This window comes from Anomalospiza imberbis, chromosome 14, assembly GCF_031753505.1.
Source record: "Anomalospiza imberbis isolate Cuckoo-Finch-1a 21T00152 chromosome 14, ASM3175350v1, whole genome shotgun sequence".
Lineage (NCBI taxonomy): Eukaryota > Metazoa > Chordata > Aves > Passeriformes > Viduidae > Anomalospiza > Anomalospiza imberbis.
The window spans coordinates 17,903,367-18,024,611 of NC_089694.1; the positions used below are offsets into that span (position 1 = coordinate 17,903,367).

The 121,245-nt window shown below is 45.7% G+C and overlaps 2 protein-coding genes and 1 long non-coding RNA gene across 6 annotated transcripts; 1 reads left to right on the forward strand and 2 right to left on the reverse strand.

Annotated features, from left to right (window-relative positions):
• Positions 1-19,676: 19,676 nt before the first annotated feature.
• On the reverse strand, positions 19,677-25,004 carry SERTM2 (serine rich and transmembrane domain containing 2). The gene is made up of 2 exons (XM_068205207.1): positions 24,906-25,004; positions 19,677-21,867 (listed from the first exon to the last, which is right to left on the reverse strand). The coding sequence occupies exon 2, from the start codon at positions 21,275-21,277 to the stop codon at positions 21,002-21,004; it is 276 nt and encodes a 91-aa protein (XP_068061308.1). The 5' UTR covers positions 21,278-21,867; positions 24,906-25,004; the 3' UTR covers positions 19,677-21,001.
• A 14,390-nt stretch (positions 25,005-39,394) lies between these two features.
• Positions 39,395-121,038, forward strand: DCX (doublecortin). 4 transcript variants are annotated; one of them, XM_068205215.1, is made up of 8 exons: positions 39,395-39,459; positions 50,432-50,628; positions 52,136-52,526; positions 62,512-62,852; positions 105,229-105,331; positions 108,830-108,967; positions 115,797-115,891; positions 118,229-121,038. In XM_068205215.1, the coding sequence occupies exons 3-8, from the start codon at positions 52,163-52,165 to the stop codon at positions 118,283-118,285; spliced, it is 1,098 nt and encodes a 365-aa protein (XP_068061316.1). In that variant the 5' UTR covers positions 39,395-39,459; positions 50,432-50,628; positions 52,136-52,162; the 3' UTR covers positions 118,286-121,038. The 4 variants fall into 4 exon arrangements, with proteins under 4 accessions (XP_068061316.1, XP_068061315.1, XP_068061318.1 ...); XM_068205214.1 differs by lacking the exon at positions 39,395-39,459 and having other exon boundaries at positions 50,405-50,628; XM_068205217.1 differs by lacking the exon at positions 39,395-39,459 and having other exon boundaries at positions 50,406-50,628; positions 108,830-108,952.
• On the reverse strand, positions 75,740-77,473 carry LOC137482268 (uncharacterized). Its single transcript, XR_011003977.1, has 2 exons — positions 77,122-77,473; positions 75,740-77,047 (listed from the first exon to the last, which is right to left on the reverse strand). It is a non-coding gene; the product is annotated as an uncharacterized lncRNA (long non-coding RNA).
• Positions 121,039-121,245: the final 207 nt, after the last annotated feature.

A 121,245-nucleotide genomic window follows, 5' to 3' on the forward strand; every position in this document is an offset into this window, starting at 1 on the left:
ACTTTCAAGGAGGAGAGGTAGAAAGCAAATTTGGAAAGTTTTGGCCTCCACGTGTTATTTCAGCATTGGGGACCCACATAACTCATGGTCTGGGTGTGTTCAGAAGTGCCATTGCCAGAGCAGGGCCACAGCCACCTTCCCTTTACAGGCTGATGCTGGCCCAAGCCTCCCACAGCACTTACTGGGGGAGTAACACTTTAACTTCTACCCCAGAATTATGAATATTAAATGTGTTAACACAGTTATGAATACTAAATTTGTTAAATGTGTTCACTGAAGAGTAAGAATGACCCCTGAACAGTTGCACAAACCAAGCTGGCAGTTTTGTTTCTTAATAGTAAATGTAACACATTGCACAATTTGCTACAAAGGTAAACCAATATTAGACATCTAAATCTATTTATTCCCTGAATTAAATTCAACAGATGAGGTCACAACTGTATACACAGTTGTGTATACAGGGTGCTGGAAGAAGGATGAAGCTGTCTTGAGGAAACCTCTGATTGCCATGTTAATGCCTTGTTCACAGAGCTCATTAGCCCCCTGTTGTTTTCATTTAGCATAATGAGCCACGCTGAAATGTATTTATTTTTTGATTAAAGCAAGTAGTGCTGACAGCAGACACTGAGGGAAAAATGCAGTAGAACAAAACAATATTGTTGTCCTGAATGCACAGGGACATAGGGGCTTTGCCCAGGCTCATCCATCTCCTGCTGTTGTCCCTCAGGAAAAGGAACGTGGGAGCTGAGGGTGGCCACAACACAAGCCAGGTAAAGACCTCACCGACAGGGCAGTAACAGGTCCAGTGGCCATCCAGCAAAGACATGGACACAATGTCAGCCCAGGAAACCCAAGCAGCAGTTCAGGAATAGAATTAGCAGCAAAAACACCCACACGTCACCTCTGTCATCCCAGCATGAGAAGGACATGGTTTGGTAGGTTCAGAGGAGGACCACAAAGAGGCTCAGGGGCTGGAACACCTCTCCTGGGAAGATAGGCTGCGAGAGCTCAGTGTATTCAGCCTGGAGAAGAGAAGGCTCCAGGGAGACCTTAGAATCCCTTCCAGTGCTTAAAGGGGCTCCAAGAGAGAGCTGGACCTTGAACAAGGGCCTGGAGTGACAGGACAAAGGGGAATGGCTTTAAACTGAAAAAGGGCAGATTTAGACTGGATATTGAGAATTAATTCTTCACTGTGAGGGTGGTGAGGCCCTGGCACAGGGTGCCCAGAGAAGCTGTGGCTGCCCCTGGAACCCTGGAAGTGTCCAAGGCCAGGCTGGACAGGGCTTGGAGCAGCCTGGGATAGTGGAAGGTGTCCCTGCCCATGGCAGAGAGTTAAAACTGGACGAACTTTAAGGTCCTTGCAAACCCAGCCCATTCTATGGTTCTGTTTAAACTGCAAGGTTAAATAAAGTCCCTGTCCAAGAGTGTGAGTGGAAGCCCCAGCTGAGACTGGTCATGGCAATTAGGACCTATTACTGCAGTCAGGGCCCTGACAGCTGTTAGACAAGAAGGTAGATTTGGGATGAAAAGGAAAATGATACATTTTTCAAGTGTTGGAGATGAGGTTCAGCACCTGGTAAAGGACAGGATAATTAAATGTTAGAGGTTTTGGTTGGTTTTTTTTCTGTGTGTCACTGAAAGTCAGTGTCCTCTGCAGCTAGCACTTCCAGCTTCATGCTGTATAGGGGCTAGAAGAAAAAATATTCACGTGTAAAATTGCAGGGACTTAAATTTGTATTGGAGGTTTCACAGGAGGATACATTCCACTTGCACATTGAATCAGGCTTGTTAGGGTGATTTTAAATGGAAGAGAAAAAGGAAAACCATCCATTAAGGGACTCAATTTCACATTAATTTGTACCTGCTGTTTTAATTAGAAGTTGTATAGGGCATAAGTAAAATTTTGCCCATGAGTGCTTATGCTGTGGTCTGTGAGAACTACAGATCACTCTCACAATGAGGTACTTGGAGCTGATCCTGTGCAGTTTTAAGGCAGGTAGAGGTCATGTAATCCAGGCTTGGTGCTGTGCCTTGTTTCATTGCTGCCTCTGCCCTGTGTTCCTATAGATAAACCACACAGTGGTCACAGAACTGACCTGGCGGTGATTTGTTTGCGGTTAGATCAGCTCACTGGGCTGCACAAGCAGCACTACCAGCACAAGGGAGGTGGCAGAGCTGTGGTGCATTGGATTTAGTCTGTTTTAAAAGCTGGGGGATTGCACCTCCATTCACCCTTTTGTTGTCATAAGCTGCAATCTTATGTGGCTCAGGCAGCTGAGTGCCTGTAGTTTTTGGGGCAAACCTTGTGTGAACCTAGCCCTGCTTGGGCTGGGCAGTCTCTCTTTGCAGTGCCAGTTGTCTCTGTCCAATCTGTATGTGTGTGATATTATCAGGGACAGCCCAGAAACAGGAGCTCAATCTGACATAATGTGGTCCTGGACCCCAGGGAGCAGCTAGGACAGGGCTGAAATGGAAAATAGTATCTCCTGAGAGCTTGCTCCCATCTGTGCTTTATAGGGCTTAATTTATATTCTGATATTTTCTTCTTGTGACAACAACTGGGCGAGAAAGTGAAGATGTCATGAGTGCAAGCTGGTTTTTGTTGAGAGAAGAATGACGTATCCCTCCCCTCTTCTCCTTAGCTGATATTTGGAGTGTTTCTGGATGCCTCAGTTTTGAGCACTGTCGCTTTGTATTCACTTCAGCTTGCCACAATTTGCCCAGAAACCTCTATAATTATATTATTCAGGGGTAAGAAGGTGAATGAAAATAAACTAGTCAGCTCACATCTTTGTTTCTGAAAACTACATCCTGCCTTCAGTTTGCTCTTAAAGTCTAAAGGCTGACCCACAACTGTGGAGATAAAACTCTGATGACCCTTGAAATGCATGGGCCACAGTGTATCAAATAATGAATCATTAAAAAATATACACCAATAGGAAGGCAGGAAACCTGTATGAGTCTACAAACTTTGATTTTCTCTGGAGGAAAAAAAAGACAATGACTGGCTAGTTATTGACTTTCCTTTCCCTTGTATTTTGTACACAGATTGATTCTCCATATGGCTTGTGATATAATGCTGCAGTGGATGACATGAAGCACAGGAGAGCAATTAGACTTCTCCACACTAAATTTATGTTATATTTCAGTACTTTCTCTACGTTTATAAATGTGCAAAAAGAGTAAAGGTAGTCTTATTGCTCTTTCCAATTTGCTTTATATAAATCTGAACTGAAAAAATACTTTATTCCTTTTCCTCTCATTGAGGTGTAGTGCTGTACCTTTGAGGGTTGGTATTTTTGTTACTGTAGGGAGCTTTGAAAATCAGATGGAGGATCTTTTGGGGAATAACTCCTTCATATTACTGTGATTCAGAGATGCTTGGCCTGGGAAAATAACAGAGTAGCACTTGTCAGGCAAATGTCCATTTGAAATATTTCATCACATTTCTACATCCTTTGAATTGTGTCTTTGTGGGCATGTTATTTAACAGCTGGATTGACACAAAGGCTCAGGCTGACTGGAGACAGGGAGATGTTGGATCACCTCCTCTTGGGGCTGACTGGCAGAAGACAGACACCAGACAGACACACAGACACTGGCAGAAGCACATGGAGGAACTCTTCTGACTAAATATCTAATGTGTGGAGAGGAAGAAGAGGCTGTGGCTTAGCCGGAATGAATGTCCACCTTCCACCAACTCTCATGGATTTTTCTGAATTTTGCCACATTTTGTGGTGTACCTTGAAGCTCCTGGTTCTGGAATTTTGGAATCACAGTTTTTAAGGGCTTGTGTTTCTGAAGAAGAGACAGAAAACCACTCAGTTAAGGCCCTGAAGACAATGTTTGTTAGCGATCTATAACTATGTATCTGTTTGTTACTGCTGTTCTGCTTCATATTTAAACAATGTAATGATTCACGAAAACCTGAGCTTCAGGAAGCCGAGAAAGTAAAGTGCTGCTGGCCTTTGCTCTCCCGTGAAGCAGGAGGGCATCTCTACGCTGGGACACAGCACATGCTGAGTTTCAATCCTTGTTACAGGGACTGTGGCTCGGCTCATTTGTACCAGCCCTGGAGCTGGATCCTTACTGATGCTCAAGGCCTCTGCTAGTTTTCTGTCATAAATGAAATGCTCACCTTAAAGAACCAAATGGCCTTCATATCAAATAAATAAAATTTCTCAAAGCTGGCAATTTTCAGTAGTGTTTGGGTTATTGGGAGATTAAAGAAAATAATTTGAAGAGCGGTGGCAAACCAGGCCAGTATGCAGAGGCAGGAGGGAGTCTGAGGTCTGTTGCAAGGAGCACTCAGTGTTGTGATGTCTCCTGGCAACTGGTCCCCTCAGCTCCCCTGGGATCCTGCTCCTTGCTGTCTGTGGAAGACACTCACCACCATTCCTGCCTGCTGGCCACCAGCACACACCTCCACAGCAGCCCACTGCGTGAACACCCTGCCGCTTCATATTCCTGCATAATCCCTCTGACAACCAAATCTATTAAAAATTCATTTTCATCCAGGCAAATCAGACTCCCTGAAATCAATTGAGCTTTGTTCTCTGAGGGCAGCTTGTGCTGGTGCAAATATAATCAAATCCTGAGGTGCCTTGCATGCATTTTTACAAGCACTGAGATGGAATTCATGTTTCAATTATTCTTTTTGATGTGCATTTTTAAAGGAAATTAGAATAATATGCCCAAGTAAACCAACAGTTTTAGATCTTTAGGAAGAAACTCCAAGTGATCCTAATTCCTTTTCCCAGACAGTCCCAATTATGCAAGTACATACAAATATCTCTGTTTGCTATGCAGCATAAAAATAGGTAAGGAGGAGGTGAACCCAGGGTGAACTCAGACTAAATTTCACTTCTGTCCATTTGCCTGCTGTTCTCCAGAAGCTGGCTCGAGACAGCAGCAATTTATGTAGACAGTTTGAATTGTTCTCCAGAAGTATCCAGGGACTCCTAAGTCAGTCCACCGATGAAGTAAATGGATTTTGGAAATATGTAGATTTGCTGAAAATGCCCTACAATTAATGAAAAGCTGCTCTAATTCTGCCAGAAAAGCAAAGGGCTGTTGGGCAGACGTGAGCAGTGGTGTTTACACCAGGAGAGGGCTGCCTGCCTTCACTGCAGTGAGGGCACCCAGCCTGCAGGCTCCATTTTGCTCCATCTTTCCTGCACTGCATTAGCATCTTCCCATTTGCAAAGCTTGTTTTTAATTGCCCAGCTGCCTCTCAGAACCAAAGAGAAACAGTGGAAGCATTTGAGGTTCACTTCCCAGCCGACCAACAGCCACAGCCAACACAGATCCGCTCAAGGTCTGAAAATCCAGTGATGTTTCATGGACTGAAGCTACCTGTTTGCAGCCCGTCCTGTTCAGAGGATCTGTGCCCTCTGCATCAGATGTTGTTTTGCAACAGCAGTAGGGGTGCTAAAAGCAGTGACAGCCATGATCCATTTCTCTCTGCTGTTTGTTTGTGCTAACAAGATGATAGCTTATTATTTACAAGCAGTCTAGTTTCCATTAGACATTAGGGATCACAGCAGCCACAAGATACTCAGCAAAACCACTGAGCTCAATTTGGAGATTCTTTAACAGCTCTGGGCCACCAGGTTTTCTGTGTGCCTGATATACAGCATACACTGAGAAGAATCAATACCAGAAACATCTTTGCATGCATTTCCTGTTTATGGCCTTCTTTTTATCACCAGAAATGCTAGAAATGTTTTATGCAGAGGCAAACCAGGAGGTTAATGGTATGCAGAGAATTTCACAAAGATGGAAAATTATGGCTTTTATTTTTTAATGTTCTAAGGATATATGCAGAGAGACATGTAAGAGAGATCTAAAGTCATATTTACACCTGGAAAACTGTTTTGAGTGTGTGTGCATGTGTACTTTACAAATAAATCCTATTATTTAGGTATCAACATATACTGGTGAATCTTCTTTCAGGATTTCTTGTGTCATAATTCCAGGATAACATTAAGCTGTTTAAAATAAATAATCATTCTACAACTCGCTGGGAAATACTGGACCAGATTCATCCCAGGTATGACTGAACTGGCTTAGATCTAAATCAGAGCTCGGTGTTACATTTGGGAGAGCCATTATTACTGCATGCACTAATGTCAAAACAAGAATATTTTTCATCTTGCCTCTAGTGAAAGCTTCTGAACTCAAATTAGTCCTGTTTGCTTCACCCTTTCGCACACTTATGCATGGCCTGTACTTCCATACACAGTAATCCTCCTTTTCCTTTTCCTTTTCCTTTTCCTTTTCCTTTTCCTTTTCCTTTTCCTTTTCCTTTTCCTTTTCCTTTTCCTTTTCCTTTTCCTTTTCCTTTTCCTTTTCCTTTTCCTTTTCCTTTTCCTTTTCCTTTTCCTTTTTCCTGCTGAAACCAAGAGCTGTTCAGCTGCTGAATGTTTGTGTTCATTAAACGGGGCTTTGTGTACCAAGGTTTCCTGTGCCATCTTAAAATGGTGAATCATGGTTAAATCTCTCCAAAAGAAGGGCCTTGGGTTTGTTTTTTTGATTTGTAAGTGTATCACAGATTGGGCTGAGGGTAGACTGAAGCCCTAAATCTGTTGAAAAGTGGGGTGAAGCATGGCAGATGTACAGACAGGTCAGCTTCATGTGCCTGGCTTGGAAGGTGGAACAATTAAAGCTGAAACATTCTTCACCCTTCGCAGCACGGTCCACGTTTCATCCTCTTGGTAATGGCTCTGAGGTTTCAGTGTGGGTATGGGCAGCTGGCCATCAGAAATTGGACTGAGGACCCTTCAGGCTGCTGGGCCACCGTTGTGTAGAACAGCATCAGGTTGCTGTCAGACAATGCTGAACTTGACCCAATGCCTTTGCCATGAAGCAAATGATGTTCCTTTTCTGTCCCTTATCAAGGGGATAGAATTGTGTGGCAGCACCTGCACTTACATGTTGACACTTGTGGCATAAGTAGTACAATAAATTAATTTTTCCAAAGGTAATGAGCTTGATATTAAAGAAATTATTCATGCCTAAGATCAAAAGGAAGTGTCTTCTGAAGGAGTGTCCCATGTCCCTCCAGGGCCTTAGATTTCTGTCATCATAGGCAAAATCATTCCCTTTGGTTTCTCTGAACCTGGAATTTTATTTTTTATTTTGTGAGGCAGTGACTTGGTGAGGATTCAGGTAAAATCTTCATTGATTCTGAGATTGGTATTACACAAGGTACTGCTGGGATACAGTGGTCCCTTACTGTTTTCTGTTTATGAACAACCTACCCCAAGGTGCTAATTAGCTGGAGGAGTTGCATGTACACAGAGCGTGGTTTGTTCCTCTGTAAAAATACATTTGGCTTGTGACTTGGCTTAATTGTGAACATCCTGTGTTTTCTGAAATCAGCAAGGTAATAGCAAGAATTTGTGAGACTGGTATTTTTCACCTACAACCAATTTACAAATATTTGGTTAATTCTTAATAACAACTATCCTCAATAAGGGTTTGTTAGATGCAAGAAACACATTTAAATATTTTTGTTTATCTTCCACAAAATCTGGCCACATCTTGTTTGCACTCAATGAGATCTATTCTTGGGGGTTGGTACCTTAGTTCTCTGGTTGTCATCAGCTATTTTCTTGTCCCAGGTGCTGTGCAGGCTGGAAGAAATTCTTCTGTGTGCCTTACTTTGACAAACAAGTATAATTTGTGCCATGCCAGGTGTTTGTGCTTTGACTTCAAGGGTGCCTCAACAAACACGAGGCAAAGCATGGCTGGTTGTAATCTGTGGCTTCTGAGATTAGGTACTGCAGATGCCTTAAACTGATCTTAAGTTTTATTTTGCTCAGAGGAAGAAGGTTCACATCAGACTCAGATGAAAGTCTTGAAGATATTTGTGGGTTCTAGATAATAATGATATATCAGTTTTAAATTGAACTCTGTGCTTCAGAAGTGGCTGCAAGAGGAGGAACCAGCATGATCTCCATGGGTTTATGTAACAAAAATGAACACCAATTACAGTGCATTTTTTCCACTGGGACTTAGCCCATCATTTTGTCTAATTATGGTATGAATCCCACAATGGAGAAACTCTTCTTCTGTAAAGAACTAATTCCCCCTAGAAATGCTAAAAATCTTAAAGAACTCCAATTATAATGAATTTTGCAATAGACAAAGAGAGGCTGTGCCAGCCACAGGAAAAAAAAAAGAAACAAACAAAGCCCCCCCAAAAAAACCCCAAAAACAACAACAACAATAAAAACAAACAAACAAAAAACAAACAAACAAAAAAAACAAAAAAAAAAAAAAACCAAAACAAAACAAAACAGAAAAACATGAAGGACTAGCCTGGAGACAAAGAACGTGTAATGGTTTGTATAAATTTCTCTCATACTTTATCTAGGCTTGTACTAAATAAAATGACTGATCTATGAAATGCTACTGTCAAGTGATTGCTGATGGATTTATTGACCTACAATCAAGGAGTATTGCTGGATTAGAGAAATTTGGGAAGAAAATGGCTGAAAACATGTTCTACACCAGTAAGAAATTCTGAGACCACGAGACAAGTGGTTCTGTCACCAGGCATGTTACATCCCAGAATGGTTTGCCTGTGGTCAAGAAGGGAAAAACTCTGATTTCCTCACTCGCACCCCTATTCTTCAGCCCAAGTTCCAGCATTGATTTGATTGGATTTCTGCAGAGAGAAGAGCTGCAAGGCTTCTTTGGCACAACGGAGGATGAAAATGACAAGGATTAGGCTGTGGTCACTCGGGGATGAAACTCCACATACACATATTTTATTTTGCCTGATGTTGTCTTATGAGTTTAAAACCAGCAATATTAAATAAAGAGGCAATGTTTAATATTGAAATTGCCTTCCCCAGCTGTCTGGTGAAATTGAATCCAAACTCTTATTTTCCTTCAGTAGAATGCAATATATGTTCATACTTCATAACACTGACTCACTTACAAGAAAGAATAAACAGCCTTCCCCAGAGCAAGACTGCATTTATTTACAGACTGCTCTGCTAAAAAAAACCTCAACCAAATAATGATTACTGCTGAGAGATGATACCTTGGGAAGTGAAAACCTGGTACAGCTGGATCTAATCATGTGAGGGAGTGACAACAGCTCTCACGGCTTCCTGGCTGTAGGGATGTTTGTCATGTTTGTCTTTCCTTCAAGGAAACTATTGAGAGAATTTATACACCCAGAAAGACAAAACTTTGCAACTCTCAGATCTTCCTGCTTCAATAACACTGAACTCAAACCATGTAGGAGCAGTCCAGGGAGAACTGGTTGTTTTCTCCTTGTTTTACCTTTAAATTACATTCAGAGATTTTATCTAGATAATTCCTTGCTCTCAGTTTCCTGTGTTCTGTGAGTGGTTGTCACGGTGATGTGCCAAGGTAAAGGGAAGGAGCAGCCCATGGAATGTGCACAGGGGCAAACTGGGCACAGCCAAGCAGCATTTCCTGAACCTGACCTCAGTGGAAGGGGCTGCTCGTCCAAAAAGATTTTCAAAGCAGGGCACAGCAAGAAAAAGCAGACTCATGGTCTGTCTGCATTCCCAAGTCCTAGGCTGGCACTCCAGCTTGGACTCCTGCATTTGGTTTGGCTGTTTCTGGTTTCTCAGCATCTGCTGCCTGCTGAGAGGGAGGTCACATTGCTCTAAAGTGAGAAATGACTGGTCTTTTTGTCTGATGTACCCTAGCATGTATTTTTACGTTCTATGAACATCGCTGGCACTCTGCTGCGATTCATGCCTGTGATTTACTGTGTGGCTGTTGTGTCTGGATTCAGCAGGATCATGAGTAAAACAGTAGGAGAAAGCTACAGTCACACATCCATCCACAACAGACCTTCCTTGGCCTTGCACATCTTATATGGATTAATATTCTCTGTGTCATGGGTGCTTGTGTGCCTGCATAAACTGGACACTCTGACCTAAAGTTTTCATGGTATCTTGCTCTGTCCCCTGCTCTTGAAGTGTGAATAATTCTTGTGTTCTCAAGTTTCCTCAGGAGGATTAAAAAAAAAAAAAAGAGGCAACACTGCTGAACTAATCAGTATTCATAAGATGGAAAGGCTTATCTGAGCTTTTAAGTGGCAGAAGTGACACCAAATGCAAAGGTGTTGTCTACAAGCTTTGTGTCTGAACTGTGACTTGCTCATGGATATGGAAAGCAGCTTTCTAGAGAAAGGCCTTCAAGACATCCTACTGCCTGCCTCAAAGTGTGATAAACTATTCCTAATCTCGTTGTAATTGCTGTTGTCCAGCATGGACCTTGAAGGCACTGAATTTCCACAAAAGCAGTTTCCTTTTGGGGACACTGTAAGAATTTGAAGCCAGCAAAATTCATTGAAAAAGTTGAAATAGAACAAATTCTCACCTAGGCTAAGTATACACTCACTCTGTCAGCATTTATTTTCCAAATTACTTTGCAGCAAATTATTATTCATCTGAGCAGTGTGAGTGGAGGGAAGCAGGTCAGCAGAACAATGATGTATCTATAGTAAATTGATGGATAGTTACCAGCAAAAGTCAAACAAAGGAAAAGCAGCCTCAGCACTCTGATCCCAGGGGTTTCTTTCTTCCTGAGAAGCTTGCAGAAGTGCATGTGGAGAATACTGCTGTGCTGTATTATCTGTTACCCATCCCTTCAGTGTTGGTCATGCTCTGAAACAATAAACAGCTTGGGAATTCAGCCCAGCATTAGCCCAAACCAGGTGCATTCAGGGTGCTTCCCGCTTTCCTCTGTTTTGTTGGACACAAACAAGAAGAAGAAGTCACATTTCTTCCCCTCTAGGTGCCAACACGAAGTGCAAACTGGTCTGGTGTTCCCATCCTGACAGAGTCAGTGCTGAAAGGGCTGTTGGGAGCTTTCCCAGGGTGTGAAAGCATGAAAAATTTGTGAACAACAGCAAACCCACGTCATTTTAATTCTGCAGTGACAAGCTGTAAGATTTGCCACTGAGTCCACTGCAGCAACCTCACCCCAGGCCAGATTTGAGCTTCCTGGGGTATTATGTGCTGGTCCTGCCACACAAACTTGGGCAGGACTTTGTCACCTAAAGATTATGGAGTAACATGACAAAAAGTGCTGCGTGTTAACTGCTGTGAGCATCAATTAGTTTGAATTAGGAGGGCTAAGGCATAAGGAGTACACTGGAAACACCCACTTGTCAGCTGTGGGCCAAAGACAGAATTCTGGTATGGGAAGAAGAATGGGGAGCTGGAGGATGCCAAAGCCTGTGGTACACTCAAATCCAGCTCATGCTCTGTGTTTTCCTGTAGAGTTTTGAGTTTCCCAGTGGAGCACTTGCTTGCCCACACAGTTCAAAGGGTAGCCCAGGGCCAGTTTGCTTCCAAATCTCCCCTGCATTGCCAGGAAGAGCTTCTCTGCCTGTTTTTTGCTCACACATGTGGGGCACACAGAAATATCCCAGACAGGTCCTACTTGATGTGCTTTGGGTCTCTTTTCTTTTGGGGTTTTGTTTGGGTTTGTTTTTTGGTTGTTTTTTTTTTTTTTTTTTTTTTTTTTTTTTTTTTTTTGTTGGTTTTCTTGGGTTTTTGTGTGTGTGTGTGTGTGGTTTGGTTTGGTTTGGTTTTTTTGGGGGGTTTTGTTTGGTTTTTTTTTTAATAAAACTACATAAGTAAGCTTCATCCAGTAGCTAAGTGTTTGAAGACTTGAAGAGGAACTGGCTTCAGGACAATAGCTCAGCTTAAATAAGATAAATTTCTTGCTTGCAGAGAAAAACAGGTTTCAAGCATCAAAGAATGTTGCTGAGCTCTCATTTGGTTTTCAGGTGCCTTTTGTTGTCTCAAAATTGATTTTTATTAGATGGTACTGTGGGAGTAGGACTATGGCCATGCAGAGAGAATTAATGCAGAGAGAGTCAGCTTAGCAAGTCTGTGGCTATTAGCTTGATCAAATTATACTTTGAAAATGGGTTAATAAATCTAGAGAAGAAGGGAGGGAGGAGAAGGTATTTTGAATTATTCATCGCTTGTTTGACAAGTTTACATAGCCACGAAAGGCAGGTGGGAGTATAGGGAGTGGGTTATTTATTAATTACATATGAATTGCACAGACCTTTCCCTCTTGCAGCCAGATCTGCTTTCACAACTTAGCTTTGACTACAGCTGGGCAAATTCTTTTTGCCTTCAGCTGAAGAAATTCTAAGTACCTTTGAAAAATCCATTCCATCAAAATTCAAATCTAATTTATTTTTTCACTCTTAAAATCAGTCATCTTAGATGATACTTCACCTATTCTTGATAATGAAAGGACTGAGGAGGAAATGTTCATATATTACATTCTGGAGAGCAAGTGTACAAGAAACCAAATTATCATTGTGGGTTTTTTAGGCTTTATTTTGATATCTGTGCCCCCAGAATGAGCACCAGGAATTGAAGACTGCTCTTACCCTTGCTGGAACTTCACAACCTTCTGGAAAAGCCTGAGGAAGGTGAAGATCTGAGAGGGCTTTATGGGGTAAGGTTTTTGGCAGATGGAATGCATAACATGCAGTTCCTTTTTGTGAACAAATGTGAAATCTGTGTCAGGAACCATAACTGAAATGTCTTCCCCAATCCACAGGTATTTATCTTTTTTCCTTAACATTCTGTGTAGACTTTTTTTGAGCCCATTGCAAAGCTCGAGCAGACTTCACCATCTCCAGCTTTATTTTTCTACCAAAATGTCAACATTTGAGTCTACAGCTCATGTACCAACAAAATACAGTTTGGGATTTCCCCTTTCCAGATATATCTGCATCTGAATTTTTAGTCATGAATGTCATTGCCCATTTTTTGCAGGGCATGTGAATAGACTGTGAACAAACTTTCTTTCCATACCAGAATTAAGCTGAAGCATAGCCACAACACAAAGATGCATCTTTGAAAAAAAGCACAGCCATTCCACGGTTTCACCTCACTTGCTGCCTAACCTGTGGCAAAGCAGGTGACTTGTGGCATTAGCACAGGGGAGTTGTCTGCATGTCTCCTGCTCTCCAGCCTGCCCTAAAGCTGGAGCTGTCTGTCTGCACTTCCCTCCTGAGCAGCTGCCTCATCAGTGACTGCAGGGTAAGGGTATGTAAGGATATATCAATTCCTAGTGAGGATAGGTCATACATCTAAGTTTCCATTAATGCTGTCAGTTAAATGGATGGGTGACTTCACATAATTTTTGGGTTTTTAACATTTTTTTTATTTCTTTTTCAAGTAAAATCCAAAAAGGTCCTTTGGGAAGGATCAAGGATCAGGGTTGATGCTCTGCTGAGTTATGTTGTTTGCAAAATCAAGGGTTTTTTCTGCAGCTCTGAGAGGATATGAAAATATTTATGTTTATTCTGACATGGAGATATTCTGCATATCCATGCTTTCTCCTTGATACTTAAGGGTCTGTTAATACAGAAAATTCATGCTTGTGGATGGAAACCACGTGGGTGAGATTACCCAAGGATTAATCCTATATGGTTTGGGGAGTCACACCGTACTCCTGACAACTCCCAGATGAAGAACCCTGGGAGATTTGGGAGCACTGGTGGTTTTTTGGTGAGGGGAGGCTCGCTCTGGCCTCACAGCCCCACCCAGCAGGGGCGGTGATGCTTGGGTGTGTTTTCTGCTCCTTCAGAACAACAGGTGGCTGTCTTCCCCCGCAGGCAGGGCATGGAGGAGGTGAGGAATTTACTCAATACTCAATTTATTTCCAGTGTCTGATGGGAGTAAGGGTGGGGGCAAACTGTGCTGGTTCAAGTAATACTCACACAGACTGGTAGAGGGTTTTCTTGCCCAGACACTCCCTGTGGCCAGCAGTTGGTTTGGAATAGTGGCACCACCGGAGCCTTTTTGTGAGCTGGTCCTTCAGACCCACAGATGGGAATGTACAGAACAGTCAGTGACTCATCATTGGTAGAACTGCGCCTCTTTATTTTTGAAAAAAAAAACATTTTCTATTGCACGCGGACAAGTGGGAAGGGAACAGCCTGCAGGAGGGGAAGGGGATGGCTGTGAGACCTGCAGTGCTCTAAGATGCAGCAAAACTGTGCAAAAGTCAAATAACCACTTCTTAAAGCCAAAGAATGCCAAACTCCACTAGAGGCCACTCACCAAACACAGGCCAACACATCCCAACAGTCTCCTTTCCCAGAGACATCCCTCAGGTCTGGGACACTGCAAATGATAATGAGAAGAGGGGAAAGGCATTCTTCTATTTCTCAGTGGGAAAGGTTTTTAAATATACTGGCATTTTACAGACAAATGAGGCACCCTGAGTGCCACTGTAGATGTGTCAAGTGGGACAGAGACTTTATGTGAAATCAAGCCTTGGAAAGGAAAAGTTGTCATTTTCCTGTGAGAAGACAGGGCAGCCTTCCATAAGAGTACTCTATAAAAATACCCAGTCTGCCCAAAGATACCATCTGATATGTAAAGAGATTACCCATTTATTTAAAGGATAGTTAGTGAATAAGTTTTAAAGTGTTGTGAGGCTCTTGTGAATTAACATTCCTTAGTGTGATGGAAAGAAGCTCACAGAATCACAGAATCACAGAATAATGAGGTTGGAAGAGACCTCTAAGATCATCAAGTCCAACCTGTGCCCTAACACCTCAACTCGACTATAGCACCAAGTGCCATGTCCAGTCTTCTGTTAAACACATCCAGAGATGGTGATTCCACCACCTCCCTGGGAAGACAATTCTAGTACTTTATTATTCTTTTGGGGAATTTTTTTTCTTAATATCCAACCTGTGCCTTCCCTGACGTAGCTTGAGACTGTGTCCTCTTGTTCTGTCAGTGCTGCCCGGTGGAAGAGACCAATCCCACCTGTCTACAGCCTCCCTTCAGGGAGAGCAATGAGGTCACCTCTGAGCCTCCTTTTCTCCAGGCTGAGCACCCCCAGCTCCCTCAGTGTTCCTCACAGGGTTTGTGTTCCCAGCCCCTCTCCAGCCTCGTTGCCCCCTCTGGATGCCCTCGAGCATCTCAACGTCCTTCCCAAACTGAGGGGCCAGGGCTGGACACAGCACTCGAGGTGTGGCCTCAGCAGTGCTGAGTACAGGGGCAGAATGACCTCCCTGCTCCTGCTGGCCACACCATTCCTAATGCAGGCCAGGATGCCATTGGCCTTTTTGGCCACCAAGGCACACTGCTGGCTCATGTTCAGCCGGCTGTCGACCAGCACCCCCAGGTCCCTTTCCGCCTGAACACTGTCCAGCCACTATCCCCAGCTTGTAACGTTGTAGGGGATTTTTGTGGCCAAAATGTAGAACTCGGCACTTAGATGTCGGAACCCAGAATGTCCCTTGGACACTCTCGGATGTTCCGGGCCCAGGTCAGAAGCATTTGAGACCCTGGAATGCAGCCACAGACCCCTGTGACTTTGAACCTGATCCATGGAACAATTTACCAACCTTGCAGGAAGAACAAGAAATCACAAAAGTTTAGATATTATAGTAGAAGTAGTCACAAGGTGAAAGGAAGAGTTGTTGAGTGCTGTACAGGGGGGTTTTAGGCCTTGTACAGAGGGGCCTGAGTTTTGTACATGGGGGTCAGAAGTTCTAAGATGGAAGGACTTGGGTGTGCCCTGTCCTCTTTCCTTCTCCTTCCTAACCTCCATGTTCTTGGTGATGTTGGCACTCACAGATCGGTTTAGAGTAGAAAGTCACTGTTCAATATAGGTGATGGGCATTGGGGGGAAATTGTAAACATCTAATACATAATGTATGATATAAAAGAGGGCACCAGCCCCCTGGGCGGTGGAGTGTGCCCTTGCCTGACTGCTGAACGGACTGCAGCAGCTCAGGGAGAAAATCTTTTAGATAACAAACAATAAACTACCTTGAGACCAGACGACTGAAGACTACTGAGTCTTTCTTTGGAGGCACGGGTTGGAGGAGAGACTTTTCCACCTTCCTGGGCTCACCCCAACCGGGCGTGATTTCCAGCACTTACACTTATTAAACTTCATGCTGTTGGACCCTGCCCATCCACCCAACCGATCTAAGTCTCTCCGCAGAGCCCTCCTTCCTTCCAATAGATCAACAAAAGCTCCCAGCTTAGTGTCGTCTGCAAATTTATTAATGAAGGACTCAATCCCCTCATCCATGTGGTCAATAAAAATATTGAACAGAGCTGGCCCAGCACAGAGCCCTGAGGGACAGCACTGGTGACTGTCCCCAGCTGGATGCAGCACCGCTCACCACCACTCTCTGGGCCGGCCATCCAGCCAGTTCTGAACCCAGCACAGAGTGCTCCTGTCCCAGCCGTGGGCTGCAGCTTTTCCAGGAGTGTGCTGTGGGAGACAGTGCCAAAGGCCTTGCTGGAGTCCAAATAGACAACATCCACAGCCTGTCCTGCATCCACCAGGAGGGTCACCTGCTCATAGAAGGAGACCAGGTTGGTCAGACACGACCTAGCCCTCCTAAACCCCTGCTGGCTGGGTCTGACACCCTGGCCATCCTGGAAGTGCTGTGTGATGACACTCAGTGTGAACTGTTCCATGACCTTACCGGGTACTGAGGTCAGGCTGACTGGCCTGGAATTACCAGGATCCTCCTTCCCACCTTTTTTATAAACAGGTGTCACATTGGGCAGTTTCCAATCATCTGGAACCTCACCAGTGAGCCAGGACTGCTGGTAAATGATGGAGAGCGGCTTGGCAAGCTCATCTGCCAGCTCCCTCATCACCCTGGGGTGGATCCCACCTGGTCCCATTGATTTATAAATGTCCAAGTGTCCCAGCAGTTCTCTGACTGCCTCTTCTTGGATAACAAGAGGACCATTCTGCTCCCTGGCACCACCTACCAACCCCTGAGGACAGTTGTCTTGAGGACAAGCTGTCTTACCACTAAAGACTGAGGCAAAGAAGGCATTAAGGATTTCTGCCTTTTCCTCATCTTTAGTTACTAGGTTGCCTGCCTCATCCAATAAGGAACAGAGGTCGGTTATACCCTTCCTTTTATCATTAATATATTTGTAAAAACATTTTTTATTATTTCCAGCAGAAGTTGACAAGTTAAGTTCAAACTAAGCTTTGGCCTCCCTATATTTTTTTCCAAAACTTCCCTAATATAAAGAGCCTCCCCTCTACCCCTTCTCCCTTTTCTGTCTCTTCTGAAGAGCTTGTAGCCATCTAGTGCAGTGCTCCACCTATGTGAGTCATCCCACCACACTTCTGTGATGGCGACTACATCATAGTTCTGCTGTTGTACCAAGGCCTCCAGCTCTTCTTGTTTGTTACCCATGCTGTGTGCATTGGTGTACATGCACCTCAGCTGGGCTGCTGATTTCACCCCTAGCTCAGGCTTACCATCCTTGGGCCTGCTTCCAGACAGCCCAGATGCATCCCCTTCCCCCTTCAGACCTAGTTTAAAGCCCGCTCAACAAGGTCTGCCAGTTCATGAGCTAAAACAGAGAGATGTATCCCATCTGATTCCAGCAGAGCAGGTGCTGTAAAGGTTGCCCCATGATCAAAGAATCCGAAATTTTGCCGATAACACCAACCCTTGAGCCACTTGTTACCGATGTGAGTTCTATTTTCTTTCATTGTTTTTTTCTGCCACCAAGGGACTGAGCAGAACACTACCTGTGCCCCTGTCCTATCGACCACTAGACACAGTGCCCTGAACTCCCTTTTAATTGCCCTGACACTCCTCTTTTCAATCTCATCACTGCCAGCCTGGGGTATCAGCAGTGGGTAATAATCAGAGGACTGAATCAGCCCAGGCAGTGTGTCAGTGATATTTCATACCCGGGCCCCAGGGAGGCAGCAGACTTCCCTGTGGGATGGGTCTGGTCGACATACAGGGCCCTCCGTCCCCCTCAGAAGGGAATCACCCACTACGATTACCCTTCTTTTCTTCTTGGTGTTAGAGGTGGTAATCCATTTTTTAGACGAGTCATAATTGGGAGGCTCACTGGGCAGATCATTTTCTTCTAAATCATCTGGCTGTCTCTCCAGATCCAGGGCCTCATACCTATTCTGAAGTGGCCAAACCCTAACCCTAACCGAAACCCTCACTATCCCTGATACTCCTTAATCTTTCAACTTCCTCCCTAAGCTCGGCCACCAGCGAAAGGAGGTCGTTCACTTGTTCACACCATAGGCAGGCCTTCTGCACAACACCCCCTGAAACCACGGATAAGCTCATACACTCCAGGCAGGAATGGGTCTGTACAGACCCGTCCTTTTTGCAGGGCTCCACTTGGTCACATACACTTGTACCAACCACAGATTTCGACTGGGTTAAAACCATTGCTAGGAGAAAGCCTAAAATCAAGCAACCAATAAAAACACCTCACCTAAGTAGCACGAATCTGCAACCTTGCCTGCTTGCCCTGCCTGCGTGAGCTGCTGCGCGAACTGCTGTGACCCTGTTTGCCCGCTCCTGGTCGCCGCGCTCCAGTCGCCGCGCTCCCCAGAGGCCTCTTATAATGAGTCACTCTGAACGAAGGAAGCTGCCCTCCCCTCGTGCTCCTGAATGGCTCACAATGCTCAGTCAACAAAAGCTCAGTCCTGACCTGTACCTCAGGGTCCATTTTGGCTGAGATCAGAGCACTCAGAATTTGATACTGGCATTTTCCATCAGTACGTCTGACATTTTATGTCAATAAAAGCTGAGTCTGTCCTGCAGACTCTTGGATACAAGACTTTTCTGCAGATCCTTGTGCTGGGAAGCTGATATGGTTTAGTTGCTGATTTAGTAAGTTAGAACAGGTCTAGGTAAGTGGTGGCTCTTGAATGGAGAAGTTTTCTAGGGTAAGTCAGATGTTGAGCCTGGGCGAGGCTGCCTCATGATGGCTTAATGAATGACACATAACAAACCAATTTGAGCAGCATAGATTTTTGTTAATTTTAAATGTCATTGACTAACTCAGTAGCCATCTGTCTTAGTTGGATTAATATCCTGATCATCACACAAAATTTTGGCTTTTGTGCAGTACTGAGAGTCGAGGAGCCAATTTTCAGACGCGGTGTGAAACCACCATCCTGCCTGGTGTTGTCCCCATAGAGGATAACCTGCATCCTGCCATTTTTCCAGGGAAACACAGCCAAGCATGGCATGGAGAGACACTGCTGAAAGTGAATTTTTTGCAGTATTCCCTCACACAGTCACTGTTCTGGATCACTGTCCCAAGCCAGTGGGACAGGGGCTTGGAGCAACCTGGGATAGTGGAAGGTGTCCCTGCCCATGGCAGGGGGTGGAACAAGGTGATCTTTAAGGTCCTTTCTAACCCAAACCATTCTGGGATTCTGTGATTCACAGGGGTTAATGAAGTAAAAAGGAATTATTCAAGGAATCCTTCAAAAGGAATTATAAGGAAGCAATGTTTAAAAGGTCTTGTACTCAATACATCAGGGAGAAGTAGCGCTAGTCCTGCCCACGGACCCAGTGTATCCAGTGGGGATGTTACTGGTCATTCTGCTTCCCCCCTGCCAACCATCTGTAAAAGCCCAGACAGTCCCAGTCCAAACAGTTCACCCAAAGGTAAGCAAAAAACCTGCTGTACACAGAGCATTTGATGAAAAATTTTGTGCTACTATCACAGGTCCATGTGACAGTGTCTTCTCTAATTTTGCACTGTGTTTGGGTGAGGACTTTACACTTTCCAAGCCCTTGGAGAGAGGAGAATTGGCAAATAAGAGTGTATGTACATGTGGAAAACATCCAGGGCATTTTATTGCTGAACTAGAGTTAGACTGTAATAAAGTGGATAAGCTGTGTAAAATACCTGCCCTTTAGAGATGTGGCTGAAACAATTCACTGAAGGTTTTCCTGTGAGAGGCAGTGGCTCTCCCAGGAGTGCTTTGCCATATTTGGTTCCATCTTTTCCATCCACAGAAGCAAAGGCTACCTCTGTACGTCACTCATAGGACTGGGTCAAATTGTTGTTCCATAAATTCAAATAAACATTTCTTTCCCCCATGAGATTCCATCAGGATATTTGAATCCAATCGTATCTTTCAGTGCTCAGTGAGTTTATTTTCCATCTGCATGTTCCCTATTATTCTGTGTCCAAAGCTGTTCCCACCATTCCTTATTGCAGTGCCAGGCCTGGGCATTTCCTCAGCTTTCTTTGGAGGAAAACAAATGAAAAAACTTTGGAAGAACTCATCTGTCTTTTGAGGAAGAAAACCCAATATGGATATGAGAGAACATGTTATTATGAACTTGAGTCTGTTAGGAGAGCAATGTCAATTGGGCTCCCAAAACTTTCACTGCATTTTAATTACTGAGTGATACTGGGGAGCCTAAAAGCATGGGAGCATAAAATGTTTGTATTCAGCTCAGTTAATAGAAAGGAGGACAAAGGAAGAGGTAGAGTGTCTTGTAAGTTTTTTAATCTCATTTCCTGCTGCTGCTGCTTCTTTTTATTTTAAACCTTGCTTAAATTTTGGCTTTATTCTCTTTCCTCTTTAAAGTTCTGTCTCTTTTTGATATCTCGTGTGCAACTATTCACTAAATGGGTTCTAATGTCAGAAAGACGTAGTTCCAGCAGGTGATGAAACATTTCTATATTTGTGAAACTCCATTGTTTAATTGCCATTCAAGTGAAAGAGAACAATTTAATGCTTTCCTTCTTGAATGGGAGAAATGCCTGAGAATTTTCAAGCCGCCAACAATTTCTGCGTGTGTCCTGGGGGCTCTTCCCACTTACACCACTTAAACTTTGTTGATTCAGAGAGAGAGGTCAGCAAACATAGGCTCCAGGACACATTCTGCCATGTTTCTCTGGGTTTTTGGCTGTCATTAATGTGGCTTTTCCCATTTTCTGCAAGGTTTTTAGAGGGGTATGAGCCTTCCCTGAGAGCAGCAGGTTTCTGTGATGTCGATTTTACGGAGGCTGCTGGACACATGCTGCCCGTGGTGCCAGCAGCCAGCGACACTCTCCAGATGCTGCTGAGGCTTCTGCAAGAAGTCGTGGGGCTCAACAGGCAGCCAGAGCTTCTTTCCACCACCTTTGCTGAACAAAACACCTTTCCCAAGCACGGAGCCCTCTTTGCTGTGGGCTCCCTAAGTGGTGGGGATCCTGCTGTGCATTTCCACATCTGTGAACTGCTGCACGTTCTCAGTGCTCTCTGGGGAGGTGATGGGGGACACAACGTGCTTCAGGCGCAGGAGCATGGAGAACAGCAGGATCAGCAGGAGAGCCAGGAGGGTTAGGAACAACCCCACGTACACATAGAGGCCGGAATATTTGTCTGCTGTCGTGTCTACTTCAGTAGCCAGAGTTGGAAGGTGGACACGGCCAGTCAGGTTTCCGCGGAACTTGAAATAAATCTCAGTCATTGCTCTCTGTCAGCTTTGGTCCATTTTCCGTGTTTACCTTCAGATCTCCTGTCTCCCCTCACCAGACTCACAAAGGAGGTCAGGAGAGGGAACTCAGCACAGGTGGCATGATGGCTTCTGCAAGAGATGCTCCATTCTCTTGGTGTCAAGGCTGCTGCTCACACAGTTGGGCAAACTGCCAGGGACAGGCATTCACAGACCATTTTACACGTTGCTGTCATAATGACAACGAGCATCACACTTGTGCTTTACACTTCCTTCTGGCTTTTATTTCATCCTAAAAATACTTTGGGCCTCCTTTTGGTAGGTCACCTCCTTTGGATGGTGAAAAGCTTTGGTCCTTCTCTGAAGCGGAGCCGTGCAGGTTTGCACAGCTTTGGTCTTTGCAAGTGTTGTTTTTCCAGACAGACTGAGCAATCAGCTTTCTGCCAGCTTCTCTCTCCCACAGCAGGTGGTTTATCCTTGGGTGAGCTGGGGAAGGTTGTTTTCTGCTTTGCCAAACGTCTGGGGGATCTCTTGTCTCCTAATTCAGGGTTTAAGGAGTATGGAGTTCTGAGTTTCTCATTTGGAATGGTCAAAAAGTCAGCTTTCTAAAGGGAAAAAAGTGTGAGAGAGAGAAATGACACCAGGTACCAAAATAGCCTAGCCTGCATGTGGTATCTTTAGAGCAGATAGATAAGAAAACCCCAGTCATGCTCCTGTGAGACACTTTGAGATGAGGAGAAGCACTGAGTATTTAACTTTAGAAAAACACTGTGCAAATCTAATTGTTGATGTCCTCTCTGGTAACACATTACTTGAGGGTACAAGAAGACTCCACAAGCTGTGGAATCAGATGTCAGCGAGGAAGGGGAGATATGAATCCAATCATTGTTTTTCACCATGTGTCTCATTTATTGTGTATCAGCACCCTCTTTTTCTGAGGCTGGATGCACCTGACAGCTGTCCAGAGCCCTACCTGTCCCCCTGGAGCAACTCTGCTGCAGGATGTGACACTTCCCTCACCTCCTGGCAACAGAACTTACTAGAAATGGGGGGAATCTTAACATTTTTGCAGTTTCAGTTCTTCCAGCTGGAAACAGAAATGAAAATTCTGAAATTTGACTGTAAATGGTACATTCAAAAGCATAATGTTCTGCTCTGCTAAGACCAGAGCTTTGGTTTTAGCTGAAACAAAAATGAAAGCACCAAACAAACTGATTCAATAATTTATAATGTCCACTGCCTATAAACCTACACAAGATGTAAATAGAGTAATATTAATATAGTAATATACTATGTTAATATATATGATAATATATATATATGGTAATATATGATAATCAGAATAAATGAAACATTAGGTCAATATGATAAAAGCTCTGACATGTGACAGTTCACCTAAATGACATATTGCTGCAAAACATTTTGACTTTCAAGGGACTCAGACTTTCACTACAAGCAAGAAGGACATGCTTTGGCTCATGTGATGAGGAACCATCTGATTTGCTGAGTTTTTGGAGAAGGAGCATGGGGGCTTGGATACACTTGGCATTCCAGCTCCTTCTTCAGTACCAAAGCATTTGAGATAACAGCTATCCAGTTTAGGGAACACTGGACCAGATCCTGCTCAGTAATAAACTGGCCCAAATTGCTGATGGAAAAAATGACCTGGGGATTTGACTTCTGCAGTCGCTGTGTGGGCAGTGGACTCTGAGCTGTGCTGTGTGGGGGAGGCTGTGGGCAAGCTCAGTGTTTTACCAGGGGCTGACCCAACCCCTCTGGAGCCATTTACTCTGGCAGAGGGTTTGGTGCTGATGCAGAGGTATGGGCAGGGCAGCCAGGCTCTTTTCCTCTCAATTACAGGGCAATAACTGTGATTTTCACACTTGGAATCTATAAATGGAAATTCTTCCCCTGTGAAGAATATTCTCATGTTACACAGCAGGTGGGAAATAGAGGGTGTGAAGGTAATTGTATTAAATTCTGTTCTTACAATATGATTTCTCTGCTGATAATGAAGTGCAACCAGTCTGGAATCTGACACTTGTGTGAGTTAAAGTACAGAGCAATGTCTTTGCCATCCCATCTGCTCTGTTACTGAGAGAAAAAGCCAGAGCTGGTTTCTCTCCTTAACGAGCAGAGAGCCTAATGGCTTTATATCCTTCATAAAATTAGACTGCAGAATGCTAAGGACATTAGTCTGAAGTTCAATAATTAACTACAAACCAAGATGCTGAATTAGTAAAGCTCAGCTGGGTATTTATTAATAAAAGGAGCAGATTAATAGTAAGAAGTATTGGCAATGGGGAGCTGGCACTGTTTGGGGTTTTTTTAGGCTCAACTATAGATTTGTCAGGAGCAATCAACTATTCAGACTATTGAAAGCTGCAACATTAACTGCATCTTCTCCAGAAATGAGCCAGAAATAATTCAATAGCTCCAGGCAACCCCAAAGATTTTTTGCTTTTCAGTCTACCAATTATCCCATTGAGCACATCCCTTTGGATACCAGTAGATTTAGATTTTGTACACTTCCCTTTAAGGAAGAGAAGCTGAATGACTGTAGAGACCAACATGATGTGAAAATAAGTGATAGGCAATAATTCTGTGTGTAGAACAGGTCAAACTATAACCGGCTACCATGAGGAGCCCTCAAGTTCACGGACACAGGAGCATTCCCTGTGATCTCAGTTGCCAAGATTTAGTCATTCTCTGGCTGAACAATGCTCCAATTCTGAGTGATCGCTGGTGCTCAGTGGGCGCAGACTGATTCCAAGCAGACGCTGGGGTTTTTTTATCAGTTTGTGGCTTTTTTTAATCAGGGATTAAAAAAACCCCAAACCCAAACCCAACACATTTCATTTAATAAAAATCTGCAATGAAAATAGAAGCCTTCATATACAACAGGAGAAGGGTTTTCCCAGAGTGTGTCGCTGAGCCACGAAATTCATCAGCCAAAACTTCATGGGCACTGACATTAGCAGCCTCCCACTGCAGCCATCAGGGTGTGGGGAGCTCCAGGTCTGGGGAGTGTTTATGAAGCCTGCATTGCTCTACTCTGCACATTTGGAGGTCACAGGGGAGCAGAAAGAAAGATTTTCCCCAGACAGTGCACACAGGCAGCACAGATTGATCCTGCAGCTGCAGTAAATATTTTTGTCTTGCCCACCTGCTTGCTTCTACTCCCATGTTCAGTGTGAGCACCACTTGCCAGCACAGCATCTCTGAAAGTGCAGGCAACTTTCCTGAGTTCCCCTTGGCTTCTGCTCCCACTCTGGCTCTCACAAAGTGGGACAAAACAGAACAATTACTTGTGCAGCTTCTTCAAGTGCACCCAACTGGCTGGCAAGTACGGGATGGTTTGGGTTTGAACACACGGCACCAGGTGTGTTCTGTCCAGGTCACCTTTACAGAAAAATGTCAGCACTGAAGAAATGCAAAGAAAACATCAAAACTATCAATTTCTTCCATGGCTTGCATTTTCTCGCTCAGATCCAGGGAGGGTCTGAGGGGGAGAAGAGAGGCATGGGGGTGATTGCGTCTCCTCTTGTAGTGGCAGAGGAGCTATTTTGTTCTCATGCTGAACACGTGTGAGAGTGCTGGCCGTGGTGGTGCACAGGGAGACAAGAGAAGAAAGCAGAGTTACCTTTCAGAGCAGGCAGCAGTGTTGGGATGAGGCACCAGAGTCCCTGCTTGAGACCACGAGCTTGCTGGTGATGTCCCTGGGAACATCTCCTCCCAGGATCTGTGCAGAAAGGATCTGCTGTGCTATCGCTGGAGTCCGGACAGCGTCCTTCCAGCCAAGCGCACTTTTCCTCCTCTGCTGCTGTCTCCGTGGCAGGCAGGGATGGCTCTTCCTCCCGACCCTGGGATGCCACCAGAGCAGCGTGGCTCTGCGGATGGAGGCACCGCTGGCTCCCTGCGGGCGGCAGGGGAAGGGGCGAGGAGCGGCTCTGGGGGATGGAGGCAGGCAGACCCCTCCCTCCCTCCTTCCCTCCCTCCTTCCCTCCCTCGGCAGCGCCGGCAGGGGATGAGCCGAGCTCCGGCTCCGAGCGAAGGGAGGGACGCTCTGAGCTCAGCTCACTGCAAAGTTTGTGCGAGGCTCGGCTTAACTCTTTCTTGCTTGCAAGGATGCGCTGCCTGCTGGTTGAGGAGCGAGACATCACCCTGGAGGGCAGCTTAGCAGTTCCTCTCATTTCATTTTGTGGGGGCTGCAAGGGTTTTGTTTTTTTTTTTGGTTTTTTTTTTTTTTTGTGTTTTTTGTTTGTTTTGTTTTTGTTTTGTGCCTCCTGGTGAGGGCTCTTAGCTGGGATCCTGTCCGGAGCACGGACACGTGTCACCTTCCAGCCCTCAGGACAGTCCCCAAGCATTGCTCATTTGGTGCATTTTTGTCCCTGTGCCCGCTGGTTGGTGGTTTGGGAAGGGCTGTGTTGAGTTTACATGTCCTGCCTCCCCTGAGTAGTTTGAAACTGCAAGAATAAGCACATCCCCAACTCGGCAGTGTTGTGGGAAAAAATTATTTTCGCCAATTTACGAATGTGTGAAGCACAAATTTACAGACAAGATGCCACAGAAATGAGGCAGAAGGAGCCAGGCCTGGGTGAGAACCCAAAGCACAGGGATCCCTCTGATTGCCACACCTCTTGACCTGCATTTCTTCACCCTCCCAGGCTGACGGAGTGGGGATGTTTTGTGACAGATGTCAGTTTGGGACGCATTGCAGCTGTCCCCAAGGTGTCAGCAGCAGAGGAGGTGAGCAGCACACCAGGTGCAGTTTGCAGCTCTGAGCACTGAGCTTGGGCAGCTGTGTGCAGCTGTATTTAGTGTGCCTGTGTCCCTGTGCCCCAGCAAGGGCTGGAGGCACCTTCATGGGGTGAACCTCGCCCACAGCCCCACTCTGACCTCTGGCCTTGTGGAAGTTCCCAGATTGTCATTCACGGCCTGTGTTTGGGGCACTGGAAACAAGCTTCCCCTCTGAAAAGTAGGTCCCGCACAGGGGTTTGGTAATTTGGTTAATTCTCTCTCTCTGCAGCTTTCTGTGTGATGAAATAGAGACATTTAATCTCCAAACTGTCTCCTAGAATAGCTTTCCCTCTCTGGTTCCCCATGGCCACAGCCTGAGCAGAGGGGCCAAAGGGTAATGAAAGCCAGGGCTGCACAGCTCTTTCATCCTCCTGGGATGCATTATAAATCCATCTCTCTAAATGCTCCTCAGTCTCTGGAGCTCACAAGCACAGTGTATTATTACAATGCAGCACTCTTTAGATAAATAAAGCATAGTCCCTTAAAAGAAACCCCAATTCCTCCATGCTTCTGTACAGGGATGAACTCTGTAAACTAAGACATAAAAGGCAGCTCTGACTGCTGATTTTAGTTAGTTCGTTTTTTGTAGTGGGGTTTTTTTTGGTTTTTTTTGTTTGTTTTGTTTTGTTTTGTTTTGTTTTTGTTTTTTGCAATATCAAGTGCTGTCCCCAGTATTGCAGTCTATGCCACCATTCCCTGCTAGGCACACTGGAATGAAAGTACAGTGATAAAGCAGAAGGAAGACTGTGTATTTTTCCCCTGGAATTGCTACAATTGCTGCTTTACCAACAAACCACCTGGCAGCACCTCCAAACCCTTGGTACACGTCCTTGTATTTAAGAAGAAACAAGTGAGAACTCTGTTTAAGCAGGAATTATGTTGCTGGTTGAATTTATGAGACCCAGAAGAGACAGATATGTTGAAACCTTGCATCCTTGCTTGCTATATAATGCTAATGAGCAGTGCTGAAATGAAAGGCTCTCTCCCTGTCCATGCCATCCAGCTTCTCTGCTCAGCTTTTTTCCCCCTTTGTTGATTTTGCAGTAAATTATCTCTCCCTTTTGTAGGACCAAGCTGCTGCTTGCTGGGTGGGTGCACTTGGATTTCTTGTTTGCTTTGTAGCAGGGTATAATAATGACAGATGAATTTTAAATACTGCCACCATTTATACCAGCTGAGGCCGATGAATACTTGACTGAATGATTGCTGAATTCCCAAACTGTTGAGAACTATGTACATTTTTGGGACAATCAGTGGCAAATTTGTGTTACATAAAATAAAGGTGTACAAATTCCCTTGGAGATGTGACCCCAGTGAATGTATATTTTTAAAAAGCCTTTGGGAATTTGGGGGCAAAAACCCAGGGAGCTTGTTGGACTCTTTCTTTTGCATTATTTGGCCTGTGTCTCAAGCTTTTAATCAACTCATTTTACACATCTTTCTCATAATGATCCCCACCAGTCTTAGAGTGAAATTTGGATTTAAGAAGCAAACAAGATCTCTGCATGCTTGTTAGTGAGTATAATCTGTGTGTTCCTATAGGGATTCTTGTGTTACCCTAACTCATGAATCCTCTGAACATAGTAAATGCATAATTTGGGTCTTGAAAATTTCCTTGCAGTGCAGCTGCAGTGAATGGAGAGATGCTGAAGCAAGGGGTAGCTGTTTGTCTTGGCAGACTGGGATCTGTTGTAAACATGTTTTTGTTCTAATATGTTTTGATCTGTACCACAAACAGGCTTGTAGAACACGTAAAAAGACATGTTTTGGTAGACTTTGAGTCAGGGGTCTCTAATGTATGGAATTTAAAATGTGATAAATATTCAGGTTCCTGTGAAATGGGTCCAGCTGCCACCAGCTTTGAGGGAGAAACCCCACAGTGCAAGGGGTGGCAACCTTGAAAGCAAAGACAGTTGCCTCAGGCTTGTTCCTTGCTTAGGCCCCAACCAAATGCACTGACTTCTTTCTGTCTCATTTCTTTTTCATGAAAAAGGAAAAAATTATTGGTCCTTCCCTCACAAAGTACTACGCAAATGCAGTGGTCATGTGTCCCCTGCTCCAGCAGCACCCGGTGCCTTTCCCTCTGTGCATTCCCACACAATCTCCTTTTCTCCAGCACGTCGAGTCTGAAAATGCTCATGAGTTTGGACTGAAAGAGTTTTGTTTCTTTGAAAGGCTCTGGGGCTGTTTTGACAATTTGGCTTTGTTTGGAACTTCATCATGGCAATGCTTCAGTTTATTTATAGAAACTTGGTCTCCCACAGATGACTGAAGAAATTCAGTGTTGTCTGATGTTGCTGCTAATTTTTAGGAACATTTCTAATTTGATTTACAGTTGTCAGTGAAGGGCTACATTGTTCTGCACAGAATTCTGTCTGGAGCAGCCCTGAGCTTCATTTTTGTGAGTGAGCTTGTGGGGAAGGCATTGCATGTCCCCAAAATGGCATTAGCACCACCTGCAGAAGGGACTGGCAGTGCTCGAGATAAGCCAGGAGGGCCAGTAGGGCCAGCTGGCAGTGAACAGGGTCCTGTGAACCACCTTTGAAGCAGGGGGTATTTGGAAAGCAAGATTCCACCAGGATCCAAACCACAAGTTCATGTCAGCCACCCTCCATCAAGATCCCACATGAATCACGTGGGCCTTGGCAAAAATTTATTGAAAAATAAACAGACCTTGTGTTCTCCAGCCCATAGTCTGGAATATTATTATTTCTCCTGAAGTAGGATACTTGCAGCAGTGCCTATTTTTAAGGGAGTTCAGCACAAATTCTAGACCCAGGAGCTTCATGCAGGTCTGGAGAAACTTTGAGATGTGCTGATCCTTTGGTTTTGTCTGGCCAGTTGCTAAGATACAACCTGAGAGACAGCAGTGAGCCACTGTGCTTCAGTCACTGAGAATGGGCTCTCGTTTCTCACCCTCCCAGCCCAGCTTGTCCCAGAGCTCACCAGGGCTGCACAGCAAACACAACACCTGGGCCTGGCTGTAGCCACAGGAGAGCCTCCAGGAGATGAGATCATGTCCCTGCATGATGGACAAATCACCCACGAGGACAATGCAGCGTTTGTTGAGTCGCTCATGAAACTTTCTCCTTCCCATCTGCATGGCAGGGCTGGTGCCCCAGGGGACACTTGGCATAGGCTTCAGCATCAAACCAACACCCGAGGTGTGTAAGTGTGTGAAATCTGCAGGTTTTGTGCTATCTGCTTTCCTCTGGGCATTCTGGATGGAGCCTGGAAATGTGTTTTGTATTCCCGGCTCAGTTCCCCCCTGCCAGCTCCATGCTCTGCCTGAGGACAGCGTTTCCCTTGGTGTCAGCCCCTGGTCACTCTTGAGGCACTGGACACCTTGTCACCACAGAGTTCCTCCCAGCCCACCCAGAGCTGTGTGCTGAGAGCCCTTGGACTCCTGTGGGCTTCTCCCTGATTTCTGCCTGCAGGAACAGCTTGTTGGGTTAATGCTTAGGTAGGATTCCCTGAAAGGTGCTTTTCACAGCACAGGCGATGTTGGGAAGGTCTCAGATAAGGTCACACATGTTAAAACAAAGGCACCCCCTGAGCTTGCCAGGCAGCACTTGGGACCACAATGTTGATCAGTAATTCCTGAGCAGTGCCATGCCTAAGCTGGAGCTCCCTGTTGAGCAGGATGGCATTTTGGTCTGAGCCCAGTGCTCATAGACTCAGGTATTGACCAACTCACTTCTGCCAAGGGACCCACGAGGCAAATCTTTAATATGAACACATGATTCCTGGATTGTGACCAAATCCTCCCAGCCAGGCCATGAAGCTGAGTGCAGGGTGGGAAGAGCATGGGGAATGTGAGCTGCAAAACAGTTAAACCCTTCTCTGAAGCCTCTGATGCCACATTATTTGCATGATTCACAGTTAACAGATGGGCTTCTGCCTATACTGAGGGGGGACCAGTTCTTCAATTACCATCATTAAATAATAATCATGACCGTTTATACTGAAAGGAAAACAATTTTGTGATGACCCCATTACACCAATTTTTGTTTCCTTGGTTTGTTTGTTTTAATTCCAGTCTCAGGGAAGAAAATCTTTTTTCTCAGTCCTCATTTACAGAATATGCAGCTGAGAGATCTCTGCCCACCCACACACTTTAACATTTCAGATATCAGCATTTCCATGCAGGACTGGATGAACTCTTTCTAAACCTGTCTGGAGGAAACGTGGTTGAAATCTTCACAGCAGAAGAGTGAAAAACAGTGATAGATGCAAACACTGCCATCTCTGCTCTGCCACCCATTTCCACTGCATTTTTGAGGAAATCCTCTGGATGCATCTGTTCTGTACAGGAGAGCACAGCACAGGAATCCTGAGCTGCTGCCAGTTGTACTGAAAGTGTTATCATAGTCTAAGCTTAAAAAAATAATATTACAAGTGATATAAAAGCCATTCAGGTGTTTCTCTTTAATCCCTTCTCAACAGCAGGGATCCCTCTCTTGCCATGGCTCCCTAAGCACGGCGCTGGCTTCCACCCCAACACATTCGTACCTCAGTACCTGCCATTTACTCACACAGAGCCCATGTGCTGCCTTGTGCAATGTTATTCCACTTTATTCTGCTGCACTGAGGCAATGAACAGAGAGTTAAGTCACATAAACCAATCCTGAAATCCTTTCTCATTCACGGGGAGCCCAGTTGTGTCGGAGTTGAGATAATCACAATACAAAGCATCACTCCGTTTTAAGAAGGTTTCAAAACCTGCTTTATTGTAGCATGCATGTTTTTTATACATTCTTACAAAACTCATCAGTTTACATATTGGTTAGAAGAGACAAACAAAGTGCTTATTTGGAATAGGCAGTTGCAGGTTGCTCTTATTTATCCTTCTTTCTTGGTTTCTATGTCAATGACCTTGGTAGAAAATTCTTTCAGGGGTAAACATGGATCCTCTTATCAAACTACTCTCTGGCTCACAGAAGTTGCTGTAAAACCTCTTCCACACAGTTGGTGCTTGGGGAGTGCTGAAGAGCAGAGCAGGCAGGATGAAGACATGAATAACAACTGCACAGTTCCCATTTTGTTTCACATGGGGCATCTTTATACAACAACTTTTAACTTGTGCTGTTTTCATGTGAGAGTGGAGACAGGATGTCAGCCCAGACAGCCCCTCAGTCTGAGCTGTGGCAGCAATTCCTATACATTTCTACTAAATATAAATGGGGGGATGTTTCCTTTTAATGCCTTTGTTTGTCTAATAGCAGTCACAAGTTCCCTCTTCCCCAGTCTCTAGGTCAGTAGCAGAACAATCTCACTGGCCAGTTCCACTTAATTATTGTTCGTTTTTGGTGAAGAAAAGAATAAACATCCCTGTGTGATTCTGCTTAACTGATGTGCCTGGTTATTAATAGCCAGTTTTGGTCCCCCTTCTAGCCTATGTGCCACAAAATACATTTCCCTTCTGTCTCCAGCATCAAGCTGTCTGGGAAGAAACTGTTCTGTGAAAACACTGGACAAAAAGCTTATTGAACAACCCTTCCTTTTGAACAGAAGACTGATCTCTCTTTTTATTTTTAGCCTATTAACAACAAATATTGCTTTATTGCCTCACTTTTCACAGATGAAGACATGTATTCAATTTGGACAAAGATCTCTACCCAGAAAGATTCACCACATGGTTCTGCACAGCCACTTGGTCCTTTTACTCTGCCTTGCTCTACACAACCTCAGTGAGTTCTCACTGGAAGCAAGGTTTTATCCATGCTCCAGATTGACTTTGCAGCAAGTCCCAGCTTCTAAAACCCCAGAAAACTTCTAAACTTCTAAAACTTCTCCAGTGCCTGGGCATCAGCTCCAAACTCTGACCATTCTGCTGCATGGATGTTGTGCTGGAATCAGGTGATGCTCTGTGGAGGAGAGAGGGGCTTTTGTCCTCCCTGCTGGGCAGCAGTGGCCAGCTGAGATGTCCCTGGCTGCAGGGAGGACACTGGACAGAGACAGGGTGTGGATGCCAGGCTGCTGCTGGAGATGGGCTTTTGTCCCTCTGGTATTTGAACAGCAGCTCCATGTGCCCAGGCTAAGGGACATTTCAACATCCCAGGTCAGCTCTCCACACGTGACTCCCCCTGGAACTGTGAAGGCATTCAACCCGTCTCTGGCAATGGCTTTGGGGAATGTGAGGTTTGTGTCAGCGTCTATTCAGTGCTAGTGCTGTTCTCTGTAAAGCTTTCAAATACTCTTTTCCACTTCTGGAAGGGAGAGGAGCTTTCTGTCTTACCCACTGATGCCAGCAAAATCCCTGTTCCCATGCCCAAGGATTTTAGTCCTGTGCTACAGGGAGGACAAGGCACATTATCTGCTTTTGCATACAATTTATTATCAACATTTCTTCCTGCTTCAGCTCTGCTTCTGATGACAGGCTCAAAGAACAAAGAAAAAGAGTAGCAAGTGCAGGAATAATGTGCTGAACTGCTGGTGTCTTTCTTAAGCTGCTCCAGGAGCATGTAGAACCTGTGTGTGATGTTCTGGGGCTCTCAGCAGAGGCCAGTCCTGCAAAGATTATCCTGGGAATAAATATATGCATTAAAATTGGGATCAGAATGTAGGAGAAGAGACCTCATAGGGCCACTGCTTCAGAATGAGGAAATCTCCACAGCCATGAGCTTGGAGTAGACTCAGGACCATCGGCTATGAGATTTCTGTAGAAATTTCCATGTGTGGACCCCACCAGACTGCAGGAGTGCCCTGCCTGGTTTAATGCAAACAGTAGAATTAATCATACAGATAACTGTGAGAGTGCAGCTTAAATTCCGCTGGGGATCAGTAAAGTCCTGTCACTTTAGAACACCCTGTAGTGTAATCAACTCTGCTGATTTAAATATAAGTCCTCTGAAGGGAATTTAAATCTCTGAATCTTACTGAACCAGCTGATGTCCTTTCAAGAAGAAGGAAGATTTGTATCACTAGTTTTTTTACCCATAAAATGCCTCTTGCCCTTTCACATTTTGAGACATTTCATTTTCAGTGCCTATAATTCCACAAGGTACCTTCATGTTGTGTAAAATGCACAGACACTTTGCAGTGCATGACCTGTGGTATAGAAGCTGCCTTCTGCCATCAAATATTTCCTGTAGGCAGGAAAATACTTTTTAAAAGAAAGTAAGACAATCAGGAATTCTTTCCTGCTCTTTGTCCCAGGAAAGCACAATATCAGACCTGATGGTAAGACAAGGTCCACAAAAGAATAAGTATTTTCAAAGGAATCCAAGACAAGGTCCACAAAAGAATAACTCTTTTCAAAGGAATCCTGTGTTAATAGAACCTGGCACATCAGTCTCTGCATTCACCCGTTCCTGTGTGAGGAAATCATGACTGTCACTTTCAGAGACACGTCCTGTTCTCTCTGGTGGTGGGAGATTGAGGTCTTGCTCAGATCTGCTGACATGTGAGGATTCTCTTTGTTGCCCTGCTTGTGGCTGTCACTGCACATCAGGTTCATTACCAGCTGAGGTAAGATTTGTTTTATGAGCCTGACAAGAAATGTTGAAATGTCTGAGGTGCTTGGGACAATTCATCTGAGAAAGAGGGGGGATTCCATGCACAGGGAAAATGCTTGTCTGCTGGAAAGAGCTACAGCTGAAGGGAGAGCAGATGTACAGAAGAATTCCATCACAAATGAATGCACCATGTCACCTTCCCTTAATAACCTTGGCCTGGCATAGCCAGGTGAGGGATGCAGCTGCCAAGGTGACATTTCCCTCAGGAAATGCTCTGTCCCTCATCTGGTTCCCCCCTCCCTTCACTTGCAAAATCTTTGATAATTAAATCACTGTGAAGGCAAATGATCTGTTGGTATAATTCCTTTGATAATTCAGCCTAAGCCCCACATTTCTCTTTGCACAAACGAAATTAGCTCTGCTCACAAAAGATCTGCTCCTGAGCTACCTGCTCACTCACACAATCCCTTTCCTAATTAGATGGCTGATACCAGCAAAGGGATGGCTTTCTTCCCAGCACAGGGAAAACAAAAAGGTGCTTTTCACTGGAGAGGTCCTGGAGACCCTGATGTAAAAGAGAGGGAGAGATTAATTTTTGATTTCTTATTCTTTTTCTCCCATCACTCAGCTATGCTTCCTTTTCTTTAGTGTGTGTTTCTAAGAACTGAATGAAGCTTTTATAAATCCCTATTTGGAGAAGAAGAGCAGCATCCAGGTTTGGCCTGGAGAGCACAGCTTTTCCCCTGGTAGCTGGAAGAGCTGCTCTGGAAGAGCCAGCAGACACTTTTTTCCCATTGCATCCCAGTCCAACTTCTCCAGAGGAATGCAGCACCTGCAGGGAGGCTTCCACTTGAAACAAACCCCATGGACATGCTTTCTGCTGTTGCTGTCCATGGATGGGCATCAGAAATCCATCAGAAATCAGAGGGGTGTAATGGTCCTTGGTTATACACCCTTCCCCCAGGGCAGGTGGTATCAAACTGCATTCTCCAACCACGAATCCCCAGACCTCTCTGGGACTGCAGAGATAAAAGCAATCCTCTCTAATTAATATGTTTGATAAGTAATGGGCAACCAGTTAAAACCCAGGAGATGCAAGTCATGGCAGAAGTGGCTGAGGATGGCAGTGAGGGGGTGGGGAGAACAGGAGCCAAGTAGGGAATGGGCTGGGATAGGAACTGCTTGTAGCTCACAGTGCAGGTTCATGGGGTCTCCAGAAGAAAGGGGCAACTGAAAATCAACACCCCAAAAGCTGTAGCTGACATAAAAGGGTCCTGCTGCAGCATCAGCACTGCCAGAACCCTACAGCATGGGCAACCAGCACCCACCTGCGGCTGACAAACAGCCCAAGGACGAGCTGTTGTCCCAGCCTCACCGCTCAGATTTTACAGCAGCTTCAGAAGCAGCTGTCATGCTTTGTCCCTGACCAACAAAACCAGATGAACCCTGATCTGATCCAGCTTCTAGTTTGTGGCTGGCTAAATCAGTGTTAGCTGCTGGCCTCCTGATCATCTGGTGATACATTTCCCCCTAGAATCAGCCCAAACGAGCACATTTTAATTTGGGAGGAAAGGCAAATCTCTTTGTTGGGTTTAACCTAAAACTCCAGCTTGCCCATCATTTACAAGGAAGGTTTTGTTGTCCCGTGCTTCCAGAGCAAGGGCCCCCAGCTCAGCAGCACAGCACTGCTGCATCAGCTCTCTCTGCAGGCATGACCCTCACGTGTGGCTTCAACACTGGAACAATTTTCTTTAGGGAGCCTGAGGGAATCAGGAAGGAGAAATGGGGGGAGCATCCAATACAAGCCTTGAATTCTGAAGAGGAGAGTTATAAAAACAGGAGTTCATACTACAGAGAGTACCACAGGCTGACTGATAGCCTCACACCAAATAGAAGGCAAACCCAGCTTTCCTGGCTTCTCTGTTCAGATTTTGCCTGTAACCCATTGAAACACAAAGGGCTTAGACTTTAGGAGCCCATAATGACTGAAGAGAGGAATAAACACATTGTACAGCAGGGTACTACAAAGATTACATACTTTTGAAGTGTTACAATTTCTCTACCACACCCTACCAGTATCAGCAAACACTAGGAAAAGAACAGGGAAATCATCCCTTTGATTTAAAGTACTCTGAATGGCCAGATCTGGCCTTTGTTTAAGAATAATTGAAGTTGGAAAAGACTTTCACATTCATCAAGTCCAACCTTAACTGAATACCACCATAGTACTGGATTTTTAACCTGAAAAGGAAAAAAAGTGCTTTGGACTGTGCAAAAGACCTGGTTTCACTTGAGTGCTTTTTGTGCTGTAGTATCAGAATAAGGCAAGGGAAATCTTTGTGATGACTTGTGCCAAAGATGCCAGGCAGTTCTGTAGAACTCCCTGAGCAAGTGAGGCAATCTTTGTTGTTGCAAGCATGGCAGAGAACAGTGTGTTGTGATGTCCCTGCTGTCATTTTGGTGTTCACGTCTGCTATTTTCACTGCTGAGGGATTTCCTGACTCAGTGCAGTGAGGTTAAGAACTTCCCTGAATTACTGCTTCTCTTATTTTTTCTCCCCCAACGTTGCTCTCAGGTTAACTCTCCTTTCCCTGTCTTCATGTGAGCAAACAGACTGGAAATATTTCCTACAGCTTCCAACTGTGCTGGAAGTTGGAAGTTGTGCTTGCTCTTAGTGAAACATCAATTCCAGGCTCTTTAAGAGCAGCTCTCCCTCAGTTTGCTCCTTCCCTTGCTCTCCCTTCTCTCCGGGCTGTGCAGGTGCTCCCTGCTAGAAGTCACCCTGCTGCGAGCCTCGCGGGCACCCGAGCGATGCTGGCACGGGGCCACCTCACACTCCAGATGGCTGCCACTTGCTGCTTCTGCCAGGGGCTCAGGCGACCAGCTCGTTATTCCAGACACAAATCCAACGCTCCTCACGTCAGGGAACGGTTACAGGAGGAGGTGCTGCCTGCTTCCCTCCTGAAGGACGTGTTCACCGCTACGAAGACATCTTTGTTTAGCGTCATCTGAATCTGCTCCAGGGCTTCCTGGCTGAGGCATGGAGCAGGCTGCTGCTAACAAAGGTGTAGTAGCACCTCTCCTTCTTGCAGCTGCTGTTCTGGTGATGACTGTCACTTTGGGGCTGGTTATTCTTGGTTTTATCCACCCCATGGTTTGTGGTTTTTTTCCAGCTGGTGTGGCGAACATAAAGGAACCAAAAGCTCTTTTGCCAGCTGGTGTGATGCGACCTCTCCCAGCTTCTGAGCAGCTTGCTGGTGCTTTTTTGGAATGGGACTGCTCCACTCACATTGTGTTCTTTGTTTCGGTGCTCTAGAAATGTGGATTTAGGGCTTTAGGTCTTGTATGTTGTGATTTTGCCTATGGATCCCACTGTACCCTCTGGAGACCTCACAGCACCAGAGATTCTGCAGCAGGGCAGCCAAACCAATGTGTAGAGAACGCGGGTCTCCAGGACGGTTTGGATGGATGAGAGATCTCTGAAGTCAGGTCTTGGAAGATGTGGTTTATTAAAAGGGGTGAAGGGCCCTGCTTGGAGTTGCCAGGCACAACTCGTGGCAGGCCCAGGGAGAGAGGGAGAGGGAGAGAGAGGGAGCGAGGGTTCCAGGTGAGGGTCCCAGGGGAAGGTCCAAGAGGGAGTCTGGTCCCTCGGGCACACCTTATCAGGGGGCTTCAAGGTGGGCTGGAGCAGGACTTGGGCCAATGGGGTCACAGATACCTGATACTTCAGGGGAGGGTCACAGGTGTGGGATGAACCAGACATTGGGGGTGAGACAGAGCATTCCATTTGACCCTTGGACCTATCTGCAGGTAAAGGGCATTGTTTAATCAGAAGGGGGATTGCTTTCAACCTGGCTATACTATTGTTTACTAGTTATTCAGTAGTCAAGGTTTGTTATTTCAAATCTAGTTCTCATCTTCATGTCTGTATTTTCCAAATCTTTTGCCAGGAAATCATATTTATAAGGTTTTCCTATTTCATCTTCCCCAACACCAATGAATATTTTTCTCCTGCTCTGGCAAAAGCCAGTATGGGCTGGTCACAGCAAAAAAAGTTATCTTGGAATATAGATACACAGTCTGTGTCCCTGGGATGGGATGGGATGGGCTGTGTGTGGCACACAGTCTGTGTCCCTGGGACGGGATGGGATGGGATGGGATGGGATGGGATGGGATGGGATGGGATGGGATGGGATGGGATGGGCTGTGTGTGGCACACAGTCTGTGTCCCTGGGACGGGATGGGATGGGCTGTGTGTGGCACACAGTCTGTGTCCCTGGGATGGGATGGGATGGGATGGGCTGTGTGTGGCACACAGTCTGTGTCCCTGGGATGGGATGGGCTGTGTGTGGCACACAGTCTGTGTCCCTGGGATGGGCTGGGCTGTGTGTGGCACACAGTCTGTGTCCCTGGGATGGGATGGGCTGGGCTGTGTGTGGCACACAGTCTGTGTCCCTGGGATGGGATGGGCTGTGTGTGGCACACAGTCTGTGTCCCTGGGATGGGGCTGTGGCCCAGCCTCATCCCCAGTGGGCACAGCTGTGAGAAGCAGGTGAGCAGCACTGGCAGCAATGAGCCATGGAGTGCCCAGGGGCACTGACCAACCACCAAAGGGAACAGAGGGCACACAGTGCCAAGCATGAACACGAGGGTATAAAAGGCTGGGCTGAAGAACAGGAAGGGTGGATGCTTGCAGCCTTCTGTGGTTAGGGGTTGCTCTGTGACTGTGGCTCTCTTGACTGTGATATATGCTGCAGCACTGGAACCAGTTCTTATTGATGGGAAAGTAAATGGAGGCATGTGGAAAGGTCAGTGCATGGGCATGTGTGTGCAGAGAGTCTAGAAAATGGTGCCACTTTCTGGGGTGCCCACATCCAGCTGGACTGTGGCTAAACTGGAGAGAGGCGTTCAGGTGGGGAGTAGCCAAGTTGAAAGTGTGATGAGTGATTTCTTCATATTAGCAAGTATAATTTGGGTTCGAGCTCTCCATTCCTTTGGGGCAAAGGGATGCATGAAGATGTTTGGGAAATGCAAGACAGAGAACAATTATTATGCAAAGGAGGGGCTCAGAGAGCCCCCGAAGGACCATAAGATAAAGCTGAGCTCTACCTCCTCTGTAACTTCAAGTTAGTTTTGAGAAGCCAGAATTAGGAAAAGCCCAAGAGATTGTGTGTGCTCGTCCTGGGACTTTTCCAGCTTCTGTCACTGTGGCAGAAACACAGAAATGCCACCTACCACATCCCACAGCTGTGAGCTGTGCCCACCCTGTCACAGCTATGCTCCAACACCCCCTGACCCAACACGACCCCTGCTCTACAACAAATCCAATGTGTGCAGTGACACAGCTGCCATCCACAGCCTTCTAAATCCTGCAGTGGATTAGAAATGTATTTATAGGAGCTGAGATGAATATTAATAAGTAGTTCCTCCCTGAAATCTAAATGTCTCCTAAAATCACCAGCTTTTCAGCCAACATAAATTAGCATAAAACTACTGCTAATCTCTGTCCTGGGTGAGGGGTTGGAAAGCAGCCCTGCAGCACAGCAACTCAGAGTCTAATTAAAAGCACCAGCTCAATCAGTAGTTCAGTGGATGGGACCTCCTGTCTATTAATTATCTGGATGTTGCTGTAATGTCATCCCCTACCAGACAGATCACTCATATCCCCTTTAATGACTCCAAGTGGTCACTACAAGTCCTTCTAGATGTGTTTGCCACAGCAGTTCCTTTGCCCTGTGGAGGGACAGTCAATAGTTTGTCTCTTCTCAAGAAAACTCACATTGGTGAAGATATGCCTGGGTTTGGGGTTTGTTCAAGTGCTGGGAAACCTGAGCAGTCTTCCCCATTTCATATGTAAATTCTCCACTTTGTAGATGTAGAAGCACATATTTAAGAACAGTCTGGACTCTAATCTGAGCAGATCTCTCTCATGTAGACACAGTCACCAGAAAGGCACCTTGAGGTGGGCTCTTTCCCAGCACAGAGCTGAGCCATTGACAGAAACATGAGGGAAAATCATGTGGGCTGTGGCTTGCCTGAATTCCTGCTCTAGTTTCAGTTCTTGGGGTCCTGCTGTGTCCCTGGGCACCCTGTGGCTGTGAGCGAGAATTGCTCCTTCAAAACAGGCAGCACAGCAAGTCTGCAGGGAACATCAGACCTGCTCCCTGACAGCCTCTGAAAGTCCAGGAGGACTCAGCTTAAAGCACTACTGAAAATGTTTCTGCATCTAAACCCTAATCAGAAATTGCTGGAGGAAGAGGGACATATGAACAGTAATTCACTGCATAAAGTAGGAGCTTGTGAGAACCCAGGGCATCCCTCTGGCTGCCCTGGCTGTCTCCAGACCCTGGCAGGGGGCTCAGAGACCTTGGCACAAAGTCAAAAACACCTGTGGCTTTGATTCTAGCCCATGGAAAAAAAACTGCCAACTTTGTGTGAGGAATTACAAGCCACAAGGGTTTGAGTGGTGTGGTAGTTGAGTTAACACAGGGTGAAAAAGTGGAATTTTAGGGTTTTAAAAGAAGGGGTTCAAGGGGACAAGACAGAGAGATCTGAGCATGTCCTGGCCTTCTTCTCCTTCTTCTTGCCCTCCATGTCTTGCTGTGATGGTGACACTTTTCTGTTGTTTAAGTTAGAGACACACTGTCCAACATAGATTATAGATATTGGCACAATATTGTAAACATGGCACACGTAGTTTTTAGTGGGGAGTCTGCCACAGACTGGCCTGCTGGACAGACCACAGCTCCTTGAGAAAGCATGTTATGGATAAGAGAAAATAAACAACCTTGAGAAGCCGACCCTACGCATTCCGACTCCTTCTTTGGCTGTGCGGGCTGGGAAGCAAGGACTTTTGCATTCTCAGGGTCACCTCGATCACCAGACCCCCAGGAGGAGCTCTTCTGGAGCTGGCTGAAATGAATTCCTGGGCATGGGGATGTGAGAAGATGGGCTGAGTGCAGATGGATTTATGCTGCCTGAAATGCCAGCGTGTGAGTTCAACGCTGTGCTTTGGACAGCCCTGCTCAAAGGAAACCACCTGCATCCAGCCTGCAGGGGTGGGAGTGGAGAGGGGCACTGACACTGCTCAATCACAGTGATCAGTGAGCACATGGCAGTGGGGTGAACTTCCATGTGCTAGCACTGAGAGGTCAGCAAGAATTCCATGGGATGAGTTGAAGGCTATTGAAATGGGTAAGAATTCCATGGAACAAGTTAAATACCCATTGTTGAGATGGGTGTTTTGGGGAATACTATGAAGGTGTCTCTACTGCAGAGTGCTTGGCTGGAGTCTAAAACAGCCAGGTGTTCTCTTCAGCCTCTGAGCTCCTTCGGAGGTTTGGCTTGAGTGGCACAGTGTGGAGTCTTTGCTTCTCTTTTTGCCAAGGTCGGGATTAAATTGTGAGATGCCATTTCTTGTTGGGACTCAGATGTTTATTAGTTCTTATCCATGTCACAGTCTCACCAACCCTGAGTTCTACAGCACTTACTCTAATAAACTGAAAATGGAACCCTGTCTCCCTCTCTACAAGGCCTTTTAAGGATAAACTGTCCAATTAAGAAGTGACACCTGAATTAGTTTTACTTTTAACCCAATAACCAACCACCTGTGCCCGCAGTGCAGACTTTTTTATCCAATTACACAAAACCACCCAAACCCACAGAGGAGGTGAAGAAGGATCAGCCTCTGCCCAAAAAACATCCAGCTTAGCTTTATATATATTACTATAGTCTAAAATCTTAAACTCTACGTTTTCCACCATGTGATATGACACACTTCTACTCAAACTCCACCCCCACAATCCCAGTTTTGTCATTCCATTTTGGAAGCCTTCTCCACGGCCTCAGGTCAAATGCAGTGTTCTCCTGGGGGTCAGTGCCTGCCAGCACAGAAAGTCTGAAATTCTCAGCAGCCAGGGTTCCAGCAGCACAGAACTTGCCTCCCTGCGGCAGGGAGGGCAGCCGCTGCCCGTGGCTGTGGCAGCTGCTGGCACCGCAAACCCTTCTTGGATTGCCATCTGCTGGCACCGCATTTAACTGCTGCCGGCCGGGGCCGCAGAGGGGACACCCACAAAACGGGACAAAAGCTAAAGTGTCCTGTAACTCCTTTTCTTCAAGTGTCTTCGCTTGGTCTGACCCCGAAAGGAGCATTAGAGGTGTTTCAATGCAATATTGACTAAGCTAAAACTCCGTCTATGGAGGTTTTTCCCCCAGAAATAGCTCAAATTATAAACTGGTATAGCCTAAGGAAGGGCTCTTCTGCTTCTGATCCTGTCAGGCAGTCCAGGCCACAGTAACCATTCAAAATGATTTGAGAGAAGCTGTACAGGGGGAGAAAGATGTGATGAAAGGCTCGTGGGCAGAGATATGGCCAGGGAGATCACTCAGCAATTACTGTCACGGGCAAAGCAGATTCGTCTTGGGGAAATTAATTATTACAAATCAAATCAGAGCAAGGCAGCGAGAAATAAAAGCAAATAAAGAAACACCTTCCCCCTACCCCTCCCTTCCTCCTGGGGCCAGCCTCTCTCCTCCTCTCACATACTCTCACTCCTCTCTGGCGTTGTGCAGCTTTCGGGTTTTTCTCACGTTTTTAAAGGCATTATCCCGGGGCCGCTGTGCCGGCACTGCTGGTGTCGGTGTCGCCTGTCACCCCCGTGTCCTTGCTCTCGTGTGCAGGGGCCCGGCCGCGCTGTGGTGAGCAGCAGCGACGCCAGCCCGAGCTGCTGTGCCCTGTCCCGCTGCTCGGTGTCGCCGCAGGGTGGCACCGCTGTCACCTCGCTCGGGACGTGCCGCCGCTGGGGACCGAGCCCGGCGCGCACGCTGCTCCGAGGGCGCAGGGCTGTGGCAAGCACATCTCTCTCTCTCTCAGGATTTTTATAAAGGTGCACAGAGAGAAGTGAAAGAGAAAACCATTTCTATCTCTGCTCCCTGATTTTCTCTTGTGGAACGTGTTTGGAGAGTTGTTTACCTGGGGTGATCGCTTGGTTGGATCACGGTGGATTGTTTGGGCCTGATGGCAGATCAGATCCACCTGTGCCTGGGCTCTGGAGAGCAGGGTCACGGATTGTTAGTAGTTAGATATGATACTTAGAGAAAGTAGCATGTAGTTTTTAGTATCCTCTTTTATATAGTATATTAATGTGTTACAGCATAATTATAATAAAGAAATCATTCAGCCTTCTGAAATAAGACAGCATCATTCTTCCCGTTGGGTTTACCGACATCTGCAACACAGGGCAGGCCCTTTCGGGCACGGAACTCACAAGAATTGGTGCCTCACAAATATCTCCTGTCCTTTCTCCCGTGCTCACAGGGACACAGCGGGCACTAATGTCACTCTGTCTGTGAGTGGGATGAGTTAAAGGCTCGTTGAAATGAGTTTTTTGGGGAGTACCACAAAGGGGTCTCTGCTGCAGAGTGGTTGGTCAGAGGCTCTAACACCCAGGTGTTCTCTTTAGCTGGGGTGTGTGATGTAATTAGGGTAATTATAATTACCATATATCATTATTTTATTAATAATTATAAAAATAAAATGATTAAAATGATTAGCACTGCAGGGAGCACAGCCAGACCTCCCTGCAGGTCCTCTCTCCATGAAAGAGTCAAGGAAGGAGGCCTGGAATGGATGTCCTGTCCCACAGTGAAGTGAGGGAAAAGTGCCATAAGGAAGAAAATGAAAGCATCTCTGCTGGAGATGGCTGGGCCTAGAAGTGAGACAAGCCCTGCCTTTCACAGCTCTCTGCCAGGTTATGGGCACAGCCTGAGCCCACAGACTGGAGATTTGGGCTGGTCAGCACAGCTGAGGTGCAGGGTGAGCACAGTGGAACCAGTCATGGCCACGGCCAGGGCCGTTCATGCTGGGTGGGCCTGCAGCTGAGCCGGGTTTGGGCTAGCTGGGCAGAGTGCTCCCTGTGCTTGCAGGGCTCAGAAACCTAAGGATCAAATGGAAAATATTTGTTGGGTTGCCTAGAGAGTGGAAGTCACCTGATCCAACAGGCAGTTTGGGTTTCTAATTGGAAACAGAATAAAACTTCGGCTCAGAGCAGCAGAGCACTTCGTGGATACAAAGAACAAAACAACAGCCTGTCAGAGTTTGTGGCTCACCCTGTTTCTGCAGTGGGGCTGCAGTCAGCTGAGCTGCCTTCCTCTGGAAATCAGAGCAAAGCAGGAGCTGGGCAAAAGCAGTGGCTGTAGCAATTATATAATAACACACCATTATCCCGTGGCACCAAGGTGGGATGGGCACATTCTGCTGGGATTTAATGTACACACAGCACTGGGAACTGAGGTCTGCTGCTCAGGAGAGCCCTTGCCTTTGCAGTTTGGCTGCTCTAATGAAAGAGATGACTGTGGTTACAGCCCACAGGGCCTGGGTAAAGTCAGGCTGCTGCTGATACAATTTTCTTGCAGCTAGACAGGACTGAAACTCATCTTTATCTTTTTTTTTTCACTACCACAGCATTTCATCAGTTGATTTTCTGGCTTGAGCCACTTGCCCCATGCATCCCATGTAGAGACAGTGCTCAAACTCACACTGAGTGAATTTACACACTGCACAGTCAGTGGTTCTAGAGCTTGTTTCCTTGGAGTTTGGGGCCACAGGAAACAGCCATATTTCCTTGTGATTCCTTGCAAGCAGCTGCCCTTTGGCTCCAGCTCTGTGGTGGCTGATAACTCTCAGAATGGATTTTAACTGGAAACCTGCTTTTTTCTGGTTTTTTTTGGTTTTTTTTTTTTTTTTTTTTTTGGTTTTTTTTTTTTGGGGGGGGTGCTTGAGCAGCTGCTATCCTTGCTCAATGTGAACGTTTACATAGTTGATGTTGGGTAACCTTAGGAGAGCTCATGGAATCAGAAATGTGTTTGACAGCACCTTCAGACAAGAGCAGGAGTTTCTTCTTGACCTGGCTCTTCATCCAAACTTTGGGATACCTATCCTGATGTTCTGATATGGTTCTCATTCCCCTGTTCAGTTATTCTGTGGTTCACAAAGTTTTCCAGGTTGGGAATTTCATCAAGTAAGCTGTGAGTAGTGTGTGCCCCTCTGGGAGGGTTTCCTAATGAACAGAACCTGCTTAACCTGAAGAAAAAATAGCATCAGAACCATCTCTGTGGAGTTTCTGGTGTTGGCTTCTTGTCCAGTAGCTCCTACAATCATCTCCTACTCCCCTGCAATGTTAAAAAGGATTTTTCCAGCAAGTTGCAGATGTTCACAAGGTAAAAGGGTACTACTTCTTTTCCTAAAAAGGTGAGTGCCAAAGTCATTGTCTCCCTGCTGGATGATGCTTCTCTCCAGCGATCTGACCAGGGACATTAATGATGCTCAGTGCTTATCTCTTGAGGGTCTCACTGTAGACAGAAAGAACTTCTGCCTGAAGCCATCTCTCACCTCTCAGCACAGCTCTGGTGTGTGTAGAGGGAGCAGGGGAAGAGCTGCAGAAGTTCAGCTCGGAGTTTCAGTACTTGAAATAAAGCTTTTCAGAAGGCAGAGTGTCCCACAACCTTTCCATACCGTAACCTTTGCTTTAAAGATTAAAAACACACAGGCATCCACCTATGCAGGCTTTCAGGAGGTGTTTTAGAAATCCCTGGGTGCCTCAGTAGCTGTTTGGCTCAGGGCTTTGCATGTCAGGATGTGTTTGGAACCTGCTTCCTTCCTGTGCTCAGGGGTGCCTTGTAAACAACAGGGTATTGCTGGCTGCTGTGTGCCAGACCCAGGAGGAGGAGGAAATCAGATTCGGTTCAGTTTGAGGCAGAGTTTGCAGTGCTGGCTCTCCTTGCTGGGGAAAGGGGGCTGAAGATGCTGACCTTGTACTTGCAGTGTTTAATTGTTCCTCCACCCTGTCAGACTGAGATTCAGTGTCTCTCTGGAGTGAGGGACCGCAGCTCTGCAGACAAGAGACCCCAGATCACTGATGTTTAAACAATGGCCTTTCAGTGTGCTCCTCATTTGCATGACACTTCGGGCAGATAAGCTTTTCTTTTGATGTAGCTAAATGAGTTTTCTCATTGCGGTACAGATGCAAAGCACCGATTATCAATAGTTTATTGTAGGTACATGATATGTGTGCCTGAGGAACAATAGCAAAATAGCTGGGGAGTATTTGCTGCCGTGAAAAAAAATCACCATTCATTAGTGCTGTATATATTTTTAGGATAAAACAGATTGGAACCATCTTCTGAAAAGAGTAAAACAGGCACAAAAGCTTTCTTTACCTGCTCTCCTACCTCTTCATTCCTACTCTACTACCCTACTCCTAGGACACTAATACAGCTGATCCTGCAGCCCCTGTTGGGCTTGGTCTGGGATGACATTTACCGAGTGCACTGAGTGGAAGTCTCATGGAAAACAACTTCTGAAATGGTCTGTTGTTGGGATTTCTATGCTTTTAAGATGAGCTGTTCAGGTATCGTTTGCAAATGCTTCCCCAGTGTCACCTGACTTCACTGTCACTGCCTTCAGAGTGATCTGTGTTTGAAAGGAAACATCTTACACTTCCAACTTGAATGTGGCATGATCCCCCGTGATGGCTTTGATGGGATTTTCCTTTCTATCATTTAGAATTCCATCAGGAAAGTCCTTCAAGCCAGTGCTACACTCAGCAGGCATTTTGAGAGAGGCCTGGCAATCAGGTGTTCAGTTACAATTACTGTATAAAATGAAATTGTCAAGAAGTTATTAAATTCTTGGTCACAAGTCTCCCAACTACTATGATGCAGCCCATGGACAAGCTTGGAAAAAGGAGAATTTGGATGTTTTGCTGTTCCACTTGTCATGACCTTGGCTGGGGCTCACAGACCATGTATCATCCATAATTTGGTCAGCAGTAATGTACTGACAAGCTCGGAGGGGTTCTGCACATCCCCCGGGTACAGGCAGTGCACGAGGCAGGCATAGACATGGATTTCTGCAAGATTTGCACTTTGATTTTAAGGCAAAACGCTGCCACTGAGCTGCCACCAGAATCTGGCTCGGGGAACTCGCTGGCTCTGGCAGAGTTCACCCAAAATACACAGGGGGTGTGCTGGGGTGGGGTGCTTCACTTCCTGCTGTCAGGGAATTTCTTTTCAGCTGGGAAAGATTTATTAATTGTGGTGGTTTGTTGTAGAAGGGAGGGGATTGAGCCAGAAGAGATCTAGTGCTGAAGGTATTTTTCTTTTGGATGACTGTTGTGGGGTTTAATGCTTTGTTGTATCTGGATGTGTTTGGAATATCTTGAGTTTGTTGAGCTGCACAGTTTCCAGATACTCAGCACAGAAAATTGCCTTTTCCCTTTCAGCCTGCTTCCTGATGGTCCCTAAGAGGATGCCAAGGCCCCTAGCTCCCAGATTTCAGAAATACCCGAGGCTGAAGTCACCTGCTGAGACTGAGGGCATCTGCCACGGGTGTGGGGCTGCCATGCCCTGACTCAGCACAGCCTGTGGGGTGTGGAGGAGTGGCAGGTCCCACCCAGGGGACACTGCTGCTGTGGGCACTCCTGAGCAGTCCCACACCGAGGTGGCCTCGGAGCCCAGGTGCTTCTTCCACCCTCTCCTCCTTCCTGCCACTAAAAACTTTGTCCCTGCTCCTCCCTGGGGGCTCCAGTGGTTGAAGGGTTCAGTCCTTCAACCTCAAGATCCGAGCAGCCCCTGCAGATGTTTCCAAGGCTTGCAGAGGGGGAGCTGCTCTGGAGGTGACCCTCCACCCTTCTCTCCCCAGTGGCTGCGCTGACTTTGGCTCTCCAGCTTTGGTATTTAAAAGACTTTCAGATGTGTGTGGTCCCTATAAAAATAAATCTCCAAAGGAAACAAATGTTATGTGGTGCAAGTCTGCCAAGTCCCCATTGCTTATTAGCTCGTAGTATTCTGTAGGAGGAACTTAACTCTATAGCCTGATATAACTCTTTGGTGAACTCTCAGCTCTTTTGAAGATTCAGATTTAAAGGATGTTGTTCTGTAGGGTCGAGACTGAGCCATTGACTTGATGGGATTTCAGCTGTGAGTGCCTTGACACACTTGTCAGACCCCTGAAATAACAACTTGTCGTTTCAGAGAGTTTTGGTGTTTAAGTTACATCAAGCAGAGCTTTGACAGCAGTGATCAGGGATGACAATTTCCAAATTGTCCAGAACCACAGAGGTTAAAGTAAGAAATGTAACTAAACACGTGCTTCTAAATAGACTGACTTGGAGCTGTGGATCCAAGACTTCCTTCTAGCCCAGTGATCCCTTGATTTTTCTGTGATTCTGGGGTACAGCCAGACCTTGGCTGCTTGTCACCCTTTTATCCTCTTCAGACAATGTGCTGTGCTATCAGAGGCAATTTTTATAGAAGTCAGGAAGTTGCATAGCAAAACAACAGGGCATTGACATAGAGTATTTGAGACTGCAGCTCCTAGTGATGCTAGGAACTGGATTTTCTAGGTGTATGTGAAGAAGTTAGCACACAGCATTCACACAACCCCTGTCACCTGCAGTCTGTGCCTTTCCAAAGTGTCACAGTTGCTCAGCAATGTCAACAAACATGTATTTGTATGGATTTAGTTACACAGGCAAAAGTCTAAATATTACCTTCCTGAAGGAAAGATGATTCACCTGATTTAAAGTAGATAATTTAATCTGAAGAGCTAAATTTATCTTTCCTTTGCAGCTAGATGAAATTATTGATGGGAAGTGGAATTTTCTTTCCAATTCTCAGTCTCTCACACTGCTTAAAATTGTTTAGAATATGATGTCTCAGAGGGTGAGTCTCTTCTGATGTAAATGTTTTGACTGGCATTAACTCCTTAAGGCCAGGGAAGAAGCTCTGAAGAAGAAATGAAGTCAGGAGCAGGCCCTTGCTTTCTGCGAGGAACTGCTGCTTATTTCTGTGCTGATGTCTGTGGTCTGAGGTGATTCTGTTCTCACTTGGAGAGAAGCAAATATGGTGTGATTTCACTGAGGACATGTGAAATCAGTCTGGCTCCAGGGCTCTTCACCTCTGATGGTTCTCTGGCTTGTGAGATCCTTCTGATCTTGTGGCAGGATTAAAGGAGGACACACTGGAGGTGTTTTGGGCACTGTTTAGGAGGAATTCGAGGTGTTACCCAAGATGAACATTACTATGATTTGCTGTAGAAAACTTATCCTTCAGCCAGGGACAAATTCCAGTTGTCTTGTTGGAGTAATTCTGTTAAAGTGCTTTGCAAAGGAAGTGCCTGTGCTTCAAAAAGCTTCTGCCCCTGTCCTGAGCAGACGTGTCCGTGCAGACACGCTCCTCTCACAGCGGCTGTGGGCTGGGATGCAGAAAGAAGAGCTGTTAATGATGCTTGACACCCTTTGCTGGCCTCAGAACTTCCCATACAAGTCAAATTCGGGAGATTGACACATTGTGGTACAATTCCACCTGGGTCTACATCATCCTGCCTGGTTACTTTGGTGTAGTACCTGGATCCTGAGTCATCATCCCAAAAATCTTCCTCTTCTCTGTCAAAGCTGTTGTGCCACTGAAGGCTGAATGAAGACTCTCCTTTTCTCTATTCTTGCTGCTGCTGTACTTGGCACATGCTGAATGATTTATATTTTTGGCAAATTTTTAAAGCACGGGCAGATTTATATTTACAGAAGTGTGTGTTAAAGGAAAGAATTGTTAATTCTGGACAGATTAAGCTCCTGGTGATGAACAGCCAGGAATTATCTAATTAAGAAAATAGGACCAAATGGGAAGGACAAGGTTTGAAGTCCCACATAACGCCTTGCAATGGCATCCAGACACCCACTGAAATATACCCTGGAGAGGACAGACCCTGTTCTTCTTCTCCAGGGCCAATTCCTGAGGGAGGAGAGCAGCTCTGTCTCCTCTGCAGTGATCTGACCACGCACACAAGGGAGCAGCCAAAAGCTCCAGCAGAGGATGCGTGGGAGCCTTTGAATAAAAGACTGGTTTCAGGGAATAAGAAACTTTTTACAAATGTCATGTGTGAAAGTTGCTGGCAAACAGAGACGAACTCTCAGTGGGTTTGTGTCAGTGTTGCCTGGACTATCATGCACAGGGCAGACAAAGCTGGAATAATGCTAACTCCTTCTGTGTAAATGTGATACTGCTGTGATGTGCCAAAATGACAACATCTGATGTTTTCACTCGAAACAGATGCAGTGTTGTTAGGAAAGATTTCCTTCTACAGATGGGAAAAGTCTCCCATTTCCAAATCCCATTCTTTTCTAATGTAAAGATGAGGCCAACACCAGTGGGGTTAGGAGCAGGGTTAGTGGTGCTGCAGCATAGGAATCTCCACCCAGAAAGCAGGTGAAAGATTTTGCTGTCAAAGTGAAAGAGCTCAGTACAATTTTTTAACAGCTGGCTCCTCCTGTAATGGAATCAGAAAATAAACTTCTCTTACTTGTGGGATATGAGCCACGCTGGATCTGCTGGGTTTAGCTTGTGCTGGATGACTCCATCCTGAAGCCCCTGGGGATTTGAATGAACTGGGATTCAGCGCTCTGGCTTTGGCTTGTGTCCAATGTTAACAGAGAAAAAGTATTCAGGGGCACCTCATGCAGAACCACCAAGTGAATTCTCCTTTTCTGCTTGCCAGTGTAAACCGTGTAAAACCAGCACAGGAGCAGGACTGTGCCCAGTTCCACTGGTCAGAGATTTTCTCAGTTGCTTTCCTAACGCACAGGAGTCTTGTGCCAGCTCTGTGACACACTGTGGGATTGTGACTGTGACCCCCCTGTACTGCTAATCCTGTAGGATTGGGGCAATTATCCTGTGTTTTTTTCCTAATTTTATATTTTTCATTTAGGCCAGATGATTTCTTGGTACAACTGGATTCAAGGGGAAATTTGCATCCTTCCAAACGCCACCCCCAAACTTGCCCCTCTAACCTTTTGTTTCCTTTTTTGTTGACCTATCCAGAGCTGGAATCAGCACCCCGTTTTCCCCTCCAACTCAGCCTGTGACCAGACAGCTGATGGTGAGAGTGAAAATCACTGAGGCAAAGTTACCGTGAAGGGATGGAACAAGGCACTAGGACCTAGGAGGCGTCTCATCCACCCTGGCAGGAATTTCTTGCTTGGAGCTCAGACAACAAAGGCAGAGTGAGCCTGGTTTTCTTTCTCTGAGCATCTCCACCCTGCACGCTGAAAACCGGTGAGTAGAGCTTTCCTTAGTGACTTGCATGCAGAAAAGTAACAGGAGGAATCTTTTCTTGGTGCCTTACAGCATCTGCAGTTCATTTTAAAATCAAAACCCCTGCATCGTCTGATTCATTCCCGAAGTTGCTTGGATGTTTCATTGTTCAGTGCATGACACCAGACTGAATCTACCCCAGCTGGCATCGTGGGGGGAACGTTCCCAACTTGGGGTTTCTGTGTGGAATGCCTGCATTGTCATCTGCCTCACTGCAGCCTGGGGACAATGATTTTTTCTTGCATGGGTCACGCTGACATTGTAAAATACAGGGAAGGAGCTTCATTCTGGCGAGTGTAAAGGGCGGGGATGAGATAGCAACAGCTTTTCCTGGATTTATACCTGGCTGCCAAGTGCTGTAAATCCCCTTTCAGCCCTGTGTTAACACGAGAACCACATACATGAGGTGCATGTGCCTGGTGGAGCCGGGGGAGTGGAAGGGTCTCTATTGCAGGGTTGGGGGGTTCCTTCTCCTTTTGTGTTGGGGTTTGGTGCAGGAGAAAGGTTGTTCTCGAGCATAAACTAGAGACAGTGCAAAATTCCTGCTCGCTGGGTGTCAGCTCCAGCCTCGGCTTTTCTGTGCTGGAAGCCCCCGTGCTCAGAACAATGAAAGGTGAGGAGCAGGGGCGGCGTGTCCCTGGGGCACGGACACTTCCAGCTATTAAATCACTTAGGGCTGGAAGCGGGGGGTGGAAATAGCCCCTTTATTTTCTCCTCCTCATTAAACGGGAGCAAAAATGCAATTCAGAGGAGGCTCGGGCTGAAAAGAGCTTACCGAAGCTGCGTTTCAATGACAGATTTTTCTTTGCAGTCATTTCTTCTTAGAGATGTAGGCTGGTCCTGGGAATTGATTGATGGGCTAGGAGGGGGCTGCGGATAGGGGGAAGGGTGGGCTGGATCTCATTGCTAACCCTTATTGAACAGGCTGTCACAAAGAAACTGCTTATTCCCCTGTGACCATTCTTTCATAAATGCCAGTTTATTCTAATGTTAAACATTCAGATGCTCTGGGTCCTTCCGTGATTCGACAGATTGAAGGGCTGACTTACTGGGATCTCCTTGTTTTCTGTTGCCAAAGGAAACCTCACAGGGCTCAGAGGTTTCATTCATTGCCAACTGGTGTTTGGATGAGGGTTTTTTTGGGGCTGAGTTGTGATTGCCATGTATCCCTTTGGCCCCAAGTCCCAATTTGCTGCACTTTGAAAACTCCCAGGTGCAGGAGCAGGCAGCTCTCTAGAAACGTGTTCCCTGCCCCCAGTAGTTGGATCCCTTTCAAAATGCGAGGACCCCTCCTACTCTCAGTCCCCAGAATCGATACAAATCTGGGTCAGGGGAGGGGGCGCTTCCCAAATGCATCTGTCCTGCTCCAGACACAGCCTTAGTGTCGTTTTGCTCTCCGGATTGTGGCTCTGCCGAGCTCTAACCCGTCCCTTTGCCCTCCTTCTCTCCCCATCTCCTTCCTGCCCAGCTTCAGATCTTTAGGGTTCACCAAACTATGGAACTTGATTTTGGACACTTTGACGAAAGAGACAAGGCGTCCAGAAACATGCGAGGCACACGGATGAACGGCTTGCCCAGCCCCACTCACAGTGCTCACTGTAGCTTCTACAGAACCCGGACCTTACAGGCGCTGAGTAACGAGAAGAAAGCCAAGAAGGTGCGTTTCTATCGCAACGGGGACCGCTACTTCAAGGGGATTGTATACGCCGTGTCCTCCGACCGCTTCCGAAGTTTTGATGCCCTCCTGGCGGACCTGACCCGGTCCCTGTCCGACAACATTAACCTGCCTCAGGGAGTGCGCTACATTTACACCATCGATGGCTCGCGGAAGATCGGCAGCATGGACGAGCTGGAGGAAGGTAACGAGCATCGCCCGTGGTGCAGTGAGGAGGCGGGGTGGGGAGGGGGCTGCACCACTCGGGGCTGCCCGCAAGGTCACGTTTCCCCGGCTCTGGGGGATGCTGAGCCCCGCTGAGCGCTGCCGGGCGGGTGGCGGTGCGGCTGCCGCCCCCGCCGCGTCCCCAGCGCGGTGCAGATGTGCGGCCGGAGGGGTGTGTCCGGCTCCTGGCCGTGTCCGTGTGTGCGGCTCCTGGCCCTGTCCGTGTGTCCGGCTCCTGGCCGTGTCCGTGTGTCCGGCTCCTGGCCGTGTCCGTGTGTCCGGCTCCTGGCCGTGTCCCTGTGTCCAGCTCCTGGCTATGTCCCTGTGTCCGGCTCCTGGCCGTGTCCCTGTGTCCGGCTCCTGGCCGTGTCCGTGTGTCCAGCTCCTGGCCGTGTCCCTGTGTCCAGCTCCTGGCTATGTCCCTGTGTCCGGCTCCTGGCCGTGTCCGTGTGTACGGCTCCTGGCCGTGTCCGTGTGTCCAGCTCCTGGCCGTGTACCTGTGTCCGGCTCCTGGCTATGTCCCTGTGTACGGCTCCTGGCCGTGTCCCTGTGTCCAGCTCCTGGCCGTGTCCCCGTGTCCAGCTCTTGGCCGTGTCCGTGTGTCCGGCTCCTGGCCGTGTCCCTGTGTCCGGCTCCTGGCTATATCCCTGTGTCCGGCTCCTGGCCGTGTCCGTGTGTGCGGCTCCTGGCTATATCCCTGTGTCCAGCTCTTGGCTATATCCCTGTTTCCAGCTCTTGGCTATATCCCTGTGTCCAGCTCTTGGCTATATCCCAGTTTCCAGCTCTTGGCTATGTCCCTGTGTCCGGCTCCTGGCCGTGTCCGTGTGTCCGGCTCCTGGCCGTGTCCGTGTGTGCGGCTCCTGGCTATATCCCTGTGTCCAGCTCTTGGCTATGTCCCTGTTTCCAGCTCTTGGCTATGTCCCTGTGTCCGGCTCCTGGCCGTGTCCGTGTGTCCGGCTCCTGGCCGTGTCCGTGTGTCCGGCTCGCGGCCGTGCCCGTGCCTCGGGGGCTGCCTCGGGGTGTCCCCAGGGCTGTCCGGGCTGGGCTGAGCCCGGCTCGGTTTCCCAGTGGGGATGAATGGAAAGGGAAGAGGGGTTGAGGCACTCGTGTAGCGAGTGTGGGATGGAGGTGGGACGGGTTCGTGCGCTCTGTGTATGAATTTTGGGGTATGGTGCGCACGATGTGTGTGCAGAGGGGTGTGGTCAGGGCCGGGCGGGCACCTGGGCGTGTGGAGAAGGGTGTTGGGGTGCGCTGGGTGCTGGGGGGCTCTCTGTTTGGGGAGCGTGTGCAGGGATGTTCACACAGCCTGATTAGAGAGGGGATTTCATGAGCAAGGCTTGTGACTAGAGAAGGGCGCTTTGGACAGGTTGCGCTTGGTGAAATTTGGGGTTTATGCGTGCGACTGTGTGGAGGATGGCGTGGGGAGGGTTAATTACAGGGAGCTGGGGGGTTTCTTTGCGCTGGGGTTTGTGCTCAGGAGGCGTGGAGGCGTGCTGGGCTGTCTGTGAGGGGTCTGGGGGGTCTCGCAGAGCGATGTGCCGAGAGGGCACGGGGAGCTGATGCGCTGCGCACGAAGGCGGTTCGTGCAGCGCCTCGGGGGCTTTGGGCAGCGGTCGCTGCGGTGGCTCTGGGGCAGTGCGGGGGCACCCCCGGCCTGGGGCTGGGGCTGCTCGGGGCAGGGCCGAGCGTGTCCCCGTGTCCCGAGGGGGTGTGGCTGTGCCCGCTGCTCTGTGTCACTGCGGGGTGAGGGATGAGCCAAAAATCAATGCTGCTCGGAAGGGGTGCCCTGGGGGGAGGTTTGCTCCCGTGGAGCTCAGCTGCCAGCCGTGCCCGAGCCTGGGGCGCTCCCCCTGCTTGCTGCCTTTGCCGGCAGTGTCAGCACAGCCCCTGGGCCGGGACTGCTGGGATGGCCAGTCCTGCCTCCTTGCCCGAGGCAGGACCGCGGGCCAGCTGGGCTGGCAGCAGAGCCAGAGTGGGGTGGAGAGAGGGCACCCAGAGCCACGCTGCTTTTCTCTTCCCCGAGCAATTCATTCTTTGTTCGGACCTGGACTGTCCTGTTGCAGGAGGGGAGGTGCTTTTCCCTTTTCCTTGGTGTTTTTCTCCCAGCAGACGTCCTGGCCAGTTTGGGAACTACCAAAAATCCACGAGGCTTTTGCCTTTCGTGAAAGACAATGGGTGTGAGTACGTGAGGCATGAACTGCAGGGGCAGCCTCGGCTGCGAGTCATTGTGTGACCTTGACTAAAGCAGCTCTCCCTAGAATTCCTTCTCTGTCAGGCAGGATACTCATCTCCTCAAAATACTTTGAGGGGACAAGGACGTGGAATAAATCTTGGTTTCCATAGAGGAGTTTTCCTGGGAAGAAATTGCTGCCTTTCAGAGCTGTGATGCTTCCTGGTGGAGTTATTCTCAGCCCAATTACAGCTGTCGAATGGAGGTGTGGCCTCCCTTAATTTTAGAGATTCTGCCATGTTTCATTCTGGTCTCTTAATATGGCCACAGCCTTTCTCTAATGGCAGCTCTCAGTCCTGCTTGTCCTAGGTTTTAAGCAAATCTTCAGAAAGAACTCCAGGAGAAAATGCAGTCCTTTACTCTCTTTTTACACTCTTCCTCCTGTTATACTCTTCCTGTTTTTTGTCAGTGAAGTTAAGAAAGCTTTAGTTGTTACACCTGCTTTAAATGGGTTTTGCTGCAGGTAAGGAGGTTCCTAGTTCATGAAAATATATTTTGCTGGTTGAGGTACAGACAGGAGATGCTGGCATTTGGGTTCTGGCTTTGTTCTGACAAAATGGCATCTGAAAACACCTCCAAAGAAGAGGCACTAAACCAGAATGGGATTGTCTGTGTGGCTGTGTCCTCAGCAGAGCATCATCTAGGAAAATAACACCTGAGTAGAGTGGAGACAAAGGAATCCATTTTTTGACCATGCCAGAGTAGGTCTGCATGCTGCTATTGATCCCGTATTTCTAGGGGTGACCTATGCTTCTGTTGCAGAAAAGCAATTTACAACACCGTGGTTATAACCAGCCCTTGTGGTGAACTCTGCCCTCAGCTTGAGTGTTTGCATAGCTGTGTGCAAGGTACCTGCATGAAACCCAGAATTTGGGAGTAATTCTGCTGTGACACACAGGAACAGTGCACACACAACCAGGGCATGTCTCTTAAAAATTTGCTTTCTGTTTGGAGACTGAGGGTAACCAAACCAGTGCTTGTTGCTATAATGGAGCTAATTTATCATTGTAATTTCCAATAAGCAAGTAGAATCTAGGAAAAGTCATCAAAGAGGCTCATCTCAGTGGTTAGATGGCAAAAACTTGTGAATTACTGACAATATTTCACATGTTCTAAGTGTTTGATTACTTCTGACTGAAAAATGTACTTACATAGTGTAGCCTGAGTGGAGTTCTGGAGGGCAGAGAATGATATTGCAAAGCAGCAATATCCTACAGACAGACATTTCAGGTGAACACAAACCACGTTGTGCTGCTAATTAACTGGTGCTTGGAATCACCCTTTTGTTCTCCAGACCCAGAGTTCTTCCTGGCACTCAAGGTTACTCCCATAATGAGAACAAGTGAAGTTTTTCATACTCTTTTTTTTCACATTCCTTCCATCTGTTGGGCTGAGGCTCTTGGTCCTTTCCTGCACTGCACCCTAACATCTCACATTTTGGAAGCCCTCAGAGCTCTGTCACACAGGTGCCTTTTGCTGCCAGCTGAGTTCTCCCTCACTGGTCACAGGTTGCTTTTTCCATTCTTTTCCAGGGAGCTGTCTCCTTCTCTCAAAATCCACCCATCTGAACATTTTTTTCTTCCCCTTTTCAGTCCTAGCAGCCATCTTCCATCACTGTAGTAATTGTCTCAATTCTGACTTCCTATTTCCAGCATTCAGCTTTAATATAAATAATATTAATAATATAATAATAATAAGCTTTAATATAAATAAATAATACACCTGCTGATGTTGCTTAGGACTGCATTCCTCCTTAATCTCTGTGCTGGTTAAATGCAGGGCAGCATCCTGCTCCAGCTCATCCTTCCACTTGTGTTCCACTGCCTTGGCTGGGTCAGGAGTGGATGTTGGCCCAAGGTGCTGCTATTCATCGTGGCAGATGAATATTTTGGAAAAGAACACCAGGTGGGCTTTATTCCCCTTCATATAGAATTGGTTCCCGTGACCAGGGCTTTGGGAAGTTGATTTATGTAGCTGCATTTACTGGTGAGTCACTTGTAACTGATAATTCTGTGCCTTGTGCTGTGATAAAACTTGCATATGAAAGATGCTAAAATAATCATGTGCCATCCTTTCCATCCTTTCTCATGATGATGGTAGAGCATTTCATCCAAGTTTCAGCTCAAATTTAATTCTGGACATGTGGTTTGGTCCTTGGTTAATTTTGAGCCTCTTCTCGTAGACTTGATGTGATGAGAAGTTGTCCTACCTCAGCTCTGATTATTTTTTGTCCTCGAATGGAGGACTGGGTGGAGGTGGAAGCTGATGTTGTGCATTGACTTCAGCAGCAAAGATGGCTTAAGAAATGCTATTCTTGGCCACTTGTTCCAGTCCCCACTGTCCCATAAATGAGTTCTTTGTGGGACAAAAGGGTTTTTTTAATCCCTCTCCATAATTTTGCTGCTTTCCCATATTCAGCTTCTTGACATAATGAAATGGAGAGTGAAGCACAACCTGGGAGTGAAGGCAAGGCACCTCCAAAGGTGGATTTTATGTCCTGTCCTGGGCTGCTTGTTTGAAATTTGCCCTTGTTTCAAATCAAACTCTAGAAAAAGCTGAGTAGGATCTGTTTTGCTCGGTGTGGTTTCATTGCATTCATTGCAAATATTCTTGGGCTGTGTGAGATATTCCACAAAGTGATTCCAAGCTTTTTGTATCCTGTCATGTCCTTGGGAATATTTTCCAAAATCTTGTCCAGGCATATTTAAAGTAATCATGGGAGGGGCTCCACCCTGGAACTGTGCAGTCTGGTGTGTGCTGGGACTGAGGGGTTCACAGGAAACATCCTGGAATCTCCACCCAATGTGTGTGTTCCAGTTTGCCTGGAAAAGTGAAGTTCCTGTAGTTTCATACTGAAACCTTGGTAACCTGTGGAATTGTTTTCTGTGGGTGTCTGTTGGCCTGATAGCTCAGCTAATTACATCCTACATAACAAAATTTGTCCATGGGGCTCTGTTTTATTTGCTTGCTCATCCTGGCTGTCACGCTAGGACTGGTGTGGTCCCAAAATTCTTTATGGGCATCATGTGGTTGAAAGTGATTTCTAATCAGGCATTTCTTCCACTTCGTCAGCGGAACAAGAGGTGCTTCTGTTCATGGAGGGGCAAGGGAAGGGAGCTCTTCCAGGGTTCCTTTTGCCATGCTGGAGTAGGTCTTTTTAACTCATGAAGCAGCAGCAAGTTCAAGCATTTGAATCTCAAGGCCTCTTCCGAAACCATATGGAATGAACTCTGCAAGGTGTTAAGTCCACTTAATTCCTGCTGCTGCCCTGGTAAATTCCATGAAACACAAAAGCTGGGCACAGTAGCTCATTCTCAACTTTGCAACTGCAGAGCTAACAGCCAAAATAATTGACTGCTGCCCACAGAGACTGTTCCTGGAATAACTGTTAACACTTAGACTTTCAAAATGGCCTCAATCCAGCTTTCCTGATTTTTCTGAAAAGACTTCTGCCCACAGTTCATTGTCCTTGGAAAGTTGCTGGTGCATGCTGAAGAAGGATAACTTTTCCTGAAAGCACAGCCTGTAATTTTTGGTATTGTCACAGGGAGCTGCTGTAAGAGGGTTGGAGGATTAGCACTCATCTGGAGCTTAGGGTTTTTCTAAGGAACCTTCTCCAAGGCAAACCTTATCTTTGCTGAGATCATCCCTTCTTTAGGAGCTGCATAATCTCCTTGTGCTTCCATCAAATCGGCAGCACTGGGATGTGTCATGCACTTGAAGCTGGGGTAATTCTGTGCGATACAAGCCTGGCTCCAAATGGCAAATACGATGGTCATGCCAGCAGGTCTGAGGTCTGCAGTCAGCCCAGCCATTGCTGAGGGCAGGCAGGAGCAGTGAGGAAATGCCTTGGCTGGTTTGGTGGCACGATAGGAATTGTGACACGTCTGGAGCAGCCTGGCCTGGTGACAATGCTCACCCCCCTGTGGGCTATGGCTCTGCCGTGTAAAAAAGGGCATCGTGCTCTGAGCTGGCCCTGCACTAAACCAACAGTGTCCTTGGCACCACAGGGGTTTTGTCAGGATGATGCTCCCCAGCCCCAGTGCAGGAGTGTGTCTCTTTGGGGCTCCCTTTCTGGGGTTTGTTTGGAATTAATGGCGTGGCTGTCCATTGTACCCTCTCATGGCTTGCAGTGGGATTTCTGCACGTGTGCTCAGCTGCTTTCTGGATTGAGATATGTGCTCCTGGAAATATTTGTGCACAGATTTTTGTGCTTAGGGCTGGGGAGCAATGTTCTTCTTGGAGTTGTTTCTTTTGCTCGTGACAAGATCTCACATCCTCTTCCCATTCCTTCTGTTGTGCTGAGCACATCTTCTGCTGTCACGCTGTGTCTGTCAGTCATATTTCTGTGGCTGGCACAGTTGTACACCTTGACTTCTCATTATAGGCTTAGCACAGACAGATGTGGCACAGAAACCCACAGAGAATCCACTCCTCCTTCCATGGTAGCTCTATTCCCCCTAAGATTTCTCTTCTTTATCATCTCCTGGCCACTTTGTGCAGTTAAAAGCTGCAAAGTTCACAGTTCTTCAGCCCATGCTTGCTCAATCCTCCTACCACCATGGTAAGGTTTGGGTAAAACTCCGCTGTGGGAAGTGAAATACACTGTGGAAAGTATGTTCCTGGCTGGCAAATGCATGTATGCCTCACTGAGGCACTTGAACGATGATCTTGCTGCTATTTGAGGGTCATAAACTGAGTTAAGGAAGACATTAGTTGAAGTGGTTTTTAAATGAAGTTAAAGCTTCAGGTCACATCCTTAGGTCAGGAAGGAAGGAAAGAAAAGCTCCTCTTCCCTGGAGCTGTGCTGCTGTGACTGCAGAAATGATGCTGAGAAGAGCTGCTGCTCTGAGCTGCAGTTCTGGAGTGTCTCTCCAAGGAGATTTCTCTCCAGTTTCAGAATCGAGTACAGTACGGATTTTATTTGCTGGGGTTTGGGTTAAATGAAACAAAGGGAGAAAGGGCAGATTCCATTTTCCACTTGTGAGTGTGAGCACAGCTTGAGAGGATCTGCCTAAGATCACATCTGTGGAACAAACTCTACAAGGGTTCTGCCTTTATGCCACTGTTGCCTTTGGTGTACAGTGGTGTAAATGCACAAGCAGCTGTGGTGTGCAGTGAGGAGCTCAAAAGGACTCAGCTGGAGCTAAGAGTAATGGTACTGTACCAGACAGATCAGGAATCTCTTCAGTTTACTTTAAAATATGCAACTTGTTAATAGAAAATATGCTCCAGCACCTCAGGTGTCTACAGAACACAGTGCAAATGTGTACTTTCTTTCACTGTGAAAATAATACACATGAAGGTAAATGCAGATGCAAGCCAAGCCTTGCTACACTTCAGTGGCTGATAGTTTATTTCTGTTTTTCAGGTGGGGAAGCAGAGGTGGATGTGAGGTCAGGAGCTGGCACAGGGAAGCTGGGGTGACAGCAGCATTCAAATCACTTATTCTTAGTGCTGCATTTAAACAGAGAAATCCCTTTTCTCAGAGGATAATGCACAGTTCTGCTGAGCACACTTAGCAGGGCTCTGCTGCCCAGGGATTATGGGCTTGGGAGGGCTCAGGTTCTTTTCATGGTTAATTCCTGGGAGCATTCCAGACTCCTTGCTGCCCTTCTCTCAGTCGTGAAACTGGAGAGAAGCCTGGGCCTGCTCTGCACCAGGTGTTACTTGGCTGAAGCAGATGAATAAACCACAACTTATCACTTATTAATCAGCAAGATTTGAAGTATTCAAAGCTTCTGCAAAACTATATTCCCAGAGGGAATTTGGTATAATGTGTGGTACTCTAGGGGATATATTTGAGTTTCTATTGAGTCAGATTCACAAAATGTTGGGGATTAAGGAGCTCCAGATATGGGCAGGCCTGCATGCTTGGTTTATTGAGGGGTGTTGCTGTCAGCAAAAAGAGATTTTTACTGTTTGTTCAGGCCAACACAACCTGCTGGTGGGATTATTGTTAGTTTGGGATACACCAGTTGTCAAAATGCCCAACAGAGTGTTCATCACAAGCCTCTCTTCTTTCTTCTATATTTGTATTTCATCTTTAGAAGGGGAAGCAGAATATCTGCTTCCTGTTGATCAAGGATTTTGGTCATTTTTATACAACTGATGGAGAAGAGCTGCAGTTGGTGATGCAAACACCACAAGTGGGCATCATGGTGGCAAACTGGGTACAAAGGTGGGGTTAAAATAAGTGAGAATCCTGCATCTTTTCTATGGCTGCTTGTGACATCACACCCTGGACAGAAATACACAGAGTGCTGTTATAAGCTTGTTAAAATCTGTTCATTGTGTGTCTGTTGTGGTCTCACCATGGGTTCTGGTGCCTCCATCAGAAGTGCAGTTTAGTCAGCAGAAGGAGTTTCAGTATGAACTTTGTCCCGGGCACGTTACGTGCCTGGGCCATGTGAAAATCAGCGGGATGTTTGGAAATCCGTATTTTGCCAACTGGATGTCAAATCCTGTCCTAGAGATCCCTGGATGGGAAGCCAGACTTGGCTGGGGGATAAGCTTTTCAAAGATGTCTGAGCCTTGGAGTTTGCAGTCAGGGACAGACAAGGAAATGCAGCCAATCTGTTTTTTTTTAAAGAAGGGGTTTCTTTTTTTAAAAAAAATGTCTTTCAAAATAGTTAAATCTGTATTTTGCTTTCAAAACGTATCGTAGTACATGAAGAACTTAATTCTGTAAGATCAGACAAAGATAACACCAGAAGAGACTCTAAAATCCTACAGGTCATGCCTTCAGTTCCTATTAAAATTTTATCTAATGGCGAGACGAAAGCTTCTTCCTCCAGCAGTGAGTGACTTTTTTTCAGTGCAGCCTGAGTCATTTCAGACCAGACAGCTACATTCCCTTAGGGATGTACTGGTTTACAGTCTCATTCTAGTAATAACTCTCCCAGCATCCATCAGATTTGCAGGCCCAAAAGAAGCTCCTACAAATCCTTTAAGGTGTTTTTAAAACCTTGGATAGATAGGATCCTGTAAATTACAGACAAAGCCTGAAACTAATTTTGGGTGGGATAGGGAAGGGCTTTTTGGGAATTACTAAAAAGATGCTGTAACTCTTCTCTGCCATTTCTAAATTTGGATTTAATGTATTTTTGGTTGGTATCAGCCATGTAAATCAAGGAGTGGTATTTGGTGCAGTGTTTAATCTCAGCTGCCACTAGGTCTGTTCCCTAATAAACCACTGATGCTCCAACAGTGCATATTTGTTATGCCTGCTAGATTTATCAAGGCTACTTTTAGTGGAGACTGTTCAGGACAAGATTTTGATTATTTTTCAGGCCTGGTGCAGAAGGCACTTTGTGGATGAATGTTGATGTGCTCTTGGCAGGGAATGACACACTGAAGTAGTACCTAGGTCTGTAAACATAAAGGGAAAACTGGCAAATTTATAAAATAATCAGGGTGGTCAAATGAATTTGGTGTTCTGAAGCTCTTGGAAAGCTTAGCTGCATCTTCAAGTACCTAAATACCTTTATAACTCAACCTCTCTCAACCCCTGGTTCACGTGATTGTAGGTGTTTGCTGATGGCTGACTCGCTTACTTTGTGGAAATACCAGCAATTTTAAAATAACCATAAATATAGCATTAAAACAAGGCAGAATGTTTTAAGAACAAGCTGTCGTGGGAGTGCTAATGGAAACAATTATCAATGGTTTGCATGATTCGTGGGGGAAGAGCACAGAGCTGGTGCTTACTCCAGAATCTCGTTTCTTCCTCCAGGGGAGAGTTATGTCTGCTCATCCGACAACTTCTTCAAGAAGGTGGAATACACCAAGAACGTCAACCCCAACTGGTCTGTCAACGTGAAGACCTCTGCCAACCAGAAAGCACCTCAGTCCCTGGCCAGCAGCAACAGTGCCCAGGCCAAGGAGAACAAGGATTTTGTGCGCCCCAAGCTGGTGACCATCATCCGCAGCGGGGTCAAGCCCCGCAAGGCCGTGCGCGTGCTCCTCAACAAGAAGACTGCCCACTCCTTTGAGCAGGTCCTCACTGACATCACTGAAGCCATCAAACTGGAGACAGGGGTGGTCAAAAAGCTGTACACCTTGGATGGGAAGCAGGTAGGAGGTTTTACAGATGTTATGTCTTTTTCTTCCTCTCGTCGTGCGGCTTTGCTGACTCAGAGCAATTCTTGAAGCCTAAAATTAAGCTGAGATGATTGCTGCCATCTGTTCCCTTAGAAGTATGGCTTCTCATGCCAGTGGTTAGGTTACTAAATTTTCCCTGATATTAATACCAAGTGAAGAATGTAGCCGTGGGTCTGGGTGGAACAGATGCTCGCCCTGCACGCTGGCGTGCGGTGCGTGTCTTCTGGGCCAGCTAAAGAAATAACAGGGGGACTGGGGCTCATGGCCACCAGCTGATCTGGCTCTGGACTCACTGGAAGAACTCTCCAGGTTTGGCTCCGCTCAGTGAAAACGTGTTGCTTCACTTTCCTTGCCCTCTGGTGAAGGCTTGCTAAGATAAAGTGATTGATCCAGGCAGCTCTTCTGTCCAGCTCCAGAGTGAGCAGGGAAAGTGTGGAACTGTGGAGCATTTCCTTGACTAAACGCACAAGGAGGTAATGTGCAGAAAGAGTCAGAAATATTTAGCAGGTCATCAAAATGTGCTTCATGTCTACATGTTGCTGGAACTGAAGGAAACATCTGTCTCTTGTTAGCAGCTACACAGCAACGAGCCATTTCATATTGCTGTATCTATGAAAAGCCTTAAAGGAATGTGGGGGATCATTTTTAGAGCTGGGAAGAGCTAGATTCTTCAAGGGCAATTCTGAGCCTGATTTAATGTTTTTGTTAATTGTAATTGAGGAATGATCTTATTTTTGTCACTACTTTTCCTGCTCCAGATTCTGGAGTCAGGCAGCACACCTCTTTGTGTGGGTTTGGACGCTGGCTATTCTAGGGATTGATGGTTTTGCATTAAATTAACTCTGTCCTGTCTCTGGAGAAAATTATTCAAGGACTGGCTCTGTCCAAGGAAATGCAGATTTTACAAATAAAAATGTTCATCCCAAATACAGGTTCCTACAATGTCCTGCTCAATCCAGGAATGTAGTGTAGTGCCTGGGAGCTGAGAGCAGCATGTCACTCTGACCTGATAGTCTGGTGTCCCTGCTCATGGCAGGGGGCTGGAACTAAGTGATCTTTAAGGTCCCTTCCAACCCAAGCTATGCTGTGATTCTTGCTTTGTCCCATCCTGTGTCCTGCACATTAGTTACTGTCTGGTTCCAGCTTCAGATGCACAAAAAATCCCATCTGTCTGCCAAAGGTTTCCTTTCCACCTGTCTCAACACAGCACTTTTCCTTCCTCAGATGCACAGTTTGAACATGAGAGGGTGGCTGTCCATAGACACAGTAACCTGCTGGAAATGAGCAGTGATACCAGCAGAGATGCACTGGAAACCTTGGGAGAGACCAGGGAAAGAGGAAGGAGAATCTCAAATGACCTGTGCTCCCTGAGGTGATCACACCTGGGCATGGGACCGTGCCCTTTGGTCACAGCAGCTTTGCAGAGGGTTCCATAGTTGGATCTGGCCTGAGAGCAGCTCCCTGCTCATGCTGACACTGTGTCAGTCCTGCTGTTCTCCCAGCTGGGAAGGAGGATCTTAATCTGAACCTGTGAGTGGCCTCAGTTCTTTGAGAGCTGCTGGCAGTTTGGGGGTGAGATGTTTCTTTGGATGGTGCAGAAGTAGGGATGCTCTGTGAGCTTCCATCAGACTGCTCTCTTCTCCACCTTTTTAGCTGTTTACAGGAGCAAGTGGTGATTCCCTTCCACCTCTGGTTGGAGAGCAAGACGGGATCAGCCCTGATACAACATTTAACTTATTTCTCCGGCTTTATAATTCACCATTTTATGAAATGAGACATTTGATTGCATGTTGGAGATGCCACTGGGAGTTTCCGTGTGTGCAAATGTACACCCAGTAACTGTGTGCAGTTATCGCAAACAGCGAGACTGTGATTTGGCAATAATGGGATACTTGATGGGATGTTTGATATTTGTTTGCAGCACCAATTGCTGTTGAAGCTTCCTGAGGAGCAAGCCTGGTTCACCAAGACTTTGTTTTTAGTGGAAGGTTTCCTTCAATGCTTGTTCTTTTATATGGATGTGTGTTCTTAGTGTGGAAGTCAGAGCTAGAAGCTTATGCTGGCTCTTAGGGTTTCCATGACATACTGCTCCATAAAATCTGACCTCCTGACATGACATTAGGGGGTTTTGCATGTCTGATGCTGACATTAGAAAGAGATTACTGCATGCGTGATTCTGACAAACAGCGCTTTATTTTCAGGAGGAAATATTCATGCAGAAATGCAAGCTGCTCAAGGCTGAAATACTGACAAGAATCCTGACAGTCTGTCTCTTTGAGTGCCATCAGAGGCACGTTGCTCCCTCTGTTGTGAAATGATAAAATTTACAAAAGGAGTGTGTACAAAGGGAAATCATCCTTCCTCAGTCCACGAGCTGGAACTTAATGAGGGGAGATGATTATTTTATTTATAGGCATTTCCATAGTGCTCATCAGTGCAGTAATCAAGATGCTTTAGAAGTACAGACAGTGGTGGCAGTGACAGGGTGGTGTGTGAATAATTACATTTCTGTGCACTGCAGACCTGCTGCAGTTGGAGTGTGAAAGCAGCTAATTGAGAGCTGGTGGGCTGTGTTTGAATAAATGTAGCACTTGAATCAACAGTGGGGTTAGGTTATTTTAATGAAATTGTGTCTTTTTATGTCTTGGGTTGGCTGGAGAAATATGGCCCTTGAAGCTGCTAAATTAGCATCTTGTATTTAAGTAGTTTATTTAACTTGAACATATTTCTAATGTCTGTACTCAAGCTGCTTCCCTCCCTGGAGCAAAGCATTACCTCTTGATGCACATCCCTGAGCTCAAAAGGTTTTACAAATAGTTGACCAAAAATAAGTCGTGACATGGGATCACAACAGAGATTTAACTTTGGAACTTCCATGGCTGTACAGGAAGTGGTATGGGTCAAAGAATTCCATGTATTAAACAGATGCTATAATGGGCCAAATTCAGCACTTGGTTCCGTGACTACAACTGCTGTAGTGTTGAGATGTGCAATACAGACAATTAAAATACACACATTCAGGATTTAATTTGGTCAGGCCTGTGGATCATGCTGGAAAACAGTTATTTTGGTCGATTCTTCCTCCTTTTTTAAACTCTTAGTTCTACCCAATGTCCCAAGTAAGTCTGGATTCCTGGGAGCCCTGGCTGCTTCACAGACCCACGATGACAGCTCCTGCCTCGCGTCGTTAACAAGCCAAATTAGAAAGCAGAATTTGAGAGCATGGATGGAGTGGCATCGGGATATTTTGAATGCAGGAGGCTGAGCTAGACTTTGCAAAGGTTGTGTAGATTTCCTGTCCTGCTCATGCCTGAGCTCCTTGCTCACCATGGGGCACAATGGGTCAGTGTTCTCTGGGGCACAGGAGGCTGCTCCACCCCTGGCAGCCCAGTGCTGCTGCTGTCAGCACCTTGCTTTGCAGGTGGGCTCTGCCTGCATTCCTGCCTGCCTCTCAGTGACCTGTGGAAGCTGATGTCTTTTGTGCACCCTCAACTTCTCTTTTCCTGCCCTGTGTTTTATTCCAAGGTCTGTGAGTGGTTCAGCCAAGTGCCTGAAGAGATGCAGTGACACAAATCAATCCCTTTTTTTTTGGTCATTGTCTGAGTTTGGCGATACTCTGAAATTCATCAGGCATGTCCAGTTGTACTTTAGCATTAAGATATTCTTTTATGGTGTGGGATTTCTTCTTTTTCTCCAGCTGTTTTATGGCCATGCCTTCATTAACTAAACACCCCATTGTGTGACCCAACAATTATCATCACCAAAAAATAACCAGAAAAGGTGCTGTTCAGAGCAGGGAAAGCTTGCATGCTTCAGCTGCACATAAATAGAGATATTCTGGTCAACAAGCAGGCAACAGATTGTGGTTTTAGCCATGATAACTTGCAGTGATCTCCTTTGGCCTTTGAAATCTTCAAACGTGGGGAGAAGTCACCCATGCTCTGCTCATTGGCTGTTCCCTTGCCCAGACACAGTGCTGCTGCTCCATCTGAGTGTTAGCTGTCTCATCAGATGAAATTACATCCATTTCCATATGTCAGGGCACTTGTGACTGCACTCCCAATAGAATTTCCAGTCTTAATAAAACGGTCCCCTCTAGCAGCCTTAGCTTTGATAAGGACATCAAGTGGCAGGTGATGAGGGGAGTTCATTCTGTGTTTGCAAAGCTGATGCCAGAGCCCCGGGGGCCAGCCCACCTCTCCTGGCCAGGCAAGAAGTTGCCATTTCATTTTAGATTTCCTGCACTGAGGAAAGGCAGCAGCCACAGAGAGAGAAGCAGGATGACAAAGCTTACAGCAAGTTTAAGGTTGGGACTTTGTGATCAAAGTCAATAAATTAGTTGATAAAGCATCTCCTAAATACTGCATCTCCTAAATATTAAGGCATCCCTACAAATTGCACTGGAGAAACCAAACTTTGGAGTTGCTGCACTGATTTTAAGCTGGATTTGGGGAAAAAAAATAGTAAAAAATTAATCACTCAAGTGTTGATAACAGCAGTGGACCAAACTCTTCCAGGAGAATGTAGATCTTTTGATTGTATTAATGAAATTGTATCAATGAGACAAGGAACAAGGTTTGTACTGAAATAGAAAAAGGCCTCCAACAGCTGTAATCTGTAATTGGTGCTCAGGAAGGAGGTGACACCTGTGTGACTGTACCCAGTGACACCTGCACTGCTGGAAGATCAGAGGGAGCCTATTCCCCCCAGAGCCCTGGCAGGAGTTAACTCACACCCTGAGGCACCAGGTTCAGGGTTACAAAGTGAGCAAATTGCTTTGTGTTATTGCATATGTTGAGGAGAGTCAGAACAACTCGTTGTTCTAAGTTGTTGTCTGCCCTTTAGGATGCTGAAGAACTGCACTGGAGTGACCCCAGAACCTGCAGTTCCATGCACTGGTGTAAAGCTGGAATTCAGCCTCCGAGGAACTCGGAGGGAAGAGCAGGAGAGGGTGCAGTGTGTTCTGTACCCCACCTTCTGCTAAAGCTCCTGCAGCAGCCAGTGCCAAGAGGAGTCCCACCTTCCCTCCCTGCTGCACAAAGCTGGAACAAGCCCAGATCTGGTTTGCATCTGTTCCTCAGCCCGTTCCTCTCGCAGCTTCTTCTGAGATTTGTCAGGCCCCGTGTAAATCTCCCATTTTGATAGCAAGAGGACAGGTCTGGCTGGGCAGAGGAGCTGAGCAGGCAGGATCCCTGCCCACATCACTCAGGATGGGGATTAATCCCAGCCCAGCTCCTCCCCAGGGCTGCTGCAGATGCTCTGGCTCAGGGTGCTTGCGTGAGTGAGATCACTGCTCTGCAGCAGCCGTGTGTCATGCGAGGGGGATTAGGAATAATGTATGGACTGGAGAACTCCTGAACCCAGTCACTTCCAGAGCCAGACAGCACAGCCTCGTTCTCCACCTTCAGGGAGCTCTCAGTGCGAGCTGCAGGCTCAGCACTGCCTGATTCATGCCCTGACTAGACACTGACACAGACAGAACCAATTAGTCCACAGGTATCCCACAAGGATTTTAGCACTCACTAGAATGAATAAGCCCAGCTTCCATGAGTGAGTATCTAAGTACTTAGGATAAAATATTCAGAAGACTTTCTAAGATGTTATTTAGGAACTTTATGCTTATTAATTTCTGTTTCCTCTGGGTCTGTGGGCTACAGAATCTGGGTGAAGAGGGGCCTGTCTGGAGCACTGTGAATCCTAATTCCTGTTCTTCTTAAAGCAGGCACAGGCTGATCTCAGCAGCTGAACTCTCGATCAGACTTGTTCTCCTGTGAGCATTGTACTGACCTGGTTACCCCTGGTGTGGTGTCCGACCACTCCACAAGACAGGTAGTGATGGAAACAGGGGAAAATGGATTTGAACTGTCAGAGGGCAGATTTAAATTAGATATTGGGGAAAAAAAAAATTCTTCTCTGTGGGGGTGGTGAGGTCCTGGCACAGGCTGCCCAGAGAAGCTGTGGCTGCCCCATCCCTGGCAGTGTCCAGGTGGCACTAAATGAGCTTTAAGGTCCCTTTCAACCCAAAGCATTCTATAATTCTGTGTGTAGAGCAAGGGGAGACAGTGGAGAACACCATCTTCTTGCAGACTTTGCTGGATGTTTTGCCATTGCTTTGCCTCACTCTCAGGTTCTGGAGGAGGTGTCATCCTCCTGCCTGCCACGCACAGAGCTTTGTGTACTCATTGGCACATTGCAGATCCTGGCTGGGGTAAAAATCTCTGGAAAATTCGTTTTTCTCTCAAGGCAGTGAGGCTCCCAGTCCACAAGCAGGCTCCAGAGTTGCTGTTTGCTGGAAATGGTTGATTTTAGAGCCATGCACTGACCACGCTCCACATGAACACCTGCTCCTTGTGCCACAGATGGCAGGCTGTCAAAATTATTGAAAGATGCAGTCAGAGGTGACCCGGTGACCTGGGAGTACGTGGCCCCTGGTACTGCATCCTGGTGCTATTCACACCCCGAAAGAGACGTATGCTAAAAATTCGATCCTCAGTGGCATCTTTATTTTAGCAGTTCTCTCTGTCATAGAGTGACATGTTCCCTTTTCACTCTGAATCCCAAGAGAGAAGAGGATTATTCACTGTAGTGCCAGAGGGTTTATCTTGGAATAAATGGGCTGAAAATGAGCAAGGGAAATAAGGCTGAATATCTGGAGCTGTGGACAGGCCAAGAAAGCCTTGTTGTTTTTTTCCATTGTGACTTTTTGTCATTATATGAAACTTAAGTTTCTGGTTCCTTTTTGATGCTTCAGCAGCAATCCCACCAATGTGAATGAGAGTCCCTCCTTCTCTGAGAGGGAGAAGGTTACACTTAAAATATCCTGAGCAAGGGTGTGGATTCTTGTAAATGTCTTATTTTGATCACCTGGAATAATCAAATATGTGAATTTCCCCTGTTTGCAGTGGGGAAATATCTTGCTTATTCTGGTGTGCCAGGGTCCTCAGTGTTAGGCTGTGAGTGGCATCACACATTACTTTTGCTCACCTCTCCTTACCTGCAGTGGCTCAAAGATTGAGCAAACACCCCTGAATTCCCTCAGGGGGACACACCTTGAGGATGTCCTGGTGGTTGGTGCCACGTTCCACATCTTGTTGCAGGTTCACCTCTTTTTCTTGACAGCCTGAAACTGTTTCTTCTTTTCCTTTACCTTACTAGCCTTCAACCAAAGACCAGTTCTTACTGGCCTTCAAGCAGAAAGCTGTTTTCACTCACTGGCAGGCAAGTTATGGCTCAGCTCACACTTTTCTCAAGGAAAAGCCTGCTCTAGGTGTGAATAAAGGCAAACAACCAGGTAACAGAGGCTGGGAGAAATGCTGTGGTGGGGCTGTCAGCCAGCACAACAGCATTTCCTTCTTTCTTGCCTCTGACACTGCACATGGGCTGAACCAGTGATTATTCACTTTTGTGTCGAGTACCTGTATCTTGATGGAGCTTAAATATTAAGGAAATTAATGAGTGCTGCAAAGGGCCCTGTGAGTGTGAGAGGTTGTGGCCTCCTCACCCTGTCTTTTGGCCACGATGCCAGTGGCCACAAAGGTGTTTTTGTGGGTCAGCAAGGGAAGGAGTGATAGCCTGGCAGAGGATGCAGCCTCCATCCACCCTCAGCTCTGCCAGGAGTGACAAAAGACGTGCAGAAATGCGTGTCATAACAGTGTGTCTAAAGGAGCTGAGGGGAAAAAAAAAATTGGATGCAATCCCTGGAGCTCGTCAGAGCTGGCTAAGGTAGACCTGCACATGTGGGGAGGTGCAGAGAGGAGCTGTGGGAGCTGAGGGCTGTCTCAGTGCTCCTCAGGCTGCAGCAAATCGATTAAAATAGAGCTGGAACTGCAGGCCTGCTCCTGGAGATTTGCTCAGGCTGAATAGGGAGGGATAAGCAGGGCTAATAACCAGAGCATTCACTGCTCCAAGCCACAGGCACACCCTGTCCCCTGTGAATGTGCAGCCAGGCCTTGCTGGATGTTATATAGTGGATATATAATAATAATAATAATAATTTACATTATTAAACCCAGTTCTAGTTCCCTGGTTAACTGCAAGCACTGTGTGTGTAAGTAAACACATTTTTATCCGTTTAAATACATTTTACTAAGTGTTGTACAACACAGCTCTGCAGCTCAATTTGCTGTCTAAGCAATCTTAACTCTTCCTGTAGTTAAAGAATCCCAGGGACTATTGTGCTCTGATATCCTCAAGCCATGTTATTGTTTTTGTTCTCTAAACCTAATAATTCAAAAACAGAGTGCAGTTTTTAACTGCACTTTGAAAATGTTTGTTTACTTTCACATTATTCTTTGACATAAATGTAAATCTCAGTGTTATTAACAATTTTTAAATTATCCACGTAATCTAAAATAAGTAGGAAATTAATGTGCCTTAGCTCATGGTACTTTTGTATTTTTTTTATCTTGAAAAATACCTCAGAACAAGGATTTTTCAGCTAGAGTGGGTGTAAGATCTATCCTACCTTTTATTGTTTCTTTTATCTTTTTTTCCCCCCTCAAATGGGGGATTTACTTATGAACAAAAACCCAACATGGGGATGATGAGATAATATGCCCCATTCATTAGCAGGATTTTTCCAGGGGATTTTGCTCCAGTCAGAGCTGGCATGAGAGGTCAGTCCTGCCAGTCCTCCAGGCCTGAGCTCTGTTATCTGGAGGACAATGAGCTCGAGGAGCTCTGACTGGCTCCACAGGAATCATTGTGCAGCCCCTGAGCCTGCGGGGCAGCCGGGGAGAGCAGGACTGGGGCTCCTTCCTCACTGCCCTGCCCTCACCATCTGCTCCGTGCTGCTGATCTGCTGCTGCTTCCCCTGCGGCTGCAGGAGCCACAGCCCGGTCCTGTGGGCATCAGTCCTGGCTGTGGGCATCAGTCCTGGCTGTGGGCATCAATTCTTGGCTGTGGGCATCAATTCCTGGCTGTGGGCATCACTCCCTGTCCGTGGGCATCAATTCCTGTCCATGGGCATCAATTCCTGTCCGTGGGCATCAATTCCTGTCCATGGGCATCAATTCCTGTCCATGGGCATCACTCCCTGGCTGTGGGCATCAATACCTGGCTGTGGGCATCACTCCCTATCTGTGGGTATCCATCCCTGTCCGTGGGCATCAATTCCTGTCCATGGGCATCACTCCCTGGCTGTGGGCATCACTCCCTGGCTGTGGGCATCACTCCCTGTCCATGGGCATCACTCCCTGTCCGTGGGCATCAATTCCTGTCCATGGGCATCACTCCCTGTCCGTGGGCATCAATTCCTGTCCATGGGCATCAATTCCTGTCCATGGGCATCACTCCCTGTCCGTGGGCATCAATTCCTGTCCATGGGCATCAATTCCTGTCCATGGGCATCACTCCCTGTCTGTGGGCATCACTCCCTGTCTGTGGGCATCACTCCCTGTCTGTGGGTATCAGTCCCTGTCCGTGGGCATCAATTCCTGTCCATGGGCATCAATCCCTGGCCGTGGGCATCAATCCCTGGCTGTGGGCATCACTCCCTGTCCGTGGGCATCATTTCCTGGCCATGGGCATCAATCCCTGGCTGTGGGCATCCATCCCTGTCTGTGGGTATCACCCCCTGGCTGTGGACATCAGTCCCTGTCCGTAGGCATCACTTCCTGGCTCTGGATATCCATCCTTATCTGTGGGCATCAATTCCTGGTCATGGGCATCAATCCCTGGCTGTGGGCATCCATCCCTGTCTGTGGGCATCACTCCCTGTCCGTGGGCATCAATTCCTGTCCATGGGCATCAATTCCTGTCCATGGGCATCAGTCCCTGGCTGTGGGCATCACTCCCTGTCTGTGGGCATCAATACCTGGCTGTGGGCATCACTCACTCCCTATCTGTGGGTATCCATCCCTGTCCGTGGGCATCAATTCTGTCTATGGGCATCCATCCCTGTCTGTGAGTATCAATCCCTGGCTGTGGGCATCAGTCCCTGGCTGTGGACATCAATCCCTGTGCGTGGGCATCACTTCCTGGCTCTGGATATCCATCCTTATCTGTGGGCATCAATTCCTGGCCATGGGCATCAATCCCTGGCTGTGGGCATTACTCTCTGTCTGTGGGCATCATTTCCTGTCCATAGGCATCAATCCCTGGCTGTGGACATCAATCCCTGTGCGTGGGCATCACTTCCTGGCTCTGGATATCCATCCTTATCTGTGGGCATCAATTCCTGGCCACGGGCATTAATCCCGGGCCGTGAGCATCAATCCCTGGCTGTGGGCATCCATCCCTGGCTGTGGGCATCACTCCCTGTCCGTGGGCATCAATTCCTGTCCATGGGCATCAATCCCTGGCTGTGGGCATCCATCCCTGTCTGTGGGTATCACCCCCTGGCTGTGGACATCAGTCCCTGTCCGTAGGCATCACTTCCTGGCTCTGGATATCCATCCTTACCTGTGGACATCACTCCCTGGCCGTGGGCATCAGTTCCTGGCCATGGCAGAGCAGTCCAGGCCCTCCCTGTGCTCCTGGCAGAACAATTGATGGCTGCAGGTGTTGTTTTTTCTGTCTTTATTCAGGTTCTCTGAGCAGGGGACAGAAATGGGTTTAGGAAAGCATCTCCTGGTGTGTGCACTCTTCTGTGAAAGAAGATTTTCCTCAAGTTATTGTTGTGCCCCTGCACTCTGGACATCATCTCTTGTGCCCTTCCTCACTCCCTCACACCCAGAATAGTGCAGGAAGAGCAGAGTGGGACTAATGGTACCTGCTCTCCTCTGTGTGTCTGGCAGTGAAAATACACCAGGAAACTCAGCTTCTGTGCTAGATAAATCAAGTGAAAGACAAAATCGTGAAAAAACGTGCTACAACATGCAAACCCCTTTCACCTCGATAATCTATTAGTATAAAATAATGAAACCATGGGTTGGGGAGAGCCAATAAACATTTGGACTTCAAAATTCATGAGGAAGGAAAGACTCCTTCAAGATCCTGTGAAGGATCCTGAAGTAGTGATAACAAGCAAAAATGTTATCACAGATTTGAAACAGGTTTAGAAGAAGAAACCAGGGTAGAAATAACTTCTTATCAGAGTGAAAAACAATATCAATAAACAAGTGGTGTTTACTATCTTCTTAAGTGATCTGAAGGTGGAAGCTCTTGGTGAAGATGATGTAAGGACTGTTGTAATAAAGAAGTTGGGAGACTGAGATGAACAGGCAGTGTAATGGATGATCGTAAGTTGAAAGCAGCACTGGTAGAAATTACTCTTTTATTTGTCTTTTTAAACTAAAAATAACTATTCTGGAGAGAGGATTGCCTTGCTGGGGCAGGCTAGTAAATAATATCTTAGCAGAGAATCAAAACAGCATGCTAAAGCATATGGTATCCATTCAAAATTCATGCAGAAAGGAGCAGCTTTTTGAAATATTGCTGTATTCCATTTATCTTTCCACTTCACCTCTCCACCTTCTCAGATGTGTCTCAGAGTGTGGAAGGAAATAAAGAGCTGCTCCAGTGGCTGTGCTGTGCTCCCACCTTCTGAAGTACGCACGAGGCGCTTGGGGACTCGTGTTCATGCAGTGCTTTGGAGCTGGGGCTTTGGTGAGACACCAAGGGGGTTACAGATGGTCAGAACCTGTTTTCTCTGCAGGGCTGAGTGTTGAATCAGCTCCGGCTGCCCAGCCTTGCTGTATTTTTGTGCCTCTGAACCTGGGAGTTTGGCTGTGCCTGGGCTATGGAGGTGACCTGGCTGCCAGGGTCCCTTCTTTTGGAGACCCAAGGAGATCCAGTTATGCAAAGATGTTGAGAGAAGCTTCAGCTGTAGCTCTGCAGATGGGGAACACCCTGAATTTCTACAGCCAGGTGACACATCTTATCCCCCTGCATGGCATGTCATGGTGCAGCCTTTCTGTGAATAAAGGGGGCTTTTAATAAAGATGGGGGCACATTCTTAGCCTGGGGCAAGGTGTAATGGGTTTAAACTAAAAGACGGTAGATTTAAATTAGAAAATGAAGAAGTTTTTTACAATGAGAGTGGGCAGGCTCTGGCATAGGGTGCCCAGAGAAGCTGTGGCTGCCCCTGGATCCCTGGAAGTGTCCTAGGCCAGGTTGGACAGGGCTTGGGGCACCCTGGGATAGTGGAAGGTGTCCCTGCTCATTGCAGGGGGCTTGGATGAGATTCCCTCTCAAGGTCCCCTGCAACACAAACTGTTCTATGATTCTCTGGTGGAACCTTTGAAATGAATTTGTCAAAACTGCATGGAATGACCCTGCTCTTTACACGAGGGACATAAAATTCAGTGCTTGTAAATCTCTTGGTCTTGATGGATATGGACCTGTCCATCCTTCAGTCAGATGTGCTGTAGAGCCACTAACTCAGCATTTGTAGCTTCTCTCAGCCACTTCTGTAACTTTTGCTCTCCTTTTAACTACCAGATAGCATAAATGGAGTGGAGAGAAAAATACGCCCCTCACTTTCCTCCCCACCACCCAGTGTTAACAGGAACTCATAAAATATTTTAGTAATGGAAAAAAGCAAAAATCCAGTGCAGCCATTTCAACTTGGTCTAGAATTTTAAACTTGGCAGATAAATTACTTGGGGAGAAATGCTGAGAACCATTTGCAGATGAGCAAAAATTCTGTGTGAAACCCTAAACCTGAGCAGCCTTCCATCATAGAGCTAGCTTTAGCCCATCATGAACTCAACTTCTCTCTCTCAAATGTGCAGATATCAGGAACCTTATCAACTGCTGGCAGGCTGCAGGATTACATGTAAATGAAGTGTATCAAAGAGTCAAGTTAGGTAGCCAACATTAGGATCTAAGAACATTATTCTTGCCTACTTGAAAGCCCTTCATAATGGATTAGAAACAAGGACTTACATCTCTTAATACTAGCTGAAATTTGAAGCATCTTTTTTTGCTTCTAGTGACTTTTAATATTTTGAGAGTAAATGGTACTGGGGATTTCCTTCATTTTAGACAACCCCAGCCAAGGAGGTTTGCAAAACGATGTGCTCATTTCACAATCAAAATGAAAGCCATAAGGCTGAATTTTGTACAAGAGACTCGATAGAGTTGTTGGCAAATGTTATTTTTAGCACTGTACAGCAACAGAGATCTTTACAGTCTTGGCATATCTTGCAGTTTTAAAATGGAGAACAGCTCTTGAAATGTCTGCTTTTCCTTGAATTTTCATGCATGTCATGAGGTTCTTCCTAAAGTTTTTGCACTGCTTTTGGCAGCAGGTAGTGATTTAGTGCCAAGCAGTGCACAACTGCTCCCTTTTACACTGTTTCTCCAGAAGGCCCTTTCTTCCAAAAAGGAGATGCTGGAGAAAATGCTGTCTGATCATGACATTCATGGTTTGGGTTGTTTCCAGTTGCATGTGTTCAGTGTAGTGTAAAATGGACAGCAGATAAGGAAAAATAAAGTTGGGCCGAAAATGCACTGAGCACTGTTTTACAGATCTCATAATGAGTGAAAACCAACTTGTTTTTTTCTTTCTTTTTCTTCCCAGCATAGCTCACAAAGACCTTCTTTCTCTCAAAAGCAGAAGAAGGTAGTTGCCCCAGGAAATATCTGATGTCACAGATGAGGGGCAGTTTGCTGCAGGTATTCAGGAGTGGCTCTCGGGGCTCGTGGCATGAATCCAACTGCACTGTGTGACCACGAGCAAGGCAATTAATTTGCTGTTTTCAGGCTGGGCTGCTGTGACACATTTAAACTCACAGGGAGCTGAAATGAGTTTGTCAATTTGTCTTTAATGTCCGGCTTGGAAGAGTTTTCACGCATCCCTGTCTTAGCTGCCCTTAGGTAAAACAGGACTCATTTGTAAGACTGCTGAGAGCTGGGGAATGCTGTGGCTCAGGGAAGGTGCCAGCCAGGGTTTCTCAGCCCTGCCTACATTCTGCAGGAAGGATTGCCCCTCTCTTAACAGTGCTGTGCAATCAGGAACAAGCAGAGCACACTTTGAATTTATCTCTCCATTTGAATTTATCTCTCCATTTCCCCTCCTCCCATTTTATTCACTCCCTGCCTGTGTGCATGGGGATTTGCCCGTTTGCTTTGCTTTCCTTGCCGTATTGTTCCAATTATCACACAATCTCTTTTCACCTCCACTTAACTTACACGTGGGTATGACTTAGAGCTGAGGCAATGCAGTCATTCTGGCAGCTGCATCGTGGGCCACCTTCTGCTGCTTTTTGGACCACCAGCTAAGTCTGATGGAGAAGTCTCAACAGCATCATAGCAGACTGGACCCCCCTTTCTTTTCATTGCACAGCTTACAGAATACCTGGCCTTAGTTCTGCAAGGGTCTGGCTTCCAAAACAAAGTGAGCATCCGGGTTCTGCCCCCTCAGCAGGTGGGATCCACTGAGGGCAATCTCTGGTGCCATATTTAGGCAGGAGACAAAGCTGAGATTGATTCAGTCGCAGCCTTCACGTGTGCTTCCTTTCCATAAGTCATGCTTTCACTTCTCTGCAGCCTGGCAGCTGCGAGGGCTGGTTGCTTGGTGACGCTCTCAGCAGCACAAAGAGCTCTCAGCTGGGAGGCCAGGGCTGTCCGCCACAAACAGCTGGGATAATTTTATTTATCTTTCTCTTGTTCCCAGTAATTGCGAGGACCTGAATCAAAGTCAGCATAATAGAAAAGGGAGCACCAGCAGATACTATTTATGGCTTCTTTAGCATGCACCTTTTCTTCCCAAGTCAGGGAGGTGACAGCGTGTGCCAGAAGTGGCTTGTTATGTCAGAAATGCAGGAACAAAATGAAAAGCTGTGATTTCCACTGCTGGTTCAGGCGGGCTTTTACAGGTTCTGTATAAAAGCAACATGTGAGACAGGGATTTGGATTTATGAATCATTGTTCCTTAATCCAGTGTGTGACTGCCTGCCTGTTCATTCTTTGTAATAATCCTGCGCTGTGCAGGTCATATCTGTGAAATAGCTCTGAATGACTCCTCCTCTGCCTCAGAAGAGCACACTGCTTCTCGGATTTTGAGAAAGATAAAACAATGAATAATATGTTGATTCTAGTCAGGTTTTAATGGCTTTACTTATGCAAGGTGCTGTGTGGTAACAAATAAATCCTAAGTGTTTACAGTTCACTGATGAAATGCACACTAACGTGGATAAACTGATGTAGGAATGCACTAAGGATCTGCTGGTAAACTCAAGGCCAGGAAGTGTTGTTGGTTTCTGGCATTTTCCTCCCAGATCAAAAGCCCTGAGGTACCAAGAAGTAAAACTACCTTTTGAGAGTTTGGGCTGCTCTGCTCCCAGGGCTAAAGTCAAGAAAGATTGAGGAACATGAACTGAAGTGGAAACATACCTGCTAAATGTAGCATGCAGAGCTGCTGAGGGAAAGAGCTCCATTGGTGTGATCTGATCTGATTGTAAGAATGAGGGGTCTGAATTTTATTGCCTCACACTTATGAGCTGTCATAACAGGTGTTGTAGTGGACACCTGGGGGCTTTGGACCTTTTATTTATGCCCACATGCCTGCACAGGGCATTGTTACATGAACCTTTTCAGTGAAGAAACAGCAGCCGGGGTGGAATTTCTTTCTTAAAAAACACATACTTAAGCCATAATCTCTTTCTTGCCCTGAAAACATTCTATCACTCTAATACAGTCACTTATGGCACAGTTTTCATCCCTGAGCTGGTGCTCCCTAGATACTTTTTGCATGTGTGGTATTTGCATGGATTTTGCTGATTCTAAATCAAGCACTTTTCCTCAGCGATTACTTTTGGATGTATGGAGACAATAATCAGGGCAATCCTCTAGCTCGTGCTTTGGGGTTTACAGCGATCACTGAAGGGATCAGGAAGGAATTGGCCTTTCCAGGCAGCATCATGCAGAAAGATGTAAGTACATTTGTCAAGGAGGAGCTTCCCTGTCTGCTGATACGTCAGCTATTAGCCCCTGACAGAGGCTGTGCATCAGCCAGCGATGAACTGGTCCTCTGTGTCAAATCCTTATGTAAATGCAACAGCCTGATCCCCCTGCCCTAATAGGAATTTCACACCTTAATCCCCACTGTGTTCAGGAGCAAAGACATTCCTGGCAGGCAGTTTGAGGAGTCCATCCTCTCTGAGGGAAATCACTGGGTATAAGTTTGTGGTACAAGGGAAGTCTAGTCTACAATTTGTAGGGAAGACTGAAGCATGTCACTAATAAAAGAGAGGGGATTATGTTCCTAAATTGTCAGTGGATTTCAGAGGATTTGCCACACCAAATGAGACCATTAACCTTCCAAGTCCTTCATTTTGCCCCTGGCTGACTCTTTGCTTTAGCTGGAAATGCTCTCTGGGCAATACAGTAGGGTCTGCAGGAGTGGGAGGAACAGGATTCCCTCCTGAGCCCTGCAGCAATGCAGGCTGTGCCCTGCAGCTTGACACGGCTCCCCCAGTCCTGGGCTTCCGCTGCTCAGGTTGGAGGAAATGTCCATCAGTGCAGGTGGTGTCATTCTGAATAAACCTGTAACTGACATTATTACGTAACCTCGAAGAAGTACTAAAAGGCTGGAGTACAGCACGTGGCAGGGACTGGGCAGTGCCTTGCGCTCACCTTTTTCTATATAGATGTTCTTGAATCTCTCAGGCATGGAGATTTATTTCTTGCCCAGCTGCAGAGCCTTGTCCAAAGCTCACTGAAGTCTCCAGAACACTTCCACAGGCCATGACCTCAGTCTGATGGTCTAATGCCTTCCATGACAAGGGGAAAACCAGCACTGCTCCTGAATTGTCACCTCTGACAATAAGGATGCTCTGGTTTCCCCTCTCAACAGGGAGGAGAAATTGCCTCACACAGAGGCTCCTCTCCTCTGCCTCTTGTGCCCCTGGTTGTGGAGATAATTTTGGGTGCCAGCTAAGCACCTGGATGTGCTGCTATGGAGCATCACTCCCCCTTGCTGCTTGCTGTGCCTCCTCATGCCCTGAGCAGGGTGGATCTCACCTGGGATCACAGCATGGTGTGTGCACAGCTTTACAAGCAGCAGTGGTTAGCTGGCCATTTGGAAGAAACCTGTGTAAATGTGTCCTGTTTTTTGCACTGCCAAAGCTCTTCCAGACCAGCCTTTTGTTTTGCTTCATTCCTCACTGCAGAAGCTTGTTACTCCCTGCCTGCTCTCCTGTTGTGGCTCCAGCCCCTCTGGGCTGCTCTTTGTCTGCCCTGTTGTTACTCCATGCTGCACTTTGGACTTGCTTTTCACCAGTGCACGAATGAGGCTCTTCAACAGCCCCTCCTTTATCCCCATTCTCAGCAGAGTCCATTCTCCCCTTGCAGCATTTGCATCCAAAATGCCAGCACACTGACTCAAATCTGCTGCTACACAAAATAAGCCTTGATTTTATGTTGGTTTTTTTTTTCCCCAGGCCAGCTGGCTGTAGAAAGTTTTGTTCTTTTGTAACTCTAAATGCTTGTGTTGTTTTTAATTGGATTTGACTGTAGCTCACTTAAAGTTTGTGGCTTTTCCTTGGGAATGATATCACTGTCCCAGCCAGCTCCTGTGGAGCAATGAATGGAAAAACCTACTTCAAAACAAACTATAATTTAGGGATCAACAATGTCTGATGTAGCAAGAAATGCAATTTTGGAGGGGAAACCATTGCCCAGTCATTTAAATGCTTCTGTCATTGGGAATGAACCCATGTGTAACAAGGGTCACAGCATCCCCAAGAGCTACTTTTATTTTGTATTGGTTTACTCGTGTCTAGGATGGAGTTAGTGACCTGTGTGCAGGTCTGTCCCCTCCTGCAGATGTCTCTGCCCTGGCTGGGCTCAGTTTGTGGTTTTAAGGAACCCCTGAGAAAGGCAGAGGCAGCTGTGGCAGTAATCAAGTCTCTGGGTGGGTCCCCTGAAAATGCAGCCTTTTCTAATGGTTTTGATAATTGCATGTCGTTTTTTCAGCCTGACTGAAGAAATTCTGATATTTTCTGGTCTTGATGCCCTGCATCAGCATTTTCTTGTACTAAAGGTGCCTAAGTAGAGCCTGTTCTCTGTTGCCCAGTGCTGTTTCAGCACTTTCTGCTTGTTCTCCAATAAAAACAGTGCATCTTGATGAATGCAGGAATGGACATGGCTGGAGCTGCCTCAGTGTTATTTCAGATTTTAAATAATTCCTGTAAGAGGGAAAATATCCAAGCTTAGGGAGAGATGAAGCTCTGTGACACTTTGCAGGTGGGGACCTCGGGCCCAGCCTGGGAACATCCCCTGTGCCACGGTGTATTTGTAATAACTAGGCATGACACTCGAGGTTTCCACCCTTTTCTTCCTTTTAGCTGGGAGCAAGATGCTGAGCACTCAGTGGAGAGCTGTGGAAGAATTACTTGTGGGTAGCACCCATGTAATTGATGGCACAGTGGTGGAGATGCTATTTCTGGTAGCACTCAAAACAAACATATTCCCAAAGCACAGTGCATGCAGGTCTAGACTCTGCAGAAATCCATTAGCAGGGCTGGTATGGGAGTTGTCTGGCTGTCACATTTGGGGATGTATTTGCAAGAGAACTGTTAGTAAAATAGATCCTTCTTGACAATGGAATATCCCCAAAGCATGAATTTGAGCTGCTGTAAATGGGAATGTCTGAGGTGCTATTTGCAGAGGAAGAACTCACATAAGCCTGGGTCACTCTATTAAAAACAGTGCAGATTTATTGACTTACACTGGCTGATAATCTGTTCCTAAAGCTGCTTTTAAAACCAAGGTAATGTAGTTCATATTGCTTTCCCTTGTCCTTCCTAGCAGTGTTGCTTCTGTCCCTTGTTAAAGTGCTAACAACTTAAAAATGCATTTGGAAAGGGTGTACAGAGGAGTTTGAGCATGATACTGTTAGCAGGAGCATTGTTCTGCCAGTCTCAGAAATTACCCAGTTTTCTCTTAGGGCAAATCTGCCATTTTATCCACTTAGGCACCAGACAAAACAACCTTTACTATTTTCTCCCTGCCAGCATCTGAGGCAGCTTCAGGCAGGAGGTTCAACGTTTGTCCTCTTCATGGCTGCAGAGGAAAAACAAAATGTGCAGAAGAAAAATCTCTCCTAATTTATGCAAGCCGAGCAGCTCAGGGTAATTTCTGAATCCTTGTAGCAGAGCTCTCTCAGCAGAGGGGAGGTGAGGGCAGTGGGGCTGAGCATGCAGCATCTCAGTGCAGCTGGGCTCACATGTCTCCCCAGCAGCAGTGATGTAACCCTGCACATCCTTTGTCTGAGGAATTGCCTCAGCCCGTGGAAAAGCTGAGCTGCTCAGGCTGTGGCAGAGGAGCTGCATTGCACAGGAGAGAGCTCCAAGAAATGACTTCTCCTGCCTGCCTCAGAAGGGATATTTTCCCCAGAGGTGCTCCCCTAATTATCTTGTTTTCATTGTGTTCGTGCCACTGGCACGGGTCAGAGCTGGACTGTCAGCCACCCAAGCTCCTGCTGTCCAGGACGTGGCCCCTTTCCCTCTGCTGCATCACTGGAGGGTAAGACAAGCACCTTCTGAGATGCTGCTCTGGCTCATTAATTTACAGGGATGTACAGAACAGACTGGAGCAGTCAGGAATACTGTGGTTCAAATCTCATCCGAGAATCTGTAAGCAGAACTGGACTTTATTAATCCAACCATTTGTCTGTTTACCTGCAGAACACAAAACCATCTCCCAGTTCCAGGTTTCCTCCACTTCTGTGGAGGTAATTTTCAGATTTTTCTGTTACTCGCTGAGCAGACATCTGCTCCAGCTTGCACTTGGCTTCTCCGCTGTGCAGGGGCCATTAGCAGGCACGAGTCGTCGGTGTGGCAGCAAGTGACAGAGAAATGAACCTGGACGGAGGCACTGAGGTAGGGATCCACTTAATGTGCTGAAAGGAAAATAGGAAAATGACTGGAGAGGAGGAGGGCATTATATTGAACTTCCAAATATAATGTGTCTACCAATAGGCTCGGTGTGCCTGCCCCAGAGCTGCCACCTGTAGTGTCAAGCGCTGCAAATTGAGGGCACGGCCCCAGTCTGATTGTTTGTACACTTGACACACTCGTAATCTAGCAAGAGTTTAATCCTATTAGTGGAGGTGCTTGTTTATTGCCCAGCTGGCCACAGAGCCCCTGGTTTTCTGTCTTTGCAGTCTGCTCTCGCTTTATGTTGGTGTAAATGGCCGAACAAAGCCTGGGGCTGCTGGCAGTGGGATCTGAGGAGAGCTCTGGTGGTGTGAGGTCCCCAGAGCCAGAGCAGATCAGAAGTGGAGCAAATACAGGGCTGTTGTGCCTTGCTGTGGTGGCACTGCGCTGGAGACAGCCCCGGTTCAGCCGGGTCAAGGCCAAGGTGCTGCACCAGTTCCCATTAGTGTGGTTGGTTGGCAGGTCAGCAGCAGCAGCCTCCACATGTGCCCGTGGAGGCTGGCAGGTAAGGAAAGAGACATTTTTGCACACCCCAATGGGCAGAGGATTAAAACATACGTCTTCACAGGTGAATGGAAGGGTGCCCCTGGGTTGTGCTGCCTCCTTCTTGCAAAAAGAAATAAAATTGTTGTAGAAGGCCAAATGCTTGGGTGCTCTAAATCCAGCATGGACAGTGCCCTAGACTGGAAGCGTTCATCTTCTTGTGGAGCTCAGGAGGGGCATCATGAGGTCCCAAAGTTCATTTCCTTCGTTTTAAGAGGTATCCAGTCTGATGATTATTTCAGCCTTACCAAGTAGGTCGCCTGCATTTGCTTGCTGGAGCAGATCTCAAGTCTGAAGGGCCTTGGGTAAAGGTAGGCACTGGTTTTGTCAGGGGTTTGTCACTGGGGAGAAGGACAGTGAGCAGAGCCATTTGCTTGGCATCTCTGTCTGTGGATCAGTGCTGATCTGAGAGTTGTCACTAAGTGAATTACAACCAAGAGACCACATCTTGGAAGTCACAAAAAAAAAACCCCAAAAAACAAAACATAAACAAACAAACAAAAACCCAAACAAACAAAACAAAACATCAAAAAAAAAAACTCATCAAAAAAAAAACCCAACAAACCCAAAACCTGTAGAAGGCAAGTATCCAGTGCCTCTTTAACCTACTACAGTGAATTTGACCAGATTCTTCTCCATTTTATTCCAGCATTTATATAAAATAAGTGGACTGAAAATTAAGCTCAAACAGGATTTGGCCCTTTTAACACCAAGAATAAAATTCAGTTATAAGAAAGAATCAACATTTACCTCCTGGGGAGATGTCATAATAATTCCTCTTACTTTCTATTCTTCTCTTTCTCCCTAGAATAAGAAAGAATATGGATATTTTAGAATAGAGGTTACCAATGCACGGGGCTTGGGTGCTTTGGGTGTTTTTGGTATTTCTTCAGAAGAAAAAAAAATAGTGCAGGAAATTTTAAGTGATGTACTAAGTTAGTGCAAACTAGTCTTGTTTATTTGCCTGATGTAGTGGAATAAAAAGAAAGCAGTGGAAAGGGAGCCAAGTCATTTTCTTGTAGTCTGCAGGAGGGAAGTTCAGTGCATCTGGAAGGCAGCAATGTGGAGACAGAGTATTTGTAATTGAACTGGCACATGGCAAAAGAAACGCTGTAGCAAATCTGCATCAAAATAAGGGTGGTGTCAAATTGGGCTCAAATTCAGTAATCACAGGTGCCAAATGGATGAATTTAAGTTCAAAGTTTAGAATTGTTGTGATTACTGTGGTTATTCTGGGTTCCTTTTTCAGACGGTCCCAGCAGGCAGCATGAAAGATTAAAAATTTTAATGTAAGGACAGTGATAGGGAAAGGCACTTTCTCCTGCAGGAATTCAGAGTGGCAAGTTCAGGGAATAGTGATGAAGTGGAGAAGTACTTGGGATTCAGTTCAATATAGGACACTCTCTAAGTTCTCCAGCACTCAAAAGCTGAGTGGTAACTTTGGTAACTTGCAGAAAATGGATTTGTGCCTCAACAAAACAGGATTACTTTGGCTGACCACACCTTTTAATTTGGGGGGAAAAGAGCACCTTCCAGAACAAGCAGTTAGTCAAGCATAAGAATACTCCAGGCACCTCATGCTTGATTAAATTATTCAAGGGTGAGTCAGACCAAAATCCAGGGAAATCAAGTACATTTGGAGAATAAAGAGACTAGGTGTTGGATGTGGGAGGTGATGCTGTGTCCTCAGGAAGGACAGTGCAGCTCAGGTGTGTTACATCTCATTTTGTGCGTAGGAGATGTCACACTGGTCCTAAAAGCAGCCAAGACCCCTTCCCTCACTGATCTCTTTTTATTTTACACCCTCAGCCCTCTTGGCTGGTCCAGGTCACCCAGCAGGTACCACAGTGGAGAGGTTTCAGCGTTTCCCTCCTCTCCTGCCCAGCTCAGTGATCCTTCCCACACCTCTCTCCCTTCCCCCACTAAGGCAGCCTGGCTCCCTACAGTCCTTGGAAGGTTTATTTCTATTTTTCCTTGTCAATTAACCAGGCTCCCAACAGCATTGTGCTGAACTGCTGCACTGTGTGCACTCCATACCTGTTCCAAATTGCTCTTCCTGGACAAAGCACGTAGGCAATTTCCATTTATCAAAGTAAGGACTTTGGGGAGAGCACAATTAATCTCCACTTATCCCTGGAGGACCTCCAGGTGGAAATGGGGCCTGTAGGTGTGAGCAGCTGAAGTAACTTGGTTTTTTTCACAGCTCCAAAATGAACAAAGAATTCCTTGTGGGAGAGGTGTGCATGGAGAGTACAGGATGAAATGAGAGGGCAACAAACAGGCTGGTGACCTGAAGCTTGGGACCATTACTTGCCCCACGTGTGGCTGGAAGAAGAACCTCTTTATCATTAATCTGCCACAGGGAATGATTTGAAAGAGCAGGAGAAGGGAATTAGCTAAAACAGAGGCAGCAGTGCTTGTCCAGCATCCTTTGCAAACATTGAAGTTCTGTTTAGTAGAAGATGCTTTTCAAGCTGTTTTGCTGGTTAGATAAATGGCTTTTCCTGTTCCTGGAGCACCTGGATGCACGGGGAATGTCCTGGCCCTCCTGATCCTGGGTGCAGGAAAGGAATCCTGCCCTCCCCCACAGCAATCCTGCCCTCCTGCCCCCTCCACAGAAAAACACTGAGTGGGTGTAACACATCCCCTGCCAAGCCCAGCTGCAGGCAGAGTGGAGAGTGAATGGACTGGTAAAAACCACCTTGAAAGCTTTGGCTGGGGGGTTTTTCAAAAATTGGGTAAACATCTAGCAAAGGCCACCTGAGGCACTGAGGCACTGCCTGTCACCTGCAGGGGTGACACTGGTGGAGTTCTTTGTGTTGTCAGGGCACATCTCTGGGGCTTGGTTTGTGTCAGTGCTCCTTAGTGCTCTGTAGCTGGAGGATGGTGGCAACAAGCTGGGTTACTTCACCTTCAGGGAGAGAGGAGAATGATTGAATTTAGCTAAATTCAGCCAGTTTAGTGCCTGTGCTTTACTGGCCAAAGAGCAAACTCTGAAGCCTGCCCAGCCAGGATTCTGGCTGCAGCCATGGAAGGGATCCTGGCCTGCTCTCCGTGGGCTTGTCGCAGGGAACGGGCTTTGTGTCCGTGCGATCCTGTCCCAGGGGCCTCCTGTGCCCATCTGCTTCGGGGGAGCTGGGTCCCCCTGTGCTAATCCAGCCCTTGGGAACCTGCCGCTCTGGCCTTTGTTCTCTGCTCTTCTGCCCGCAGAACGTCGGAGGGGGGGACCGGCAGGGCTGTCCCTTGCTAAAGCACTTTGTCCTTTCTCTTTTATTTCCCCGCTCCTCTGTTACAAAATCAGGGGATCGACTTGGATTTTAAAACTGCAGATAGTTTGGGACATGAGTTCCTGAGAGGGCTTCTCTTGCCTCGAGTGCTGAGACACCAGCGGAGTGGGTGCTCTGAGGGCTTCCCAAATCCAAAATCCAATACCTCAGGGGTAACCTTACCTTGAAGGCCCTCACACTTGGACACTGCCTTCCCATTGAAAAAATATCAGTGGTGCTCCTCACTCTTGTGTTTCCCTGGGCATCGTTGGGTGTCCACAAAGATGGTAATTATTTATTTAATTATTTTTATATATATATATATATTTAATGTATATATTTTTCTAATTATAAATAGAATTATCTATATAAATTATATATATTTTTCTAATTATAAATTATAAATATAAAAAATAAATTTTTCTAATTTTTCTATATTTTATACCATATAAATAATAATAAATTAGATAATTAATTTCAGAATTAAATGATAAAACCATTAAAATAATTTTATGAAAATAATTTTATAAAAAATAAATTTTTCTAATTTTTCTATATTTTATAACATATAAATAATAATAAATTAGATAATTAATTTCAGAATTAAATGATAAAACCATTAAAATAATTTTATGAAAGTAATTCTAGCATCATCATAATTGTAACAATAATTATAATTATAAAATAATTATATTATTTCATATATTTTATAATATTTATATATATATATAAATTACCATCTATCTATCTATTTATATATATACACACACATCTATGCATTTGTACGTGTATGTTTTTTAAATTAGTTTCTGTAAGTCTTCCCTGATGTGTGTTGGGAAGGGGATGTATTTTGTACTGCTAGAAATAAATACATAGGAAATTTGTTTATTTGATTTCTCTTAGGGAAACGACCTAAAATTCATGTGTTAAATCTGAGTGCAAAAACACATATGGGATATGATTAAAAAGACATCACTCTGCAAGTGTAATGATTTAAATTATTTTGATACACTCACGGAGTTTTATTCATATGCTCCAAGTTCTAACATGGGTCATTAAAGCCATTGGTGATTTCTGTACATGGAAATCTATTTCTTTATAGGAACTAATTCGATGTAGGACTTTCAATAGCTGCTTTGACGTTCTGTCCCTGAGGAGCTGATGGTGAAACCATGTCCTCATTTCCTCTGGGATACTGTAAAATATTATATTGTGTGTTCTTTCAAGATGTGGAATCATCTTTGTGTACTTGCACATAAGGATGTAAGTATACATGAAATATATAAACCTAAGCACACATGTACAGCTCTGCAGATATGATCTCTTATGCATTTTCAGGTGGCTCTTTTTAGGATTGGCTTGGGCTGTGGAGTGCACTGAATCATCAGACTGCTCTGCATCCTTCTTGCTGAGCTCTTGAAAGCTGGGAGACTTCTTTGGTGGGTGAAGTAACCTGTTGGAAATAATGTACTGCACAAATGCTCATGGTTTCCATTGCCTGATCCTGCAGAGTGTGGTGCACTGCACTGGCCATCCACAAGCCAGCCTCTTAACTCAGAAATAGCAGCTCAGAACAAAATTAAAAATATGGTGAGCACTGGCTTAGCTTTTTTGCAAATATGCATTATTCTTAGTGTTTTACCAAACAATAATCTGTGTTTCTGTGAATAAAACTTAGTCCAGTTAGGGTGACTGTGGGTGAAAGTAAAAATTCTAAGGTTTTTTTGTTTATGTGGGTAGAGTGGCCATGGATGTTGCATCTACAAAGCTGGAGGGTGGAAGTTTGCAGGAATGGCCTGAGTGGAGCTGGGAATGGGATCATTCTTGTAATGGAAAAAACACGGGCTGAGAAACCCAGGCAGGGAGAACTAAACTGGAAGCAATACACAGGGAAAACAGGAGCCTGGAAAGATCATTCCCTCCTCAGGACAGGAGGGAATCACAGCAGTCACAAACACACAGGGCTACATGCAATCATGGGTTATTAGGCACCATTGCAAAAGCAAAATGCTGGAGGAATTGGTACCAAAAGTGCAATAAAATATGCATCAACATGATGAAATATGTATTGGAATGAACACTAAGTGGGATGAGCATTATTCTCAGCTGAGTGGTGGCCTTGGCAGTGCTGGGTTAGTGGCTGGACTCAATGATCTTAAGGCTCTCTCCCAACATAAACCATTCTGTGATTCTTTCCTGTGAGGCTGTAACTTTTGCTGGAGTTTTTTTATGTTTCTTACTGCACAAAACGCTCATTCTCTATGCCGAGACTGTGCTTTAAAGGGGAATTTAGCACCTCGTGGTTTCCCCTTCACAAGGAGGGCAGGCAGGGGGCTGTCACAGCCCCCTGGGGAAGGGCAATGTGCTGGTGCAGGCTCCAAGCCACAGGGCTGTGCTGGAGGTGAGGTGTCACATATGCGCCCACAGTGAGAGTTGTTTTGTGACAGTCTCTACAGAGAGAAGGGAGAGATGAAATATTTTCTGTAACTCATTCCCATTCCAACACATGGAGAGGAAGAACGGGGCAAACCCCAAGAGGGGAAGCCCTGGGTTAAGTTCTGCCCTGCCTTATGTCATCAATTTTCCTGGAGACATGAGAGTTGGACAGGGCATAATGGAGGCAAGGCACTGCAATTCTGCAGAGAAATGCAACTGAGGTGTCTTATTACCAACACTTCCCAGGGATGTGAAGGCTTGTAAAGGTCTCCAGTCACAGTGGAAGGACACAGAGCTCTGAGTACATCTCCACCAAACAAGATCTCTTCAGGAAGGAAACTCCAAGGCTCCTGTGGTTATGTTTCTTAGTGGCTGTTTATGAGTTTGGCCATGATCCTATTGTGACTATTACTATTAATCATATTCCTGCAAAGCACCAGGGAAGGTTTTCCTGAACAGATTAATCACTAATGAATCTGTAATCTGGCTTTGATCACTCATTCCTTTTGAATGCTGGTAGGTGGAGTTTACATGCCAAGATTTTCTGAATAATGAAGATGCTGCCTCTAAGGACCCTTTGGAATTAATTTTTTCAAATTTGGCTCTAATATATAAGCTGGGCTCCCATAGTTGTCAAGAAGAAGGGACTCCAGCAAATTACACAGATACAGAGGCTTCCACACGCTCCTACTGAAATAAAAAGCAACATTCCCTCTCCTTCTGGAGAAAGGTGGAGCAGACACGTAGAAGAACTTGCAATCACAAGGGCAGACAGGATGTTATCAGAGGAGTTTGAGCAAACAGCTCTTGAAAGGTTCAATCTCTGATCCTTCCACACCGTGGTTTCCAGCACTGAGCCCTTCTGCAATGTCAGCAGCACCTGACATCAGATATCCAGCCAATAATTATGGTCAGCTTTGACACAGCACAGTATAAATCTCGTGTCTGGTGAGGCATGAGTGTCAGAATACGGTCTGCACAATAGCCAAAGGCAGTGCAAATTGTAATTAAAAGCATTTAATTTAAGTTAATCTTCATTAGAAACATAATTATGTCCGCACACAAATTGCTTCAATGTAATTGTCACAGTTGTAAATACCTAGTTCTATTAACCAGCTTTTCTTCAGGATAAACTGGCTGGGAGATTATCAACTGTTTTAGAGCAAAAACCCATTAGTGGATCTGTGGCGTGTGTGTGTGTGTGTGTGTGTGTGGAATTAGACCAAACTCAGCATCTTTGTCCCTTCAGAGTGGGACCAGCTCACACATCCCCTGGGGCTCCAAATAATCCACTGTGCAGAGATGAGAGGATGCTGTCTTGGAAGTTCATTCATTTATTAAAACTTGGTTGTAGAGAAGCAGAACAAATGGCCCTCCCCCAAAAAACTTGGCTTTCCAAGGGATGTTTTATCTTGAATGGCACCAGCTTCAGGCTTGTCCCTGACTTGTAGGTTTGAGTATATGGGAAAAGTCCACTTTCCATGAAGTTTTCCTTTTCTAATCTTCCTACCAACCCATTTCTGGAATTCTTTCCCTCAGGTCCTTGATTGCCATGGGGGTTTGGGTGTGATCCCTCTGGAATTCAGACCCCAGTGGGGTCTGTGTGGTCAGAATCACATCTGCTGCAGAGGAGTGCAGAACATAACACACGTGGGGCTCTGCTGAGGGCAGCCTGATCTGAATCCAAAAAAGTGAGAGAAAGAGTGCAAGATTTATCTTAGGAAAGGAGCAATTCAGCCTTCTTCACTGCCTCAGGAAACAATGCCGTGGATACACGTAAGAAATCAAGTAGCACTTGGGAGATGAGTAAAAATAATCTTGTAAGTGGAGTTGAATGCTTGAAATGGATGTCCCAACAACGTAGTTTGAAAGTAGAGGGAGTTTTTAACTCTTGTCAGTGCTCTTCCCAAATAATCTGCACTGTTACTGCTAATTGGCATAAACCTTGCCCGTAATACCCATAGCAGAGATTTGCACAGAATCCATTGCTAATCCTATAAACTGGTGAGTTTGATAAAGTGGGCTGCGCTGGGCATTGCTAATTTTATTTCCATGCTTTCACTTGCTATCATTCATTAACCCCCAAACGGCACACTGGGCTGTGTGCACAAACAAGAGAGCAACATCATCTCATTAGGGGCTGTAACCATGAGTGGGAAATTACAACATGATGAATATATAATACACAATTCAAATGGGATGCCTGTTCTCGTGTTTCTGTGATTCTATCAGATGGAAAACAAACAAACAAACAAAAAAAACCAAAACAAAACAAAAAAAAAAAAAAAAACCAAAACCAAGTAACCAAGTTCTCATCAGCACATTCAAAATTCAAGCTAGTACAAGGAAATTTTACATTGAAGGCACTATTTTTCACGTGTACCCAAGGCACCAGCAGATGGGACACAGCTGCTGTTTGTGTCCCGATATTTGTTTCACAGTACCTGTTTCACATTGTTCCAATTCTGCCCCACACACAGCTCCAGGAGCAGCTCTCCGGCCTTGATCTCATGACAGGGGCTCAGAGTTGCTCTCTGGGCGTGGTGCTCACCAGGGAAAGCCCAAAACTGTCCCAGATTCTGGCATATCCCTCATCAGCATTAGAGGAGCTGCAAAGGATGGAATAAAAGCACCCCAGGGCTCTTCAGAGATGTCCTTTAATGCAGAATTGGAGTGGATGGCTGTAGCACAGTGGCAGAGCTCACAAAAGTGATACTTTATTTCTAATTCTATATAGGTGAGTTGAAATGGGATTAAATGGGCTCTTTAAATGGCATTACAAAGGCAGAGGCTCAGGTCATAAGATAAGACTTCCCAGATTTCCATTTGCATCCTGAAGAGAAGAAAAAAATCTGTTCTGGAAAAGACTGGGAACTTTTTCTGCCACTCTTGTCCTAAATCTTACATGTAGTGGCCAGAACAGCACTCTTTTGTTATGAGTCAGGATGTTATTGTGAGGTAATATTTAGTTCTATGGCCACCTGATGGTCCTTAAATAAATGCATATTTATGTATACAGTCTGGGTTTGCTCCCAGTGAAGGAGATCTGGGTGCAAAGCAGCATCTGGCTGAGTAACCAGGTTTGCACACATGGTCAGAGCCCTGCTGCATAAAACTGTGACTTAATCAAGCACAGCCAGGGACAATGGGTGCATCTACGGGACCAGATGAGATAACCAGAGGAAAGGGACAGCAAAGTTCTCAGTAAAAACTGAAATACAAGTCAGCTTGCATAAGTGAATTTAATACTTGCCTTGCTGTTACAAAGAAGTGAAAAGGAGTTGCAAAGAAAATGTACCATTCGTTATCTAAGGCTGATTTTCTAGGCAGCCAGTATTTTTCTTTTGTCTAAAAAGGCTGCCTTGGTACAAAAGAAGACAATAGTGTAGATTATGTATTCTCTGGGGGAAAGAAACAAAATATTTAGCCTGGACTACAAAGGGAGAAGAGTGTCAGGTTTTTTAAAATTACTCCGGCATGTTTGAGTTCAAGACAGCAAAAGCAAAATGCTTGTTAAGCTGTTGTAGTGTGCAAGGATTGTGGCTGAGTTGATGTTCCTGGAAGTGACTGCACCAGCATGTTAATTGTCAGGACATGAGTCCCTAATTCTTTTATAAGGATGCTCGTGTGTTGCCTTATTTGGTTACAGATGTTTCACTGCCTGGGCACACAGGGGGAAATAAGAGAAAGTTGTTTTAGCACAGTGACGTTTTAGTGAACTCCAGCATCATATTCTGGATGGAGATGTATATTCTGACCAAGATTTCTTCAGAGACACCAAAGAAAGCACACCACTGGTTTTATTACAGTTACCTCTCTCCACATATCCCTGCTATCCCAAGCCTCAGAAATGCTGTTTTTCTGCAGTTCTTGAGCCCAACTGGAATTGCAGACATTCAGTGTTTCTTAAAAAAGCTCAGCCCTGGCTGTCTGTGCTGGATGTTTATGGGAGTGCTGGAGCAAATTGAAAGCACACCACTGAGGGGAGGGAGAGGCTGATGCTGCTGGATTACCTGTCAGAAATGATCTGGCTCTGAGATGAAAGGGGAAGGCAGCAAAGGGAGGCCGTAAAACATTTGAGGGGGAAAAACTAGAAATACAAAGTTTCAGAAGTGCTGTCAGTGTAATCAGGGAGTAAAGCCCGAGTGATGCTCTGTGGAATTCTCCCGTGGATTTGCACCAAGAGGCTCACGTGTCAGTGTGGCTTTGGCCCTTCTATTTACATTCTTGCTCATGACTGCATCCTCAGTCTCTATGCAATATCTACATATCTGTTTATGTATGAGCAGCATTCCCATCGTGAGCAGACAACAAACCTTGTTTCTTTCTTGGCATCCACAACAAAATTAAACCCTGAAACAAACAAACAAACAAAAAACCCACAATGACAAGCCAACCAAACAAAACACCTGCACTTTTAATGGGTATTATTAATGTGTCAGCTTTGCTGAACCTAACAAAGGGTTATTTAACATCCTTTAGTTTAACTGTAGATGCAGAGTTTCTGATCCCAGTCACAAAGAGGATTCAGAATGCTTTGACCCAGGGCGGGTGGGCACATAATTGAGATCAGAAGCTGACTCAAAACCTGCCAAGGAACAAGAAGCTCTTTTGTGCAGAGGTGAGGATCTGCAGGAAGGGTCAGGAGAGGAAAGCAGCTAAAATATCCACCCCTGAAAAGGTGAAGACCACTGTGAGGTGCTCCCTGTGTTCATTCCTGCCTCACACCAGAGTGCTGGGGGGATGACCAGCTCAGCCCATTCCTGTGGCACTGCGTGGCAGATGCCAGGCTGGTGTCCTGCACACCAGCAGAAAGGATCCATTTATCATGGAAATGACACTCAGTCTCTAGGGGTGAGGGCTGGGAAGAGCTGGAGAGTGAAGGATGGGTGAAGAGCTGATGAATTCATGCGGCAGCGGACGGAGGAGTTAAAAATCCTGATGCATCCTTCCTGTGGTTCAAACAGGCAAAGCAACACCCAGTTATCCCAGAGAGTGCACAAAGGGAGTATCAGTGAGTGCAGCCATCTGCAGCAGGCTGATCTGGGAGCCCTGCAGCCGCCTCTGCACCATTCCAGAGGTGGAATGTGCTGTTTCCTAGAGATTGGCAAAGAAACAGATACACTTCTGCCTGTAAGTCTCTGGCCACCTCCTGTTTCCATCATATATCTCTTGGGGGAATCTCATAGCAATTAGTTTCTAATTGCTTCAGTAGTCTACAACTGATTTGATGAGAAATGCCATGCAAATGTAATGGTTCTTGCATGTTTCACAGGAGCAGAAATTAATTGCATCATAATTTTAAAAACTCATGTTCTTTCCATTCCCCCTTCTTCCATGACATAATATTTTATATTGCAAAAAGAAAGGTCAAATCTTACAAAGTCGTATTTTTGTTTCTCTAATCAGGTGCTCTGCTGCCACTGCTCAGTGGCACAGATCCACCCTGATGTGCTCTGTGTTTATTACCGAGCTGTAATTGGAGTGGTTGCTCCCCAGACCAGTGTGAGCCCTGCAATGCCTCTCCCAGGTGCTGTTTAGTTGGGGTAGGAAGGTTTTAACCTCCTGCCTTCTGGAATCCCGCCAGTAAATCAACTGCATCTTGGGATCATCTCCAAATGAAATTTGCTTGCCACGCAGCAGCGAGGAGACGTGATGGGAGTGTAAAACAGGACAATTTTTCACTGCAGAAATACTTGAACTCACTCCAGACAATTATGCAGCCTGCCATTTTACACATCATCTATTTCACTATTCCTGCATCAATTATTCCATTAACGTTGCTGCACACTAACCTAGAACCTGTCACTGGTCCTGCAGACGTGGAAAGGATGAAATACATTGCAAAAAAAGGCAAAAATAGGTATTTTCATGTGAAAGGCTTTGGGACATCCATTTCAGCAGCCTCTCAACATGTGCTATACAAAGTATTTTTATCTCCCAGCCTGCTTAACACTGCTAATTTCTACCCTAATATGGTTTAGCTCAGGACATAAAGCTGAATTTTTCACTACTCTGTTTGCTGACAGCTGAGTTGAAAAGAACTGTTAATTAGAAAAAAAAAATAATAGCTTTATTCAAAGATTAACAGAAATTAGGGTGAAAACAAAACTCTTCTGATAGGGAGGGCACATGCATTCACTGTAAATTCAGGATATCTCCCAAAACACAAAGAACAGGTTCAGAATTATAATTAAGGAAGAAAATTTAGCTCCCTGGAAGAACAGCTTGATAACAATTGTTACTTTCCTTTAGATTTCATGTAGCATCTGTTACAATTTAATTTTTAAAGGCCACCATTTTTAATTCCCATTAATCTCCAGAATTACAGTGTGATAAAGATCCTTGCAAACATTGAAATTTAACGAGTCAAAATGCCTCGAGGAGCCTTTACAGAATATTTAAGGAATTGAGCAACAGCACTGATGCTTTGAGTGAGATGAAATGAAAACCAGTGTTAATTAGACACAGACCAGTTGCATCTTCCCATGTAATTCAAGAATTTGGCTGATTTGGATCCATAGGCTGTCAATGAATTTATACTGCTGGGGGATGGGACATCTGCCCCTCACCACGTTTGGAGATGTGCTAGGAAAAGTTACTTGGAGGTTGAATACTTCACACCGGTGTCTTTTTTCCATGAAGGTTGATCTCAGCAAGTAAAAATATCAACTCCTCAACATGTCCCTCGATGGGGATGTGTGTAGGATTTTAGAGGTGTACAAAACAGAGGGACAAACCCTGTACCTGTGCCCAGGCCCCTCGCATCCCAAAAGATTGGGGCTCACACCCTGTACCTGTGTCTGCCCTGGGCTGGGAAACCCAGGATGGCACAGAGGGGTCCAAAAACATTTGCCAAAGTGCCAAATAAGATGGAGGGAAAGCATTTATCCTGTTGCTTTCCTGATTTATTGTGTTTTGTTGGTTTTTTTTTTTTAATTATTTTTTATTGCCACTCTTGAAAAGAAGGTGCTGTAGGCCAAACAAGGCCAGGCTGCTGTGTCTTTTAGAGTGAGATTTGTGGGGGTTTTGTGACTTACTCAATTCTAACTAACATATTCTGTCTACCACAAGTGCCAAGGAGGACGAGGGTGTCCCTTAGGAAGTGTGTCAGTGTGCTGCTGTGCCAGTGCAAAATTAGCTCCTCCAAGGGAGTGCTGGCACCTGACTTGAACTGAAGTGTCCCCGAACTGTCCTGATGCCCTGATAAAAACAGCAAGTCTGACTCTCATTTCTCCCCAGCACCTATTTTGGAAGGAAGTTACTGATGTCAGCAGGACGTGGGACAACCTCAAATAACCCCATTTCTCAGAGAGGCTGCCTCAGTGAGTAAAACACATCCACGTGTTACAGGGAAACAAAATCATATTTAATGCCATTTCCTTTGTCACTCTGGGTGACTACTGAAGACAGAATTTTCTCTCGTGTCTCTTTACACCGCATCACAGAGGATGTAGGAACAAATTCAGCTATTTTGTGTAATCTCCATTTCCCCAGACCTTTATTGGTGCCGGGATGCTGCCCTCTCCTCCCATGGCTGTGTGCTGGCCAGCAGTTGGGAAGAAGGGGTGGGTTGAAAGACAGTGGGTTTACTCCTGGAAAAGGAAATGCATGGATACATCAGTTTTGTCCCAAACCACTCCATCCTGGCACGGAGCGTTGGGTTTGTGTTGTAAGCAGGTGAGGATCTATTTCCCAAGATCTCCTCATCACCGTCGGTGCCTCATTCAAGAGAGACCTGCACGAAGCTGACCAACAGCCTTTCCCTTCTGTGAAACTGCACAACAGGATCAGCAACAGCTATAGATTTTAGGGGTTTTTTGGAGTTGGAAATCCCATTAATGGACATTCCAGCCTCACCTTTACAGGCTCCCTGTGTCCTTATTTTCAAGACTCCCATTTCTGTTAATCTTGTTTGACCTTGGCCATGTAGTTGTGCTACTTCTAAAGTCTCTGCTGCTCTTCTGTCATCCAAAACTACAGTTTCCTCTCAAGAGTGATGAGGGGATGCTGATTAGGATGCAGTTTTCTGAATTCCTAAGTGCAACCTGTTCTGGGGCTATTTGTGCTGACAGTCTCTCCTTTCAAAGTCAATCTGTCACCCAGAATTCCTTGTTCTCTGGTTTTCCAGTGGAGAAATGGTAATGTTTTATATATTGGTTTGCATGGCTGTGCTCTTTGTTCCCCCAAACTTCACAGCACGTTTATCCTCGGCGTAATACCCTCATGAATGCAAGAGCAAGTCTTTTTTCTGGTTAAAAAGAATCAACAGCCTGAATATCTGTTTCACAGTCTCCTCCATATGTATAGGGAATGATGATAACAAACTAACCTTTCTCCCAGAGGCTAATTGGATTTCACACAGTTTGGAAGCACCACTAATTCATCAGAGATATTAAAATTCAGCTTTAACATTCCTACTGGGTAGCTTGGCTATTGACCTCCCTCCCTCCTGCTTTTTGTTCCATTTTGTTTCAAACTTACCCATTTCCAGTACTTAAATAAACGGGCACCGTGTGCTGCAGCCCCTTGAGAGCTGCATTTCTTCATGCATGAAGCCTTACAAGCTGCTGTGGACATACATGCATGAATATTTCTTATTCCACCTAAATAAGCATCACAAATGCTTATCCTAGAAATAATGCATATTGGTCAGGAGCTGGTGCCCCTACTCTGGTTCAGTTGCCTCATAAAGTGGGTGCAAGCACTCATGATCAACCTGCTGGAGTTATACAGCCTAATTAAGAGGATCTATATTTTTCAGCAACAAAACGATGTAAAGATTCTTTCTGGCATCAAAGAAAACATTTGATGGTCTCGACTGGCCCAGAACTTTCTCTTCTGCAGGTGAGAAAGGAAGGAAAAAACCTATACAAGAGAGTGGAGTTTGATTGTTTCAATCAAACTGTGCCGGTAGGGCCTGAATGGTCTCGGTGAACACAAGAAAAAGTTGAGATCTCTGAATAATGCATGAAGGAATGGAAAAATCTCTGTGTTTCTATTGAGAGGTCACAGAGAAACCCAGATGGCAGAGGTGACTTTTCCTGCCCTTCTTGGTGCCTCACAGGAGTGAGGCCGTGGTCTGGCCAGGTCTTCACGTGGACATTTGGTGGCCCAGGGGAGCAGAGATGGAAGAACAGGTGACAGAGGCCCCTTCCCTCCCTGCTGGGTGGCTCAGAGAAGGGCTCCCCAAAGTGCAGTTAAAATATTTGTGTGGCACAGGCTGGGTGGGCAGGAGTGCTCTGGGTCCACTTTGGAATGTTAATATTCATGGTTTTCCTGCTCCTCTTTTTATTGCTTATCAATTTTAAGCAGTATTTTTTTCAGGAAAACGGATAAGTAATTCTCTTTCTGTGAATGCAAATGTGGAATCTATTGAGTGGGTGTGTGCATAAAGAAATAATTGAATCCAAACATCTCTTATTTTTAAATGCAGGAAACCAGAACCTAATAAAATGTAAATCAATTCAGTGTCTGCTTTGGGCTTGCAGTCCTCAGACTGTTAAAAAGAAAAATGTATTAAGTGCTGTGCATTCCATTACCAACATCTTTATTTTCCATTGCATTGCCTTAACCCTTCAGTCTTCTGAAATCTTTTTCTTTGTGTGTGTGTGGTGAAGAGCTTACTACCCATGTTCATCAATTCCCATATCCCTTCTGAATCTTTCTGTGGGTCAATCTGAGTGTGTTTGGTTTCTGGGCTGTGCTTTGCTGATTGCAGACACCCAAGTGACACATCATAAGGCACAATTTTCTTTGTGGTTTAGGACTTTGGCTCCTCAGACCTGAAACAAACAGGCCACTGCCAACCTGACTTGGAGTACAGCTGATAGAGTGTAAATGAACCCCTGAGATTGCTGGTGTGAGTTAAAACAGAGTTTAAAGAGGTTTTAGTGACATTTTCAGCTCAGTTAACTCTTGCTGCCTGTCTGGCTGCTGGTCTGACTTGCTCAGCTTAGTGCTGAGAGAGAAAGGACAGGAGCAGGCATCTAAAGCACATTAATTGTATTTATCTGATGATTGGACATGTTCAATTTTACAGCTCTCATCAAAGCAGCCTAGAAAAGAAGAGTGTGTCTTAAATCAGCTCTGCTCTTACAGGCTGTACGTGTGTATGGTATGCAGTTGTTTTCTCTGGTCTTTTTGGCCCTTTTTTGGCTTTTTCTGTAGAGAGTTTTCCCCCTGTCCTGACCTTCGGAAGCCTACAAGCTGAAGAACTGTGATGATTTAAAGAAAGCAAGTGGAGATGTGTTTTCTTTGAACATAACCATTAGATTTGCAGAAACTTAGGGACTTCGAAGCTGCTTATGTACTTATCACTGTTCTGCTGCCTAAATTCCTAAATGGGAGACTGCAGAGAGAATGGTTTACAAAATCATTGTGACTGAGGGAGAGAGCTGAAAAATAGAACATTTTCTGACTGAAAAGGACACTTCTCTGAAGGGTGAAAGGACAGTTCAGTTCACCCTCTGTCACTGCTGTGCCCACATTTGTCCTGGAGTGACAGAGGGACACTGAGGGACACTGAGGGACAGTGTCCATCACCTGTGAGGGACAGCGAGGGGCTGAGAGGGGCAAAAGGAGCTGGGAAATCCCAACCCTTCAAAGCACCCCAGGCTCTGCACTGCTGGGTAATTCAGGCTAAGGCTGAAGTCCTCAAACTTTTTATTTCTAATTCTTTTTAATTGTTTTATTTATTAATAAATTACCATTTCTAAATAGTGCTGCTGCCTCCTGGAGGAAGCTGGGAACAGCCAGTTACTCCGAGCTGTGCCAGTGTAGACCCCGTGGTTTTACTGCTCCTTTTCCAGGTGAACTCAGAATTTCTGCCTGTCCCAGCACAGGCATTTCAGCAAACTGTGAGCTCACATCCAGGGATGTGTGTGAGGCAAGCTCCATTTTGTCAAAATCCTGAAAAATGCTTAGTTCTACAAGTGCTGTATTAAAATGAGGCAGGGGCTCAGCAGCTCTCACAAGGCTGCAGCTTTCCCTCTCTGCAATTAAAATTGCTGCAGCAGACACTGATGGACTGTCACTGCAGAAATCCCAGCTAGGCTGTCCTCCCAGGGAAGCTTTTTCTCATACAAGCAGAGAAGGATTTAATTTAACCAGGAAAACCTAAGGAATTGCAAACTAATCTCTACAACCTTCTATTTCTTCCATAATATATATTATAAGGGTTTTTAAAGATCAGACCTTGGCACAAAGAAAAATGCTACCATCAGATCTATTAGAAATAATGACTTTGTAAGAAATAAATTTGTGCCTCATCGACTGGGGTGTGAAGATATGATTTCCTTCCTTGGAATTGCTTAAGCTACAGGAATTGGATAGGAAACATTTCATGCAGTATGATCCTTTCCCAAGTCAATATTGTCCTTTCAATCCTGAATTTCAAATTCAATATTATCCTCCCTTAAACAAAGGCATGCTTGGAAATCAATGCTATTTATCTTGTCTACTGTAGCTATAAACACAGTTTAATTTTTGTTATAGGTGAAAAATGCTTGTAGACTGAAAACTGCAGAAAGACAAATTCTTCCTATTTTGCTGGTTCCTGGTGTCATTGCTGAGGCTGCATGACAACAGCCACCAACAAAATCACCATTTTCAAGTGGCAGCATTGCTCCTTGCACTCTGGCTACTATTGGGTTTTGTCTTGTGCTTTAATAAATTTGTAACTAAAAGCAAAACACAGCATTTTAAAAAAATTATTTTCAGGTTATCATCTGGGGAAAGTTTTTTGTTGCTATGATCCTTCTTTCAGGGTTGTTTTCTTTGCTTTTTTCTTCCATGTTGTTCCAGGTGAATTATTTGATATAATTAGAGTGATAGATCAAAGTAAGCAACAGCAGAAAACATTCTTTCAAAAAGTCCACACTGCTTGGGCGGAGACTCGTACTACATTTATTTATTTATTTGTTAGTTTGTTTGTTTAAATGGAGAAAACATCAGAAAAAAGACCTCTGAAGAATGGGGAGAATGTTATTTGGGAATCACTAAAAGCCTTGACAACATTGCTGCAGGTGGAGGTTTGGCCTTGCCTCTCAAGAACAACCTTTAAACATTCCATACTGGTTAATGGGGTCTCACACCAGTTATCCCAGCATGGCCCCTACTCCCCGGCTTCATGTCCTTCATGATGAGCATATCCAGGGCTTTATCCTGGTGGGTTTCTTCTTTCCACGCACCCCTCAGACAAGCTGGCTCTGGTGCTCTCAGATCCAGCACAGAAGTCACATGTTTTCCCAAAGAATCACAGAATAATGAGGTTGGAAGAGACCTCTAAGATCATCAAGTCCAACCTATGCCCTAACACCTCAACTCGACTATAGCACCAAGTGCCATGTCCAGTCTTCTGTTAAACACATCCAGAGATGGTGATTCCACCACCTCCCTGGGAAGACAATTCTAGTACTTTATTATTCTTTTGGGGAATTTTTTTTTTCTTAATATCCAACCTGTGCCTTCCCTGACGTAGCTTGAGACTGTGTCCTCTTGTTCTGTCAGTGCTGCCCAGTGGAAGAGACCAACCCCACCTGTCTACAGCCTCCCTTCAGGGAGAGCAATGAGGTCACCTCTGAGCCTCCTGTTCTCCAGGCTGAACACCCCCAGCTCCCTCAGTGTTCCTCACAGGGTTTGTGTTCCCAGCCCCTCTCCAGCCTCGCTGCCCCCTCTGGATGCCCTCAAGCGTCTCAACGTCCTTCCCAAACTGAGGGGCCAGGGCTGGACACAGCACTCGAGGTGTGGCCTCACCAGTGCTGAGTACAGGGGCAGAATGACCTCCCTGCTCCTGCTGGCCACACCATTCCTAATGCAGGCCAGGATGCCATTGGCCTTTTTGGCCACCAAGGCACACTGCTGGCTCATGTTCAGCCGGCTGTCGACCAGCACCCCCAGGTCCCTTTCCGCCTGAACACTGTCCAGCCACTATCCCCAGCTTGTAACGTTGTAGGGGATTTTTGTGGCCAAAATGTAGAACTCAGCACTTAGATGTCGGAACCCAGAATGTCCCTTGGACACTCTCGGATGTTCCGGGCCCAGGTCAGAAGCATTTGAGCCCCTGGAATGCAGCCACAGACCCCTGTGGCTTTGAACCTGATCCATGGAACCATTTACCAACCTTGCAGGAAGAACAAGAAATCACAAAAGTTTAGATATTATAGTAGAAGTAGTCACAAGGTGAAAGGAAGAGTTTTTGAGTGCTGTACAGGGGGGTTTTAGGCCTTGTACAGAGGGGTCTGAGTTTTGTACATGGGGGTCAGAAGTTCTAAGATGGAGGGACTTGGGTGTGCCCTGTCCTCTTTCCTTCTTCTTCCTAACCTCCATGTTCTTGGTGATGTTGGCACTCACAGATCGGTTTAGAGTAGAAAGTCACTGTTCAATATAGGTGATGGGCATTGGGGGGAAATTGTAAACATCTAATACGTAATGTATGATATAAAAGAAGGCACCAGCCCCCTGGGCGGTGGAGTGTGCCTTTGTCTGACTGCTGAATGGACTGCAGCAGTTCAGGAAGAAAATCTTTTAGATAACAAACAATAAACTACCTTGAGACTGGACGACTGAAGACTACTGAGTCTTTCTTTGGAGGCACGGGTTGGAGGAGAGACTTTTCCACCTTCCTGGGCTCACCCCAACCGGGCGTGATTTCCAGCACTTACACTTATTAAACTTCATGCTGTTGGACCCTGCCCATCCACCCAACCGATCTAAGTCTCTCTGCAGAGCCCTCCTTCCTTCCAATAGATCAACACAAGCTCCCAGCTTAGTGTCGTCTGAAAATTTACTAATGAAGGACTCAAAGAAAGTTTACTTCAGTGACTTCCTGTGGGCAGGAACCCATCTGGGACGTGTTTCAGGGACTCAGAGCAGCGATCAAGGACTGAGGTTGAATAAACAAAAGGTAAATAGAAAATACCACACACGTGGTGAACATAAGCAACAGAGCAACAGGCCCCATAGTACAGGAGCACAGTTATTTTCTGAATTTTGCAATGTTTTGTACTGTTTAAGGAGAATGGGGTTGGGTTTTGGTTGTCCTTTTGACTGTGTTCTGGTGAGCTCTCAGTAGTAGAAGTTAGAACAGGAAACCAAAAAGGAACAAATAAGGCAAAGATAGAAGTGATTGTTTCCTGAATATTCGAAGCTCAGCAAGATTATTGAATTCTCTGCCAGCCTCCAGTGCTCAGCCAACTGTTCGTAAAATACACATAACAACTGCTCTCTAGAGGGACAGGCGTGCAGAAAAGTGAATTGCAAGTATCTCTGTTTGAAATGCAGTTCCTGTCCTTGGACACTCTGGGACTTCACCATGGCTGGATCCTTGGATCTGAAGATTTTCTTGATTGCCTGGACTTTCTTTTTGCTTGGGGTGGTTGTGGGCAGTCGAGGACAAAATGCACACTTGACCTGGAGACATCAAAAGCAGTCAAAAAGCATCTGTGGGTTCTTTCTGATTTCATGCGAAAGGCTGGGAGATTTTTGAAGTCTTTTGATCCAAGTTTAGATCACAAATTTAACTGCACAGTGGAGCAGAGCAACCCACGGGTCTTTTCAGTGGCACAAGTGTAGTACTTAGCATTCAGATGGGAACTCGTGTGTTGAGCCAAACCCAATTATTTGCAAATGAACCGGTGCCACACATCCTCAGGGGGAGGGCTGTAATACCAAGTGCTGGTTTGAAATGTCTTCTTTTCTTTGGGAGAATTCTCTGTAGATGAAGTTAGCTATTTTCAATCTAATTTTAGAGAATCAGAAATAGGAATTCACTGGAGTTAGCAGAGAAAATTCTAACTCTGATCATCAAAGCCATGGCAGATTTCAGCCTGCTCCATTTTGAAAGTCATGACAATGTGAAAAACAGGCTTTTCACTAAGGTTTGGCACTGTAACCAGTGCTGGCACTCACGGGCAGTGCTTTAATTATACATTATACTAACCAGTGTGAAATACTGAGCCTTATTAAGATAGCCAAAAGCCTTCTTTAGAGTTGATTTATTAGAGCTTGAAATTAACTTTTCACAGTCCAGCTCCAAGAGATCAGTAGATACAGAAGTTCAGCTCTGCCTCCAGCGAGCTGCCCATGGTTATCTCCAGTGCTCTCTCCAGTCCCTCCCAGTGCCCAGACATGGTAAAACACCGGTCAGCAGCAGCAGCTCTCAGCCTCTGCCTCCATTACCAACACCAGTGCTGACCCTGTGCTTGCTTGGAATGGTTTCCTGGGAAAGGGGAGCTTTAGGAAGCCACCCTGGGCTCTGCTGGGTGCTCGGGGGTGAGGCTGCCCCAGGCTGGCTCTGTTGGAGCTGTTCCACTCTGGGGTGATTGCAGATGAGCATTTTTGCTGCTCCTGACACAATATTTGTTCAGTATATATCTGGGATATCAGGATATTGTTAGGAATTGTTAAAGCAAGTCCATCATCTGCAGATCTCTGCCAGCTGAATATGGGGAGGAGCTCCCAGCCTGATGGGATTTTAAATTTTTCTCTAAGCAACCTGAAAGCATTTTCACATTTCCAAACTCCCAAGTATCAGTTCTCTGATTAAATCTGTGGATCATGGGCTCCCACATCTTGTGCTTTGTTTCTTGTTTGATGCTGCAAGGCAAGGCAGAGTTTGGAGCTCCAGGTTCTGCAAGATAAAACTTCCTCCTACTGAGGATGGCAAAAATGGGAAGCAAGGCACTCAGTGAGGGAGAGGCTGGCAGTAAATCTGGATTTAAATGGTGCTGGGGTGAGAATGTTGTCCTGTCAGGCTTTGGGTCTGTCCCAATAGCACAGATAAACATTTTGGCTTTAAAATTTGTCCCCAGGATTGCTCAGGAGGAGTCACAGCTCTACATCTGTGCTTATACCCAGTGATTCTTTGAGGTTTTAGGCTCCATGGGTACCAAGACACCCCCCAGCACAGGCAGTGGTGTCACAGCCCTGCCAGTGTGGCACGGGGGCACCTCTGCTCTTATTTTAGATGTAGCTGTGTCATTCCTTGGGGTGACTGATGTATCCTGTCAGCTGGGTGGGAAATGCCAAACCTCCAAGAACTTGCAAGGGATTTGTTTGGGGATTGTATCTCTGTTTTTGGGGTTTTTTTAATGACTCTTAGGCTTGACCTGCCCTGGGCAGTTGTGTGATGAGCACCAGCCCTAGGGAAAGCAGGACCACATTAATGTGGGCTGGGGGGACAGCAGAGAGGCAGAGCCCCCTTCTGCTTCACCAAAGCTGAGCCCATCAGAAAGCTGCCAATTAACAATAAAATGAATGACTTTGCTCTCTCTGTAGGTGACCTGTCTCCACGATTTCTTTGGGGATGATGATGTGTTTATCGCCTGTGGTCCAGAAAAGTTCCGCTATGCACAGGATGACTTTTCCCTGGATGAAAGCGGTAACATCAAACACACACTGCGCTTTTATTTCATTTCCATCCACTTGCTCCTATCTGATCATAATGCTGCATGCTTTTGTTCTGGTTTTTAAGACCCAGTACATGGAATTTAACATCCTTTTGGGATACTTATCCAGTCAGCAGTATTATAATCAGGCAAATACTGACTGAGGTATAGTCAGAATAAATTAATTCCTACAGCATTTTGACATTTACTGCAAAATCTGGGAGTGTTTATACTTTCAATTTTCTCCCGTCACATTCAGATAGATGCATTTTTCTTGAGAACTAATCATGCTTATGTAGACACATGCATATTAAAAATGGAAACAAGCAACAGTTGAAAAAAAAGATCACATTTCCACTGCTTACTTCTGCTGATTCAAAAAGCAGAGCAATAATTCCCTTTTGGGGGCATGACTGGGACAGCACTGTTATTTTCCTTGTCACCACTGCCAGCAGAAGTCTGTAATAATGTGAGTCTCTGTGATCAATTACACCATGAAATCTTTGATTTTACAGAATATACAGAGCTTGCTTGTAGGACTTACCACCCACCCTACCTGGCAACTGTATCCACCTGTCTGCAGGTGCCAGTGAGTGCAGCAAGAGGAAACTAATGTCATTTTAACCATTTAAACTAAAAAAATGTGGTCTCCAAACATCTAGGCACACCTTCCAAAGCTCTAGGTGTGCTGTGTAAGGAACACAAGCCCCATCCTGTCCTATATGCTGCAAACTGGCTCTGTTTTGAGGACCAAAGAGGATTTTTGCTGGATGCCAAGAAGACAAGCAGCCTCTAATCTCCAAACACTAAGTTTTTTATTACTCCTTTGCAAGCCTGATTTTATTTTAGTGCTTATAATTCTGACCTGTGTACTCCAGATGAACCCATTTGATGGTCTTGGGGTAATTCAAAGGAAGTTTCCAAGGTTCAGCTGAGACTTTGCAGGCAGAGGATAAAGCCTGTGTCAGGCTGGGGAAGTGATCTGTAAGCTGAGCTTCACGTTGTTTTTCACCACTCAGCAGTTGAGTCAGCTCCACAGGGAGCTCCACGCTGGAAAACAGCTTGGATGCAGTCCTGGCAGAACAACTGGATGGAAAGCCCAGCTCTCTGCCTTCACTTCTGGGCACTGCTCACTTCTCCAGCTTGGATTTCTCTGGCAGGAAGAAGCCAAGTTTGCTGTTGGGAAGGCAGCGAGCTGCTCCAGAGGTGTTTCAGGGGAGCCTTGCAGCTCTCAGGGAGCAGATGAGGAGCCTCAGCAGTGTTTCCCCACTGTACACCCATCACCTTTCCTCATTCTGAGGCAGATGCTGCCAGGAGAGCTGCAAATCCTGAGGTTTTGCAGATGAGTGTCACTTAATAAAATCTCCTCTGTCATGGGCAAATTTCTCTTGCCTGTTTGGATGACACACATCAGGATTGCTGGTTATTATGTTCACTCTGGCAGGACATCAGGAAACAAAAAGAGAAACAGCACAAGAGACGATTATGTCATCTTTTTCCTCCTGGCTGCCCACCACAGCTTCCACCCTCTAATCCTGCTGCTGAGCACGTCCCAGATGACATTGCTCTGTCCCTTTTCCACCCACTGGTTTCAGCATGGTGGAAATGTCACACTTTGGTGACATTTAGAGGCCTTTTCCCACCAACCTCAGCACAGCCAGGTTTCCACCTCCTGCAAAAGCTCAGGGATTGCCTCTGGTGTACTGACACTTGCCAAGGGCTGAGCTGGAGGAATTCCTCAGAGTCAGCCTTTCTGTGCTGGAAAATGCAAAGCCAGGTTTCCTTCCAGGGAATTACCCCCCTGGGAAGAACATAAATTTGGAAGCTCTTGCAAAGACCTAACATGAAGTATTTTTACTTTTTAGTTTTGGGGTTTTTTTTGGTGAGTAATTCAGGTGACTAAACACAGCTGCCTGACACCCTTTGAGTCCCCTCACAACATCAGTACTGCACTTCATGTATAAAAAATTGGGGCTCTATTGGGCTGGACCTCTACAAGCCTTTCTGTGACATCATCTTTGAGAATTCAAGTATTTCTGAAGGAAAAAAAAAAAAAAACCCACAACTTTTTCTACCCCTGATTTGCAATTTCCAAAATTGATTTAGCAGGAGAGAAAATGAGCTGACTGAAGGTTTAATTCTTGCCATGCAGCATCCCTGGAGCACAAGGCCTCCTCTCCCAACATTCTTTTGCTGCATGGCCCAACAGCAAAACTCTCTCTCAAACCATCCGGAAGGAGCAGAGATGGAGCCTTGGCTGGCTGAGAATGAGGAAAGCCTGGGGAAAAATTTAAGGCAATTACATTTTCGTAGATACACTGATATATAATTAAATAACACATACATTTAGGTCAGACAGTTTGCTTTTGGTTGACCAATTATTTATCTGCTCTGTGCTGCCTTAATTCCTCTGGGGACTCCGTTCCAGGGGGTCCCCAGTGTGGAGCACGTGAGGCTGAGCTGAACTTTTCCATTAAAAACTGCCTGCATGTGGAACACGTAATTCACATCTATAAAAAGGACACATTTTTCACATCTTGGTGAGGACAAGCTGTTGGAGAAGATGAGGTGGAACCAGCTAACATTTGACAAAAAGGAAATCCCTTTTTTATTGCCTTCTTTTTAACTGGGTTAAGTTAATAACTTGAGGGGTGGAAAGTTCTTTTTCTGTTAGCGCTCAATGTAAATAAAGCCTTGTTCTGAAGATCAGGCATGCCTGAAATCCTGGACACGTGGAGGTTTGTTAGCATTTCAGTTCCCCTCTGCAGGACTCTGTAGATCATGTTTACATTTTCCACTCTTCCTGGCCTATTTATTTTTTAGGAAAGCACAGTTGGGGTCCTCATCTGCTCACGTCTTCCAGTACATAAATCTGCTGGGCTTGTTTATACAAACCTTGCTGAAAGGGTCGAGTGGCCAGGACAGAGGATGTGCTTTGTAAAACCATTTTGTCTCCTTTGCTTTGTGCATCTGAAAAGTTGCAGCTTGTTGAGGACAGAAGAGGCTGGTTCCAGCTGGGTGAAAGCCTCCTGGGGCAGCTGCCCCATCTGCCACTTGGAGACTTTATTTACAGCACACCATAAGCTGTTTGCTGGCTTTCTGCACCTGCAGAAAGGGCACTCATCATTCCTGGTACTGGGTTACAGCAAATTAACTGGATTTTCTTGGCCCGAGTGTTCCCTCAGTCAGTGTTGGCCATTTTCATTGTGCTCATGAGAGCCCAGGGAAGGGGAAGGCCAGAAAATATTTGGTAGGACACAGGTAGGAGCCAGCCCGACACTCACAGAGTCTCAGCACCTCCTCTAGAGGAGCAGAGCTGTTCTCTTTGCCCTGCCCTTGAAGTGACTCCTTGGAGAACAAGGGATGATATCAGCGTTTCCCTTGCCCTTGGTATTTCCTGCATCTCTTTGGGGACCAGGCACTGAGCTGCCATGGCTGTTTCACACCAGGGAGCAGCAGGGCCATAACCAGGTGGGTTTGTGTTTCCCCAGAGTGCCGGGTGATGAAGGGGAGCCCAGCAGGTGCCACGGGCAGCAAATCCTCCCCCACTCCTCAGAAGAGCTCGGCCAAGAGCCCCGCGCCCATGCGCCGCAGCAAGTCCCCGGCCGATTCAGGTAACCACCAAGATGGTGAGTGATTGTTTCTTGGTGTCTGGCTTTCACTGTGCTCGAGGGAAAGGCACAAACTCCCTGTGTTTGCAAGGAAACTCGGGTGTCTTTTGGAAACAAGAAGCTACAGGGGTGCTTAATGAAGATTGGGAAGGAATCTCCTGGTTGGTGAAGCGCGGCTGTGGCTTGAGGTTGTTCCAGCCACAGTCTCACAGCTTCCTTCCCCAGAAATACCTTAAAAGAAGTTTCTCTTCCCCAGGCAGGAAATCAAGGCCCACAGTGCTCCCAGATGATCCCTGCAGATACAGAGTGATTTAGGGTAACCTCCTGTGCAAAGCAAATGGTGATTATTGCACAGGTCAGGAGTGGCTCCTCGCAATCACTGTTTAAAAGAGACCAGTGACCTTGCAATTGCAGAACTGCTGATGGGTTTATTGATGTGACACTGAGACACTCATTCAGTAATGGAAGAGAGGGAAAATGGGAATCTTAATTTGCTGCAGCAGCTTGCACCATTTGAAATGCCTCCCTCCTCCTTCAGTAGCACCTGGGTTGGCAGCACATGTGGAGAGCTGCAGGGCTGTCAGTCCAAGGCTGGGCTGCATATTGCAGTAATTCTGGTAATTGATAGTTTTTAGAGTCATGGAGAGTTTCTGGGGTTATGATTGATCTCTCACCTGCCTGCCTGTTCTATTCCAAAAGAGAACCAGACATTGTCTCTCACTAAAATGGCCAAATCATCATTAAACATATCAGAATTCCAGGAGAGCTTCACAGCTTGAGTTCAGGTGTCCCACAGCATCCACACGGGTGATGTAAACCAGAAATTCCTTTTCACCATCATGCTAACATGCTGGATATTGCATGGCAACATCACACAACAGCTGACCATCAGTAGAAGTGGGATTATAAGACAGAAAATTCTCTTGGCAGCAGTCAGAAGGATTTCCCCCAGGAAGCAGTTCATTTGTTTAGGGTGTGTGGGTGTTCTTCAGCTACCTAAAGAGACAGTGTGGAATTGGTTGGCAAATGCCAAGACTCTGTATTTTTTTAAAAATTATTTCTCTCTAAGTGATTTTGGATTCATAAAGTTTTTCTTCAAGATTCCATTGTTGGCTACTCTCAAACTCAGGCTTGCCATAATTTAACCACTTTCACAATCCCAAATGCCTGCTGAAGCTGTGTAGGCACATTGAAGGCACGATGGGAAACGTGATGTTGATTTACAAAAACCCAGAAGTAACACTCAGTGATGAGGGAGGCAGCTCATGCATGAGCAGCTTCAAACCTTCTCCACAAGCATCAGGTGCTGATTCCCACCAGAACCAGAGTTTACTGCATGAGCATAGAGTTTAATATGAAATGGCAATTACTGTGTGCCTGATTTTAACTGACTGAGCGACTCCAGGCCCGGGATGGTGACTCATCTGATGAGCTTTAATGAACACACTTAGCAGAGCTTTTCAGGGGGAGATTAAAACAACCAGAAAGGCTGAACAATAACCAGTTCCTGGAGTTAAAGTCAGTAATGAAGAGCAAATCAGGTTTCTTTAATCTGTCCAGACAAGAGTATTTCGTGCTTTCCTGTAATTTCAATAAAGGAAAAAATGCCACTTGTCCTCCTTAATGAGAATAAAAAAGACTGAACTCTTTTAGTACTGAAAAATAGAAGACTCTTGTTTTCTCAGGACAGAGAGAAAAAAAATACCATTTTGTATTCTTGTATTGAATTGGTAATAAATTACGTGGATTTACACATCTTTTAAGAATCAATATTTACATTTAGATGAGATTTGCAGTTATCACATTCAAAAAGCAAAGAAAGCTGAATGAAGTCTGATTAATAAAAGATGATCTGGCCTATTTTTCCCCCCAGAATCTCACCCATTTAATGCGTGAAACTATTTTAAAGCAGTTTTACTTCAAATATATGCAATATTTCTGCTGTGTGTTTGCTCTCCTACGCACTTGTACCTTTTGTCTTTGTTGTCTTTCACTCTGCTGTGGCTGTCATGCCCAAACTCACGAGTGTTTCCTTGGTTTTGTGTTGTTTCTGTTCTTTCCAGTTCTTTTCTGTGTAGTTTCTGTATCCTTTTTTTCCCACCAAGGCCGTTGTGACATATCTGGGCACTGATGTCTGTGCAGGTTTGGAGGGAAATCTTTGGGTGAGAGGAATCTGAGCCCACCTCACAGTGATGTGTCAGGGCCTCACTCTGAAAAGCTCAATCCCTTTAGGCAGCCAGAGCCCTTCAGCTCCCAGGATATCCAAAAAAAGTGAGGTGGCAAATCCACAGAAGCAATTTAAACATTGTTTTCTTGGCACAGTGCTTTTCTCTTACCATGCAGTTGTTTAAATGAATGAATGAAAGTTAAATTAATGAATGCAGAACAAAGAAGTGGCTCCTTGCTCTAAGGAGATGGGAACTCACCCCAATCCTTGTATTCCCAAGGGAAATCCTTTTTCCCTTCCCTCACTAACACCCAACCCATATCTGTACTTCCTAAGCAATGGCAGTGGAATTCTGGCAAAATTGGAGTTATAAAGCTTCTATGTATTTCTAACCTCAATTTTTATTCCTAGGGAGTCAGGTTTGCTAAAAGACACAGCTTAGGGCAGTGAAATCCATACTAAACCACACCTGCAGGGCACCAGCCAATTCCTTCTCCTAACATGGCAGAGGAAAGCTGGGCATAAGGAGAGAAGCCTCTGTGCTTGTGCTCTGATCCATGAGATTTAAATGGAGTAGGGTCAGCATGAAGTTTGGCAAAATTTCTTTAACAGACTGCTCCAATAAGGAGTCAGGCTAAGCAAAAGCCAGAGCTAAATCTCAGGGGAGAAATACAGGAGAGAAAATAATGATGTCATTTGCCATTCTTTCTTTGTTATAAAAACTTGAATTTATCTTACACTAACTGACATGCCCAACAAGGGTTCAGTTGTATAAAACATATGCTGTGATGGGAGAGCTTATGATTATTAAAACCTGCACAGAGTCACAGGTACCTGAACTGAAATTTGAAAATGTCTTTGCCATGATTTGGCTTGGGGAAATGTGAGCAGGGCTCTGAGGCTGCTGCAGGACCTTAATGTCTTAGTCCACTAATGGACAGAGGGACAAAAGCACATTCAGCAGGCAGCAGCAATTAGCAGACAGACCCAGAGTGTCTGTCTGTCCTGGCTGCAGGGCTGCTCCCAGGGGTCATTACGGATGAGCCTGTCCAAAGGCAGCAGATGTCTGGGGAATGCCATGATGCCTCAGGTTTTAGCTTTTCTATTTTTCAGATTCTGTGCTGCTATAGTGTGAGCTTCATATTATGGGATGGTGAGCTCTCTTCACAGAGCAGGGAGACAAAACAATTCCTGCTCCAGCTGGGGACCAAGGACAACTGATCCAAATCTCAGGTCCAAGAGCACAAACAACGTGGGCTGAAGAGAGAAAAACAATCAGGATGGGACTGCATGGGCTGGAGCTGGAGTGGGACAATGAACTCCAATGTGCCAATGGAGCAGAGCTGATCACAGTGAGAGCCCCCGGGAGCGCTCGTGCATTTTGGGACCATTTGGGTTCATCTTGGGTGGAGCCCTGGCTGGGCTCTTGTGCTGCCCAAGGTGGATCCATGGAGGAGATCCTTTTAATAAATCCCCGCTTTATTCTTTAATTCCATCCAGCCTCTGCTCTAGGTCAGCCTTCTCAAGGCATCAGCCACATGGGACAGAGCAGCTTGTCCCCTGCTTGTCCCCTGCTTGTCCTGCCCACTGCCAGCCGACAGGACACACCCAGGAGAGATCCCCTCACCAAACATAGGGGGAAAAGGGAGCCAGCACTGCAGAGCTGAGTGCCTGGAAGTTTGGAGGTGCCTGAGCAAAGGATGCCTGTGCAATCTGAGTTCTTCCATTCCTGAGGGTTTATTTTTCTGTCCTGAAGGGCAGGATGGCTCGTGCTCTCTGAACAAGCTGCTGTCTCTACATTTGCGTCCTGCTGTCCTTGTTCTGCTTGTTCCCTTTCTTTATTTTCTTGGTGGCACTTCAAACCCTGACCTGGAGACAAAACTATCCATGTATTTCATGGTCCTTCCTCTCACTCTTGTGGTGTGCAGGCTCCTCAGACTGGGATCTCGTTTGCAGAATCCTGGGAACTCCAGTTAAGCACAGATTATTAACCTTATTTAACAAATCAGTAGAAATAGATAACTTCACACATTTTGAGCACTCACTGTGAGCCTTGGGTCCCGCTTTTTCCATTTCTGTTTGTGGACAGAAATGTGAATTCAGAAGATGGATCTCACTAACCTCATTTGCAGCTCTTGGTGCTTATCACCACTGGGAATTCGGATCCAGAGCCCGGGCCACCCCAGCAGACCTAAGCAACACTCAGGGAACAGCTCCATGTGAGAAACCTGCCTAAAAAGGGCCTCAGAAAAGGCTGAAGAGGGACTTTTGACAAGGGCATAGAGTGATAGAACAAGGGGAGAATGGATTTAAGCTAAAGGAAGGCAGTTTTATATATTAACAAGAAATTCTTTGCTGTGGGGGTGCTGAGGCCCTGGCACATGGTGCCAGAGCAGCTGTGGCTGCCCCTGGATCCCTGGAAGTGCCCAAGGACAGGGTGGATGGGGCTTGGAGCACCCTGGGGTGCTGAGCTGGAATGGGATGAGCTTTAAGATCCCTTCCAACCCAAACCATTCTGCGATTCTAAAATACCTGTGGGGGAAGCAGACAGAGAATTCAGTTTACCTGGATCTCTCATCTCAAACATGACAGGAATATTCTCCATCCTCCCTCTCAAGTGCTGGACAAGCCTGATTTCTCTCCTGAGTACAAACTGCCTCATGCACAGGGGGAGGTGAGGATCCTGTGGAAAAAGGTGCATGTGCTCCTGCAACTAAAGGATATAACATATGCACTTTAAGGTAAATTGATGTTGCAGAGCAAATACAATGCCATGAATAAGCCATAATGCACAAAGAGTAAAATGGTGAAAAAAGCCCAAGGAATCAAAATGAAAGCTGGTTCTAAAGAACAGTTCCCAATAGCTGAGTGTAGGTGAGATCCTGAGCTACCCTAAATCATCAGCAGATTTTAGTGGAGCGGCAGTGTTTTGCACCACCTGGGACATGCTCTTTGCCTCCTGTTATTTTCTTGCATTTCAGTTCAAATGAAATGCAGGCAAGTTTGCTTATGAACTCTATTCTTCATTAGCAGGCAGAGAAAATTAAACTGGGCTTCTTCATTGTTGCTCCTGCTGCAAAATTCTGCTGTAATTGTAATGATATCCATCCGTCTTGTTCCATTTCTGATTTGGATGTCACATCTGGTTTTTTGTTGATGCTCATAAAATATTTACATGCCTGCTGTAGCACTTAAAACTCTCATTGTATTAGGGAATTTCTGTCCTGCCCTGCAGCAATTACATCCATTTTGCTGCACACTGGCTCTGCTGTTGTTCCAGTCTTGTTTGTGGAAAGGAAATTGGGGTTTCTTGCAGAGTTGTTAGGTGGCATTCTTCAGCTTAGGAAGATTGGTGACAATTGGAGAGAAAGAGTAATTTTAGAAATTAGAAATGGATTCTGGCTAATGGAGATCATATCAGTCCTCTTGTTCCCCACATTTTCTTTAATAGGAAACACAAATTCACTCCGTGAAATAAAACATAAAAGAGATCCAAGTTCTTTTTTACTGAATTGCCTTCATTATTTGGCATACAGTTAGAGAACTCTACGTTTTTTCCCACCAGCCTGGAGGGCAGCTCATTTTGTAGAGTGGCACAGCTCAGTGCAGGGACCAGCAGGAAACAGCTCCTGCCTTTCCAGAACAGGTTTTTTCCCCCTATCAATAAAGAATGGTTTGAATGAGATAGAGAGGTGAAGCGTCACTCTGTTCCCCAATTATCTATAAATTATTATTTCTACCACCTTTAAAAAATATCCATTTCCTCAGTGAGGTGCATTTGTAACAGGAGAAAAGCTGTGTGTGATGAATAACCCCCTCTTCCAGCAGAGGGGGAAGTGCATGGAAGTGATGGATGTGAAGGCAGAGGAGCCACATCACCATGAATTTGTTTCTTTAAGGTGCTGGCAGCTCCTCCTTTGTCCCGGGGCTTTGAGCACATGTTTCTGTTCACACCTGTTTGACCTCTGCCTTTGCTGCAAACCTGAGCTACCCCCGTGCCTCACAAGGAGGTAGCAGAGAAGAGGAGTGAGGCTTTCTTAGGCATTAAAGCAAGAGCTCTGCTGGTTTTGCTCTTAGAAATACAACATTCAAACATTTTACTTTACGATACTTTATACACTTCTTCAGTCTCCTCCAGACACTCAAGTACTTGATGAATTCTAAGTTACTGATTTGTAGATTCAGCTGTTACAATTGAAAGTACAATTCCATCAGGCTCTTTGGTCACTTAATCCCACCCACAGCTAACTACAGCCAGGGCATTCCAGGCTGCTGTTTGTCTAATTTTTAATGTGTATAATTGACATCTGACATTGTTTGGGTAGGATTCAGGATATCTTCAGCCTCTGGTTTCCAGTCATGCCCTTAAACAGTTTGAGAACACAAAAATTGTCTTTCTGTTTTTCTGGTGATATGTGCCTTGGATCGACTTGGTGAATATTTGTTGTGTGAAATATTGCTCCCTCAATTTATTTTGTATCTCACTGTATTTTGCAGTCACCCTGAGCAGCTGAAATCCTTGAGTTATGTTTATAGCTATGCTGTCCACTTGGTTTTTTTCCTCCTGCCTAATATGAATAAACCATGGTGTTAAATGTTTGGAGACCTTCCATCTCCCCAAAGGAGAAAAATCTTCCCCTTGCTTGCCTGATTTCCAGCTTGTGTCTTGTTTTCTGCCAGCCAACGGGACCTCCAGCAGCCAGCTGTCCACACCCAAATCCAAGCAGTCCCCGATCTCCACGCCCACCAGCCCAGGAAGCCTCCGTAAGCACAAGGTATTATGTTTCTTATACCTTACTACACCTCTTTCTGCCTCAGCCCCTCAGCTTTGGGTGACGCTGAAGTCATGGTTATATCCTCTGGAAGAATAACAGCTCCTGATGTTCAAATAGGGGAGTTTGGCCCTTTACCTGTAAAAGCTGTCCTTTTGGGCAAGGTGGTGAGCAAAGCACTGGCCTGACTCCTCACCTGGAGTTGTTAATGTGTGCTGGAGACCATCCAGAGGGATCAGAGGAGACAACTTACCCATGAGCTTGTACCACTGTTTGAAAAAATCACTGATGGATGTGGTTTCATGTCAACCCTCCTGGCCTGAAAAGCCTCAAGTGTTGGCAAATCAGGCCCATTAAAGAGCAGAAGCAACACAAATGCTACTGGAGCTCTGAGACATCACTTTAATGATGCTCCTCAAGAATTTATTTTTTTTTAATTATTTAGGGCCATGCTCTGTTTTACAGGAAGCGGGTGATTCTTACAGCTGGCATGGTAATTGTGTTGTGGAACAGGCCAACAGGTAGCACAGCATCCTGGCAGAGATCAGGAAACCTCTGCTGGCTCATGGATAATTCATGTATTGATTTATTTAAAAGGTACAGCAGCTGTCACAGCTTTTTCAGTTCCTGTTATTCAGGGCCACTCTGTGCTGAGTTCTGACTTTCATTTCTGTGGCCTTTGCATTTCTGGGATAGCCACAATGCTGCTTCCAACAGTTTTCACTTGATATGGGTATTTGAGCTTGGACACAAATGTAGGTGTGAGAGGAAGTCAGGGGGGTTTCTCTTTAGCAAACAGAATGTACCTCTCAGCCCGACTTTGAAAGCATTGACTCCAAGTTTTTGAAGAGTAATTAAAAAATTCTAGTGGTTTTTCAGTCAATGTGGAACCCACTGTGGGCCAAGTTGCAGGGGTTGAACTTATTCTGTTTAACAAAGGCATAGCTGAATCCAAATGAAAACTGTGTTTTCCTCGGGACCTCACTCTGTTCTCAGCTGCTCAGTCTAAGTTTGAGAAAAACACCAAATTTAACACAATGTGTCCAGATTTATTATTAATTTATAATTGAGGACAGAATCTGGCCCATGGTCTCAGTTCATCAGTTGAGCAGAAGTAATGCTGCAAATTGCATCCTTTGCTTCAGCATCAGGGACTCAAAACATTTTCTAAACTTTCCATCTCATTGAGAACTTTGGAGGTGAGGATTTGTTTCTCAGTCAAGACAAGTAAAATCACCTTTTTAATGTTTTATGTATGTTTGCAGCTGGCTGATTCATCACCTTTCCAGTGCAGCCCTGAGACCATTTGTAATAGATGGCGACTGCTGAGGGCAAAGCCAACCCAACTATGATTTTCTCCATTAAGTTAAGCCAATCAGCAAACACAAATGCAGTATTTTAGGTTACCAGAATATTCATGCATCATTGTCTTATCTCCCAGGAGCAATTTCCTGCTTACAATGAAATCACTTTTCTCCCCTTAAAGCTCAAGTGATAAATGCTTAGGTTGAGTTCACCACAAAATCCTATTTTACCTCTTCTTCTATCAAGATTTCTGTGAATTTTCTTCCTGAATAGTTGGGTTTTTCTTCATTTTGCTCACAGTTATTACCTGTGTGTGGGTCAGAGTTCAAAAAGGTCCCAGGAGAGCTTTAGCTCTTGAGATGGCTCCTGTACCTTGTCCCACACTGGACTTTAAACAAGTGGAATAAAATGGTTACCCCAGAAAGGGACATTGGAAAAGCTTTACATTGAGCATTTGATCCGAATGATAAACTTGGGATTATTTTATTAACCTTTCCAACTGATTAGAAGTTACTTAAAATAAAGAATACACCATGGAACATGTGATTTTCCTGGATATTTGTCCTGAGGGCAGCTGTCAAACCAAGATAAGACTCTTTATTTTGGACTCAGATTTAAAGAGATGTGTTTAAGGCACAGTGCTGCTCTTTCATGTATGTGCTGGAATGGCCAAATTGATCCAGAACAATAAAAAGCACTTCTGAAACTTATCCCTGAACAGTCATCAGGAGCAGAGATGCATTTGCTGGAATGGCCACATTGATCCAGAACAATAAAAAAACACTTCTGAAACTTATCCCTGAACAGTCATCAGGAGCAGAGATGCTCTTGCTCCTCTGTGCAAGGAGCCTGCCTTGATTTTAGCCTGGAACTCCCTGGATTCTGGTGAGCCTAGCCCAGCCACCAGCACATCCCACCCTCCGCAATGTGAATTTTAGCCTCTGAGCTGCCCAGAGCCACTCGGCTGCTTCCCTTTGCGTGGCCAAGGGTGGGAGCTGATGGTGAGGGTTAACATTTTCTCCTTTCTCCCTACAGGACTTGTACCTGCCTCTGTCTTTGGATGACTCGGATTCCCTCGGAGACTCCATGTAGAGCGGAATGTCCACACTGCATTTGGGATACAGCAAAGTTCCTCTGCCACAACAAGCAGATCGGTGACTGGTGCTTTCAAGTCAAAGGACACACGGTTAAATGTCATTTTTGTTCTGTGATTTCTCCTCTCTGTGCCACAAACCAACACCTGCCAGTCTATAGAGATAGAGGGATACCATTCTTCTGAGTTACAGGGGTGCAAAATGGGCATTGTGAGAAGTTTGGGGCCGGCGTGCCAACGATTCTGTGCATTTCCCATTTTCTTCTGTTGTTTCTTCTGCTGCTGCAACCATGTGGTTTTCCTAGTGTCAGTGAAGTAGTTCCCCTGGAGGTGTGCAAATGGACCCCTTGCTGAGCAGTTTGCAAGCTGGAGCAGGGCAGATGATGTTCTCCACCTGGGCAAACTGCCAGCCTCTGCCAGCTCACCTGCTCCTCATTCACAGCCCCAGTTTTGGCACCTGCATTCTAAAGAGTCTTGGTTTTATTGTGGAGGGCAGGCATGGAATTTCTAGTTTGATGTTTAATATGCCAGCAGATGCTTGGATGAGATTAGGAATGATTGTGTCAGATGCTAAGTAAGGTTAGGACAATAATTCAAATTATTCAAATATTGTTTGGGATTGGTTTTTTTTTTTAATAATTAAGCAAAAACCCATAAATCAGCTGAGTCATCTGGAGCAGAACACCTTCCACATGCAATGCTGCTAGCTGGTAACAAATATTTATACCTCCCCTATGGTATCTCTCTATCTCTCTCTTTGTAACAGTAATGCCTTGTGAACAGCCAACACTGAAAACACTGTGAGAATTTGTTTTCAGGTTTGACACCCTATAGGTCACTTTTTATAGCAAAAAAATCAATACACTTTTTATAAAGGAAAACCTTGTATCTGTGTTTTGGGAGTAAGGATTCAAGCTCCTTCTTTTTTATAAAAGCTGGTAATTTTCTTTTGTTTAAAAAACACATTCAGAAAAAAAAAGTACAAAAAAAACCAACCACAACTGCAGAACAATAATAACAGCAACTCAGTTTAGAAATCTTATCATCACTGCCAAAACAGACACGTGTAGGGGGGGAAAAATGGTCATTCAAAATATTGAATGTTTTGATAATTTTTGTAATGTATTTGGTTTTTTACACTTCAGTATTCCTAACTATGGCCAGATTCTCTACTTATATAACAAATGAAGTTTTGTGGTGTTCTAAAAACCTGTATTTTAAGAAACTCTTCTATCTGAGAAAAACAAACTCGCTGTATTTAGAGAAAGCTTTTGCTTTTATTAATCGGTAATGCCTCCTCCAGAATGCAAAGTTCATCTCCTCACGCAGGGCTGGTGGGTTTTACTGCGCCAAAGCTTCATCCTAGGCCAGCTGCCATTGCCTCCCTCCCTCATGGAATAAGCTTCGATGAAACTGATTCTTGCAGAACTTTACCTAAATGAAATCTGTGCAATCAAGTCTTTCTTTGTTGCTCTATTTGCTTTTTTCTTCTTTTTCCCAACATAGACACCTACTCCCTGTTGCCTTGCAACCCCTTGTGATTGGGATGGATTTTATCCTTGTGATGCTTGATGCTCCATGAATGCTGGGCTGTTCCCAAAGCCACTCCACATTTTGTTTGCTTGCATTGCTGGGATGAAACAATCTGTGCAGGCTGCATCTTTTGAGGCTCGTGTGATCACACTTACAATGCAACTTTTAAAAAGAGATTTATCAGAGAGAGGCCAGGATTGGGAATTGTCAAGGGGTCAGAGTTATCACACACCAAATTTGCACCCAGTAGGCTTAGTGCATGATCATTTACACCCAGAGTTTTGCACAAGAAACCATTTGCTCTCACTGATAGCTTCATTTGATTGAATAACTCTCTGACTGCACTAGGCTAAATGGTCATTTTAAATACTGTAAATAGAATCCTGGGGTTAGTTCACATGCCAAGGGCTCGTTGAGGGTTTGTGAGGGGAAGGATGGTGCTGTGGACAAAGCTTGGGTGCAGCAGTCAGCACACCTCCAAGCCCTTGGCATTGCTGAATTTCGTGTCTGAATGGGAGCAGGTCTCTGAGTAACCCTGTGCCTCAATCTGTCTGTCTGTCCCTGCAGGGACAGCTCTGTTCTACCTCACTGGGGGTTGTGAGGCCAAATGTTGGTTAACATTTGTCAAGTGCTTTCAGATCCTCTAACAGAAGGTGCTGAAATATTCTGGGTGCAGATTTGGTTATGGGTGCTAATTTTTGGCTGTTAAATCCTGTGAGTGCTACTGTAGACACTGGTCATGAGCAAAAAGGACTTTTTTAAACATAAGGACGTCAAAGGCCTTGGTTATGCTAATAACAATATTATTCATCAGAGCTTTTGTCTTAGGGAAAGCTTTAGTGGGACAGATAACTTGACATGCTTTTACCCTCTCCCCTGTTCTGCTGGTGGAAATCTCAGAGTCCCTCCCTGAGTCTCTGCCTCTCCAGGGACCCTGAGCAGTAGCCATGGATGGACTGGAACTGCAGTCCAGGGTGCTGTCACACAGTGACAGAGGCCATTCCTGTCACAGTCAGGGTGAGCCTGTCCTGCCACCTTTCCTCAGATAAACCAGGAGACCAGCCATGCAGACCCACCCAGGTTCTCGTGCTGCTCAGTGCAGGACACTCACCACAGATCCACCAGGAAACCCAAATTTCGGCTGCTCTCTGCAGCCTGAGCTGCTGGAGCTGCTGGTGGGAGGAAAGGAAGCTGGGAGATGCTCTCAGCCAGCGTCTGTGAGTGCAGTTTGTGTAAGAGAAAGCAGGATCCCAAGGGAGGAATGATCCTTTGTTTGGATGGCTGTTGAGAAGGGGCTCCTTTCCTTCCTGCCAAAAGCTCTGTTTGGTTATTTGGAGATGCTTTTCCTGGGGGAGCATTACTGAGGAATCACTGAGCTCTTCCTCCTGAGCTGCACCTGGTGACACATCTCAAACCTGATCCTGCC

Excerpts from the sequence above, each read along its gene's own strand:
- SERTM2 (XM_068205207.1), bottom strand. The coding sequence starts at position 21,277 with ATGACTGAGATTTATTTCAAGTTCCGCGGAAACCTGACTGGCCGTGTC.
- DCX (XM_068205215.1), top strand. The coding sequence starts at position 52,163 with ATGGAACTTGATTTTGGACACTTTGACGAAAGAGACAAGGCGTCCAGA. Across the intron at positions 52,527-62,511 it reads CATGGACGAGCTGGAGGAAG|GGGAGAGTTATGTCTGCTCA; the intron begins GTAACGAGCATC and ends TTCTTCCTCCAG. Across the intron at positions 105,332-108,829 it reads CTTTTCCCTGGATGAAAGCG|AGTGCCGGGTGATGAAGGGG; the intron begins GTAACATCAAAC and ends GTGTTTCCCCAG.